This window comes from Phalacrocorax aristotelis, chromosome 8 (assembly GCF_949628215.1).
Source record: "Phalacrocorax aristotelis chromosome 8, bGulAri2.1, whole genome shotgun sequence".
In the NCBI taxonomy this organism is placed as follows: domain Eukaryota; kingdom Metazoa; phylum Chordata; class Aves; order Suliformes; family Phalacrocoracidae; genus Phalacrocorax; species Phalacrocorax aristotelis.
In genome coordinates, this window is record NC_134283.1 from 40,634,233 (window position 1) to 40,766,511 (window position 132,279).

The window sequence follows — 132,279 nt, forward strand, 5'->3', positions numbered from 1 at the left end:
AGGATAACCCTGGGGGCCAGGTCCCACTAGCTGCAAGGCAAAACCAGGTGGTTGGTGAGGCAGCATACAACACAGGCCACCGCTTGGCTTGAGCATTTCTGTGGGAGCTGCTCAATTTTGAGCCAGTTTGCAGAAGCCTGGTTTTCAGAAGAGCCTGACGGATGCAATGCTCACCAACGTAACTCATGCTTCTGAAAGCTCAGACCTCATCCTAACTCAAGCCATCCGTATGGAACATGAAACCAAGTTTCCCAAAGCAGCCATGTGTTTCTTTTGTTTTTGCCCTTGAAAAGCTTACAGTCTCCATCTGTGAATTAACTCAGCTGCTCTCAGCTGGTGTGGATCAGGTAAATTACTCTGTTGTGTGGCTGAACTTACTTACTAGCGGGTAACGCTTGGCTATATTTAAGGGCTGTATCTTTACCCCCCTCTCCCAAACTGTATCTGACTGGTTATGCCTGTAAAGGAGAAGTGATTTTTGTACATGTAGTTCTGTCAATTTGAAGGGTAAGGAGGAAGCTTCAGTTAGTTCAGTATTAGCAGCCAAATGGGGACCTACCAGGCTCAAGGCAATGAATAAGCTGTGGTTTACACCACTAACAAAGTAGGGAGAGGAAGACTACGATTGGATTTTGGATCTTGTTAGTCTGTAAAATAACTGAAATAGTATTTATTCCTGTTCATAGACATCTATAGGAGCTCTGTCCCTAGGAGTTCTGCTCTAATCGGGGTTGTGCTTTTTCCCAGCCTATCTGGAAAAAAATATATTCAGATAGGCTGTAACAATTGAAGCACAAGCTATTTATGCATTGCTGGGTATTCCTGACTTGAAATATTTGACAGGCTTTACCTTAAATGTGTGGTTTTAGTTTCTAAATGTCTATCTCAAAGCCTCTCTTTCTTCTATGCCTTATTAAAAGAAAGGCTGGAAGAAAGGAAGTGAGGATACTTGAAAGCTAAAAATATTCTAAGGGTTTGCCCAGAGAACAGAGGACGATGCTGGAAGGCTTCCATAGTATCAGCTGTCCTTGCCCTCTTATTAGTGCATTGAAATACTTATATTCGCTCATAACTTGGCAGGGCTCATTGAGAGGGCTTTAAACTAGGTGTGAAGGGGGTATAACCAGGCTCACTAGAGAGGAGCCTAGGGGTGGCATGCCAGTGTTGGGGGTGAAATCGATAGCCCAGCTCAAGTGCATCTATACCAATGCACACAGCATGGGCAACAAACAGGAGGAGCTGGAAGCCATTGTGCAGTGGGATAGCTATGACTTAGTTGCCACCACGGAAACATGGTGGGATGACTCTCATGCCTGGAGTGCCACAATGGATGGCTATAAGCTCTTCAGAAGGGATAGGCAAGAAAGGAGAGGTGGTGGGGTGGCTTTCTGTGTTAGGGAGTGTTTTGACTGTAGAGAGCCCAACAACTGTGATGATAAGGTCAAGTGCTTATGGGTAAGCATGAGGGGGAAGGCAACAAGGCAGATATCCTGCTGGGAGTCTGTTACAGACCACCCAACCAGGATGAAGAAGTAGATGAAGTATTCTACAAGCAGCTGGCAGAAGTCTCACAATCGCTAGCCCTTGTTCTCGTGGGGGACTTCAACTTACTGGATGTCTGCTGGAAATACAACACAGCAGAGAAGAAACAGTCTAGGAGGTTCCCGGAGTGTGTGGAAGGTAACTTCCTGACACAGCTGGTAAGTAAGCCTATGAGGGGAGGTGCCTCGCTTGACCTGCTTACAAACAGAGAAGGACTGGTGGGAGGTGTGGTGGTTGAAGGGTCTCTTGGGCTTAGCAACCATGAAATGATAGAGTTCTTGATTCTTGGCAAAGTAAGAAGAGGGGTCAGCAGAACAACTACCATGGACTTCTGGAGGGCAGACTTTGGCCTGTTCAGGGCACTGGTTGGGAGAGTGCCTTGGGAGGCAGTTCTGAAGGGCCAAAGGGGTCCAGGAAGGCTGGGCATCCTTCAGGAAGGAAGTCTTAAAGGCACAGGAGCAGGCTGTCCCTGTGTGCCATAAGACAAACTGGTGGGGAAGATGACTGTCCCCTGGCTGAACAGGGAGCTTTTGCTGGGACTTAGGAAAAAAAAAGGTATTCAGCCCCCTGAGCTGGAAGGCAGGGATGGAGAGCAGAATAACCCCCCCCTAATTCAGGAGGAAGCAGTTAAGGGGCTGGATGGGATCTACCCAAGAGTACTAAGGGAACTGGCAAAGGAGCTTGCTGAGCCTCTCTCCATCATTTATCAGCAGTCCTGGTTGATAGGGGAGGTCCCAGATGACTGGAGGCTTGCCAGTGCAATGCGCATCTACAAGAAGGGACAGAAGGAACTATAGGCCTGTCAGCCTGACTTTGGTACCAGGGAAGGTTATAGAGCAGTTCATCTTGAGTGTGCTCACCAGACAAGCGCAGGACAACTGGGGGATCAGGCCCAGCCAGCATGGCTTTGTGAAAGGCAGATCCTGCCTGATCAACCTGATCTCCTTCTATGACCAGGTGACTCACCTGGTGGATGAGGGAAAGGCTGTGGATGTTGTTACCCTGGACTTTAGCAAAGCTTTTGACACTGTCTCCCATGGCATCCTCCTAGAGAGGCTGGCGGCTCATGGCTTGGATGGGTGTACTCTTTGCTGGGTAAAAAACTGGCTGGATGGACAAGCCCAGAGAGTTGTGGTGAACAGAGCTAAATCCAGTTGGTGTCTGGTCGTAAGCGGTGTTCCCCAGGGCTCAGTTTTGGGGCCAGTCTTGTTTAATATCTTTATCAATGATCTGGATGAGGGGATTAGGTGTGCCTGCAGTAAGTTTGCAGTTGACACCAAGTTGGGCAGGAGTGTGGATCTCTGCGAGGGTAGGAAGGCTCTGCAGAGGGACCTGGACAGTCTGGATTGATGGGCCGAGGTCAATCATATGAGGTTTAACAAGGCCAAGTGCCAGATCCTGCATTTGGGTCACAACAATCCCATGCAACGCTACAGGCTTGGGGAGGAGTGGCTGGAAAGGAGCCTGGTGGAGAAGGCCCTGGGGGTGCTGGCTGACAGCTGGCTGAGCATGAGCCAGCAGTGCCCAGGTGGCCAAGAAGGCCAACATCATCCTGGCTTGTATCAGCAATAGTGTGGCCAGCAGGAAAAGGGCAGTGATTGGGCCCCTGTACTTGGCAGTAGTGAGGTCACATCTCAAATACTGTGTTCAGTTTTGGGCCCCTCAGGACAAGAAGGACATTGAGGTGCTGCAGCATGTCCAAAGATGGGCAACAAAGCTGGTGAAGGGACTGGAGAGCAGGTCTTAGGAGTGGCTGAGGGAGCTGGGGTTGTTTAGTCCAGAGAAGAGGAGGCTGAGGGGAGACCTTAGCACTCTCTACAACTACCTAAAAGGGGGTTGTAGCGAGGTGGGTGTTGGTCTGTTCTCTTAAGTAACGAGTGATAGGATGAGAGGAAATGGCCTCAAGCTGTGTCAGGGGAGGTTTAGATTGGATATGAGGAAAAATGTCTTTACTGAAAGAGTGGTCAGTCATTGGAAGAGTCTGCCCAGAGGGGTGGGGGAGTCACCGTCCCTGGGGGTGTTCAAAAAACGTGTAGACATGGCACTTCAGGGCATGGTTTAGGAGACATGATGGTGTTGGGTTGACGGTTGGACTTGATCCTAGAGGTCTTTTCCAACCTTAATGATTCTACAATTCTATTAATTGTATTGATTAATTAGTTTTTATTTCTTTAAAAATTGTAGATGCATCTAGGACTTTTAAAGAAAGAAGTTGCACTTAGGGATACAGCTCTCAAAGATACCAGAATTAGACTTGGCAAAAACTTTATTTGCCTCGGGACGAAGCTCTCCCATTGTGTATGTGAGTCTCTGCAGGTGATGAGGATGTGTTTAATGGGCTGAAGGTAAGAAGCAATCGCTTCAACTGCATGTGTCTGAAGAAAGATTATTTAGAAACCACCTCCCAGAGGTAAAAGAAAAAAGCCCTGCCCCATTCAACAAGTGTCAGACTGCCTGGTGTGATTGCTGGTGGGAAGCCATGTATTACTGACAGCAGACTGGTGGAGACTGGAGGCTGGCACAGGCTGGTGCCTTTGCTGTCGAGTCTCAGTGATTATGTCCTTGCCTTGAAACAACATCCAGCATGTGGCCACAAGCCCTGTGCTGCTAGAGCTGGTGTCTGCAGGTAAGGCACAGAAAGGCAATCCTGATCCTCTTGAAGTCACTAAAGATCCTGTACTATTTTTTAAAAGAGGAAAGGGTTAAGTCCTAGTGCTTTGTATCAAATGGGTGTGATGGCAGGTCACGGTTGCTGTTCTTGCAGAGGATGCTCCATGGTGTCAGCAGCACATTCACTAGCAAACCAAGCTATTGCCCTTAAGCTGCACACAGTCATTAACAAACTTGTAGCTGGATGTCACTGATAGCCTCAGAGCTGGACAAAAGAATTTGTCCAGTTGTTTGCAATGTTAATGCAATGATTTGGTTTGACAAATGGCATAAGCTCAAAGGATCACCTTCTTGTTTACATGCATACTGTCTCTTTGAGAGCCACTGGGCTGTCCAGGAACAACAGGAGAGACTCTGAGCTATTTAACACCATTAAAGTGCAGCACCCCAACTCCTGCCTCCCAGGTTGGATGATAAAAGCCCTGGTAGCAAGCTTTGCTGTCCCCTGGCTCTTATAAGATTGTGCAAAACCAATGAAGGTGGGCCACCTATGTAACCTGTCTGCCCCATGTGATCAGGGTAATATTGCTGGCTTTTGCAAAGGTAAAGGTAGTGATAAAGCCTTGCATTGAACCTAGTGGATTTCTCTAATGTACTTCAATAAGCCTGCAAATTTGGGGATGTAGAAACACAAGTAACTGTAATATTTTGTTGCCCTTCATACAGCTGTGCTCAGTAGTTGACAACATGACTTGGGAGAAATCAGATGGTTTTGCAGTCTAGAAGTCTGGAATTCATTAGTGGAAATTTTCAGACGTGGGTTGTTTTTTTTCTTTTTTTTTTTAATTCCTTGGCTTAGCTACAAGAAGTCAAAGCAAACAGAGCTGAAAATCCAGAGTGAGGGGTGTGAAAGAGTTCCTTTGCTCTCTTTCACCAAAGAAGTGACTGGACAGAAAAATCAAACACTTGCAAATTTCTTTTTCCTTGTTTGCTTTACTTGTGAGAGCAAACCTTTAGTGAGAAGAGGAGGGAGCTCTTAAGGGCTCCTCTGGAATTCAGGTTTATTTGGAGAACACCAACATGATACTTGCTACTAAAGAGTGCAGTTGTGCTAACCTCAGAAAGGGGAGGAGTTGGGAGAAGTGATGCTAATTTATTCACTGAAGAGTTCAAACTATGTAGTTTTCCCTACAAGGATCTTTTTCTCCTACCAAAAAACACACAGGAACCCTGCACAGAAATGAAAACGGCACAGTGACTGTTAACCTGTGACATCCTGACTCAAGGCAGGAGCAAAACTCTTTGATAATGAGGTGTCGTGTCTTGCAAAGGTGGAGTTTTGTGCTTGCACTCTTTATTGGATTAGTTTGTTTTCTAGGCACTTAGAGCAGACTGCAGCGTTTCAATAATGCGACTGCCTGGGAAAAGCTGGGAGTGGAATTATTTTGGGGGGAGTGAAAAATTCTTCCCTTGAGTAAAAGTACAGAAGTGCTGCAGCCCTCCTGAGCAGGGCACCAGGCCTGCTGTCGGCCTGCCACCCTGGTACAGAGCTCTTAGCCAGGTTCTGCTTTGAGCTCTCCCTTCTCAGAGTCTCATATCTGTTTCTTCCACTTTGTAGGCTTTTCATCCATTCCCACCACCTAGATTTGTTGTTCCAGGCTCCCCCTATTTGGGGGGCAGGGGGTCAATGGCATTGTCCCAGCTCCTGGCAACTCATTTCTAGAGCTTTTTCCTTGAGGAGAAAGCCCAAGCCTGCCCCAGGAGCCACCCTTCACTGCCATGTTCCAGTATCCTTTAGACAACAAGTATTTCCTATCTTGTTACACTCCTCTGATGGTAAGCCCGGGGAGAGGCAGGGTTCTGGTCCACAGCCAAGGGCTTTCTGAGAAGCACAGTGACACAGTAACAAATAATAAGGCTTTGGAGAGCCACTTTTTCAATAAGTAAGGGGAGGTGGAGAGAGAAAACATGCATGTGAAACCTCTGCTGCTAAATTTTTTCAGCATACACTGTGGATCTGCCACAAAGGATAATTCACCATGAGCTTCCTAGCCGTATTGCTTGTGAATGCTGAGGCGGTTTACGCACACTTACAGTCTGGGAAATCCTTTAAGCCTTATGTAAATACAGGCTAACAAAACTACTTTGCCTGGGACTTTAAAAGCGTTAGGTAAACTTCTCTGGGATTGGGAGACTTGGTTATTTTTAAAAAAAAAAACCAAACTAAAATCCCTGTTTCCACTTCATATTCTTAGTCCTGTTGCATTTCCAAGCTGAATTAGGTGATATCCTCCTATGCAGACATGGGGAGAGCAGATTCAATGTGTCATAGCAGCCTCGCAGCATAAGTCATGTTCACAATCTGGACAGGATGATGACTCTTGCCAGTTGGAGCTAAGGACTAGCTAACCCTTTGGCAGCGCTCATCTCTAATCTATGACGTGGAGAAGGTGCTGCAGCTTCTTACTTCACTAAACATCCGTGTTCCTCTCTCCAAGGCAGCCAGTAAACAATGTAACTCAGAAAACGAAATTGGATTTTTTTTCTGTAAACTGGAATGTGTAATTATGGCAGACAGTAATCCTCCATTTCTTGGAAAAAGCAAAGACTCTCAGCTGAGATTCCCTTAGCATGACCCAGTTCAAAAAGCAAATGACACTTCATAGAAATCACTGCAAAGCTAAAATAGCAAACTTCTGGGCCTTAGTGCCAAGGGTGCTGGTGCTTTCTTGGTGAACTGAGAGTCTCCCTTAAGAGCATTGCCTTCAGCTCCCAGCACAGAAATTCTTGTTCCAAATCCAGTGGCAGATGCAAGACAGACTGTGAAGCTGTTCCTTCTGCCTTCCTTTAGTGCTGCTTGCTGTAAATGAACTCAGAAGATGTGATATAAAGTAGAATCGTTCCTTATTTTAAAATTTCTCATTAACTTACAATGCTTTTAGCACATACAAGATAAAACTGCATTAATTCAGGTTGCTTAGAAATAATTTCAATATTTCATGCCAGGTGGATTTATAAATGCACATACTCCTGTTAAATGCTGGCCATATCATGCCTTTAATTCAATACCAATCTGTGCTTGTGTTAATTTGATGTAATCAAACTGTGCTATAACAAAATATCTGAGGCCAAGCTCTGAACCTGAACTGACTATTGCATTCAGATGCTCTCTTAGGCTACGGCAATGCCACGTGTGTAGCTGTACAAGCACCATTTTAAACACTGCTATGGTTAGAAGATTTTAGCACTACTTCCCTCAAAAACAACGGGCAGGACTTTGGTAGCTCATAAAGCCAGGAGAGACTTGTGATGATCCCGTCTGCCTGCTGCATGACCCGGTGCTAACTGCCTTGACGTAGAGTTGATGTCCTGCAGCACCATCACTTAGGGGGGGTGGAGGAGAGTCTGGTGCACGCAGCTGTACAAATAAGGGATTTAGCTGTTTTGGTTTCAAGTTTGCCAACTAGTTTCGGTCAACTGAATTGAAAACTGCATGTGTTTGCTGTCAAGATGTACAGGGTTTGGATCTGAGTTGAAATGAAATGTTATGATTGGAGGAGAATATTTTTTAAGAGTAAACCCACTTCACTTTAAGATGAACTAAAATACAGAAAACACAAATATCTACTCCTCTTTGGTTTTCTGGCAACTCTTCCCTCACACACCCCCACCCCCAGACTATTCCCTAAATTTTGTCCAGGTTGTAGTGACTTAATTTTTCTCTTTAAATTGCAGAAGCGGTACGAAGCGTTTAAGAAATATGTGCTCAGTTTCAGCACACAAATCAAAGAAGCACAGTTAAAAGTGGAAATACTTCTTTTACAATCAAAGAAGGTGCCTCTGAAAAAAATCTTCTGGGGGGAAAAAAGTCGTCTTGCCTCCCCCTTGCCTAGATACAATGATGGCATAAGTTGAGGACAAAGTTTTGCTTCAAAACTGAATTTCCTGCTTTCAGTGAACTTACAGCTCACTTCATCTGGTGTGTTCACACCAAAACAATCATAGCCCAACGACAATACCACAGGCAACTTTACAGTACAACAGCAAAAGAGCCCATGGGGGCGTCATCTTTTCATGCATCTCATGGGATACCCTAAACATGCCGTTCTCAATCCAGTCAGTAGTTGGAGCTCTTAGGAGTAGCTAGAGTCCGTCTGAGTGAACCTCACTTACATGTTACTGTAACACAAAAATCCTATGCTGAATAGGAGGGAAAACTATATATGTATATATATAAAAGGAAAACAAGGATTTTTTACTGGCAGTAAAACAGTGCGATTCACAGCTTGGTCATAGCAGTTGTTCAACTGTGTGGTTTGCAGAAGTTGTCGGGACAGATTTACTGCTGATGCGAGCCTGACTGAGGGGGTAGTGGCAGAGGTGGGCTGGCGTGGGACATGCACGCTGGGTGATGCGGTGGGGGAGCTGCCATATCGCTGCACAACTTTTCCTCCATTTCATGCTAACTTAAGGTTAACATCCTGCACGCTTGCCGTAGGTCATACAGCACTCTGTTTCTGTTTATTTATCGACATGCAACTTCTACTCAGCAGTCTCTACCACCATGTCCTATAGCAATACTATGTATGTAGTGAACAAATTGATGTCCCTTTATTTCTTCTTAGGTGCTTCCTAATCCCTAGTACAGAGAACTGCACAAGAACTGAGCTGGTTTTGCGTGTGAATGGTGATAGAAAAGTTCATCTTGAAATCCCCTGTGTGTAATGTCTTTATTTCTACCAATGTAAATGAGCCCAAACCTGATTTTGACAACGGGTAGATTATGGTAGATCTAATAACCCTAAAACTCTAGAAACAGATATAGAAGGATCATTAATTGGCAGTGTAAGAAAATGAGTGCTTCTATTTAAGCATAGTTTATGCCATTTTTCTTTGAATAAGCTGCCAAAAGAACAAGACCATAAGCTCTTACAAAAACAACTTAAAGATACTGTAGCTGTCAAGCATTCAAAAAGGAAAAATATAGAAACTGTAGGCAAAAGCAGATATCAGTTCAATGGCTGTGACTCCAAGACAGAAAATAACCCACGTGTGAGATGAGTTGCTAGACAACAGCATTGCATACCTATCATAACTGCTAATGTATTTATTAAAGCCGGGAAATCTCTGGTCACCTGTGGGCATTTAGTGGTGGTTGATTTAAAAAACAATGCTAATGCAACGTTAAATACATCAGACCTAAAAATTACTGCTGTATCTTGAATCTGGCTTCCCCCATTTAATCACAAATGGGAGAAAAGGGGGAAGAGGGACAGTGCAAGTATGTAATCTTTTGATGCCTATCTTTATTGTAGAATGAAGTGATAGGGACAGCAGGTTTGAACGCGTGATGTAAAGCCAGATGCATCTTGTTATACAGGCTGCTTTTAGAAATTGGATTTGTTTTCATTCTAGAACTGCTGATAACTGGAGCTGTATGGGAGCAACTCATACACCCAGCACCTTGCTCCCCTCCAGCTCCTTCCAGTTGCTGCTGTAGCAGCTTCTTGCTGGGCGGCAGTGGCAGAAGCAATGTTTGGGGGGGTGACAGGGTGGAGCAAAATGGACTGTTGTTTAGCATCCCCTTGCTTTGCGGAGAGTGCAGGTATGTGTTCTGGAAAACAGCAGGTTTTGATTTGCAAAATCAGAAGCTTTTTGCCAGAGAACTGTCTAAAGGGCAAACCAGAGGGCAGCCAGCGGCAAAACTATTTTTCTAGCTTCAAAGGTGTTCCTTTCAAGGGCCAGTTTAAATCCCTGAAGTATTAAAGCTGTGAAAACAAATCAAGAGAAGAATGGAATGAAATTGTTCTTACTTAAATAGCAAGCCAGGTTCGTATGCTTAGAAATAAAATTAACCAGAGCAGTGTAGAAGTTGCACTTCACCCTGCCCTGTGGTGTTGAGTGAGCCAGTGCAGCTTGGGAAGTGCCGAATTACTGCACTTGGAGGGGGGTTGCTGCCAGGAGGGCTCTATGGGAACTGTGGAAGGAGCATAAGGCTTCTCGTTAGGGGAGAAGTAAGAGGTGATGCTGTGGGCTGTCCCATGGTGTGATTTAGCTGTATGGGCCATATGGAGTAGCTGCAGTACCTTTTGATTTTACAATCAGCTCCTTGTTCAAACACTTTCAGTGAAGCCACAATTTGGTGTATCCTGGAAAGAATGAAGAATTTCTTTTAGTGCTTTCTTTATCTTTGGAATTTAAACTTTTTGACTTCTTACATGGACATGCTTTCCCCACTATTTTAAGTAGCTAGCTTTGCTCCCTCCAACCCCACATAATCTGTGAGAATCCTGTGTTTACGAAAAATAGTGAGTGGATGGCCCTGACCCCCAGGAATGGGGCAGGGGAGGGCAGGTATACAGATATCTGTATTGTTCTGCCAGCATTTCTCACTCTTGACCTGAAGGACCACACAACAGGCTGAGAAAATTAATCCAGCACCAAAATCTAGCTTGCTTGAAATACCTACAGACTTCTCAAAAAATTTCTTTTTCTCCCTGACACTCCCTATTGACTTATTTACAGCTGCTGTTAGGAGGAATTTACATCAAAAAGTCAGGAAACTACATAATTCTGTTTGAAACATAATGCTTTACATGAATTATTACTAAATGTGCCTTTGTGTTTTTAAAGTATTTCAAATCTAGTTAACTACCTGGGTTGGTTTTACATTACACATGCTCAACAAGCCTGCTGAAAAGCCGTCATTGCATTAAATAACGGTTACTTAATTCTCAATCACAGGTATGATGTTGATTCACATTTACGCGTAACTCCCCCCAACACACGTAATTTTTAGCAGTTCAAAGAGAGCCGTCTGACAATGACAAATGATTATTAACTCTCCCCTGTTCTCAAATGAAATGCTGTTAATTACTATTATATACTCTTAAACTGAAAATACAAACTCCTTAGTCCTAGACAGATCCTAGGTGAACAGCTAGTTGACACCCCCGCTGAGAGAACCATCCATATAACAACCATGTTTTCCTTTCCTTTGAACTTCTCAGCAGAAGAAAGGTGTTGCTGTCTTCACTTCAAAGGCAGTTGCCGATTATCCTCAAAACTGGCTGTGGAGCCGAGATGGATGCAGAGGTGGCCGGCCTTTCCTTACCTAGCTGCGTCCTGTCCTGAAGCACACAGGCACTGTGCCATGCGCAGCCCGACATCCTTCAAATGCCAGCAAGGTCAGCCCCTCACATTTGTTTTTTCTATTGGTGAAGTTCAGTTTCACTGATTTCACTGTTATCAGCCTAGGAAGAGATCGGAGGGAAATCCAGATCAAGCTAGCAGCCCAAATATTCCTGAGAGCCTTGGTGGGGAATAACTCTGTCCCATTTTGTTAAAATTAAAGTGACGGTGATGGGAGTGCTCAGCTTTTCTCAATGGTTTAAATATTTTTATTGGGAGTAATATAGAAAAATTGCCAAAGTGGAGGAGTCAAGGAGGAGGATGATCTGTAATGTACAGTGGCTGCTTTTGGTCCCTCAACTTTCATGTTTTGAAGGAAGAAAAACTCTTCAAGGGAATCCCTCCTAGTGTTCCTTTTCTCCAGTTTGTTATTTCTTTCTTTTTTATATATACAAAAAACTAAAATAATGAATTGTCATTGTTCACGTAAGAACTTGTGCTGTATGAATGTATGAATTTAGCAACAGGCTATTAGTTCTCAGAAAATGTAGCAGCCACTTCACCAGCAGTCCAAAAAGGGTAATTTAAAAGGAGTTTTATAACCCAGCTATAATCATAGAAGTGCTGGAGCTGGAAGAGACTTCCATTTGGTCACCCATCACCCTTGGCACCATACACAGATCACTCACTCCAGCGATGTCTCCCAGGACAGGGTCCACTCCAGCAGCGTCACCAGCAAGAGGGCCATAAACTAGCATTTGCAGCCTGTTCTACTGCGTAACTGCTCCTCCAAATTTTTTCCTGATCTTTATTACATTTCTTCCTTTTTGCAGTTCACATCCACTACTACTTTTTCTGTCCCTGTTTACTAGAGTGTTTTGGTCGTTTTACTCCCTGGGACAACTGAATTTACTGAAACTCCTCAGTAGGAAATTCATTCCCCTTTGGTGTCTAGTATGGAGCAGGACAAGGTGTTTAGATCTGTATCTGAATCTCCTGAATATGCAAATGAAGTTTAAAATATCTGTCCTTAAAATGCCACTGCCTGCTTTTCAGGGCAGATCATAAATGCTGTAAGAACCAGTACCTGTGTTAAGCTCAGAGAGAGCACAACGCATAAATCCCTCTTCTTTCCAACCACATCCTGAATGATTTTCATTGCTTCTAGCCTTTGCCTAACGGCGCCCCAGGCAACTTCCTTGTTACTGGGTGCTAAAACAGTGATACAGTATTCTCCATACTGTCTCCTACTATTTCCTACTTCTATTTTTGATCACTTGTGTAAAAACAATAAAAAAGAAGCAGCTGGGGAAAATTCCCTGATCACTAGAGTGTCGCTCACATTTGTGTTCAGACTTTCACGGGAAGCTGCATGAGTTGACCTCTCTGTTGCTTCTCAGATGCTTGTCTCTTACAGCATGAAATCAGCAACCTTCAGTTTACGAACCCTTTGTCAAAGGTGCTGTTTGGGTTTTTTGTTTGGTTTTGGGTTTTTTTTTTTTTAATTCTCTCCTGAGAAGAGTACTTTTCCAGAGTACAGCAGAATTGCTATATTGTTCTTATGGTGGTGATATTTTCACATATTTTGGCTTTATCGTTTTAAGGTGAGGTGGCATCAGTTTGATCATCTCATCTGAGTGCTGTAAAACCTGTCCCTTCAAGCCAAACCAACCCACCAGTAGATACGATTAGTGTATTCTGTAAGATACTTCCAAAAAGTAATGAAAAAGCCAAATGGCCTTAGAGGAGTCTGGGAATTGTTGACTGATAGGTTATCAAAGTGACACCTTCACCACTAATTAATGCAGTACATACTTGCAGCTGAGTCTCATTTTTGTTTAGTTTTCTCCCTGGGAATGTCACATGGAAACATGAAATGTCTTGTATGAGTGAAATTTTGGGTTCTGACTCGTGATCTTTGGCGATTAGTGTTGCCACGATGTTAAAAAAAAGTCCTCCTTTCTCACTGTCTGCACCACTCATTAGTTAAAATGCATGTTGCACAGGGAGCAAAAAAAAGTTTATTGTATATAATTTAGTATACACAGCAATGCTACTTAGCATGCATAGCTGAGATTAGGAACATCCCCCTTTGCTTGGGCTGGACTGGGGGAAACAAGTTCAGGGATTGCTTCAGAGGAGGAGCAAAGTAACCTAAACAGACAAGACAAACTGGAAGGGAGTGTCAAAATGTCTGCTGTCACACAGCAGGTCAGTGACAGACCTGGGACTGCAATGGTGACAAATCATGGGCCTGTTTGGTCTTATTCTGAGGGGTGGGGGGAAGGAAAACAAAAACTGGTTTTTACAGAGCATGGCACGTGTAGCTGTTTCACACAGGCAGTAAGAAATACACTTAATTTATTCCTCCTTATAAACTAATTTAAAGCAGAATTTCTAACTTTTTTTTTTAAATTTATGACTTGAAAATATTTTAAATCTAGGTTTTTGCCCTAAAATTGAGACATGGTTTCCCTTTCTTTAAGCGGCACAAAAATTCACAAAAAAAAAACCCCAAAACCAAAAGTTTTCTTGTAGTTGAAATGTTAATCTTCCAGTCTTTAGAATTCATTCAACCTCTTCAGTAAAAGTGACAAAGTTTGAAGGAACCACTACTTTATGTAAAAAAAACCCCAAAACTACAAACAGAAATGTGAGAGAAAATGAGCCCTTAAGTTTTAGCTTAAATAAGATGCCTTGCACCTGAGTTTCTAACTAGGATCATCTCTATGAAATATTTTGGTACTTCTTAATAAAGAAGAAGCAACTATAGTCTGAATCATCATGAAACTTTACGTATTTTAAAAAATGTTTGTTCAAATAGCAGCTTGAGCCACTTCTGCTAACGCTTGCAGTCCTGACCATGCTGCAAGGCACTCGCTTTAAAAGCCACCTCAGGGAGGACGGTCCCTGAGATAAGAGATCACAAGTTTCTTTAGAAGGAGATAAAGCTGGAGCCTGCTGCACGGGTCACACCTGCAGGACCGAACCTGCGCTGAGGTGTGCCCTGTGGACGATGGCGGCCGGGCCAAGGCCTGTGGCCTTCCTCGCCTTCGCGGCCCCAGAAGGGAGCCCAGCCCAGGAAGAGGCTGGAGGAGGCTCCTGGAGCCCATCTACTGTTTCTTTCTTGCCAAGTAAATGGAAAAGACCACACAGGCTGACCAGGAGTTTAGCCTGCTACTGCAGGTAAAGGCTCTCCCTCAGGCAGAGGCCGGTGGCCCTCGCCTTTGGCCCTCGCTTAGCTTGGCAGGCACGCAGGTGCTCCCGCTCCTGCCGATGCGGGTGAAGGTGGCTGCTGGGTGCCTGTTTCTTGTGGCCGAAAAGGCTGGAAACCGGGGGCCACCTTCCCCTGCCAAGCTCGGAGAGGGGCTGCCCTGCCCCTCCGCCTCAGGCCCGGCCATGTTTCCCTCACAGGACAAGCTGCTTCGCCTCCCGTCCGGGCCTCCTCCGTGCGCGGAGCCCGACAGACCCCGCCACTCGCCGCACTCCTCGGCGTCCCCTGGAAGCGTCCAGCCGGGCAGGGCTGGACCGGCGGCAGGGCACGAACTGCCGCGGCACCCCCGCCCCCGGGCCGCCTCCACGGCGGGGCTCGGCCCCCGCCGTGCAGCCGCTCGGGGCCTCGGGCGGAGCGGCCCCAGCGCCCGCTGCCCGGCCAATGAGCTGGGAGGCAGGGGCCGACCCGGCCGCGCTATAAGAGCCGGGTGGGCCGGGGAGGCAGCAGTCCTCCAGCTGGCCGTCGGGGAGGAGCCGCGTTTCCTGTCAGCGGGAAGAACTGTGTGGTGCGACCATGTGCGGTGAGTGACGGGGCGGCGGCTGCTGCCCGTCAGCGGCCGGGGGCAGCCCGGGCCCACCGCAGCCGGGACGGAGCTGGGGGTCGCTGGTAGTGGCGAGGTGGCCGCGGAGGAAGCGGGCTGTGCTCGGGTCCGGCCGCCTCTTGTGCCGGGGTGCGGGACACGGGCTGCTTTATCCCCGCACGAAGGGGAGGGGAGCGGAGCCGCCCCGCTGTGATGCCCGGGGCTGCGGGAACCCGCCGTCGCTGCGTCCCGCAGCAGGTTCGTTCGGGACCGGCCCCGCCGCATCCATTTTGTGGGGCGGGAGGGGGGAATGACCGGCTCTTGCGGTGATGGCAGGTAAAGGCAAAGTTCCTCCGTCCTCCCCCTCCTTCCATGAGAGGCGATGGCCTTTCTGCTCCCCACAGCCTCGCCTCTCGGCTTCCTCGGAGCCCGGCGGCTTGTCCCGAGGTGTTGCCATCGCAAAGCGCCCCGTTTCCACCGCCCGGCCGCGCTGGGGGTGTCTGGGCTGCGCTGTTAACCTTCGGCCCTGGTCCGGGTGCCTCAGCGCCTCGCCGCTTTGGCTGATGCACGGGCTCCGTGATGCGCTGGGCTCTGCCTTTGCTAGTTCAGGACTAGGGATTAGTTGTGACTCACAACTGCGGCGATAGGAAGAGTTTGTGGTTTTCAAACAAAGGCTGTGAAGGAGCTTAATTCTTAGCTGATGTGAGTTTATTCACCTTCCTTTATCTAATAAAGATGAGTGGTGAAGATAATACGTCATGTATACAATTGCTTAGATATGCTTCGGATCAGATTAAAATCAAAGTGCGGGTTCAGAAGCTGCTAATGCAATGTATTTTAGTTACGGAGGAAATTTTAGTGAAACTACGTGGTCCTTCACTGAAGCCTTCTCTCAGGTATGGAAGGATACTTTTGTTGAAAGCATAAGAATTTGCGCTTGTACTTCTTGGCCATCATGAGCAAAACCTCTTTTGTGAGATGCAGACTGGAAGTGAGTGGTTACAGCTCCCCAGACCGTATATTCTGAGCTAGATATCTTTTTCTCTGCCTCAACATCCTCTTAACTGTAACCTCAGAAAGAGCAAGGAGTCTAGCGAGCGTCCTTCACTTGAAGGGAACCACGAGGTGATACTGGGTGAGCTCCTGCGCGACTCTCGGGTTGCTATCAATGAAACAAAACCCCTTCAGGTGAGAGACTTGGCTCGGTGCCTAAGCAAACCAAAGGTATTGGTGGCAAGCACTAAGCAGTGAGACATATAGTAGTAATATCAAAACCATGGCATATCTGGGCTGTTTATTGATTGGGAAATGAGGGTGTTAACAGTGTTAAATGAGTCTGGTAAAACATCTAGCTTGGGGTGGAGTAACTGACTCAGGATGAAATGGCAAAGAGAGCAGCAGTTCATGAAGTGAGACTAGCGCTAGTTTTCTTTCCATCATTGTTTGGAGACCTTTTACGTGACATTTGTTATCATGAAAGATATCCCGTATCTTCCTTGCTGTGCTGACCTGCTGTAGGAAGTGCAGGAGTTCCTGAGGCTGCAACCAACAGTTTCTATTGTCCTGTTGTGTTTTCTCTGACTTCAGGTAGCACATGAGGATTTAAACCTATTGTTTTCTGTTTTGAAAACACATAGGCTGTTAAATACTGCCCTAAACATGCTCTTTAGGAAACAAAGTTGAGATGTTATCGTGCTCATGTAAGAAGACAGTATAGACAGTATAGCAAAAGTATGCAGGGTTTTAAAACCAGGTAAGATGCTTTTAAACTGATGATCTACCTATTTTAACTCAAAATCAGTTTAATCAGGATATGAAATGGAGACTGGGACTTTCTCAGAGCTAAGTTGCTGGCATCCCAGTAGAGGCATCCTTTTTTTAAAAAAAATCATTGATTTTGTTCAAACTTCAAGTATAGGCTGCCCCCTTCTTAATTTTGGTGAAGTCTTGCAATTGCAAGAGTTCTTGTGTTGGTTTTTTTTCTTTTCCCACAAAAAAATACTCGATGAACTTTTCTTCGTGACAGTTTGCTTGTGGTCTTGATATGCGCTCAAGGGAGAGCCTTGCTTTCAGTGTCTGCATCTGATTAAAGCTGGTTTTAGTAACGTTTTAACAGCCTTCTGTTTCTGAGTATCTGATTCTAAAGGTAAGCCATACATGACTGACCTAGTTCATGCTTCTATGCAAACTCTGTAATTATGGAAAGTTATAAACTAGATTTAGCATCCAGGTTAAGAGCAATGGCCTAGTAAAACACTTCTTAAATGCTTTCATTGACTTCTATGTTTGTATGTATGACTTAGCAAAGCGTTTCGTCGCTTATGTTGTGCTGACAAATAAACATTACCTCACTTGATACGTATCACTCCGGTATCGCATGGGCTTAGAGATGCCTTGTGTCTTCACTGAGGAGGAGATATGCAAGTTCTGGAAATTGCATCGAATAGCTTGGGGAGGCCATTATAAGAGAGTTTTGTGATGCTCGCCAGTTATTTTATCATGAGTATGATTCAACTAAGATTCAGTCATATTGGTTTGCTTCCAGAAGGAATTAAGCTACAAGAAGTTTTTATCAAAAGTTGTTTCTACACCAGTTGAGCAATATGCTTTAAATCTAGCCAAAATGACGACTGTGTAGGGAAGAAAATATGCAAGTGGGTAAATCAGGAAACAGAAAAGTACTAGAGAAGAAGTGCTGAGAGTTGGATTTATTTCCTTTTAACTGAAAGAGTTTATAATATATTTCTTGAAGTCAGGCTGTAGCTATTGCTTTCATTGTAAATGGCCTCTGGTGACTTCTAAGTCTTCTGATTCACATGTGTGGAAGCACGGCTACAGTTCCCTGGAAACAAGGATCTTTTTAACAATTGCAGCACACTGGTAGCATTGTAAGGGTGGTCCCAAAGGAAGGTTTTTCCTGGAGCTCTGTGTAGCCAAAGATGCCACATAGAACACAGAAGGCTGATGCATCTTAAACACATTGTGAAATCTGGCCTAGAAAGTAGAGCTGGATCTGAAATGAGGTGTGTAGCAATGTTTTGGAATGATGTTAAGAAATTTATATTGAAGAAATTGAAGAATGCTGCTCTTGAGGTTCGTGGTTAGTGCCAGAGAACGGTAAATATGTCTGGAAAAATGATCAACAAGCTCTCAGTCTAAGGTGACTCTATATAACTAGAGGCATTATTTTGCAAAGCATCCATGAAAAACAGTATTTAGCTGTCCAAATCCCCAAATACCTCTTTAAAAGGAACTATTGTCTTAATATCTCCATTAATGTTGGACACTAGAAATAATGAGGCTGGGCTCATAAATCTCACTTCCTTAGCAGAAAAGCATTTTCCACCCTTTAATCCTTCAAAGATAAATTCAGGGACCGATATAATAGTCTCTTCGTCTCACTGTCAAATCAACAGTATTAATGGCTTAAAACCAGTGGAGTAACCAAATTCACAACAATATTTATAAGGGAGATTTATTGGTGTATCATTATAACAGCTTCTGCACTACAGCCATTTACAGTTCAAAAGCCTTAATTGAAGGGGAAGAGGGTGTTACATTTCCAACAAAGGCTTTCTCTGTTTAAAACACTTGCTTGTCTGAACTGCTTATCTGTTGAGCTCTTAAGGTCTGGTTTTTGCTAACTGTAGTCTCCAGTCCTGGCTTGTTGCTTGGAGAAACTGTTAAAACAGTGAAATTAGACGTTTCTGTTTTATTAGGGTACAGGTTTGCAAGAGTTAATAAAATGGCCTAATCTATCCTTCCAAACGCAGAAGTCCTAAGCTGAAAAAAGGAATGGTTGTTTTTCTTTGCAGGTGACCTTTTTATTATATCTTTTCTAAAGTTCAAACAACATCCCCCAAATTCCTTTTAATGAAAAAATGCCTGTGTACTTTTGCCTTAAAAAAGAATTGTCCAGAGGGGGAGAACCAACCCAAAAACTAAAAAAGCCACGTCCTGGTTGATGAGCGATCTATTAAAGAGAAGAGGGATCAGACTTGCAGACTCTCCCAGGCTCTGTTTGCCGAGTAGGCAAGGAATGAGTCCATGTCTTTCCTGTGATGCCTCTCTTAAGAGCTGACCTGAGTAACACGGGGCAAGCAAAGGGATCTCATGTCTCTGAGTTGGGTTTGGCAGGCAGCATTGTGTTGAGGCAGCGCAAAGGGTGAACGCTTGCTTTTTGGGTGACCCTGTTTTTGAATCTTCTGTTTCTTTACTTTGTTGTCTTATCCTTTTGACTTCTGCCCTTTCTTTATGTTTTCTTCTCCGTTCTCTTCCTGCTGAAGTGACTGTTGTGTAGGGGATTAAGCTGGAGACTTTCAGAAATAGATGTTGTGCCTAGTACCTACCCGTGGGTATTTAAGGCCATGACTTTGATTACAAAAGTCTCCTTGTGTTAGTACTGGTGAATATATTCCTTCTTTGAATGTCTAGTTTTAGATCTGGATATGAAATAGATCACAATGTTCCCATTTTCAGCTGTGGTTTTCATGAAAAGTAGACATTTTTTAAGCTCTCTGAGCTGTTTAACTCTTGGTGGGTAGCATGAGAGCGAAACTGGCCATGAAAGTGTATGTGTTTGCATGGTGAAAATGAGGGTCTTGATTCCTTTATTGTATTGGAACTCTTTCCATTTAAAAACCCATTAGGAAGAATTGTACTAAATGGGGACTGCTCTGTGATGCTAGTTTTAAAGGGTTTTAAATTGAGTCTAAAAGGATACAAACTCTCAAAAAACACCCCCTGCTTCTTTTTTCCCCCCTTCCCCTTTTCTCTTTAAACAGGAATTTTTGCTTATCTGAACTACAGAGTGCCTCGGACTCGGAAGGAAATATTTGAAACCCTGATAAAAGGATTACAGAGACTGGAATACAGAGGCTATGACTCTGCAGGTATGTAAATTAACTCAACAATTAGTTTTAGCAACCAGTAGCAACCTATGAGATTTTTTTGTGACTTCAAACTTCTGCGTGTTGTATTTCTCCTGAAAGATCAGAACTAATTACCTTAATTACTGGATTTTCTTCTTAAACTTTTCTCAGAACTTTAAATTGGGTGTTTAGCTCTGTAATCAGATGGTGTCTGAGGTTTAGCACACATAAGTAAAGAAAACAGGGTGTGAGGAAGACCTCCGTACAAGGTCATGTAATTTGTGACTCAGCCTTTTTTGCACTTGTGAGTCCCAGCGAAAGGATGAAGATTTTACTTTTTAAATTTGAGTTGGCTGACTCAATTGGGCAAAACATATCAGTCTGTCCTTAAGCAAAATTTGAGATAGCTTATGTATGTTTTCATCTATGCAATGGATATAGACTTCATCCAGTTTGATTTGAACATATACAGGTCTAGCGACAGACTTCAAGTATATCCTATTGCAGGATAATTTAAAAATAATTATTTCACTAGTGCGTGCTTGTCTGTATTTTCTCAGCCTTATTTTTCGTCCAGTGTATTTCATGCTTTAAATAACACTTGTGACTGTGTCCTGTACTGTAGGAGTGGCAATTGATGGAAATAATAATGAAGATAAAGAAAGGTTCATCAAACTAGTTAAGAAAAGAGGAAAAGTAAAGGCCCTGGAAGAAGAGTTGTACAGTAGGTGTCTTAAAAATTACCTCTTTACTTTGGCCTCCCAGTCAGATATCTGCATCTCAGCAGAAAGTAGGACCATGAAATTACAGTTATGATTTTGTACCAGCAATAACTGCATTGTGTAATCCAATGGCAGTTGAATTGTTTGTGCCCCTAGTTGAAGTGGAAGTTGATCTTCAGGTATAGTGCTGTGAAATTATCGGTCTGCTCTCCCCTCTTTTGGTTCCTTCTTTATTCAAAGCATGAGCTCCCTTGGTGCTTTACTCAGATTATTTCTGTGCTTGGTAGCTGAAACGGCGGAACATGGACTCTGACAGAATTTACGAGCATTTAAGCATCTGGCTGTCATCACAATCTGCTTTATGCAGTGCTTCCATCTGTGAAGAACTGAAGTTGTGTTTTAATACGTTTACATTATAATTTGTAGTAATGTGGTCTGTTAGCCTAGCTGTTAGTATTGGCTGAAAATGCTCAAGTCTTGGCAAACAAAGTTTTAATCACAGTAGCTTGAACTATCTGAAGTGTAATGTCAAGAAAGCAAATAGTTTCAAAGAAAGACGGAAGATAACTTTTAGGTTTTTGCGTGTAGGAATTCTCTTAGTGTTTTACTAGTGGTGTGTGTGTGAGAGAGAGACTTAACTTTAAATATTCAGTAAACTGAATTTCTTGTATATAGAACAAGATGACCTGGATTCAAAAGCAGATTTTGAAACGCATTTTGGAATTGCTCATACTCGCTGGGCGACCCATGGAGTACCAAGTGCAATAAACAGTCACCCTCAGAGGTCAGATAAAAGGAATGGTATGTAATCTCTGTAGCACTCTGGAACTGTATGAATCTGAAATGGTTGAACTCGCGTAGTACATACATCCTCTCCTCTTACTAGCGTTAGAGTATCTATTATGTATACTAGGGGTAAGCTGTTGCTTTTCTGTCTACGTTAGGCACTTTTACAATAAAATAGCCTCTTTGGGGGCTAAAGTAACGCTGTAAAAGGTTGATGAGATCTGTTGTCTGAAAATTGATGCAACTTAGTCAAAGGACAGCATTTTTGTTTTAAAAGGGAGGACTCTGAAAAATTTAAGTGCATTAACATTGTCTGGGCTGGAAAAGGGAGTTTTCATATAGTTTTTCACTTGAGATAGCTTGGTGCTCTTCTGCTGGGTGTAGTTTAAAACTGTCTTGATTTGGAGCAATCTTCATATGGCTTCAATGTGTAAGCTTCTGCTTTCTGTTCATGTTGTGATAAACTGTAGGTCTGAAAGCTATAGCAGGTAGTTTCTAATGTACTTCTAAGCCTTTTTCCCCTCTAATTTTGTGTTCTAGGTTAAATATCTTGATTTTATGTGTATATATTTTTTTTTTTCCTCTTAGAATTTGTTGTTATCCATAATGGAATCATCACAAATTACAAGGACCTGAGAAAATTTCTGGTGAGTCTGTGGAAACTTGATTCTAAAACAAAAGGTAGAGGACCCACAAATTACTGTCAGATCTTTCATGACTTTGTTGGAATCTGAACTCAGGTTTCTCAACATCATCTGTAAAATATTAGTGTGAAGGAGTCTGCCTAATAAAGATATGCGGGAGCTGGTGAAGTGCAGTATGTTCTTGTAATCCTAAATGCAAAGTACTTAGGAGTAGAGTAGCAATTTGCACACGGATTTTTTGAGAGGGGTGCAAAGTGGGCTCCCTCCTGTCTCTTGTTGCATGACAGATGCTAAGCAAGTCTTACTATGTGTCTTGCTACAGTATTTCTGAAGCTATGACAGGATAAGTCTTTATATTCTGTCTATAGTGATATATATCCACTAGTCCAGCATAGTGCTCCAAGCAGTTTGTCCTACTGTGCAGTTTCTGGTGTTTCTTCCCTGAGGATGAAAACACTTTTACTCTCCTATATGATATTTCAGGAGAGCAAAGGCTATGAGTTTGAATCTGAAACAGATACAGAAACAATCCCCAAGTTGATCAAATACATGTATGACAACAGAGAGAGTGAGGACACCAGTTTTTCAGCCTTGGTGGAAAGAGTTATTCAACAGTTGGTAAGTGAAAGTTCCTTTTTTCCTGTACTACAGTATAAGCTGTTTGTGGGGTTCCTTAGTATTCCACATTTATGCATTCAGATCCTCTCTAGGAGTCCTTAGAATGTGCTGCAAATAACACTTTCTGGCCTCTAAACAGTGCTTAATAGACCAAGAAATTAGATTAAAATTTTGGAAACTTCAAAGGCTTTTCAGTGATAAATTTTTAAATTGCATTAGCTGTGGTAGTTTTTTTTGTTTGGTTTTTAAAGCAAGAGGCTATCACAGTTTTTTGATAAAGCGGCTCAATTTTTAAAAAAAATTGTAGGAGCCTCTGGGGGTTGAAATCTCTCATAAAGGGCAGTGTGTTCTTAAAGGCTATTCTGATCATGTTAAAACACTGCTGTGATTCAAGTTTGTCTAATGGTATGCCTTGGCTCCCGTATTTGGAAATAGATCTATCAAGCTGTACTGGTGGAAGGCATAGCTGGTTCCCAAACTGTGAAGTGGGAATCTACTGTTACTTAATATGTGAATGCTTAAAAACTTCCACAGATGCATTGCAAACTCAGAGAAAGCTTGCTTTGTTTCCTCCCCCAGTCTCTCGGCAGATGTTTTTCCTCCCTTCCTGCAGCTTCTTGCACTTTTTTTCACCTCCCCTTTCTCCTCTCTGAAGTGGCTCTGTAGGATTCCCCTAGAGTAGGGCTGGAATGCACACGAAGTAAAGGCCTGCATGGGTCAAGGGGGAATAGTGGTGCAGCCGCCTGGCTGAGAAGGGTGACTTCACCTGACAGCAGAAGAGCAGGGTAGTCTCAGACTGGAGTCCCTGCGAGAGGAGTGAACGTTACCATCTCTTTTCAGTTTGCAAGGTTTGGGGGAATACTTCTCAAGTTTGGAATACTTTTGGAATACTCTTCAAGTTTGCAAGCTGCATTAATACTACAGAGTGGTTGATTGTGTGTTCCTGTTTTTGTTCTTGTGTTATGGATTTTGTGGTTTGTGTTTCTTTTGGTGTTTTTGTGTGTGTTTTTTGTGGTTGTTGGTTTTTTTTAAATACGTTAGTGAGAATTTGCTGCTTAAACTAGAAGTAGTAACTCCAAAATTTAGCTGAAAATGCATGATAAGATGCAGCTACATGCATATTCTTCTTAAGTCTTACTAAAAGTAAATGTCTAACAGTCTTCATGTTGATTAGGAGTAAGATCTCTGAGATTTTCTTGACGCTTGCATTGGAAGGTATTGTTTTTATTTATAAAGAGAGGCTAAGTGCTCACTTTCTGATCTTTCAGCTGTTGCACTGTTTCTGCTCCTGACCAGTTATTTTAAAGGTGCAGTCTGCCCTCCAGGAGGAGATTCCTGATAGTAGTAAAGAGCTTTCCTTCACAGCCTCCTCAGGAAGAGGGGCCCCAGTTTAATGAGATGCAACTAATTGAGTTAAGTTGTTTAGGATTTTTTTATCTTCTTCTGTTTGCATGGTTTCCAGGAAGGTGCTTTTGCATTGGTTTTCAAGAGCATCCATTACCCAGGTGAAGCTGTTGCTACCAGGTTAGTAAAAGTCCATTTTATACATAATTCATGCTTTTTTAGGTGAAAAAAAATTGCTAACACCTCTTAAAAAAACCCACCAAAACCAAACCCAAAAAAACCCCTAGAATACTGATGTTTAAAGTGGTCCGTTAACCAAAACCCAGAAGGTAGATAGCTGTACTAGTGGAATCCTTGTGAAGTGCAGTAAAGCTCTGCTGAGCATCTCTTCGAGTAACTCTTAAATATATCTTAATTTGAGCTGTACTGATCACAGGTCACAGTTACCAGAAGCTTGTGTTGATTCTCTATAATCTTCAGCTTGATATTTGTTTAATAAATTAGATGTGACTACTCACTTTTTGAGGATGCAAAGACTGTAGTGAAAAGTAATCAGGCGATGCTTTCCTACTTCATGCAGCTACAGTTTTGGTTAGAGATCGTCCAAATGACACACTCAGAAGAAGGTACCCATAACAACTCATTCCCATAATTTGCCATTTTATCAGTTACGGTGTGTCAGGAAAGAGGTGCAGCGTATCCTGTTTATAAAGCTGTGTTAAGAGTGTGCTAACATTTCCCCTATATCAAAAAGGGGAAGGAAAGGGTATGGTTCAATTTTACTTTACATGGAATAAAGACTGAGAGAATTATGTTCAGGTTGCCTAAAAAGCCATCATGCTAATAGGGTATACAGTGTTCTATAGCTGTCATAGCATTTATGATTTTTTTTTTTTCTGTAAAAGTTCTACTTTTATTTATGACCTGGAAAACAACTTTTCAGGAAATGTAAAGTTACTAAAGTAGCAAGTGAAGTTGCAGTGGGAATAAAGACTTCTTTATGGACAACCAAAAAGCCCATTGCTTCTGTGGTCTAAAATAGGACTATATTAAAATTGTGGAAAAGCCAGCTGTGCCATCACTCTAACTGGAGAACATCTTCTGAAATGAACTATTCTATATGTGGTTCAGGCTTGCGTTTTTAGGAGTGAGGGGATTGAGAGAAGCTAAACTTGTAATCTGAGGTGTTGGAGGGGTGAATTACTCTCTTATTCCTGTGAGATTTTTTTTTTAATAAGCTCTTCAATATGGCACATGATCCATATAATTAAAAATGATCTGAATATTCTACAGTTTCAGAGGTGCAGTTGACATTTCTGAGTTTAAAAGGCTAAAGGGTAAAACGGTGTTTTGATAGTAAAGAGATCTGGAGCTTATTGCTGGCTCACTTCAGAGGCAGAGTAAGCTTTGTTTAAAAACGGTATTCAGATTGGTGCCTGTGCTAAGCTGTTTTGTGAAGAACAACAACAAGTTAATAGAAACTTTCCTCTACTTGGATGTAGTTCATGGGGAAAGAATCACCAAGGCATATGGGCTTATTCATGTAATAATATTTGATGAACCTTACAGAAACAAACAAGTTTATGTAACTCCTGACATGTAATGGGTTTAGGATCAGGGTTGAGGAGGATCTTCCCTTGTAGGAAGCTAGATAGGATATTGTCTTTCAACTTCACAGATGTCATTTGAATTCTTTGTATGCACCTTTGTCTTTGTAAACTTGCATCTTTTTCCTTTGTAGGAGAGGGAGTCCTTTGCTCATTGGGGTTAGGAGCAAGTATAAGCTCTCCACTGAACAGATTCCTATATTATATAGAACGTGTAAGTTGATAAGTCAAATTACATTATTTTTAAAAGCTAAAATTTTGTTATTTTATGATTAGAAATTAGGTTAATTGGTCTTTGTACAAAAATCCTACCAGCTGATGCTCCAAATAGCTTCTTAGCTGAAGATATTCTAATTTTATACTACTGAGAACATAGTTCATGTAAAAGTCCCATCCCTCCAAAATACTTGGGTAACTTTGATACCTTGAACCAGTGTAGTCCGTAATCTCTACCTTGAACAGATCTGTTTTTGCATTTAAAGTATCTCATTTCTTTAATAGGCAACATTGAGAATGTGAAGAACATATGCAATTCACGAATGAAAAGACTGGACAGCTCTACCTGTCTTCATGCTGTTGGGGATAAGGCAGTAGAATTTTTCTTTGCTTCAGATGCAAGGTAGTAAAAGTGCTTAAACACTTCTCAAAACACTGGTTTTGTTTAGAAATGAGGTAGTTCTGGAAATCTTCGCTGTCTTGCTGCCGTACCGTTGTTTTCTGATAGAATAGTTTGTAATCCAGGTAATAAAGCCCACAGACTAAGGTACCTGAAAAATGGGGAAGCTTAACATCAGCATTTGAACTGTAAATATCTGCGAATTACTAACCTCTGCGTAAAAAAGAAAAATCCAGTGTAGAAAGGTAAGCTGGGTACCCATAGACACTATCAACCCAGAATTTGGGCAGACTGTAGGTTAGTATGGATCTTGGCATTTTAATCCAGCTATTAGAGGAGAAAATAGTGGTGTCGTTCCAAACTTAGCAGGAATCTGGACATCAGGTACAGATTTGACTCTTGGAACAGAGATCCTGACCTTAGGGGTCCATCAGAGATCCTGGGAAGCAAGATCAGATCAGCAGGAACTTGCTGATGTGAGATGCTGTGGTTCCTGAGCCTTCTGCTCCAGGTTCTTGTGAGAGTGCAGGAGGAGCAGCAGGTGGAGCCATTTCCTTTAAGATTGCTTTATCTGTAGTTATGTCCAAAAGGAAGATAGAAGGGGGGCTGGAAGTGCGGTGTGGCATATTGAATTGCTCTGAGGAGTGCTGCTACCAACTCTTAGTGACATGTCAGGTTTGTCTTGCTTCTGTTTTTTCTGTAGTGCTATCATTGAGCACACCAACAGAGTAATCTTCTTAGAAGATGATGACATTGCAGCAGTAACTGATGGGAAGCTTTCAATTCACCGTCTCAAGCGTTCAGCTAGTGATGATCCTTCCCGGGCCATCCAAACCTTGCAGATGGAATTGCAGCAGATCATGAAGGGTGGGTTGAAACAGTTGTGTCATCAAAGATGGATAATTACTGACTGCATGTTAGTAGATAAGGGATAAAACTGCTAATTTGTTGTGAAAATGACCTGATATTTAGGCTATTTGTACTGGGAGCTGACAATTCCAAGATTTAAGAGCAAGGGTGGTAGGGGACCCTACTGATTTTTAGCCTTGGAAGCCCTAGATACTCCATCTCAATATTGAGTGAAAATATAAATGATGTTAACATGTTGTTGTAGTTGTTGGCAAACTTCGACTGTAAACTAAGAACTGAATTGGAATAGAGAAGTTCACTTAAAAAGGAATTTGGTTACTTTGTCACTGTTGGGAAATGAAACCAACCTAATAGAGAGAACTACCCATCCCTTCTTTCTTCTTGCCTATTCCTAAACTTTTGTTTAAGCTAACAAAGCCAAATTAGCTTTCTGCCATAGGTCATCTTGTAGCTGTAATAGATTTCACATAACAAACAATGCACCTAAGCATTACTGTGTAATGTTTTTCTAAATAGGTAACTTCAGTGCATTCATGCAAAAGGAAATTTTTGAACAACCAGAATCAGTTGTCAACACGATGAGAGGCAGGGTGAATTTCGAAAGCCATACAGGTAACTCAGAACAAGCATTCAAGCTGCACCAAGCCTGCAAATTTTGAACATACTAAGTAGAAAATAAAATACACTGTTGATAGATGCTTTTTTTGTTTACAGTTCTTCTGGGTGGGCTGAAGGATCACTTGAAAGAAATCAGAAGATGCCGAAGACTGATCATTATTGGCTGTGGGACGAGCTACCATGCTGCAGTAGCTGTATGCTCAGCCTTAGTTGAAATCCATATAGAGCTCCTAGTTGCTCGGCTTTTAGATGACAGCTCTTCATCTGCATTTTCTTCTGTATCTCAAACTTTGCCTTTCATTGAGGGATCTCGCCTTTCTATTTAGTTTTCCTTTGTGTCCCATTCTTGATTAATGCTCCAATGCTGTTACTTACCATGCTGGAAATTAACTTTTTTCACCTTGGTTTTTAAAGCTCTGGTGATCTGTAACTATCCATTTTTGTAATAAGAATCCATTTAGATTACCTCTGACTCTTACGATGTTAAGACTTTTAGGGGTGGCAATACTAACAAGTACTGTGTGCCGCTTGAATACAGACTCGACAAGTATTGGAAGAACTAACTGAATTGCCAGTGATGGTGGAACTTGCTAGTGATTTCCTGGATAGAAACACGCCTGTATTCAGAGATGACGTGTGCTTTTTTATAAGTCAGTCAGGTGAGCTGCATTTACTGTTTGTCTTCAGTTGAGTGAAAACTGTAGAACATTTTTTAAAAGCCAATAATTCATTACTTTCTGCATGTTGCAAAGGAGGATGATGACTAATTGGCCAGATTTGACTTGAATGAAAGTTTGTTTCAGGCTTGATTCAAATATCTAGACAATGAGTGCTGAAAGGTTGTTTTCAGTCGCCTTTTGCATTGTGTAAGTGTGGATGCAGTTATTTGGAACACCCTTGTGTAGAATTTTATGCTTTTTCAGGAATCATAACTATCCTGTGTCAACCTGAAGTCAAGATGTAAATGTTTTCCAGGTGAAACTGCAGATACGCTTATGGCCTTGAGGTATTGTAAAGAACGTCGTGCTCTAACAGTTGGCATCACAAACACAGTCGGAAGCTCAATATCCAGGGAGACTGACTGTGGTGTACATATCAATGCAGGACCTGAGATAGGTGTGGCAAGCACAAAGGTAATTGCTGTTCAGTGTTTGACTTGCATACTTCACCCCTGTGGAACCCAATTAAAATTGTAGTTGTAGCCCTTCAAACTGAGTTCATACTGACTCGCTGCAGACATAGCTGCTAAATGTTTTGTTTTGTCTGCAGGCTTATACCAGCCAATTCGTGTCTCTTGTAATGTTCGGCCTAATGATGTCTGAAGACAGAATTTCCTTGCAGAAAAGGAGACAGGAAATCATTACTGGACTAAAATCATTGCCAGGTATATTGATATTTTTGGTTTGAGGAGGGACAGGGGATGTTGTTTAATGGGCAGTATAAAATACTACTTGGGGATGTTTCTTTCTCGTTTAAGTTTCACTCTTCCCCTCCTGAATGGTAGACAATGTAAGAAAAATGGACTGCTAGTTTCTGCACTAATTGCCAATTTTACAAGTGCCCTTCCAAGAAACTTGGCAGGAAGATCAGAATTTTCAAGGGTTGAGTTTTCTAATTACAATAAGGTAGCTTTGTATGAGAAATATTACTTAATCTCCTAAATTGATGATTTTAAATTTTTAAAGCCTTTCACTTTAAATCAGGAGAGATAAAAGGAAACTACTTCAAGGTGACTTTAAAACATGTTCACAACTGCCTTTAGAAATACAAATGGGATATATGAGTGCTGCTTAAACCAATAGTTGCTTTAAATTTGTTACTCTAAATAAGGCTGAAAAAAATATCCTTAAACTGCAGTCAAAGATGCAAAGTTAATGGTTGAACTATATTGAGCATATTTGTTCTAATAGATCATTAGAACACCCTACTATAAGGAAATTACTTTTTCCAATTAAAAAAGTTTTTAGTATGTGCTTTTTGTGTGCCCCAATAGAGATGATTAAAGAAGTCTTGTCCTTGGATGAGAAGATACATGATTTGGCTCTTGAACTGTACAAACAAAGATCATTGCTGGTTATGGGTCGTGGGTATAATTATGCCACTTGTCTGGAAGGAGCTCTGGTAGGAACCTCTCAATATTCTTGGATGTTATTTAAAATGATTGCAGAAGCTTTTATGGCTTCTGCAACATAGTTTATTTGTAATATTTCATTACAACTTCTGCCGCAGTAAAACTGCTGTCTGTATCTAAAAGCATTCAGTTCTGTTGGATTGAATGCATACATAAGGTGAACCTGGATATGGTATCAGTTTTTTGTTTCTTTCACATAATAAATGTAGTGTTTAATGAGTATTTAAAAAAGAAACAACCACCAAACAATTTCAAATGCTGAGCCATTTGAAAATAACATCAGAAAAACACAGTGTGCTGATATTCAGATGAGATGCTCATGCAGGAAACTCATAAATTATGGAATGGACGCATATCTGTCTCTCACAGAAGTTTGGAGTGTTAGAGGTAGATTGCGTTAGCCAAGGTAGTGCTGGGTGTTGGGTTCTTAAAGTTCCTGTTGATTACTCCATTTCTTTATCTGCAAATGCATGTGTGCGGGCAAGCTCTGTTTCTACCAGCAGCCTGCTAGAAATCCCAGCAGACAAGCCTGCCTGTCTTCACTATTAACTGATCTTTGAAAGTACCAACTTGATACCGTATGTCTGCATTTAAGTGGCAGATGCAGAGCCTTGGTGCTTTGCTTCTTGTGGCTTTTATTTCTCATCTGATTTACTAGTAACTTGATGGCATTTGGTTGTTCGTTGTTTTTTTAGAAAATAAAAGAAATCACCTATATGCACTCTGAAGGTATCCTGGCTGGTGAGCTGAAACACGGGCCGTTAGCCCTAATAGATAAACAAATGCCTGTTATCATGGTGATAATGAAGGATCCTTGTTTCACCAAGTGCCAGAATGCTCTGCAACAGGTCACTGCTCGACAGGTAAGCGGTTTAACTAATACAGCGTCATAGGGAAAGAGATTGTGCATGTTGTATTGCTGCTGACTGTGCCTGAGAAAAAAGATGTCTTGGTGAATTTTTTTGTTTTTTCCTAATTACTAAGTGATAAATAATATGTTATATCTGCATTGTATGTTGTCATTACAGGTTAACACCAGTAGTGAAAACTGATTGCATGTGGATCGTTTGTTTGAGTTTTTTGTTTGTTTTGAAGCAAATGGAATAATGTTAAAACTCTACAGGGTGAAAACATTCAAGTCTCACGAAACAGTGAACTACAAAAGTCATTATGCAACACTGGCATTGTCTTTGTCAGCTACCCGAGTGTCTTCAAACGTACTCCAGGCATGCTGTGAACCAATATTTCAGAGCAGTTCTAAGCTAGCTCTTCACTTAACGCTGCAAAATTTTATTTGCAGGGTCGTCCAATCATTCTGTGTTCTAAAGAAGACACAGAAAGCTCAAAATTTGCCTACAAAACTATTGAGCTGCCTCATACAGTTGACTGCCTTCAAGGAGTCTTGAGTGTTATTCCTCTCCAGTTGCTTTCATTCCACCTGGCTGTTCTCAGAGGATACGATGTAAGTGCTTTCTATATTTAGCACTCCAGTTAGTGCAGTTTTGAACTTCCTCCTACCAGTGTAAAGTGAGAGACACAGTTATACGGCGCATCTAACAAAGAACTATGATAATAGTGCAGCTTATAGTGACTGTGGTAGTAGAGGTGGCATTTCAGTGCCAATTCTTCATATTTTTTTAATTGGTATCTGTCTAAAAAATTATAAATACTGTCTGCTTAGTTTGGTTAGTTAAGAGTGAGGACAGGACTTTTTCAGAGAACTAAATCTTAAAATGTGATACTGCACTTTAACCTAAAATAGTTTAGTGCTTTGTACAGCTTAGTTTCCTGATGCTGGCTAGGCATCAGTTTGATAATGATGACTGCTTTGAAAAGGTACCTTGTGCAAAACAAATATGTGTTTGTTACCAGGGTTTTGGAAGCAAGGGTAGATTTAACAGTGACTCGTCATCTGCAGATGTATAGTCTCTTGTGTGTGTTAATGTGTCTAGAATAAAGCAGAACTAATTAGGAAGTCTAAAAAAAGCACACTAAATGAACTGTCAAATGCAGAATGTTAGTATTACTCTGTTATATACTGAAAGTCTGTCTCTTCATTCTAGGTGGACTTTCCAAGAAATTTGGCCAAATCTGTTACTGTAGAGTAACAGCCAAGAACAGCTGATGTTTTTGTCACCAGACCTCTGAGTTATACTTGTAGAAATGTGTTGTTCTGAATTGATAGGTATACGTTTTTCTAGAGAGAATGACAGTGCTAACTGGGAAGTGTCAGAAGGATTTATATTGCAGCTTTAAAAGCTTTTGATGTGCCTTGTACCCAAGTGCTTTTGCTCACACAAAATATTCCTCTAAGTCCTGAAATTGCCAAAGATAAAAAATGTTTACACATGGTATACTGAATGAACTTCTCTACTGTGCAATATATATATATACAGCTCTCTTCAGAGTAACTGTGAAGTACTTAACTAGTTTTTAAGATAAAGTATTTATAAGTACAATTGTATAGCTTTTTTAAGTTATTTTTTTAGTACGTTGCTTTTCTGTAGCATTGGTAATGCTCAGAATGTAAATACTGAGCATGTTGACCCTTGTGTACAGTTGTTAGGCTTTTTCCTATTTCAGCCTCAAACTGGAAATTTGTTGTCCCTCTTCCTTCCTAGCTTCCCCTCCCCACTATGCATCTGTGTTTTGTATTTAACCAGTCATTTGCAGAGGTCTTCTGTGGCTGTAAATTCCCAGCTATGATTTAAATTTCTGCTGCTTTTAACTAATTATTTGAAAAGCCAGAGCAACGTTTTGTTTTGTATGCCACCCCAGCTCTTATTTACATAACATGTAGAGTGCAACAAAACAAGGGGACTGGATGTCTTTCAAGTGATATTTCTGTTTGAAAGAGGGTACAATGAAATTACAATGCAATTAAAAGATTATCTAATTCTTCTTGTTTCGTTTTGGGTTTGTTTGGTGTTTTTTTGGTGTGTGGTGTTTTGTTTCTTTTTTTGTTTGGGTGTGGTGGTGGTGTTTTGGTTTTTATTTTAAGCTTGATTGACTCCATCTCAGGTCTGAACACAGGTACAACACTGCAGTACTCTGATACAAGCAAGAGAGACAGTGTTCTCCCTCGGTCTTGCCCGAGTCTGATATCAGAGTTCTTTCCTTGGTTTCTTGGTTTCATGTAGGTCTCCCGCATTCCCACGTAGGCACACCTTACTTTCCCTTATTCAGCAGCTATGTTTCAAAACAATGTGTCAGGTCTGGGTAGCTTGCTTTATATCACCACCATCTTTCTGAAGCACATGAGTACAGGAGATTTGAATTTGGTGACTGTTCATCAGTGTTTTGCCAGGCACATACTGATACATCAGTGTAACCTCTGATTGTAGCTTCTACTGTAGCTCACACCAGATATTGATTAAACCTTTGTATTCTACCTTCTGCTGAGGAAGGTAATAAGGAAGAAATTTCCTGCAGGTGAAAAAAGAAGCTGTGTCTGTATCTTTACATATGCTGTTTATGGTCATAAAGTTGCCTCCTTAGCCAAGAAAAAATTGCCATAAACTTGCATTTACTATAACATCTAAACTACAGATGCTGGAATATCTATAAAAAAACCCAACACCCTATACCAGCAAATAAGAGAATACTAAGTACACCTTCAAGCTAGGGCTAAAGTCCTGTTTTATTAATGTGTGTATTCACAAAAGCATACTTTGCTAGTTGTGAACAACTAGCAGTAGGAAGAATCTATATACCTCAAAGAAATAAGGTAGACACACACATGAAGTTCTCTGCTCATTTGTTATTTTGGAACGGTCAGAAATCAAATATTTAAATTCTACATTTTATTAACTAAATACTTGTAAAGTATTTTTATGCTATTCCTCTGCAGGCTTGCTTCTAAATGGAGGTATTTGAATGCTTATGTAGGTTAATAGCTTGAAAGGGCTAGTTGTAATAGGAGCTTCTTACTGGAAACTGGTCTAGTACTTTTTATAATGACATAAAATAACCCAAATCATAAGGAAAAGCATAGTGATAATCTGATGCCAAGAATATGTTACTCAGTATCCAACGTGCTTTGGTCAGTAATGCAAAGGCCCCTTTTACTGTCTGTTTATAATTAGTATCCTCTTCATATTAAAAAGCAGAGCTAATAAAGGAAACTGATGTAATCTAGATGATATTGTACATTAAATTCATTTATTAAAAATTACAGGTGTGCTTTTCTAAAATCACCTGTGAGAACAGACATCACAGAAAAACAAGCTCCTCTTAGTCCTAGGAGAGGTGGAGAAATATATTGAGTTTATTTTTAGTCAGCACCTGTTTTAAAAAACAAGCAGTCCTAACACCAAAACAGATGGCATGGTAATGTATAGAAGGTTTATCATTTTCTGAGTGGGGTCAGAAACAGCTGGGCTACCTGGGGAGGGAATAAATCCCTTTCTGAATCGTCCTCCCTGGAAAAGCTGTGCTCTAGGCCAGTGCAGATGCAGTGGATCAGGGCTTGCAGCTGCATGACCCCGCACTGTGGGACTGGGCCCTCTGTAATCCCAAAACATGGGTATGAGGTGACCACGGCACGTTGTGGTGCTGTGATAGGCTGCCACTGCATGATGTCATTTCGCTGTGGTGCTTTGAGGGCTTCCTACACGCGGGAGGTGCTGAAGGAGCACTTCTTCCCCCCCTCCCTGGAGCAAGGCGGCTGTGAGGAGTCGACAGCACCGCCCAGCCCTGAGGATGGGTGCCATAGCAACTCGTGACGAGCACTGCTGTGAGGTGACATCATAAATATGGTGACATATTTATGTTGACGTGCGATGATGACATCATGCCAGAGGGCGGGGGCTGTACCCAGATTGGCCTGAGCTCCTCCACCTCCACTGCAGTCCTTCACCGTCCTCCCTTATATATCGGTTATTGGGTCCCGCCTCCGGCGCTGGATTGGTTGGGCTTCGCCGGTAGAGGGCTACGATTGGGCAGAGAGGCTGTCTGTCAGCGGGCGGAGGCCTGGCGCGGCCTGTGTGGAGCACCGGGAGGCCATTGTGGCTGGGGCAGATCTGCGCGCCGGAGGAGGAGGGGGCGGCCGTGGCCCGCGAGCGCCGCGCCCCGCCGAAGTCCGTCCGAGGGAGGAGACGGTGAGGGAGGGAGGGAGGGAGGGAGAGAGGGAGGGAGCCCTGCGGGCGGCGGGGCCGGAGCGGGAGCGGGACAAGCTCCCGGCCGCGGGGCCGGCCCTCTGGCGACCGGAGTCCCCGGCTTCTCCCGCGGGCCCCGCCCGCCCAGGCGCGGGCAAAGTGGGCTTCCCTGCCCGCCGCTTCCCCGGACCCGGGCGGGAGGGAGGCGGGGGCAGCGACGTGGTAAGGCTGGGGGTCCTTTCCTCCTCCTCCTCCTCCTCCTCCTCCTCCTTCTTCTTCTCCGCGCCCCTCCCGCGGGGCAGACCCGGCCGAGCCCCCCGCCCTTCCCCGTGCCGCAGTGCCGCTACCGGCCCCGGCCCCCTCCGCCGGGCGCTGCCTCTCCTCCGCCTTCTCCCCTCCTGCTTCGTGTCCGGCCTGGGGCGGTATCGCCGCCTGCCCCGAGCCGCCCCGCCGGGGCTGGGGTCTGCCCCGCCGGGGCCGGGGTGCGCGGCCGGGCCGGCGCTCTGGGTCCCCTGGGACCCCCCGCCCTGAGCGGGTCGCGGGGAGCGCGGCCGAGCCGAGCCCTGCTGCGCGCCCCTCTCGGTGCGATGGGAGCGGACCTGAGGCTTCCCTTGAGCCGAAGCAGTTCCTCGGCAGAAGTTCTAGAACAGATGTTAGAAGTCCTCTCGCTCAGTTATGTGGCTGTTACGTAATTTTACAACAGCGTAATTGGTCACAGTAGAGGCACGTTTAAACTTTTCCCTCTTCCCACCGACCTGCCCTAGCAGGGCCGCCGAGATACCTCCAGTGTTTGCAGTGTGTGCTTAACAGTTGAACGATATGGTGACAGGTAGTTGGCAAAATCTTTGGCCAGTAAAAGTTTGGGTAGCTTCAAGAAGGTGGTTGACTTTTCAAAGAGCTAAACAGATTCAGAGCTGCTCTAAACTCTGCTGGAACGGATTGACATTACTCAGCTACTGCTTTGCTACATGTTTGTAACAACAGACTGTTCAAGGGTTGTGAGTAGGGGGGTAGAGGGTGACTCACTGTGACTTTGTCATTGGACTTACACCTGTTGATATATATTGCTATAAAGATTAAAATAAAACCCCAACACTACTGGATAATAGTCTGTAAAAGGGCACACCTCAATGTGAAGCACATTTGCAAGGGTGAATAACAGAATGGGGGGGGACTCTGCACAGAATTTCCATATCTTTTCGTAAATATATATTATGTTCTTTGTCTATTATTTCTGTCAGCAGTAGAATTTTAGCTTGAGGCTTAAAAATCAAGCTCCATTTCTTGATGTTCTTATGCTTTGTTGTCAGTAACAATATTTCTGTAACCAAAACAACCCACTGCTATGACCTGTTTGTTTCAGAAGCTTTTGACTTGAAGACATCCAGAGGACAGATCTGGTTAATAATAAGTTACCATTTCAATAAATGCCTTTTAGGGAAGTAACTGTTTAATACAGGATGTATGCTATAGCACTGTTGCTTTCAGCTTCTAAAAATCTCTCAGTGGAATTCTATATAAAAACTCATAAGCCTACTGATGGTAGGTTTGGTGTGGTGGTTATTCTTCTGGCTCTCTTTCGTGAACTAGGTTGAAAACCACTCCTTTAAGTTCCCTGTATGCGATGTGCTCAGTCAGCTTTGTGATTTTTAAATTTCGCCAACTGTACAAGCAAGTTATATTAAAAAAAAAAATCCAAAAAGCCAGCACTCAATTTATATGCATCTTGTGCATGCTCTAAAATAGAAAAACATCTTGAAACATTGTGATTCAGTAATATGCTATTATCAACGAGTATGTTCACTGACCGCCCTGTGACTTTTACTTTTGCTGCTCTTCCTGATTGGTGCAGCTGCAGCTAGGAAGCCAAAAATGAAAACTTATATTTCAGAAATGGAAATAATACTTCCAAAAAATTCCTGTACAGGAGAAGTGTGGAGTGTGTTAGCTGGACCGAAGAATCATATTATTTCAGGTAGGAGAGTAACAGCTTGGGGTTAAGAAACTTACTTGCCAGATGTGCTTTTCCTTTGAGCAATGGGAAATCTGTTTTTATTTGAGGGATCTTTTCTGTCTGAAGTCCTGTGAACAGCTACAATCCCTAGGCACTTAGTTTTACATTAATGTGTATGTCTGAAATAATGCATGTCCCAATGTATCCAAGCAGCTTGCAGCCCATGTCAAAATCAGGGCTCAGTTTGTGGAGAGGCTGGGGACGTAGCATGGTGAATTACAAAGGATGACAGAATACACAAAACTTTTGTGTTGTGATGCCTCATTCCCTCTTTGTGTTTTGTCTAAAGAGCTCGTCCTGGTCTCTAAATGATTTTTAAAAGATGACTTTGTACAGACAAGGTTCCTTAAAGGGAGGGTTTCTCTGGTTCAGGGTAACTTCCTTTTCCCCTACTTCTTTATCTTTGTTACAGAAACGTGTTTCATTAACCCATGAAGAGGTACAGCAGAATAGTTCTTGTGTAACTAACAGGTCTTTAACAGCTTATGCAAAATCTATACTTTTTGGTTTTGCTTTGTAAGTCCCTTTCAGAGACAGGATCCTGACCTTCTAGCTGTACCTTTCTTCCAGTGTCTGAAGATCCACTGAAAATACCATGGCTGCTCAGAGACTGTTAGTCAAAAAAATTGGTACTTCAGAGTCTATAGCTTTGGAGTAATAACAAGGGTTGGAAAGAAGAGTGGCGTTTTTCCTGGGATGTCGTAGGAAGGGTTGAGCACGCCTCTTAAGGCAGCATTTTGGACTCACATTCGTGTGAGCTGATTGTGGTACTGCATCTGCCTGCCCCTAAAAATATTGTACAGAAGTTGTAATTCTCTTCCTCCCCCCACTACTGCTGTGGCAGAGGCAGAAAGTTTTCCCTTTGCTGATCATTTCTCCTCTGCTTTTTTTCTTAAGCTTCTAAGAGGACATATCAAGTAAACTTTCTTCTAAATTGCTGCCAGAGATGGCCAAGTTGAATATCTACATCTTAAAATGCTGCTTAGATTTTGAGAAACTAGAAGGTAAAAGGGACTCTAGGCATTTCTTGAGAATCCCCTAAGACAAACCATTATCAGTTCAGTTTAAACCCAGTCTTTATTAGAATTTGTAAGTCTTCCACCTGTTTTACTTGCAGATTTCTTGGAGTTCACCTGCTGGCTTAAGCCATGGAAAAGATGCTGCTCCCTCCTACATACACCTAGGAAGGCAGAGGTCCAAATTCTAATTCTTGAAGCAACTAAAAGCCATTCTTGTGGCTGTATGCCCTTGTAGGATGGGCTTCTGGGTTGCTGTTGAGGCTTTTCTGTTTTGCATTGGCTCACAAATAGACTGTAGGCCAGTGAAGGGAGAGAGACTAGCTGCTCTTTCTCTGGCTAAAACAGATGTTGTACAGGCGGGTGGTTAGGACAGCTGCTCCAGGGGAAGGTGATCTGCTTTCATTTCCTGTTTCAAGGAACACACGACTGTGCAATTTGCTCTAGGCTATAATGATACTATCTGTCACAGTGAATGTGAAATTAAAAATGGGAGAATTTGTTAGAGACCTTCTCAGTAATTATTGAGGTAATTTTCTTGTAAGGTTTGGAAGAGGGATGGAGGCCCAGGATAACTCAAGGTCTGTACTCTCGTTACTGTAGCACTTTAGAGCTAAAGAGGTTTGGTCCATTACCTTGCTCTTTGATGTAATTACCTACCTCTAATTCATTCTTGACAGATGGATGTAACTTATTCTCTATTATAGCATGAAAGTCTCTTTCAAGCTATAGCACAAAACTAATTCTTGTAGGACTGTAAGTACACTGATAGCATAGGATGTTACGGTGTGTTTAAAATGGGAGGCTGAGTGGGTTGTGATAGGTATGAATTGGGGAAGGGTTGCCTGGCAGAGGTGATGAGGCAGAGCCCTGCTTGAAACTTGCTGCTGAATTAGACTGAAAGGCACTGCTGAAGAAACTGCAGCAGCTGTGGAGATTTTGGGGGCAGTTGTTTCGTTTCAAACCTGTTCTGCGGTTGGAGTTGAGTCTTGTATTAAACCCTGTTCCTCTCTCTGTTTGTGGACTCCCTGGGTTTCTGCTGTTGCTTTTATCTGTATGATCAGTGTTTGAAAGACATTATTTATGACTTTTTTTTTCCTGTAATACAGAAATTAATACAGTCCTAGCATACAGTAGTTATGGTAGGTTAGGGAATATCCTTCAAGGAGTAGAGAGTTGTTGGATTAGGGTGGCTTTGTTTGTTTTTACAATTGTTTACTTAGCTGCTTTTTGTTTTGGGGATTAGAATAAAAACATGCATTTGCTTAATGATGTGAAGGCTGTAATTATTTGCTGTCTATCTGCAAGTATTTTTCATTAGTGGTAATACACAAAGTTGAAAGAATGCTTATTTAATGGTATGCTATTGAAAAATTCATATGTATTAAAATATGTATAATACATTTTCCATCTTGTCTGCCTGGAATTAGTGAGAGGTTGAACATTTGTTTTCTTTCATTTTCTTCAAGATCGTGAAAACTTCACCAGGTCCTTGAGAGAGAAAACTACATGACACTACACCATGAGTGACAGTAAATGTGACAGTCAGTTTTACAGTGTTCAAGTTGCAGATTCAACATTCACCGTGCTAAAACGTTACCAGCAGTTGAAGCCCATAGGATCAGGGGCACAGGGCATTGTTTGGTGAGTAACAAATGTTTTATTTAGATATAAGAAGCTATAAATATAAACCAAAATTTGAATGTATTAAGGATAGAGGTGCCAGAATAACAGATACTGATGATAATTTCTGTCCCTTGCTACAGGGTTATGGACTGCATAAATTCTAAAACACCTGCTTTTTGTAGTTCATGTGCAAAACTCTTCTTGTTTTGTTTTTAGGGGAAAATTAATATTTGGATAACTGCATAAATTAAAATGGTCAACAAATCTCCTTCTCATTAACCACTTTATTTCTGTTTCTAGTTCTCACATTCCCCATGTAGTTATGATATTGCAGTGTAAGGTATGACAATGCGATGGTGAGAGATTCTGGGTTTTACTCGTTTCTTCATCATGGCCCCCTTTCTTCCCCCCCTTTTATTCCCGATCAATCCTGTCCATTTCTAGGAGCCATCAATGCAGTGCCTTGCCATTAACTGGCAGGATGGGGCAAATCAGTGTCATTGTCACTCCATGGATTAACCAGAAAGGGATGCTGTGTGAGGGGTTGGGCTGGCCGGCTCTTCCTTGGTGTGTCACCTCAGCTATGTGTCCAGCCTCCACTGGCCCAGGACGTGAGAGTCGTTAGTCTGATCCTGAACCTTAGTCTCTTGTATGGCACCACACCTCTGGGCCAGCTAAAGGTAAACACTTTCAAATGTTTTTCAGACTGCAGCAATTCATTCTACACAACTTAGTGCCAGCCCGTATTTTGTTGGGCAAAACTCACTTGGTAACAGCAGAAATGTTTATTGATGCGATTTTACAATTCCATACACAGGGGAGCAAACAGATACACTCAGGAACTCTCTAATATTAGACTTAATCACAGCACGTGGTGGGCTGTTCATGCTTTAAATCCAGTCTGCGGTTTCTCTTCATCTATAAATTCTGCAGAATAAGTGTGATGACTCATGTGTTGTGAACCACTCCTTATACAGCACTTGCCTATGTCTCTTTGGCCTTTTCATAACTGTAATAAGTTCTATGTGTAGGAAAAGAGCACGTTTTTGTGAGAACATGCCTTTATTTTAAAATTATTTAGATACTCCTATTGCCCTGCTAATAGGTGAAAAATAAGCAAAATGAGAATACCATATTTCATTCTTTAGTGGGTTGAGTGATGAGGGATAGGCGTACTAGATCTTGGTTATTAGTGTTTGGGTAAGATTTAGTACAGTGCTAACTCTTAAAGTTATGCTTGTTCTAGATGGCATGCAGGAATTTAGGGGGTTGTCAGTGTTCCTATTTCATTAGAGGTAGTGCATTTCTAAACTGTATGAATTAAATAAGGTGTCACCTTCCAAATGAAGTTAGGGTAGCGTTAAGGTCGTCATTTTGGGAAGAAGAAGGAATGATCTGATTTATTGACTTGTTTTGAGAATAACTGGTTTATGGAACAACAGAGTGAAGCATTGCATAAACTTTCATCTTCATATGAGACATCTGAAAGCAATGTCCAAGTTGAAGAAGGTGCAAAGTCTTCATTTGTCGTAAAATTCCTTTCCAAAAGAGATACAAAATACTAGTATGTAAAATGTAGAAAACTCAGCATAAGATCAGTGCTATCCTGTCATGTTTGGCTGGAAAAATTGTCAGCTTAGTAGCGTGACACACAGATGTGATGCTTTTTCATTTTTTTTATCATCCAGTATTTAACATAAAAATTAGGAAAAGTATTTCTGGAGCTTTGTGTGTGGATTTTATTTTTTGGTGAAAAAATTTTAATACCGCTTGTGTCACTTCAGCTAGGAGAGGTCTGAATTTTGCGAATTTTTTTCCCAAAAATATTAATGGGTAACTCCAATGGTATTGATTCCGCTTAGTTTTTTTCTTTGGTATTAAAATTAGGAAAAGAAGTAGATTTAAAAATACATACTTAGGAAAAGCGATAAATGAAAGCTCTAGGAAGATGGAAAAGGGACTTGGTTGTTATGTAGAAGGTGTTTTTAGCTCACTCTGCAAACAGGCTAGGAGATGAATGAGAGATACCTTTTGGATTTTATATACAAAGTACACTTTTATACTTGACATTCCGCATTTCTTTGTTCCTAAGTATTAATACATTTGAAGTCTTATAATCTATTTAGGACTGAATAATCACCTAAAATGATTCTTTTGAAATAATTTTTGTCTTTGACTTCCTGATGTCTTTTTTCCTTTCTGGTCCGTGATTCCCTAAATTTTCTTGTGAATCTTGATTTTTCTATCCCATCAGATTATTATTTTTTTTGTCCTGCAATGCAGCATAACCATGATGATGTAAATAGCACAGCTTTGACTGTGTTAATAACTTTACACAGTTGCAGTTGAAGAAACAGTTGGGATAAGTTTGTTACTATTTGCAAACTCCTGCTCAGACTGTAGGGAAAGAGTGAAGTGGGACTAGCAGAGCAAGAGTCCATAGTAGTAGCACCCTGCAGTTCAGAGCAAAGGTCATCTGCCTGCAGAAATGGAGTGTGATTTCCTACTATGATTTAGGTCATAATGTTTTGTTAATAATTTCATCACGTACTGGCATCGTTACTCTTAATATTAAACGTTTGCTCAAGATGCAAAACTATCACAAGTGTAGCAAAGACCCTACTACAATTCACTGTGATCAGACTGGAGTTGCTGTTATGTGGTGGGATAGACATTGAGATTCTTCCGGAATATCAAATGCTGACATAATAGGCGTTCTGTTAGTAGCCAAAGTGATAACTGGGTAGACTCTGGCAAATCCACTTTTTTAACATCTGTGCCTGAAACAGCTGCCATAATGAAAAAGTCTCTTTTGAATTCAACTGAGCCAGGGATAGGGAAAGAAATTTAACAGCAACTACATCCACGACATTTTTTGTTCATTTATGTAAAATTACGTGGTATTTAGAAGTGTGGTTGTAGTGGTAAGGGAGGTTATATTCTGTCTTTTTTTTTTTTTCTTGGTAAATTAAATAAATGCATGCTCACACAGTTTTTTACCAATTTGGGGTAAAAAATTTTTGGTTTTCTTCTACCAGTCTGGCTTTAATTCTTCCCCTTGGACTATGTGGGTAGGAGACAGCTTCTTTTTTGTTGTTTTGTTTTGTTTTGAGATGTAATGTCAGTCACTCCCATGCAGATGAGCAAAATAAGAGGTTCAGGTGGAGTTCCTCATATGTGCTGAGACTGAGCCTTGGCATATACCGGATTTGTCAGATCACAAAGGGACACCCCTAAAATTGCTCCTTTGTCCACTTCTGACCTGTGATTGACTTGAACAACTAATTCACGCAGACCCTGTTGGTTATTGACTTTATACTAATTCCCAGGTGTAACTGAAGTCATTAACATGTGCAAAACTTTTAAATTTACATATCTAGGTGAAGTGAATACTGAAACATCAGTGCTTTCATATTTGGGAGGAAAATAATTTCTCTGGTTGTCTGGCCAGTTGCATTCCTCCCACTCTTGTGTTTTGTTTTGCACAGACATAAAGGCTTTAAATCTGAGAGTGATCGTATCATTGAATAATGACTTGTGTATTTCACAGAACTAAGCTGAAATAAATGCTAGCAAGCCCTTATTGCAAATGGCACATTGATTCAAATTTGGGACATGCCTCCAAGAAAACACATCATCTCATGTGTGAGCCCTGCTTTCTGGTGGTATTGCTTTCTCCAGTAGGGAAAGCTGTGACCTGATGCTGGTAAACTTCGTATAATCTGAGTATTGCGATCATGGAGGAGCTGTGCTTCTTGTAGGAGTACTATAATACAATGGTCCTTTTAAGCCTGGGATCATACATATCTTGATGAGAGAGGGAAGGAGCCCACAAAGAGCTTAACTGTGCTTGGAAAATACATGTGAATTATCATTCTTTCCTACCCTATGAAAGTAAGATTAAATGGAAGTAGAGTAATGTGGGAATCCTTATTTAAAACTGGAACTATTTAAAGATCAGATCTCTCTAGTAGTTTGTGGTATGAATTCACATATATTTTGCCAGATATTCTGTGTGTTAGTAATGAAGAATATTCCCACTTCAGTCTTGTTCTGGATATAAAGATAATTTAGCTTTAGATTCTTATACCTATTAAAGCAAGTTTACAGCTGTATCTCAAACTGCAGAGGGAAGGAACAAGCACAGCTGAAAAAACAAGATAGAATTAATGCTCATGTTCACCTCTAAATGCTTGTCTCGTTCCCTGCAGTCTGAGTTTTCTGTACTACTCAATTCTGTGGATTTTTTTTTTTTTTTTTCCAAAACCAGATAATGTAATTTTCTGGTAGGCACTGAATTTGTTTATAATTGTAAACTATCCACATACAGGAGAGTATTGATGCCTGCAGAATGGATCATGGAGACATGGTTGTGACTGTCCTTTAGGAAAGAGAAATTTCTATTGCAAATATTAAACGACTGTAAGTTGGCAACAGTGTCAAAAAAAAACCAAACTCCAAATATACAGATTAGGCAACTGAAATGCTTCTTGATTTCAAATAAGCTTGAAATATTTTTAGATCTTGCAGTTTTGAATATGAGTCTTGAGTCAGCAGATTCAGTCTTAAGGGCAGGAAGACTTCTGATGAGTGTCAGTGGCTTCTGTTTAACCTATTTGTATTTATTAAAGGATGTGTAGATTTTAAAGGGTGTTTGTTTTCTAAATGAAACTTAGTTGAAGTTAGTATAAACAGCCTTGTGGATATGTTTTGTCTCAAATAGTGATTTCTTTCCTCACTCCTGTCTCCCTTTCGCCCCCTCCTTTCCCTCAAACAGACTCCAACTTAAGTTGTTTGTCTTTGAAAACTTCTAGTGCTGCGTTTGATACAGTCCTTGGAATAAATGTTGCTGTAAAGAAGCTGAGTCGTCCTTTTCAGAATCAAACCCACGCAAAAAGAGCTTACAGAGAGCTTGTTCTTTTAAAATGTGTCAATCACAAAAATGTAAGTTTGGCGTTATATTTCTCTTTTTTTTTTCTATATTTCGCTTTTTTTGTCTAAAAAGCTTGGGATTTGCTCTCTTACTTGCTGTTAGTAACCAAAGTAATGGAAAAAATAGTGAGAGAAAGACTGGAAAGACGTGCTATGGGGTAATGCAGTTTGCCACAATGTATGATTAAGTTCTTGGGTGAGCTGTTTGGAGGATGAAATCCCGAGAGGAGGAGGTTTTTGCTGTGTGGTTGGTATAGGTTTGCCACTGGTGTTGGCTTTATAGAACTGGCCTTGCTGTATTGAGTTTGCCCTTTTAAGTCATACTGCAGCAAAGCCTCCTTGGCAGTGCCTTTGTGGGTTTGGCTCTTTTAACTGCACTAGAGTTAAATCTTCTGAGCTTAGGCAAGATTTTTATTTAATACAGCATTTCACTGGGGGAGTTTGCAGGGGTGCAGCACTGCCTAACAACTTATTGGTAAACAGAAGTGAAATACTGCAGACAACATAAACATTTTAAGATATTTGATCCTTCTAAAATAACAACCCTTAATGTCAGTACTTCAACACTGAAGTACAAGAATATAAGGTTTATGTGACTGTTGTCTCTTGATACTAACATGAACTAGAAACATTGCTGATCATTGAAATTGTGCACTCAGGTCTCAAAACTTCCTGGAGTCAATTAGCCTTTTAGGATTGATTTTTAAGTACGCTTTTAGAGAAGTTCAGAAGTAGCAGAATAAAAGCAAGGTGGTTATTAAGGAAGGCAGTACAGTAATTTTAGCAGTTCTTCTAGAAATAGTACATCATAATCTAAGTTTAATGGGATGGAATGGGGCATTTCTTGCATACATGTTGTTGGACAGCCTTGCTTAAAATTCCTTGCACAACATGTGATTTAAAATAAGAGATTATTATTTATGGAGAAAAAAAGGGGTATATTTCAGGCACTGGGGAGTGAGATAGAAAGTCTCATATAACTTTAAAAAGAAAAACGTGATTCCTTTGGCATACATGCTGCAGTTTTGAACTATTTCTGAATTGGCAGTTTTTCAGCACATGTAAATTAAGTGAAGCCAAGTAACAGCCAAACTGTACAGAGTAACTGTGTATTTGATTTTTGGGGTTTTTTTTGAATAGTAACTTCTGCAGTAATGGATTTCTATGTGAATTAAAGTGGAAGTTTCTTCTAATGTTTATTTTTATTTTATAGATAATTAGTTTATTAAACGTATTTACGCCACAGAAGTCACTAGAAGAATTTCAGGATGTGTAAGTACTAGATTTTTATTTTAGTTTTCCTGACAAATACTGGCCTAATCCCTGGAGCTGTATTTCCAGTATCCTACAGACTTCACACTTCGAACTCAAGAGGGTAGCTAAAGGCTGAATTTAGCCTTTCATTAGTCTTTATTTCTAGATTTCTTTAAGAAAGACCAAGAAAGTTGTTTTACTACACGCATAAGATAGAGGGGGGAAATAATAATAAAAAAAAGGTTATTTACCTCTTATTCATTTGTCTGCCATACTTTGCTGATTGTGTATGCATCTGGTTTGTGTTCGTTGTCCTGTAGCTAAAGGAGTCACCTCAGGATAATAACTTGGTCCAGATAACCTGGTATGATTTTTTGCCATACCAGCCACATCAGCAGAACAGTATTTTTGGACTCAGTTAAGAACTGAATGTATTTCTTTTTTATGCAAGCTATGTCAATTGGTCTGGAAAGGATTCATGGCGATTTAGTTGGTGGGGTATTCATAGGTTCCTGTGAATATGCTGCTGCGGTTTGCGGATGTGCTTCTCGGGTAAGCAGGGGGGTGTGTGTGTCTGAAGGGGATAAGCAGGTGATATTTTACCTTGAAAACGAATCATTCCTTCTTAGTTCCTACTGTGCTTTTATTAATTTTCTTAATTTTTTAAAAATCAAAATCGAGTGAAAAGAGGCCTCATGTTTCGATACATTGCAATATCTGCAATTTCTGCATCAACTTCAGTCTTAATCTTAAGTTTTTCATTCTGCATAAACTCAGAATTATTCTTTTGTATTAGTGTTTATAAAACTAGTGGAATTCTAATCTCTTAAATGGACTATCGAACACTTAATTTTTAATAGCAAGACTATTTGAATAGACAATTTAATTTTGACACTGGTCATGTGTGTTGTTTTTTTTTTTAATCATAAGCTTTTTGACACTTATGTTAGCAAAGTGGTTGGCCTTTATTAAACATCTTTCATGCTAAGCTTAATCCTGATATGAAAAGTAAGACTCGAGTTTTCTTAATGCTTTCTTTCTTCTGCTTTAGATATTTGGTTATGGAGCTGATGGATGCAAATTTGTGCCAGGTTATTCATATGGAATTGGATCATGAAAGAATGTCTTATCTTCTTTACCAAATGCTATGTGGTATCAAACATCTCCACTCAGCTGGTATCATCCACAGAGTAGGTAGTATTAGATCATTAACAGTACTTTTTATGAACACAAATGTTCTTATTAAATGGCGGAAGGCAGGAGGTTGTTTGATAAATTTAGTCATAAGAATATTAATAAACCTGAAGATTGTTTCTAGTTCGAAGATAAAGACTGCATTGTACATAGATCTTAAATCAGGTTAGCTCTGTGGATTTAACTAATGCTGAACTGATTAAAAGATAAACATTGGATATCTGTGGACCTTTCAAATTATGAAAGAGTAAGTCTTTACCTCTTAAATATGTCTATCTTTGGAGATATTCAAAAGCCATCTGAAGATGGTCCTGGGCAACTGGCTGTAGGTGGCTGTGCTTGAGCAGGGGGATTGACCCGGATGACTTCCAGAGGTCCCTTCCAACCTCAACCATTCTGTGGTTTTGAAAAGTAAAGTTGGTCGATGATCAGAATTTCGAAGTCCTGTGCAGACTTCATATATCATTCTGCTGCTGTTCTGCTGCTGCTGCGTATTTATTATTTATTTCACGACCAGTCTATTTGACGGTTCTGCTTGTTTCCTGTTCCTTTCCTTTTCTTCTCCTTCCCTAATTCCTGGGCACGCTGGCCTTTAAATTTCTTTGTTTTCACCTCGTGGCTGAAAACTTTGTCCAGTTCTAGTATAATGTGCTTTTTTCTTTATATTAAGTCCATAAACATAATTGAGAAGCTGTATAAATTAAAACAAATCTACTTCCTTACTTTGCTGAAAAAATCTACCATGAAAATACTGTGGTATTAGCAAGGAAGTTATGTATAGTTAAGCTAAGTCTGTATACAGATACTGCTGGGCTTTCCTAGAATTACAGAGTGAGGTGTATGAGAGACTGAAGCGGGGAGGGCTGGAACTCCTGCTGAACTCCACCTGACATGTTGAAACTAAAGGGGTGGCACAATATTTGCTGAGAAATTTAAGCTAGGAGCTAACAGGAGCAATCAGACAGAACTAATACTGGTTGAACAATAAAATGGACAGTGGGAGGAACTGCACTGTCAAGAGCTAAACAGAGGTGTGAAGTTTGTTTGAATGGAGAGGCTAAAGTTGTGAGCATTGGGTTGGGTGCGTTTGGGACCAAAACAAAACGACCTTTCTGGGCTGGAAATGCTTGATTAGATGAAAGATTTGGTTTTGAAAAGGAATGAGGCTAGGAAGGGAACAGAACTGGGATAGTTCAGAAGGAATGCAGGAGTAGGAATTACATCCAGGAATTACCCAGAGTCTGCGACTAGATAGAGCTTGAATTAACGTTTGTGACTCCCACCTCTGTGATGAGTTGATGAATATTGAAATCTGTTACCCTTCATGTGGCCCAGCATTATAGTAAGATGAGAGAACAACAAATTTCACTATCAAGTACTGCAAATATTCTGTTGTCTCAAGAGGAAAGTCTGAGTAGAGGATTAGAAACTCTAACCTAGCCGATAGTAATGCCAGTGTTCTGCAGAAGATTTATTGCCTTCCTAAAACATGCAGAAAAGGCCTTCCAGAAAAGGGAGTTCTGTACCCGAGAACATGGTTCATGTGGTTGAAAACAAGTCAAACACTTGAGCAAAATTAAATGTACTAGTACATGGATAATTCGGCTAATTCTGATACTTTGTGAATAAAACCCAGTTATTCTAGTTTCTCCTAACTGTGTATTCCTTTGGGTGCAATAATAAGTACTCCCACAAGGCATATCTCCTAAAGTATTTTATTTTTCTTCTCACTCATTGGGTAACTTTGTGCTTTCACTACATCCTAGTTCTGTAAACTTGCTAATCACTGTAGTGCAGGTGGCTTATCTGTCATTAGCAAATACATTTGTTAATGCTTTATGTGTTGGGTTACGCCTTTTTCCTAGAGATACCTGACTAACTCATGATGTTGTCTTCAGGACCTGTGCCCTAAAAATGACAGTATTTGGAACACAGTCTCCTTTACCGTTCAGATTTATACCCCAAATAGGTCCACTTAATGTGTTAAAGTAAGCAGATATGTGTATGCTTTGTGCGTATCTACAGGCCGTTACGTAACTGACTGTTCTGTCAGTGCACAACTGGCTAAATTAAGACTCTGCAGACAACTTTGATTCTCTTTTTTTTTAATATTCTAGCTGTGCAGCATTTAACTTGTTTCTAGTCTGTGTGTAAGCAAGCAGATACATCAGAGCAGTTAATACGCAGTTGTTAATGTGAACAGGTGGCATATATTGACTGTGGAAGGCGGGGTGTGTGTGTATTATTCTGTATGTTGATCCTTCCTTAACTGAAGTTATTTCTTGTTAGGATTTGAAGCCCAGCAACATAGTAGTAAAATCAGACTGTACGCTCAAAATTCTTGATTTTGGACTGGCAAGAACAGCGTGTACTAACTTTATGATGACTCCATATGTAGTAACACGGTATTACAGAGCACCAGAGGTTATCCTTGGAATGGGATATAAAGAGAACGGTAAGTTGCTAGAGTAACGCTTTAAACTTTTGTCTAAAGCATATCTGTCTCAGAACATCACAGCCTTAAAAAGTGGGGGGGACGGCTGGTTTCCCCCGCCACGTCTGTTGTTAAAGAAGGTTACTTATGGTACTGGAAATAATAAAAATGACACTGTAATAATTTTGGAGAATATCATAGTTTTCTGCTCTGTGTGCCTATCTCCATTTAAGGTATGCTGCTCCCTTCTCCCTGCTATTGTTTTTTCATGTGTTGTCCTGTTGTCTCGTTGCTATTTTTTTTATCCTACAAAAAAACTTGATACATTTATGCTGGATGATGTTAAAAACTTAACAACCATCAATCTATGAATAATAAACCCTTTTATCAATGTGATTTTATTCTGAAGCATCTTCTTTCGACAGTCTGTCCCCTCTTGCATCTCCGATTACTTTATTAAAACCTGTTTCAGATCCCTATCATAAACCATATCTTATACTCTCCTAAATCTGCATAGCACTCAAAGAGGCTGGGTGTTATATTATTAAAAACAATACAGCTGTAATATATTGAACATTCAGCCAACAAAATTGCTGGCTAGGAAATCTTCCTTGACCTGCATTATTGGGGGTTTTACCTGCAGATTTTTACTAGCTGTAGAGTAATATGCTGTCTCCTCTGGACTTCTAGGCTTCTAGTAAATCTTTTTGCTTTATCACAGGGGCTTGGGGATACCATGCTTTTCATATACGTGTCACCTTGGCCGTGTAATTCAAGGGACTTGCAGGACCTTGCTGGGCCACTGATGATGCAAAAAACCTTTCATTAATGCACAAGGCAGGTTGTTGTACAGCAAGTGCTGATGTGGATCAGAACTTTAGTAGAGGATGTTCTTGATGGGACAAAAAATAATCTGCAGGACTGTAGGAATACAGTGTGAGCGTACAAATAAATAATTGTGGTATTTAAAAAAACCTCTTTAATCTTTTGTCCTTGTTGCACCTAACATATGATAGTGGATATCTGGTCTGTTGGGTGCATTATGGCAGAAATGGTCCTCCATAAAGTCCTGTTCCCAGGAAGAGATTGTATCCTTCTTCACGGTTGTTTCAGAAGTGTAAACACTGATTATATTCTACAAAATGCTAATGACAAAATTTAGCAACAGTTGGTGTTGATATGATTGAAAATTCATGTTAGCAGTTTGATTTTCCACATTGTTGTGTTTTATTGTAGATGCTAGATGTTTTTGTTTGGTTTTCCTCACTTTTGTTCATGGTACTTCATAATTTGATCATTTCATTTTTACTTTCAGTTGATATCTGGTCAGTTGGGTGCATCATGGGAGAATTGGTGAAAGGTTGTGTGATATTCCAAGGCACTGATCGTATCCTTCCCTAGTCATCCTTGAATCTCATTCCACTTCCAACAGAAACACAATTATTTTGATCTGTATAAAAGCAGAGCAATATTTTCAATAATATGTTTTAATAGATCTACTGTACTATTTGAAATTAGTGTCATTAACCAAATTGTTGAGCTTTCCATTTTATTTTCTTAGTAGCCTATATTTCATGTAACTTGTACTGGTTGAATCCATAGAATTTATATTAAGAGCTTTGGCTTTTGTAGTTTAAAAAAGGATACTTCTAGGTTTAAAAAATAAATAGCAGTAAGTATATTTTCTTATTCTTGTTCTTTGTAGGTAAGTGTTACCAAAAAAGCCTCCAAAGCTACTTTTTACTATGCATGGATTTTGCTTACTATTTGTTTGAACAGTAGAATCTTTTTTTTTTTATTGTACAATTTTTTTGAGTTTCAGCCAGATTTTTTTCTTGCTTATTAGCTGGACAGCAGTGTCCTAATTGCAAGCACACTGCATGAGAAATGGGGAGGGGTTTTGTTATTACTATTATTTGTTATAAAGAGAAGATCTTTTTCTTTTTGGAGTTTTTTTCATTCTATGAAACTTTCATTTTGGGCTTACTTTTTCTGTAAGATTGTTAATCCTCCATTCTTCCTTCCAATACTTTTGACCCAGATTTGTCTTTGTAAAATTCTGCTTTCTTGTACAATAATAATTGTAGGAAATTTTACTCTATTAAAAACAACCAAACCCCTCATATATATGTTTTCATGCCTTAGAGACTGGAAATCTCCATAACACATCACTGGATCACAAACAATTCTTTACACTGTATTAAGTGAACAGAAGTGATCATTTAATAAAGTAAATGTTCTTGGAATATTTTGTCGTATTTAAAAATATTTCCCTAGAAACAAGATTTAAGACATTTTAGTCATCAAGTTCCAATTATAAAAGTTGGAGCAAAACCAATTCCATCCTTTATAAATAATATCTGACAAAGTAGTAGTGCTGTAGGACTAGAAAGTCAAAATTGATCAGTAAAGAAATAGAATCCAGATAATGTAATTAAACCACAATTGCCAGTTATGGCTGCAGGTCATAAGAAGCTATAGCTACTTGTGTTTCAAGATTTGGGAGAAAGTATAATATTTTTTTGCTCATCAGCAAGGAAAAGTTGTGTCCACCACTAAAAATATGAAGCGTATGTTCACAGAATCTTTTCGTAGATACCTACGTATCTTATAGAGGAGGACTTTCAATTTTAATGCTAAATTTCATGACACTAATCTTCAGCAGTTGATCATTATTTAGTAGTACAAAAGATTAATTGTTAAACAAGTCTTTTTGTTTTCCACCTTTCTTCCTTTATATACTTATTGTTTTACCTTTTGAAGCCTTCAGACCAACCTAACACAATTCTTCATGTATGTTATGTGTCTTTCACCTGCATGTTGGCATGGGCTGTTTTGATTTATTCATTAATAAATGAAGGAAATTTTGTCCATACTTGCTGATTATGCAAGTTATCACTTGTGGTTCTCTGGAGGTCACTAAAGCTCCACCAGTCTATGTTTCAAGGAGTCTCCTCCCCCAGTATCTTATCAACGTGCACAGCTTTGCTTATGGGTTTTTTTTCCTCTTGTAGGACTTACTGTTCTCTTTAATATGAAATACTGATAACCGTTTGTGTTGTGAAACTTTTCCTGCCTGATAACTGCTTCAGTCAGACTGTTGTTTTCTTTTGCCTTCAGCTGCAGGATTGTTTTGAGGGTGTGGTTTATGGGGGATGCTAGTGTGCATGGCCATGAAGCTTTCCTTTTTTTTTTTTTGTGGTCGTGTTGTGTTTTTTTGGTGTGTTTTTCTTTTTACTTAAATTTTAAAATGTCTGAGTAGTTGGGGATTTTGAGCAGGGAATCAGGTTTGGCATGTTGCCTACTGATGTGCCCTTGACTATCTTCAGCAAAACCTACTCTTAGACTTGGTAGTTTGTATTTTCCCATATGGTTGACAGGGATTGCCAGGATACTTGCAGCAGTGCCCTGGGTAGAATGAGATGCTGTGCATTGCTTGGGCGATGACTGGTACTATGGAGGATGAACAGTGCTCTTAGAGTTACTGGCCCAAGTTCCTGGCAGTTGCTGTTGCACTGGAAGTGACAAATGTAGAAAAAACAGGGAAAGTAGATACCCAGGATGAAGTAATGAAAAGCCTAGCAGCACCAGTGTAGTTTTAATGCTCTTTCTTCCCATGTGGTGAAGGAAACTAATTGCCTGACTGGCGCAAAAAGCATGAGGGAGTAATGATGCTTTCTTGGGAAAAATCACGCTTTATTATGATTGCAATAAGGACTCTGTTTTCAACTTCTCTTCCTCCAGAGTCCCAAAAAGTAGGGAGGTGTACTTGGCATGGGCTAAACTTATGGTTACTTTTGACCTTGAGGTCGCTAGAACAGGAAGGGTAGTTTTGTCTGCAGGTTGCAAGGTTATTCACATAGCATGCTCTGCATGTTGTACGTTGAAATTAAGGTTTTCTCCCATTTGGGTTTCTGATAACAGGCTTAGCTTATTTCAATTCCAACCCTATATTGGGTTTGTTTTGGTTTTTTTTATTCGATTTTCAGTATCTGTAAAGGACTTTGAAGCAAAAAACCTGAGACATCGGGTTTTATCCAGTTTTTATTACTAAAGTGGGATAGGTCATTAGGTTTTCCTGTCTTCCCCTCAGTGCTCTGAGACCAGAATGGTCTGGACTCTAATTGGGTTCGCTGGCTAACCAGACTGCTGTTACTGAAAGGAAAAGCATCTTCTTGAATCTAGATTGGTGGACATCTCTCAAATCAGTTTTCCGGCTAGGAACAAAATTTCCTGATGTATGTTAAAATTTTCTTTGTGCTTTGTTTTAGCATGAGAGTTAACAATATTGACTTCTTAATTTTGATTTTAATATCTTTTTTCCATTGGAATGTATTCAGTAAGCAAATATAATTTTCAGCCTCTGTATCAGAAGTCTAAAGTCTTAGCATGAAGCAGTGACTATGCATATATTTCTAGTTGTATTCTTGGCACGCTAACTGAAGTAAAAGCATCTCAGTGTTCTTTAAATACATCTTAATTCAAAGTGCAGCAAATTTGTCGTTTTGTTACAAAATCCGTCTAGGAGAACAGAGAGGTTGAAGTGCTAGATTATAGCTACGAATGTTTGCAAGGTCCATTATTAGACTCTGCTGGAATTGCCCATTCTTTTTATCAGAGAAACTGTAAAGTGTAAATCTGAGTGAACTTCAATATCAGGAATACTAATGCACTGTCTTCTCAGTGTGATAAATGAGCTTTGTTATCCTGACTAGGCTCATCCAGAGCAGGCTCTGGTATCTATAACAAGTGTCACCATATATAGGGGAAATGCCTTCACTCCAAAAAGGGAGACGGGACAGTCCAGAAGAAACATGAGGCACACTTTCAACTTGTGGCTTGTAAACGCAATTCCTATAAAATATTTAAATTCTGAATTTAAGAACAAAATAATCTTTGAGTATTACCATAGTTAATACACTTAAAGAAAAGAACCTGCTAAAAACCTACAGGGATGTGGATTCACTGTTCAGAACTCCTTTGAACCTTTTCTTAAGTTGAAAATGAAAAAATAAAATAAAAAACAACAACGACAAAGCAAAAGAGAAAATGACAAAAAACCCCAATCATGCAGCCAAACCCCCCTTAACACCCAAAGCCTAATTTCCTTAGGAGACAGGCACAAAATTCCTTGCTTTGAATGGAATGTGTGTGTTCTTTAGATTTTTTCATGTATTTTTCCCTACCTTCAAGAATCTTCAGTGTTGATGGTATTACGTTGCACTTCAGAAGATTCAGCAGCAGCCTTTCTCTTCCGTCCTTTACAGTTGTTTTGCTGTGGATACAGTTGCCACATAAAGCTTCTTTTGGACTCCAAAAAAGTATTGCTTTCAATACCAGCCAATAGATAATAATTAGCAATGTGCAGCACTTCTAGCCTATCTTTAGGATTACAAAATCTGAATCATGATTTTATGTCAACGTAGCTTTTTGCATGGCAGCTCAGAATACTGTTGATGCTAGAATGAAGTTCTCATTTGTGTCCTTTGTTCAAGTTTTCATAAGCTCTTCAGATTTCTGTAAGTGATATTTTTGTATAGTGCAGATTTCAAATTCTTCAGCTGATTTTCCTAAAGATATGGTGCAGATATTGATCAATGGAATAAAGTTATTGAGCAACTAGGAACGCCATCAGCAGAATTCATGAAGAAACTGCAGCCTACAGTGAGGAATTATGTAGAAAACAGACCAAAATATCCTGGTATTAAGTTTGAAGAGCTCTTCCCAGACTGGATATTTCCGTCAGAATCTGATCGTGACAAGTTAAAAAGTAAGGCAAGGGTTTTTTTATTTTTTTAAGATGTTAATTTAAAATATCTACAATACACTTAATTTAAAAGAATTATAAAATGTTTATTGCAATTAATGTCAACATTAGAAGCTGCATACTTTCTGTTTCTTCGATTATCCTGAAATCGTAGTGGTAGTTATTAAATACAATACTATTTCCCTGTTCTCTGTATTCTGTTTAATTCTCTCATACAAGAGAAGAATAGTTGTTATTGGTAATTATCTTTTTCTAGTTGATGTGTGCATAGAATTCACGTGGGCTATACTTCGACTTCAGATAATTACAGATAAAATTTTTTAAAAACCCACCTTATTGCATTAGATGGTCAAATATTTTTTTTTTCACATAAACGAATGTGTTATAGCCTATTTTAATATTACAATGGTCGTTCAGAGAAAAAAAGAAATGTCAGTGAAGTGCCACTGCAAAGATGGGTAGCCAGTTACCATGCAGCAACACCTTTAAAAGAAAACTAATTCGGTATTACAGAAATCAGATCATTACTGTACCAAGATGTTCTTTAAAAGCTTACTTCAAATGTTTAGTGTGTTTTATGTTCAGTAGTTAGTGCCAAATAAACTGTGACCCATGTAACAGCAGAACTGTTCAAAATTGAGGTTGGTTGGTGTCAGCTGCAGGGTTTATTTTGGATAGTAGCAAAATAACATTGACAGTAAAGGGGTGTGACCTCATTCTTAGAAAAAAAAAGTAGCTATATAGTAAAGCTTGGATTTGTAGGCCTGTTTTCACAGTGAAATCTGTTAGCGTATGGCCTTTGTTCCCAGTATTAATTTTCGGTGTCAGACGTTAAACTCTACAGCTCTTTTACATATATGTTCTTTCATTTTTACTTTCTAGCCAGCCAAGCTAGAGATTTATTATCAAAAATGCTTGTAGTAGATCCAGACAAGAGAATTTCTGTAGACGAAGCCTTACGTCATCCTTATATTACTGTCTGGTATGATCCAGCTGAAGCAGAAGCTGTAAGTTTGCTTTTAAAATATATTTTAAGATATCACTTTAGTAACTTTACAGAATACCTTTAGTTTTAGTAGAAGAGCATGCTTTGAACTCATTAAATTACACATAAAGCCTTCAGATCAACATTAAGGACAGAGTCACCTGAAGAACAGCTTCTGGAGTGGAGTTGGTAAAATGTTGAAAGTGGTTGTTGATAGTTCCCTCTACTTTACAAGAGAGAGTTGCTTATGTGGTGGTAATCTAGGCCTTTTTAAAAAGGGGACTTTCTCTAAGGCCCCATAAAGCTTTGCAATGAGTTTAATTTTTGTTGATACTTTTAAACCAGTCTTTCAGTGGGAGGTAGGACGTAAAAGCAAATTTTTTACTTTTAAAATTAAGGTGACTGAGGCATAGGGAATAAGCTGCCAAAGATGAAGGTTAAAAAAAAATGCTAAAAATGTTGTCATCTTTAGGTTTTGCAATTATAATTGGTTGTGTTAACCTGACGTAGTAGATACACTGTAGACTTTCTTTTCTTTGTAGCCTCCACCTCAAATCTATGATGCACAACTGGAAGAAAGAGAACATGCAATTGAAGAATGGAAAGGTAAAAAGTGAGCATGAGAAATTACATTTATTCTAATAACTTGCATTATCAATGCATGGCTCGCAGTGCATGCATCCTGGATTGTGTAACTGAGTGGAACCCACTGTTCCAATTACGCAGTACTGCTTGTGGCAATATGAAAAGAAATCAAAATGGAAAAAGTTTTATTTGTAGTGAATATATACATACGTGCATATATGTATGTATATACATATAACATTCTGAAGTCTGTTCAACAAAATGCCACAGTTTTCATTTTTTTCCTTCCATTCCTCTTGAGTATTTTGCTATTCTGAAGTGTTTGTAATCAAAATGGGTTTTTAACTTGATGGAGAATTCTCCGAAAGGGAAACATGTGCCTCTTCTCAGTGTGCATTATTTAGGCCACATCTTTTGACAATATTTACTACTGCATTTGTTCTAGAGGTCTTAAATAGCAGAGAAGTTCTTTGGGTGTTTTTTTTTTCCTCTCTCATCATCGCTTATTTATTGACCTAGTAGGTTAAACTGTTGACTTAAACAAAAAAATAAACAGCATTGTGGTATTGAAATCACACCTTATAGTTCTAGTCAAAATCATGAAGTGGTGAGGCAGTTAGATTTTACACATCTACTGTCAGAGGGCCAAGGATGATAGACATCTTTGCTTAGTACTTTAGAAGTCGCTTGTTTTTGTAAAATAGCTTTAAAAATTTCAGGTATTGATTCTGTTTTAGATATGTTTTCTTTAGGGCATATCTGCACAGGTGCATTGAATTAATGCAAGGTTGAAAATTAAAATGGCTCAGTTAAATCTAATTGAATCCATTTGTAAACATGACTCAGAATTTGGGAGGTCTTTAATCTATTTAAATATTGTTACACTTAGTTAACATAAAGACTATGGGTACATACACAAGCTATTGTGAGTTAACTCAAAGTATAGCTTAAAGTGTACCAGATGCTCTGCAGCAGCAGTAATCCTTTTGCTCTAGAAGGGGCCAGGGTAAGCCATCTTGTGTGAGCCACACTACAGATCTGTCAAACAGATTAATGGACGCTCCTTTAAAGTCGCAGCTCCGATTTTTTTGTTGTTGTTCAGGTGCCTGTATCCTCAGTCATCCTTGATTAGTAAATGAGGGCTTTCATGCATTATTTTAATTATTTGTTTAACCTACTTCAGAATTTCCTCTATGTATCCATGGAGGTAGTTCTTTAAGATTAAAAATGTTCATGTATGGTTTTGTGATAAAAGCAAAATTTCCATGGGGTTATCCATTTTGGGTTGTTGTTTTTTTTAAATCCAAATCTGATTTTTAACAGTTAATATTAGTGCATCATAGGTATACATCAAGTTTTGGGGTGGGATGGTTATTTTTAAATGGACAGCTATTCTATTTATAAAATATGTTGATTTTGATACATGCGTGGTGTCCTTCTGTGATGCATAAAGAAAATCCATTGAATTCTCTAATCACTGCCATAGGCCTAAAAAAAAAAAAAAAAAAAGGCGGGGGGAGGGAAGTAAATACCTCTACAGTTACATTTCCAGACTGACCCTTAACGTGTTTCGTTGTGCCTTTACACATACGTAAATTGTCTACAAATCCTCTGTGGTCTTATCGTGTTTTTCCTGTCACTTCTCTTATTCCTCCCACCCGTCTCTCATAAGAATTAATATACAAAGAAGTAATGGATTGGGAAGAAAGGAGCAAGAACGGTGTGGTAAAAGATCAGCCCTCAGGTTAGTCATTGTTTCAGTAGTTCTCCTGTAACTATGATACATACTGCTGGTCTGTTGCACTAGTGAATGAAGAAGTCTTGCCTAATAATCCAGGTAGGCAAAAGTTTTATTGTTCAAGCCTCTTGGTTCTGATCAGCCTTTGGAGATCCACGTGCAGTGGATTTTCATTGTTATGAAGTAAGTTGTAGGAAAACTTAAGAAGTCTTGTGTGTCTCCCCTTCTCCCCAAAGGGCTCAGTCATCAAATGAAATAATCGATACCATGTTACATCAGCTGTTGCATAGATACCTTTATACTAAATGCTTGTTCTGTGGCTCTGCATGAATGAGTCCCTTTCATGGAGGGCTGAACATTGTTAGGGCTCCTGGTTTTAAAATAGTTAATAATGCAAAGTATTTATGCCCATGATTGAATCCTTGGTGTTTGCTGCTGTTCTCTTGGTTCAGTAACTGGAATATTGTACCGTCTTTTATTAACTATATCTATTAGATTTCTTGATACTCAGGTTACTACTCACATTATACATTGCTTTAATCCCACCACCCCCCCTCCCCAGAGAGGGAGAAGAAATAAAAATCTCGTCTCTTAATGTTCACTTCAGGTTTTGAGTTCTAGGGAGCTTTGTGCTTGCTTTTCTTCTGTTGATTAATTTCTTTATTTTCTAAGGATTTCTGTGGGGAAGGTGATGCTCAGAGCCTAGAAGTGTGGTATGGTTATTTGTAACTGCAATATTGTCTTGCCTCAGATTTTATTATGTTTGGTTTACTTAGCACAGATGCAGCAGTGAATAGCAACACCAGTCCTTCCCAGTCATCATCTATCAATGACATTTCATCCATGTCAACAGAGCAAACATTGGCCTCAGATACAGACAGCAGCCTCGATGCCTTGACAGGACCCCTTGAAGGATGTCGATGATCAGCCAGGATTGCAGACTTGACTTTGGAAAAGAACTCTTGCTTCCATTGGGCCTGAATTGCTTGTAAGTTAATGGAACCAAGTAGAAAAACTCCATGTTCTGCATGTTCTGCTAAAGTAATGCCTGTTTTTTTTACTCAGTTGTTATGAAATCGCCTGCTTAATGTTGTAGAATGAAAGCAAATCAATGTCTAAAGAACAAAAAAAAAAATCAGACACTATTATAGGCTTTTCTCTGTTTCAGCCTATTTCAGGTGAGCAGTTATAATAGACTTCTAGCCAATAACCCCTCTTAAGTGGGTTCATGAATCTTCAGTCCCAACTAGCAGGCTTCTGTGACACAATGTTTGTTTACATTTTAGTACAGTATTGCTCATTAGTAGGTTTTTTGAATGTATAGTCTCTATGAAGTTCGCTGTAACGTGTGGCTGGCAGTTTGCTTTATTTAACGACCAGAGTGTTGTACGTAAGTGTGAATTCACACATTGAATGCTCTCAGTACTATGTTTAATGGGCAGTTATTCTTCCATGTAGCACTTTTTTTTTTATTGAGCCCTCTCTATCTTCACTTTCCAACAATTCTATCTTCTTGTAGAAGAGATAAACGTGAAGTTTAAAGAATATAGCCATTACTTTGTATTTCACCTATGGGTATATGTGTCTAACTTTTTCAGTTTTTTAAACGTGAATGGAAGATACGGTGGCTTAATTAAATCTTAAGGAAGGATGAGTGACTCACCTGTGAAGCAGTGCCTGTTTGGAAGAGGAGAGAGTGCTAAAATGTTCTGTATTTTCTAGCTTGTGTCCTTTAACAAAAACAAAGATAAAAGAAAATTAATCTGTGATGCTTTTCATTCACTGCAAACTCTGATAAAAGGACAGATGAGTTGGACAGATATGCAGCCTCAAAAAGCGCTGCATAAATGTTTTCCATTTTTTTAATGGGTCCATTTTATCTAGCAAGTAATTAAAGAAATAAAAATACAGTAGTTTTGAGTCACTTAAATATTAAGTATTTAGTTAACAAAGCTTAGCTCTATTCCCGCATTAGGAAAACCTTTCTATTTGTGCTGGGGGAGGAAAACATACTTAATATAGATTTTCTAAATACAGTGTCAGAGGAGGAGATTATTTGCTGTTTCAGTACAGGCACCTCAATACAATTTTCAGAATCAGATAATACAAACATTGCCTGTTACATTGCACAATGTGTTCTATTAGAAAATGTGTTTGCAGTAGAGTAGGGCTTAAATTGCTTTATACTACACACTTGTGAATTTGTGCACATTCACTTTGGCGTGCACAGGTGTGAAATTTTGCTAAAGGATCTTGTGTGTGCATGTGTGTGAGGTAACTGTAAGAGTAACACAGATGTACAAGATGAGGTAAAACACCACTTTCTTAACGGCACTATATTTAGCTGTTGATCCAGATACTCTTGACTTGAATATATAAATAGAACTTATAAAATATACTGGCCCAGCCAGCCACTGCATTACTGACATATTTCTCTTGTAATAGAAAATTGTCCATTGTTTCTGACCTTATGATTTGAAAAGCAGTAATTTCTCTTTATGCAATCATTGCTTTTATATTAAAATTGTACTCCTTTTCAATAGCTTAATTTGCTGTAGCAAGAGTATTAAGGTTTTACTGTCCCAGAAGGTTAAAAAAATTAAAAAATTAACAAAGTACTTAATACGATGTTAACTTCAGAATTGTCATCTGGAATCTTGGATTTTTATTTTTTTTTTTAAATCTGTTTAATTGAATTGCAAGGCATCGGGGCTTGGGTTTTTCATGTTGTTTGATGTTAAACCTCTGGATACCTCAGTTTATCTTTGGATACTGGTGGTATATGTGAAATATTTTTAGTGCATTTTTGTCACTGGAAAAAACCATTTTAAAATACCCGTTTATCGTCTAGAGAATGGCGCAGGTTGCCGTTCTTCTGCGTTTTTTAAATCCTCATTATTTGTGTAAGTTAAAGTTACTAAAGACACCTATTCAAAATGAACATAAGTGATTCACTATGGAAGTAATCTACTGGATATAATTTTTCAAGTTTTTTATGTTTTTAAACTGAAGTTGCACTGTGCTGTGTTCATTTGACAGTTACTGCTTTAGAACTTAATGCAACAAAGGTTTTTTTTCATGTGTGTTGGGTATTCACAGACTTGAATTTTTCCTATTGGACTTGGGCTGCTCAGAACAAGGTGGGGTTGGATCAGATGACCTCCAGGTCTCTTCTGACCTAAATTATTCAGTGATTCAAATTGTCTTTCAATGTTGTTTAACACAACTGCCCTATCCCCATGATTTGAACTGGTATCTGACCACTCCTAGTACATATGGTTGGCTTGAATATGTGCTCTTTGGAACAAAAAAACCCTGAGATGAACTGAGTTTATTTCTACATCTTGTTGTAGGAAAAGCTGTCTCATACCTTATTTTTTTTAATGTCATCTTGCTATGACATACATTGAAGCCTCAAAATCTTAGAGAAATGTTGCTGCCTGTGGAGCATGCATGAAGTGTCTGTGAATATTGTGGATTTTGATTCCAGTATAATTCAAAACAAAATTGCTGGTAACCTGAATGAACATCAGTCTCAAGAAGGCACATATGCAGATTATATTCAGAAAAATGCATGCAGAATAGATGCATGCTAAAGTTCCCATGCTATTTCAGTGTGTACATATAGACTATAAATGCACTGCATGCAGATTATATACATATAGTTGTATTCCTGACTGCAGATGAAGTTCAGTGCCGCATTTGTGAAATGGTCGTCAGTGCCGTGAGAACCTCATCACTGATGGAAAACAAAATGCACATGTAACTTGGCAGGGGTTTAAGAGGTTAGAGAGTTTGGTGTGCAATATAATCACTTTTTATTCCTAATACTAAAATCATGTATGTAAAGTGATGCAATTGACCTTTTTTTTGCACTTTGGCATTTATAAATATTTATATGTATTTAAAGATTAAGAATATGTGAGTGTGTGTATACATATACATATATATATTAAGAAACCTGCTCAGTTTTGTGAACATGAATGTTACTTTTCTTTGAGAGACTTTGTATAGTGTTAACACTACTGCGGTATGCATAAACAGTTTATGAAATACGACTAAAAATAAGTGGTGGTCAACATACATACAATCTGTAATCTTAACTGCTCACCTGAAAAAAAGAGGGGAATCTATGGCTATCAATCAGATTATTTACCAGAAACATTATGTTAAATATATGAACACTGAGTAGCTGAATGGCATTGCAGAAATGGAGTATGTTTTAAAGAGTTCATTTCATCTCTGCTCGTATCATTTTTCCTCAAAATAAACCAAAAAAAAACCAAACCTTGAAAAGAGAAGCTTGGCCTTTTGAAATCTGGATAAGCAGCCTGTAAGTGTGCTTTGAGGAAATACTGTGATATGACAAGTCTACTTTCTTACTGAAAAAGATGAGAAATGAATGTCAAAATTAAGGCTTTGTCTGCATGGATCGTACAAAATAAACTAGTCTAATGACCGGAAACTAGTGTTTGCAAACAGCCTTTGAAGGTTTGTAATGTTTCCGGTAAGGGTTTGCATTTCTTTGTCAAAATAATCAAAATTAAACTCAACCTTAACTAGAAATTAACCAGTTGCTTGGTGACTTTCAAAAACTGTTAGGAATCTGAGGGCTCTTGAGGTTTCCTTTGTCTTTTTGAAGTCCTAACGGAGTATTTGCGTTTATTCAAAGTTAACTAAACAAAAAAAAGTTATTTTATATGTTTAATTTTTCTTTCCAAAAGGAAGTACCTTAAATGCCAAATTGGTTTCCTTTCTAGATCTGATTGTATGTGGCTTAAAATTATAATTTTATGAATGAAGTAGCATTTAGACATTCAAAATACAGCTGACATACGGAGTCTTCAAGAATGGTGTGAATGACCCTTTTTTTTCTTTTGGCAGAAGTGCAGTCCTGTAGTTTGGTGTGCGCTGGAAGTTCAGATGTTAAAAGTGCAGACAAATCTTTACTGAACATAATGCCGTTTTGGGAGTACGGGTTCAGTCTTGCAGCAATACAGTTTGTGTGGAGTGTTTCATTTGAATTGTGACACTTGAAATGGAAGCACTTAAAGCATGGTGGGGGTTAAATGCTGAACAGCCTTTGTCTGTATATTCTACATATGTCATATGGATTCTATCAGGGCTTGATGCTAAACTTAGTGATACCATATACTGGGAACCAAATTCTTTCCTGGGATGTGTATTGTGTAATTCCTGCTCAAAACTGGTTTTGATCCAGGGACACCTGCACCCAGACGCAGAATTTGGACTTGAGTTCCTATAGATGAATCTAGTAACTTCTTTGCTTTTTCCAGAGTGTCTTTGATTATTTTTTGTTAACACGTTGAAATATGATGGAAAAAAATATATTCTGGCTCGTTATTTTGCATATATTTTAGATTGTCTATTACAGGAGTGCTAGTGATGTTCTAAAAGCTTATTACACAACTTATCAAATCAGTTTTATTTTTTGCCCGCTCTGCATGCTAAAAATGTCTGGAGCTAAACTAATGGTTTAGGTAAACCATCTTTTCTCATATTTGTGTTGGAGGAAAGTAGAGAGATAACCATCATTTCTGTTTGTGTTCTATGAAATTACTATTTTTGTAGCGAAAATTTTAGTTGTTGGATTTCAATCCCGCAGTGTTGCTTTGTGGATATAAATTTACCTGGGTCCGCTATTTCAAACAATACATGTATAACAAGTCCAGTCTAAAATTAAACTAATAAAATGCATTCTTCTGCAATTTGTTATTGAAAATATGGCAAATCATTTTGGTCCAAAAATTCAAAACAAAATAGAGAAAATACATTTAACTACTTAAGTTTTTATTCCTTGATGCTGCTGCTTATGTTTTGAAAAGGTGCTTGCAGTTTTGCACAAAAGAAATCAACTTTATTAATTGCTGGGTTTGAAGCACTTTAGGATTCTTCTAAATACCAGTATATGGTGTAAAAAGGAATGACATAAAAGGTGTTTAATGTGTTTAAAATTTGGTTCCAATCTCTGCTATTCTGAAAGATTTGATCAGCATGTTCCTTTAAATATAAACCTGGTTTAGAGATTTTAAATTAGAAATTTTTTTATGGGCTGAAATTTAACACATAGTAAGGGATCATATGAGAAACACCTTGTACTGAAATGCCTGTAGGCTGACTTGAATAGCAATGTGACTACCTAGCCATCCATTACATAAAGATACCACAACGTTTGTTCCTATAGCGAGATCAGCTAGCTACGGGCACTAGGATTCTTTCTTAAACAAAAGCCTTTTTTATTAACTTTTGGCTACGCATCATGAGGTAGTTGTATGTGTTATGGTAAGGCCAGAACGTCTGCTGACTGGTCCTCCATTGTAATAGATGCTCGATGACTACCACAGGCAGACACCGTCCCTGCTCTAAAGTACTAGTCCGAAACCCTGACACTTTCTAGGGTGCACTTAAGCAAGTACCTGTGTATTTGTTTCCCAGGCGCACTCCATAGCTCCTTAGGAGAACAAAAGCAATGGAGAAGGTAATCGGGCAAGAACATCATTTTATGTTCGCTACCCGAAACAGTAGTCATGTTTGTTACTGATAACAAAGCTAATTTAATACCCGTGAGCGTATGCTGTTGTCTTGTCTTCTAATGGGGAAAAACTTTTTTGAAAAACCAAGTGTGTCACTAGCTTTTCTATGAATTCAGATGCTTAAATTGGTGCTAATTTTTTAAAAGAAAATGTAACAGATGGTTAGCAGTGTATTTGTCTGTTTTTGATACCTATATTTTCTTAAATGGTGGCAAGCCAAACTTTATAAAATTACTAATGTGCATTTTCAGCTTCATCAGAATCCCTGAAGTAAAATGTTTGAACTTCTATGGTAGTTCCTGCTTCTCTGGAGCTATTGCTTTCCAGGCGTGTCACACACTAATAAAATGAACGCAATTAGGAAACATAGCAATACATAAGTATCCCTTTCTTTAAATTACGTGACATGTTGGGCTCCCCAGGTGGTTTTAGTAGTTTAGTGTAATCAAGATACCTAATTAAGAGCAAATCAGATACCTGTGTGCAGTTAATTCAGTACAGTGAAGCCTTACCTGGTCATTAAGATAATTTATAAAGATTATACAAATTTTCATCTATTTTAAAGAGGGAATAATGAATAGAAATAATTAACTGTTTTAGTACAAATTCAAATGTTAATTCCAGAGAATATATTCTATAGTGTACTCCAGAAGACATGCTATTGAAGAGTATAATAGGCTCCTCGAGTGATTTGTTGTGGAATCTAGTTTTATGTAGTGGCTCAAAATAAACTCCCTCCAAAAATTAGTTCTTTGAGAATTTATTTTGAAATGCCTTCAAGTTTTAACTCCCTGCAAAATGCTCTGTATGTCTGGTTTTGGCCTTCTTTCCCGCCTTCTGGTTACCAAATGTCACAAAAAGTAGCGTCAAGCCCTCTCACTTGTTACAGTGTTCTGATTTTATGGCCTTAATATTAGTTAAAGTATGGTATATAATTTCAGAAGAAAGATGTGCTTTGAAGTCTAATTATATAGATACACGTGGCCTCTTCTGCCTATGAAATTGGGCTTTGATTGTCATATCTCATTCTTGATGCTTGTGCAATAGGAACATGTTCCTTTCAGTGCAGTGGCTATTTTGTCTGATGCTGGACTTTGTTTTCGGGATGACTAGAAAGTTGTGGGCTTTTTTACAGACAGCAGTCATGCTTCCTTGTTTTTTTGGATTGATATTCTCTAAGGAAAATAGAATTTCATAAGGAAAACTGTCAATAACTAGTTCTGAAGTGCTAGTTAAAGCCTCGTTCTGAAGCTTTTTTGGTTTTGTTTTTGTTGTTTTTTTCCTCCAAAAACCTTATCATAAAACAGTACTAAAGCCACTGTAAAATTACAAATAAATATGTATACTTAAAAGATTTGAGCGGTCTGTCTTATTTACTGTAGCAATGTTTTCTTTGTCCTGATTCTTCCTGTGTTGAAGTGCAACATTTCACGTAACCTTGGACACATTAACAGCTCTTGGGTTTACTGCCAAGTATATTTTGAATTTTTTTTGTTGTTTTTTAAGTTGCAGAAGCTTGCCTGGAAATGCTGACAGATCTGTGTTCCCATCCACGTGCTGAAACGGTATCATAATGAGGTTGTCAGACTTCCGTGCAAGTTTCAGATAAGCTACTGGCTATATATGTGTGTGTGTATGTATATGTACATCTATAAGAGGACTTTCTCTTCACCTTGTGCCCAGACAATGCGGCGTTTCTGTTTACTCTCCCCGGCCAAGACAGAGGTACAGCTAACTTGAAAAAATAGTTCCATTGTACTTACTTCGAGGAAGAGGTACGTACTCTTGCAAAGACGGTGATGAGGTCTCCAGGCACTTGCAAAGCTGTCTGCTTTAACTCTGGGGAAGGTGAAGAAAAACTTAACTGCAACTTTGATCTAGTTGCCTTCATGGGGGTTTTCGAATATTAAATGGAGGGTTAACATAGCTGCCTGTCTAGATACATGGCATGGGCCCTCAGCCAGACTTCGACGCTGTAAAAGCTTCGCCTGTGACAGTCTGAAATAAATTTACAGGAACATTGTTATTCCTTACATGGAGAACTTGAAGTTTTTTCTCTACAGGGCAATGCAGCAGAGTATCTGGATAGACCAGGGATGCCCCGTAGATCCCGGAGCGCCCCTTTATTTGATGATAGGATACTTTTCACGTTGCTTCTTCAGCTGCAGAGGACCTGATTCTTTAAATGGAGAATAAATAGAAAAAGAATTAAGCAGGACCAAGACGTGCATGCAGGGAAGTTCTTTACATAGCACTGCCCAAGTACATTCCTTGTCTGATGTCATACCTTTTCTTTATATTTTCTGCAAGTTCTTGAAGTTGGCAGGACAGTTCTAGAAAGGTAAAGAGGGAGGGAACTGACTAAACAAGACCCAAATAATTTTTGAGGAAAGTGGGACTTCAGAAGTGGGGTTTTTGTTTCATAGTAATGAGATCTCAGAAGGTGAAAACAATATGGAACAAAGAAACAAGAAGAATGTAAGTGCATGGAATTCAAATCAAAATGCAGTGTTCATGATATCTTGGTGTGAAGGCAAGGCGGCAAAGAAACAAGTAACGGTTCGACAGTGCACTGGTGGAGACTAGGCAATGCGTGGAAGGGGTGGGCCAGTGTGTTCTTAGGAATAAAGGGCCTGCAGCAGGGCCCTGGGGACAGAATAGGGCAGGGCTGCTTCCCTCCATGAGCCTGGTGGGATAAGACTGGGTTTTTTTTGATTCACTCGTGTTTAATCTTAAACTGCTCGCTGCTCTCTGGGGAAGGAGAAAAACATCTGTGCAGTTTCTGCTCACACAGCATAAGCTGTTTTAGTGAGTTATTGAGTTATCAAGTAGATGGTCACTCTTATATTTAATCTTGCTGAAGAGCAAATAACGAACCACATGTTTTTCCTGTATAAAGTATACTTTTAAATTCAGTACAGGTTTCAGTATACAGATGGCATTGTTCATGTTAAAGTTCTGCAGTGGGTTAAAAGAACAGCAGTTATTTTCTTGGTATTTATATGTCATTAAGTCTGGTAGCTAAATAGTTAATACCTTTCTTGTGTGGAGAGAGGTAGCTCTGAAGAGATGTGCACGAGGGGGCCTCCCAGTGATGATCTTCAGACTAATGTGTTCTCACGGGAGTCCTGTAAGGAGGCTAATTATGATCCAGAGGAGCAAATGGCTTTGTAAGAGATCTCCTCCTCCTCCTTCAGTGAGAGGACAGGAATTGCACAACAGCTCTGGATCCCAGACACAGGGCCAGGGGAGAGTGCTGGTGGGGACTATAGGGAGGTGCAAGTGGGTTGTCTCACTGTTTCTCTGTATCTGTCTCTGAAACGGCTGACTTCGGGATGCAGGTATGAGCTCAGCACTCTCCACAGCCTATGTAATACCTATGTGACTTCTGGGGTGGCTGGTAAAACACTTGAGCTAGCATGACATCCCTTGATTTAAAACACTCAGCCACTTAGGCACTTAGAGCATCAGTGCAAGACTTACGGCTAGCCAAAAAGCACCAGGGTGCTTCCCAGCACGCTGCACAGGCTGGCTTGGGAGTTGGCAGTGCAAAGTGTCTGAAAGACACTTCCAGTGGTAAGAGAAAGCATCCCTGGCATTAGCAGGGTGGTGCTGAGCTCCTGGAGTTCAGGGATCCCAACGAGTTTGTATGAACAGCTCACTTTAAAAACAAGGCTGTCAATTATACTGTTGGGTTTCTTTCCTCACCTCTAAAATGGGAGTATGTGCTGAAATCAGGATGTGACCTTTTTCTCTCCTACAGTTTAGTTCAACTTGAAACAGAACAAGCTCCTGTTTATTTCCATCTGTTAATTTCCCCAAAGGTTTCAAAAAACTCTTCCATTTCTTTTTGGAGCATTTCATTTCTTTTCTCTGCATCTTCCTTTGCTCGCTCTGCATTTCGCATCTTCATCTCCACAAGATTGTACCACTTACGCTGCTGTCCCAGTTTTGAATGCATATCCTTAATCTCTGACTGCAGCTCTCTGTTCCGCTGCTCCAGGCTGTTGGAGAGACAGACATTCGAAGTCACAGAATTTTCTTCCCCTTTTTTAGTAAAGCTATAGGCTTTTTTTAAAGCTAGCTTTTTTAACATACGTAGCCATAAATACAAGTATTGGCATCCCCAACACTCTTCCAATTTATGGGTATTATATATTTTTAAAAAGCTGAAATTTTTGTTATCCTAATTTAGAATAAATATGAATAGCCATATGGCCAAAGGAGTCAGTTCTGAGGTTGGGGTTTTTTGTAGTGGTATACTAGAGTAGTCTAACAAATGGCAATGCAACGTATTTTAGGAAACACTGAGGATTCTGCTTATGTTGCAGTTCCCTTGAACTGCAAGGGAAAACATAAGCAGAATACAGTAAGGAGCTTTTAAAAAGGGGCCAAAATCCTAGGAATAATGGCATAACTCCTTTTACTAAGAAGAAACTGACGAATACCTCTTCAAGAAATTACAGATTGAATGGATTTTTTCTTACACAATGTTCAAGGCACAGTGTTATTCAACACTCCCCTCTTGCCATCTGTTGCAGAGATGCACGTTGAGGTATTTTATGATTTAATCAAATAGTCAATTTGGACAATGTACCTGTAAGTTATAACTAATGAACAATATTGTATTTAAAATCTTCGTTCCATTAACAACGCAATAGAAAAGCAGCGCTATTGGGAAAGTGGAGTCTGGAAATGTTTCTGCTTTTTTTTTTTTTTTTCCCCTTGATAACAAGCTATGGCTAAATCTCTACTCAATTTCTATTCTTAGACATCGGGAAAATACTCATGAACACTCCTCTGAGTTGTTAAAATTCCTGACTTGCAATTTGTAAAGAATGATGACTTACTGCTAACGCTGCTGCGAAGCCCGCACGTCTTTCTCTAGAGAAAAGCTTCTTACTGGATTAAGGCAAAAGAGGAAAATCTACAATAGACCAGAGGCTTTTCAAGAGTCCTGTGCAGCCCTGCAAAAAATCTTAGGGATGCTCTGGAGTTTCTCAAGCACCACCCAGGAAAATTACTTAAAATAACTCTGAATAATGGCTAACCTAATCCTGCAATGCTGGATCCTGGGTGACATTCACAGTGGTATGTGGAGGCATCCATAGACCCTACTCGCAGATAAGGACCTTGCAGTCCTTGCATACAGTAGGAAAAGATGCCTTCCCTGAAGCCTCATAGTTTTAAAAGCCCTTTACCTTGCTATTTTAGATTCGTACTCAGCCTTCTGTCTGGCCATCAGCATCTTCAGGTTTGCCAGGTGGCTCTGCGGGGAGGTTGGGTTTGCTGGCAGGTCACTGGAGGAAGCAAAGCTGTCGCTGTTGTCCCCTGGGACGTGTCCTGTGTTTTCCTGATCCCGCAAAACATGACTTACAGCTGTGTTGGTTTCTTGGGAGTCTTCTGGGTGGGCAAGTCTTGTCAAGTATCTTGAGGGAGGATTTTCCTCAAACATCGTTTAGCAGCGGGAGCCTGCTGAGCATGCCCGGCCAGCACCACCCGTGCCCTCCGGGTGTTGTCAAAGACTCAATGCCTTTTCTGTTTTAGAGGAGACCTTGTTTTCGGGTCTGTCTTGCTCTGCCTTGTCACAGGCTGTGAGAGTTTTCTTCCTCCCCTCAGCTGTTTGAAGCTTTTCCAAATACTTGGAAAGAGTCCATTTTGGTGGAGCCTGGATCTTGTTTCAGCTTAGCTTTTTGCACTCGGTGGGTTGAAGTCTTGAGCTGCCACGCCTGCCTGCTGCCCAGTCGCCTTTATCGTTATGGCTGGTTTATTCGCATTTCCAGGAACTACTGCTGCGTTCGTGCCCTCAGTCTGTTCGGTGTAGTTTGTCTGACATCTGTAGGTGGCCCACTTGATAGCTCTCCACCCGACTAGTTTCATTCGTGGGCTGGGGAGGTGAATTCTGCAGCACTAGCCAGTCCTGGGGCTGTGCAGGGGGAGCAGGGTGCCCGCTTTGCAGGCTGCAAGGGCAGGGCTCCCTGTGTTCCACTTCATGTGCATTAGAAGAGGCATGTTACAACCGTCTGGGTTTCTAGTCGGTCAGGCGTGAGAAAAATTGCATGAATGTAAAATGGCTCGCTGTGCTGCCTCGTCTCTGGTGCATCCGCTGTGTCTGCTTCAGAGAGAGTCGTTCAAGCAAGGGAGGCTGGTTCCTCCGGTCACGATGTTTCAAGGACAAGAAGCTGGAGGTCAAAGAAAAATAGGCCACTTGTCAGTTATATTTCGATTCCTCTTGGAAAAACTCTCTGATGTGAGTAAATATGGAATGTTTATTTTAGCTGCCTGTTCTCACAAGAGAATCAAGCACAGCACAGAAATAACTTGATTACAAAAAAGGAAGAGCAAAATATGCATGCAGTTTAAATGCATATCTCAGAAATCATGGAGATGGTTTAAAATAAACTGAAAAGTTGTTTTGTCTCCCTGACCTGCACCTGTTTGGTGCCTTGGTACAAGAAGTGAAAATCAGCTGCTTTAAGTGCTGTTGGATTTCTGTTTTACTGATGTCCTATGTGAAAACGGCCCCTGGTTTTCACTCTGCACCCCTGACGAGGCTGTGGTGTGTCCCTTGTCAAAGTTGGGGCTGAGAGGTTGTTCAGACAATTCCCCATTTAACCTGCGCTCTCTTCAGAAGGAAGAGTCTTTAGAAATGAGCAGGCAGGTGGGTGAGCATTTTAGGAATCTAAAGAAGTTCCTGGGGTGAGAGTTATATTAAAAAAAGTAAATAAGGCTTTAGCCTTCTGAGTGTGAGATGCTGAACTGGAGGAAGGTGGCGAGAAATCCACTAACTTGACTTTGCAGAAGTAAAATATTACACTGATTTGAACACCACCATCAACACCCCTCTCTTCCCCCCCCCCCCAAGTACTGCAGTTGCTGCTAACCTAAACTTTTTCTCCAGAAAAAGATATGGCTGGAGTATTAATGCCAGTGCTTTACATGAGTTCTGTGTCTATTAATAATCTAACAGATGGCTGTAGTTTCTGATGAATTGGATTCCGTTTCATTGATTAATCTGTTTTCTCCCCACCCCGAAGGAGAGAGGCAGCAGCTGTGCCGACCGGCAGCTGCTGTTGCACAACTAGGAGTGTCTTCGGCCCCAATTCCCGCAGATGCCTCCGCTCGCCTGTCGAGGACGTGATCGCTGCCTGTTGGGAGGCGGGTAGGGAGCAAGTCTGTCACCTCTGCTAAGTCAGAATAGAGAAGCAGGACAGCCGAGAGCTCCCTGTTTGAGAGCGGACAGATGGGGAGGGCTCCAACCTTCGTGGTTCCCTTTGCGGTTACAGTGCTAAACAACTTGATGTGGGTGAAATTAAGGAGGTCAGCGGGATATAGGAAACTTAGAGAGCTGTGCTTAAGGCATGTCACATCTGGTCATGGTCACTAAGCCAATGTATTACTGGATCTGGTTCAAGTGGCTCATGTGGGAGACCCTGTGGAGGCAGCAGGTTTCAGCACATGGGGCAGGGACCAGGGAACAAGCAGCCTTTAGTCCTGTGCTTCCAACGCCAGAGCCGTGTGTTGGCACTGAGGCGGTGACCAGTTCCTTCTCTTGACACTTGACCACTGAAGGAAAGTATAAAACCACCACTCAGATGTGGAGCCAGGTGTGTGATAAGGTGACTATGGGAAAACCACATGAAGGTGTAGCATGTAGTGCTCCTCTGCTTCCCCTTCCTTACGCAGCCTAGCGCTGACGGGCACTTGTGTTAGCTCATGCTCCTCTGGGAGAGCTCTCTCTTATTTTTGAATTTTGCTAATTACACACCTTGACATTATCTGGGAGCTGATGTGCAACAAAGACAGTGATAGATGAAGGGAGTCCCCTTCCCAGCTGCCCCTCACATGTGCTCACTTCTAGTGCTGGTGTTCCTTCTGAGCAACATGAAGCACGTCAGCACCGATGCTCTCGCGAACGGGGGCTGAGAAGGATACGGCTTCTCCGCTTCCTCCTGGCAGGCAGTGCTGGCAGGGGGCTTTATAGCAGGAACCTCTGACAGCTCCTCCGTGACAAGTCATTAATGCATGAGCTGGGCTGGCAGCGTCAGAGGGGAAAGAGGAAGATGAGTGAATAAAATACTGCATTGAAGGTTGCTGTACAGGGGACAGGGATGAAGATGAGGGAGTGATGCAGAGGGTTCTGCCACAGAAAACCGTTTCTTCAAGCAGCAGCCTGTCATCTGTGTGTCCTGCAGTTGGGTCACAGAAGGGTTTGTGCATCTGAGGGCTTTCTGTGGCGTGGGCCAGTACTGATGACAACTGATTTCTCAGAAATCACATCCCTGTGATTCTTGGACAGTCCCATAACACCTCTTTTATAGGGTGGCTGCCAAGCTCCAGGTTAGGAACTCAGAGTGCATCAGAGCAGCATCAACAGGGTATGATAGCTGCAATCTCATCTACTGTGTGCTTCCTCTCCTAATTATAACCTTGATCAGGTACAGCACCATATAATGTTGACTCCTGCCCCCCACATCCCTCTGCATTTACATTTATTCATGTGTCATGTTATCCTTTCACCTCCTCTGTGGCCTCTCAGGGAGACTGCTCATATTAGTTTCCTGACAATTTAAAGGTCAGCAATGAAGAGAGCTGTGTATTTTGTTGCCCTCAGGCAGAGGAAGGAGCTCCAGACTCTCAGCTTGCAAGGAGCTGGGATGTTTCGAAAAATTGTTTCTTATTTTGGACTAACTTGGGATGGAGCTTGTGATTCTCTGCGATGACCTCTCTCTGGAGCGCAGAGATGCTGCCACGTGTGGTTAAAATTTAACATGCTTGAAATAGTTCCTCCAGGCGAGCTGTGGGATTTATCCTCCCTCAGTTCTGGTCCTGTGCCAGCTGCCTGTTCCCCTACATCGCCTCTAAGCTCTAGAAGAAAGATGGGAGTGCTCTTGCTTCACCTTTTGTAGGGTATCATTTGCACTGCAGACAGATGAGATGCAACTGTTCCAAAAAGGATGCCCAGGGACTTGGCGTGGGTGAGGTTACTGCCTACGTAAAAGCTCATAATTTCCTTTACACAAAAGCTGATGATAATTGGACTCTGTTTTTATAAGCCAGGTTTATCAGCAGTTTCTCCTCTTCACACTGGTGGTAGAGACAACCTCAGCTACCAGCAAGGGAGAAACCAGTCACCTGCACGCAGCTTGTGGGGCAGCCTCAACTGCAGCGCGTGCAGGCAGCCAAGTCCTCCGCAAAATGCGCTCCAGGCGTACGGCGGAATGGTTGGGTAAGGTAACACCTGAAATCTGGCCCTGTGCTCCTGAGTCACCCCGCTCTTGATGAGCCTGTCATACAGTTGGGCTGGAGAACATGACCTGGCCTTGGGAAATGCCACTGGGAGGCTGCTGCCCTCTTCAGCAGGATGCAGTCGGAGCTCCGTGTGTGGTACCGGGATGGAAGGGTCTGAACTTTAATAATTTCTTATGTTCTTTGAGAAAATCTTTTAATTCTCTTTAGTAACAGTGACACACTCGCCCTGAAGTATCTCTACTAAACTTGCTATATTTGATAGTTACTTTGGAGCCAGGTTAGACCATGCATTTGTAGGAGTTGCTTGCTTGCACACATTTATTCAGACCAAATTTCTGCACCTCCTCTGTGTTATAGTGAAAGAAACAGTTCTCATGGACTGGCTTTTCACAGAATGATTTGTCTTGAGCTATGTTTGGAAACTAGAACCCAATAAAAGTGCAGGAACTGATTTTTGTGTTAAATGAAACTACCTGTAGTCAACAGGCTTTGCATCTAAATGTGACTTAAGGCTATCTCGGTTTGCATTAATGAATTGAAAGCTTTGTTCTTTCTGGTTTTTTTCAGTCTGGACTTCCATGATGTTAGAACACTGAATCCCATAGTCTCATCTCTTGTTTTCCTCTTGCAGTTAAATTAAAACTAAAATCAGTTTCCTGTGCTTTTTTTTTTTTCCCCTTAAATCCCTTTTGGTCTTTTTAACTCTGAATGAACTACTTATTGTGCTAAAAATGGTGACTAAATGGAAACAAAGAAAATGCTCTCTTTGCACCTGCAGAAGGAGGCCCAGGACAAATGACTCTTGGCTGGGACAGTCTCTGGTGCCAGGTGCTTACCAACTTCAGGAGCCTGAGCTCTTCTAAACTTTTGGCAGCGATCCTGTATTGTTTGATAGCAATCCTTTGCAAAGAGAAATAGAAACACATTAATAAGAAGCAAACATTCATAACTTGATTTAGAAAGCTAATTAAATTTTTTAATCTTTGCCTTTTTACGGTGCTTGTTCTTGCAGAAAGGTGTTGCCACATCCCAGTACAGCAGGAAGAGGCGTGTACAGCTGGATGCCATAAGAACCCGAGCTTTTCAAGCTCTGGGGCACGTCAGGAGTATTGTACATTGCCTTGTCTGCATAACCTAATGTTTTTGTGCATAAATACAAAGGTCTGCAGCTAGATTGCATCACAGAAAACGAGGGCACTTGCTTTTGGGCAGCTGAAAGCTGCTTGAAAAATAGTCTCCTTACTGTGACCCCAGTAAAGGGCTGGGAGCATTTTTTAGGTGGGTTTTTTGTGGGTTTGGTCAGCTGCAGCTGACTGCGGTATCGCCCTCTTCCCCTCCAGAACGGGGTCACGTCCCTGCAGGCAGCCTCTGCCCAGCTGTAACGCTGTGGGGCTGGAGCTGGCTGGGGGCTTTGAAGTCCTTCCCCATGGGAGATGCTGTCAAATGTAAGGGGCTGTTGTTGCCAGAGTGCAGGAATGAGTGGGAAGGGAAAAATGACCTTTTTTTCTTTTCTCCCAGAGAAGACTAGCATTCAGCTGCTTACCCACTAGATGTCACGATTGGGTTTGGATTTGTGCTTCTGTGGCCAGCGCTGCCTGAGCCCAAATGCCTGGTGAGGAAAAATTGCACTATTTTTTTCAAGCTCGCTGGCAGTTTGTGACCAGCATCTCATAAAAACAAGCCATAAATTAATTTTCATCACTTAAGGGTAAAAAGGCTGGTGAGAGGCTTCTGGCAGGAGAGGGCACTGTGTTCTTTGCTGTATCTCAGGGAACGTGCGTTTAGGATGAGTTTCTTTTAGGTGGGAGGCTGTGCAGCTGCAGAGCAGCCACCCCATCTCCACTGTGGTGTGATACAGGCCCTGTGCCATGGGGAGAACCACCCCAGGAAAGAGCTTGTGAGCCCAGAGCTACCCCCTGCTCCTCTGGCCATATCACACTGGTTTCAAATTAAAACCCGCTTTTCACATTATGCTGGGTTAAAGCGGGCAGAGGGGATGTTGATGGAAAGGGCTGGGGCGAAGGCAAAGCAAGCATGGGGAGGGGTGAACCCAGCCGCAGTATGGGCAGCCTCTGCCCTGCTCTTTAACAAAAGCATCCTCACTATATATATGCAAATAACTTTAATCTAGGCTGATTTTCTCCCTCCCCAGCTGTATTTTGTGTCTTAAACATAGGCTACCTCTTTGCTTTAAGTGTAGGGTTTCCATCTGGGGGGGAAATGGTGTTTTGTTCGAAACATGTTCAAGTTAACTCTCTCATCCTTCATTTTCTTCTGTACAATAAATCCTGTCATGTTATAATGGGGAAAAACTGCTTGGAAGGAACATTCCTACACTGCCTTTTTCATGGACTTTGTTTTTAATTAGAGGCAGTTTTGATGCAATTCTCTGCTTCAGTTTTATTTTAGCTCTGCAGATCTGCAAGGAAGGATTTAAAGCATTCGGTTTGTTGAGCGCTAAAGGCGAGCCGGCTTTCTTGTGCTTTCAAAATGACCCTCAGCCACTCACAGGGAATGGCCCGTTTAGTTCAGCATTTGTATTTCTGGTTAACATTAATGGGAGCTGCTGATTTTCAGACTGTCCTTCAGTTTTAAGAATTTTTTTTTTCCCATTCAGGATCTTCCCAAGGTGTGTTTCCATGTGGGACTTTTGTCTTTGCGTAAGGACAAGGCTTTGACTTTAAGATAGCAAAAAAGAGCCGAGAGCTCCTGCAGCCCTCTGCAAACGATCATTTTAACAAATGCCTGCTGCTCTGCTTAAAGCGAGCTGTTGTGTTTAGCTGCATTTTGGATGTTGCCTATAAACACAGCAGCTGTCTGCATGCAAACGGGACTTTCCAGCAGTGCATAATATGAAAAGAATCTTATTACTAGTTTAAAAAAAAAATACACAAAACAAAACACAAAAAAAAAAAAAACCGAAGGCAAGAAAGGCTCAAAGAGCTCGGGTGTTGCCAGCTTCCTATCAGCTCCAACAATAGTCTAGACATCTCGGAGAGTCATCAGACTAAAGCGATGTATGTTCAGCATTTACAGCTCTACGTTTCTTAAAGAGAGCTGGGAAAACTGAGCCTTCCTCCAGGGATCGGTACAACCCCAACAGGCTCCTCCTTTCCCCTGTCCTACTTCTTACTTCTTTTCCTCCTCTCATATCTGGGTTAGGGTGTCATGGGTCACTTCTTCAATGAATCTCCGCTTAAAGCATGCAACAGTGACCTTCATTTAATGTCATTAACCTTGCTGACACCTTTGCTCGGAAACCTTGTAGCTTTTTGCAAATTTTGCTGGGGCAGGGATAGGGTGTTTCGTTTTGGCTGAGCATCCAGCCCTGTCGCAGGGTGGCACCGCCTGTGGCTGTGAGATGGGCTGAGGCTGTCGGAGCTTGGACCGGCTCTGTCGGGAGGTCGGATGGCTTCACCGTCCCCTTCCCTGGGCCTTTCCTCAGAGTGGTGGAGATAGGATGGAGATGATTAGATGGGTCTGACCCCACTCTGAGCATTTCCCCCAGCCACAAGCTGCTCTCCCACGTGCTCCGTTGGCTGCTGCACCAGGGCAGCCCGAGACGGGGCAGCTCGGTCTGCCGGGGACCATTTCTGAGTGCAGTGTAGCCACTGCCTCTTGAGCCAGGCTGCTCTGCAGGGCAAGAATAGACCGTCTCCCAGCTCCAGGAGTCAGTTTGTAAAACATCACAAAATTTTGCAGAAACTCCCCCGATCCCTTGCTATTTAGCAAGTTATGTTACTTGCTTGAGTGCAAAGCCAGGGATTGATGTGGGTTTCATGGCGTCCCTCGTGGCTAGCTGAGCCGTGGGCGATGCTCCGGGGGAGGCTTGGCTCTGCCTGCCTGCACTGAGGAGGTTCCCAGAAAACAAATACCAAAACACAAGAGGAGAGACCGCTCTCATGATATCTTCTGCCCCATCCACAAGGAGAAAATGTCAGGAATTTCCCAAGAAAATCTGGAGTCTTTGGCTTTCCAGCTGAACTGTCCAGAGCTGTCTGGGATGGAGGAGCACCAGTGCTCACAGGTGTCCTGTCTCCCCACCAGTGCCGAGACCGGTCATCTCCTACAGGGCTCTTTTTTTTTTTTTAAATCGCATTCAGACAAGATTTAGTTGGTGCTTTGGGATTTTTTCTTTGTCTGGTTTGTGTTGACACAATCGTGCTGGGGAGCGTGTTGGGCTGCTACACAGCTGCATTGTTTGCATGTTATGGGGGAAAAGCAAAGGTACTGATTAAAGAGGGAAGAAAGGAGATGCGTCCCTTAACAAGATATTTCACCTAGGCAGATCAAGCTGAGAGCAGTAAACTCAGTGGAAGGAATAAATCCATGTTCGTATTCAAATTGATTAGAAAAATGTGTATTAAAAATGAAGCAAGTGATAGCTTTAGGGGACTTAAAATTATGACCGTAAAAAGCCCCAACAACTTACTGCTTTGAAGGTATATGATTGAAAGTTGTTCCTGTCTAATAGCTGCCCTGTGAAAATGATTTTGCTTTTCCCTGCTCTCGCTACTCTGTGCTTCATCACAGAGAGTTTAAATTGCCCTTCAGCTCGGGGTCCTGCCTGCAGGGTCGGGGATGCCAAGGATGGGGCCACGTGGGACAGTCCCCCCTGCTCCCCTCATACCCCCCATTGGTGGGGACTTTTCATGGCCGGAGGGGAGCGCAAGGGACGGACCCCTGGGGTGCCCGGCTCAGCCCATGCTCGGGCAGAATTGTGGGGAGAATAGGGTGAAACGGTGCGTGAGCCCTATCCTGCTTGGATGTTGCAGGGGAGGAGGGGGCTCAGGCAAGGCCAGTGCCACAGGGTCACCCCGGCCAAGCACAGGGCAACTGGGAGGGAAAGCAGCTGTGTTACGCCCTCTGATTAAATCATTTTTTCCTAAATGTCACTTGAAGAGAGCGGTGGTAATGTTAAGTCGTTACCAGCCATTTGCATGTACAGTAACAACAGGGAAAAAGATAAAAAATCAATACAGGAATCAATAGAGAGCTCCCTGCTTTAGGTCTCTTGCCCAGAGCTTATCATTAGTAGACACTCAGAGAGAGGAGTACTGTTAATTAGAGGAAACATTTGCAATCCAGGGGAAATGACTGGCAGCTGGAAAAGCCTCAGATTTTTTTAAATTGAGTTTTCGGAGTTGTGTTTGTTTTCCCTTTCTCTTCTGGATTCCTCTGTGTCCTGAGTGAACCGTCTCCTTCCCACCTGTGTTTTGGAGGAAGAGAGAGTTTTCTTACCTGGGGTTTTGGGAAAAGATGAATTTCCAAAATGTGTGAGCAAAAGTCAGGGATAGCCCTGTTCAAGTTTAACCCCTCTTAAATCTTTGAGCAGCAAATCTCTGATCCCTCCTCTCTTGCCCCCATCCCTCCCAGCAGTGCTCACAGACCAAAATAGCACATAAATAAGAAAAATATTTTGTTGTTTTTACAAAAAGCAGCTGCTAAGTTTCCAGAAGAGGGGGCTCTCAGCAGGCAGAGCATCCTCTGAATGCTGCTGGAAGCCTTAGCCCTGGCCTGAGCAGGACCAGGATCAGGCAGGTGGGTTGAATAGTGCCCTTCACTTTTATCCAAATTGAGTGACTTGCACTGAACCTCCAGTAAAAAGCCTTGCTGCCCCCACAGCTGCCCCCAGAGCCATGGCATCCCGCCGTCCCCAGCTCATGGCACCATCCAAGGGGAGTGTTTGCTGTGGCCTTTGGCTGCTCGTCCCCGACCGCTGGGAAATGGCCCTGTGCCGAAATTCAGTTTCGGAACTGCCCATCCCACCCACTCGCAAACGTCAATTTTATATCGGGGAAAACACCACCAATAATTGCAAAAAAAATAATGCTTTTGCTTATTTGTGCGATAGTTCCGTGAGCCACAAGGGAGACAAAACGCAGTGAAATGTTTTTGAGGATAGCTGCGTGCCGGGGCTCTGCCGGCGTTGCAGCTGTGCTGGGGCCGGGCAGGGGCCGTGCCGTGGTGTTCCCTGCGGCATCGTGCCCTTGGGAGGGCTACGCATGGCACCACGTCCGGGAGCGTGCAGTAGATCTCAGGCATGGGGTCAGGGCCCAAAGCAACATTTCTTTTAGTGTTTTGGGGGAGTTATAATAAATTTAACAAGTGGAAGACTGTGCACGATCCTGCCTGGACTAGCTGGGCTGTGAACCTGGCTCTTGGCAGTGCGTTTGCCTTATTGTCTGCGGTTGTGTGTTTACTTTAATTAATAAACATATGCTGAAACCACATTTGAGATACCGTTTCTCCTCTGCATCATGGTTTAGTTGATTCCAGGCAGCCTCTATTAGGTGGCTTTGTATTTTGGGGTTTTTTTTTCTTACTCACTATTACTACTGTGAAATCATTTACAGGCCCCAGGGAGGATGGGGAAAAAAAATCTCTTTAAAAACAGCAATTATTCTTAGTAAAATATTCTAAATAATTCATTGCTTATTGGCTGCAGTGTGCTATTAAATGCCTTTTAGCTACTACTTGTATAAACTCTTAAAGCCCTGGTTCAAAGCCAAGCTCAGGTTAATGATACGGCAACTTCTATGGGAAGCTCAGTGCCGCTGATAAAGCGGCTCCTGCAAAGAGCCCCGCGGAGTGGGGCACGGTCCGGGGGGATGAGGGGGCTGTGGGGTGCCCACGCTGGGAGCTGGTGATGTTCCCAGCACCCATCCAGCAGCCCTCCTGCAGACACAGCTGCCTGCGCGGGGTGTGCAGGAGGGCTGAGGCTCTCCCCTGTGCCCTGGGGCAGGCAGATCCTGTTCAGCCCCCTCGTGGGACTTAGCCCGGAGGCTTTGGGCAGTGGCTTTACCCCTGCTTGTATTGGCACCGCTTTTCTGTTTGTGGGGTTAGATCTTAAATGCATCACGGTTCGTTGGGCTGAGGGGTTTTAAATGTGTACTGTTGCTTCTCCAGGTGATGGAGAGTCATCTGTGGGCGTGTGCCAGTGCCACTGTACTTAGTTTTAACCATTTTATCAGGATTTCTGCACTTAGAAAGTCATCTTCTTGCCCACGCTGTGGAGAATCTGGGCCGAAAATATATCATATTGGTGTAACACTCTCCCAACAGTAACCCTCAGCATTTAAGAATGTTGACAACTGCCTTTAGCGCAGGGCAATAAAAAGAAAGGGCAATAAATGAGAGTCCAGCAGTGGCTCTATTAACTTGCTTTTCCAGCAGCCTGTCTTCTGTGCATGCACGCTAGAGATAAATGGGAGCGCTCAGCAGGCTGGGCTCAGCACAGTGCCAACCATTCCCCATCTTTGTAGCATGAAGGTGTTTTAAATTGGTTTAATCCCAATTGTTTCCTTTTGCCTCGTGTGCTTCAGCCCCTAAATCTGATTCAGACAAGCCTTTTCTTGCGGTGCACCAGCTCTCTTGGCCGCTTTGGCGCTGGCAAAAGGCTGTCTGAGAGGGTTGAACTGGGCACAGTGTTAGACCTGAGGCGTCTGCCTCTGCTTCATCTCTTTCAGCGTCACTTTCTGGTGCATCTATAATGAAAAGGCTGAAAGATCCCAAAGCACAAAAATGTAAATTTAAATTTTTTCTACAAAGCATTTTTTTTAGTCGCTTCTGGTTATTAGCAGGTATTAACAACTCTTTGCAGAGAAGATCCTGAACATCTGGGTAAAAAGTAAGCGCTATGACATGGCTCAACAGCCATGGGTACATCAGCTTTCAAGGCTGTGTTCATCAGCGATTCAAGCAGAGCTCGTGTAGTCTGTAGGACAGTGCATGTTTCCAGGGGAAATGGCTGGCAGAACTAATTAAAGGTTTTTCAGTTTCATTCGCATTTAAAAGATGAACGTGGCAGAGAGTTTCGGCAGTCACTGGGCTATTTATTTTGTTATTTCAAGTGTAAAACAGGTCAAATCGTTATTTAAACCCCAGAACTGTTTGCAGAGGTGACTCAGCTCAGTTTCCAAGAAACAGTATTTTGCTACTAGACCTGAAAAATATCCATCTCAGCTGCTGGCCCTGGTCCAGGAGGAGCTCACCCCATGGCACTGTGGTCTCATCCTTCAGGCTCAGTTAAGGAGGGGAGATTTGCAGGATCTGGTTCATGGTGCTGGTCGGAAACCAGCGGACATGACGTAAGGTCTGTTCCCCACAAAGGTCTCCAAGTATTTCGCAAACAGTGACCTTCGCTATATCTCTTGGAGGTAAGTAAATAGTAATATACTAATTTTACAGATGACTAACCAGCGTGGAGTGTTTAAATGACTTGGCCAAGGTCAGAGCAGACAGCCGTGGGGCTGGGAGGAGAGTCCCGTCCTGCTAAATCCCATCGCTTCCTCTAATAGCTCCGAGCAGCCCCTGCCTTTAGCAGGGCTCGATGGCATGGTGCTGAATTTAAATGGATCTCAATTTCATATACAACAAACGCCAGGATATAAACTGGGGGTTTTGGAGCAAATCTTTTATCTGGGCATTTTTTAAGGACTGTTTCATTTAAAATTGCACTTGGCAGAACCTGGGCTCTTAGAAATTGGAAAATAAGCTGCCTCCTGAATGACAGCTACGAGGGAAAAGGCGAGTTAGGGGATTAATTTATTTGATTAAATCTTTAAAGAGTTCACTCTGAGAGTGCAGACAGCCCTGCAGATTATAGCACGGGTGCAGTGGTGGGCAGAGGAGTTATTTAGATAGGGCTCATGTACTATCTTTCATTTTTTTTAGTCCATAATTACTAATAAATAAAATAAAGGCAAAACCACAACCGAAGCTGCGGAATTAATTACCGAGTCATTTTTTTCTCCTCTAGGATAATAAAATAGAGCAAATGACTGATGGCAACCGAAGTGTCTCCTGCAGCCACCAACACCCTGACATCGGAGCTCCAGGGAGAAATCCGGCAGCGTAAATCACCATGCTGGGAGTGATCAGCTCCACAGCTTGCGCTCCGAAGAGAAGCTACACTTTATCTGGAAGGAGGTCCAGCATTTGGGCAACATAAATTGTGCCTGGATCAGGCTCTTATCAGGCTTTTTAAAGGTGCATGGCTCATATTTCTGTAACACTGCTGAAGTAAGGGCCCAAGGCAGCCACATATCAAACTTGTTGGCCAGGAGTTAGACTCTGACCCTAAGTTGAAACCACAAGTGTTGGCTCTGGCCATTGTATTTACAAGTAATTTCTAAAGCTGCTATGAATATTTCAGGATTTCTGTGGCAATAAGTTATTGCTGGAGGGGAAGAGGCACAGCAGAGCCAAAGCCTGGCTCCACGTTGCCAATTTAAGAGGAAGCCACTTATCTAAGTCTGAACCCATGTTCAACAGGCACCAAGAGTCTTACTGCTTACAAACCATTGAACATTGCCAGGTTTTATGCTGAAAACATCCCAGCCGTTGACCCAGGCAGTGCTGGGCCTGTGAAATTTTCCCTGCTGTGTGTGGCTGCTGGAGAAAATTCCCTAAACCAGCCATTTTTTTCAGTCTTTGGGCAAACCTGCACCAGAGTTGAGGATCTGTAGCCAGCCGAGCATGACTGGGTTGGCTAAGGGTGAAAGTGGCACATCTCTCAAGTTGGGGCATGGAGTGTACTTTTGGCCACAACTTAATGGCCTAATTCATGACTTGGGGTAATTCCTTCAATTTCTGTGGCTCAGCAGTGGAGCAAAGCATCTCTCAGTGCCTTGAGCTTGGTCTTCTCCACCATCCATGTTGATCAGCCCATTTGCTCTCTGGTGGCAGGAATACACGGTGGGTCTGTCCTGCCCCAGCCGCAGGAGATGACAAATTGCCACCCACCACCCCTGAGGGAATGCCAGGAGCCTCATCTCCCCCCCCCAAAAGAGCTCCTTTAGTGTCAGGATTTCAAAACACAACAGGAACAGCAAACCCCAAATGGGAAGAAACCAAACTACCTCCAGAAAAATTGGCCACGTTTGGCAACGGGATTTAGATTCCTGGCCCCTGGCCACCCCCGTGGCTCCAGGTGGATGAGGTGAGCGTGGGGATGCATGAAACTTTCCTGGAGCAGCAGGATTTGTGCATTGCATATGGCCTGGGACTGGGGGGGGTTGATGAAGAGGCTCCAGTCAATGCTGCAGCCCAAGAGAGCTTTTGGTAAAATAATTTTTACCTTCCCAAACATTAAAGCACTTGCTGAAAGCGCACATTAAAGATGGAAACAGGTTGGAGACACTGAAGTTTCTGATCACTTGAACGAGCTCTGTTTTCATTAGGGCTAAGAGATACTGAAACCTCCCCATTTGCCTCCGCGTTTCTGCTGATCCTCCAGTGAAGCCCTGCTCGGAGGCAGCCGCTCACGCAGCTTCTGAGAAGTGCCTTCCCTGTTGCTGGCCGTTTGTTGCTGCCGTCTGATAATATGAGCACATTTATTTAAATCAATAATAATTGATGTGGGTTTTTTCCTTCATTTTTTCTATGATATGCAATGCAGCGGGAGCACGGCAACACAGGTTTGTACTTTATTTAATGACTCTGCATACAACAGTTCCCTGCCAGCCCGCGGGCTGCAATGCACTGGCTGTTGTGGAGGAGGAGCTGTTTATTAACTGAGTTTCCTCCCCAGGAATACGAGGCTGGCTTTTCATAAAACAAATGTTAATGCTGGGGTGAGGTGCAGCTTGTCAGGGACAACTCCACTGGACCAGCCTTCCCCGAGACATGCTAGGGAAAGCCATGCTGCCGGGCCCAGATCCTCCCTGGCCCGGGTAGTGACCTCAGCTACTTTAATCACTTCAGGGCCAATAATCCCCCAAAGCCTTTGCTCTATTTGCCATTAGGTGCCCAGAAGGAGGGAGGAGCTCGTTACAGGGTTTGGCCCTCCACTTAATGGCCCTGCAGGGGGTATAAATGAGGGGCATCACCTGAAACCAAGGGGAACCTAGAAGTGGTGGGGTTGGGGGTAGGTTGAGTTTGTGCTGTGTGATAATACTAAAGATTTTTGTCTTGACTGCAAATTCTGAAGGGCAGAAATGGCTTAGGAGCTGCAGAGTTGCACCCTTAGGCTGACCAAAGGAGATACCAGGTGAGAAGTGTTTCTTAAAAACCAAACTCTAATGTAAGGAACTGCAGGAAAAGTTGGTGTGTTTAAATGCCTCACCAAGCACTTGGAAATCTGGTGCCAGGCTTGTAAATGGGTGGTACGTGGGGTGAGCACCGGCCTTGTGTGAATGGTGACCTGGGTTGCAGGGTGGGAGGGTGAGGCAGAACATCTCCCCAGTTCAGCAGCCGTGTGGGGAAGCATTCAGAGCAGGGCTGTCGTGACCTCAGGATATGTCCCCTAGCACAGCTGTAAGGAGCGGTGTCCTTAGCGGCTCCTTGTCCCTGCCCCAGTGTCCTGAGCAGCAATAGCCATCCCTGGTGGGTGCCTCATCCTCCTGTGCCTGCGAGGAGAGCTGTTGGAGAGGCCAGCTGTGGATGGTTTGCTCTGCAAAAAGGCTGCAAGTGACTCCTGTGACAGGACTGGCCCCAGGGGTGGGGAAGGTGCTGCTGGTGCCACCACGAGCATCTCCTGCAAGCTGGGAGCCCTCCCTAAGACAGAGTGTCCTTAAAACACCATGGGACTGAGGGGTTGGGTTTTTTTGAAAGCATTTGGCATGGGAAAGGGTGGAAATGGCCAAATGGCACTACTGTTGTTGGAGGCTTTCAAAAGCCTTGGAAGGACTTTGTTGCAGGTGGTGACTCAGAGCCTCCTCCTCTGGCCTGAGGTTTGTTGGTCCCTGCAGCTTTGTTCCCTTGCCTCTGGTTTATGAGACGGGAGCCGTGGCCACAAAGACGTGGTGCATGCCGACCTGCTGGGCTGGGCTCGCTTGGCTTGAGGACACTGGCTTGGCAGAGGTGATGGTTCCCAGTGATGCTGAAGCATCACTGCATTGTGGACAGGGCGACTAATAAAGGTGAACGTCACTCTTGCTTTTTATTCGCAATTAATGCTGGTTTTGCTCCTTGAACTTCTGTTTTCCTCAATGTGTGCAGGTCTGTTCTGAGTCTTTAATCTGACAGGCGGTGAATAGTAGCCTTTATTTTGTTGTTTCCAAAACAATAAAAGTCCTTTTGTGGAAAATGAATGGAAGCTCAGGTTATAAAAATCCTAAAGGAGTACTGTGGTGAGGCATTGCAAAGCCCAGGTCCTTCTCTTGATCACGTCTCTCTGATGTCTGCATAGGTACCAGGAAAAAATGAGACCTGAAATCACTGAGTCTATAGTTCAAGGGCAGCTGAATAAGGCGCATCCATAATGCACTGGGTGAGTGATGGTGTGAACCACAGGGGAACAGGGCTGTGAGTGAAGGGAAACACGGCTATGGCAGCGGTGGGTGCCTCAGCAGAAGGGCAGAGGAGCCCTTTATACGGGGCAGCACCTTGTCCTTCTCCAGCAAACGCATCCCATGGCGGGGAGGGCTCTGCTCACCTGTGCTGCTGCCAAAAACTTCCAAGTGCAGGCGTGGCGGGTGAGCTGCCCTGAAATGATCCTTGCTTTTGTCAGGCTGGGTTTGCACCTAAACTTTGATCTATAAAGGTGCTGTGTGTTTGTGATAAACGAAAACGAAAACTGTTACAGCACGTACCATGCTGGCATCCTGCCATTACAGCTGCTGGTTTTACCCCTGTGCAGCTCCCTGGGGCCAGATCCATTCCCGGCTTGGTTGTATCTGGGATAACTGAAGACAACAGAGCTTTGCTGACTTGTGCCAAGGAAAGGGTCTGACCTACTGATTTTGGTTTGCTCTGGGGTGAGATGTAGCTGGGTCGATGCTTATGAGCAAGTATGCAAAGAAAGTGGGAACAATTACCCTTGGGTATCGATGGGTTCACTGTAAAAGGGCAGATTTTCTACTCAAGCACTGTCCTATAGCTTTTCCTACATCTGATGACACAAAAGTCGTCTTCTAGTTTGGTCAGCAGTGGAGATCAGGATCTGGATACCCAGCATGTATAAACGTATTCAGCTTTGCAAATCCAAATCGAGTGCATTTCCCACTGTCCTTGTCAAAATGACGGTGCTGGGACAAATCCAGAGGAGCTCTTCTGAAGCTGGGACAGAGGCTCCAAGTTCACATGTCGGTGCTGACAACAGGATGATCCTGCTGAATTTTTGTGGCAAGTCATTGCAGAGCAAAGAGTTCCTGTAAAGCAAATGGCCCTGAGCTGTAATTTAATTGCATTTCTGTTTTTTCTTTTTCTTTATTATAATTCCAGAAGCAGTTTGGATTCCCGTGATATTCTGCTGTTACATGCATACGTAGGAAACAGTCTGGCAAGAGCCAGCTTATGATCTAGAAAGAAACATCTTGAGGGGCAGAATGCTTCAGAGATGAGGTCTAAACTTTGTTTCCCCACAGAAGTCCTTCTAGCTGAAGGAAGGGTTGAGGCAGTGAGGCAGCAGGTGACGTCCCTGCTCCCACTGAGAGCATCACTGCTGTCCCCCAGCCTTGGCTTTAGCCCTGAGGGAGAGCTTGTGGTATTTCTGGCTGGCATGACCCAAAAGTGCACAAGTTCTTTCCATACCCACAGCCTCTGAACCCTCCTGGACACCACAGAGCCACCTGCTCTCCCTGGTGGCTGTGCCACCAGCACCACACTGAGCTGCCCCCAGGAGGGGTCTGCGGAAGGGATGGGAGCAAGACCCCTCCTGCCCAAGCTGGCAAGGTGCCTGGAGCCGGTCAGCTGCCCTGGATGGCTGCAGACCCATCCGGTGTGTTTAGGATGCTATGTCTGCTTTCATTCTGCCCCCCGTGACAGCCCACTGCCTTGCAAGGAAACCCATCCTAATGGCAGAGAAATTAACTCTGCATCTCACCCATAACAGACCTTAAACAGCCTAAGTGTTATCGACCCCTGGCAAAGAACAGTCACAGAAGCATCCCCATTAATGAAAACAAACTTCAGCAATTTCAGATGCTCTTCCTGAGGATGGAGTGCGGGGTGGATACAAACTGGAGCTGAGGAGAACATGAGGCATGTTTAATGTGTGCGGGGGCCTCCAGAGACTTCTGCACTGCTGCTTTGCTGTTTGCATGGAGAGAGGAGGGCATTTGCATTGCCAGGGATGAAATAGGGAAACTGAGGCAAGAGGCATCAATGTCGCTACCCTAAATGGCCACGGGCCCATCTGGTGTGTTCAAGGTGTTGCAGACAATGAGAAGTCCTTTTCTGCGGATCATACTTTTGCAGCATAAGGGGAGGTGATAAAAAAGATGACATGCATTTTCATTTCATGCTGCCAAAGCCTTAAACAACATCAGTGGATGTCACATTGGGCTGGTTTTGGGGCTTTACACTGTGCTGGCAGCCTGTGAGCCGGGGTTAGGGCAGCTTCCACTGGTGGGGCTCTCCCAGTCCTCGTGCCTGGCTGGGCAATGTGGGGCTCAGGCTTCCCAAAGCTCCCTGCTGCCCCTGGCTGCTCAGAGCTCTCTGGTTTACCTGCTCTGCCTACCTTTTGCTGTTCAACTTGGAGCTTTCTGAGGGAGAAGTCTAAGTGTCTGTGAAATCTGAAAGCAAAAATTTCCCAGTAGCTTGCAATAAAAAACTAAGCAATCTCCTGTTATGGAAATCGATGGGAAAACTCCTGATTTTTATGTAGTACCTTTAAATTGTGTTTTAAAGGGCTTTAGAAAAGAAGGTTGGCATCACTGCATCCATTTTACAGCTAGAAAAACTGAGGCTCAGGGAGGAAAGAGACTCTGCTGGGCAGCAGAGGCAGGAAGAACCATTGCATCTCCTAAAAGTCAGGGCAGAGCATACCTAGTACAGCACCTCCTTGTTATTAAAATATAAATTTCTCCAATCTGAGGACCTTATTCCCCAGACTGCCTTTTCAGAGGGACACACAAAAAAAAAGCCAGTTTGAAAACAAATACCAAAGCCATAAGATTTTAGTTACGTTAAAAAGACAGAACCACTTGAGCAGCAAAAGGAACTTAGAATATTTTATCCTTGTTTGGCATTTTATGTATAGCCCCCCCCCCCCGCTCGCTTTTCTCGTTATTGCAGCATAAGTATTTAGTAAAGCATTAATCTTGCTTGTCAGTAATAACATGCAAATTAAACACCTGCTCTAGGAATCTGTAGTGCTTTGTTCCATTAGATGGTATTGACATGTCAGATATTTGGACTTTAATTCAGAAAAATGGTGCCATTTTCATTTATCTCTCCTAATGAAGAATGAAGGTGTGCACTGATACAGGGCTGCCCACAGCAATGCAGCTAAAAGTGAAAAACAATACTTAATATAGCCACTAAATTACATGTGACATCTCATTTAAAGATAAACAGCCTGAAGGCATATGTCCAAGTGGCATTGATGAAATTTTTAAATGTTCCTTTGAATTCTCATTTAACCAGCAATTCGGTCATGAAGGCGCTGTGCTGGCTGGGAGATGTCAAGTGTTGCTTCTCTAAATGTGAACCCAAAGCAGAAGTAGAAGGCTACGAGTCCTGAGGGGCACAGATAAGGGTTGACCCAGACATTCCCCTGCAGTCCCATGGGAAAACAGGAGCTGTTCCCAGGAGATGGTGGCCATGAGATGGGTGGATGGGGCTCTTGTGCTGTGAGATGTCAAAGCTCACTTGTCCCCGTTTGCAGAGACGGGTACCACCTGGTGGGCATGGCACAGGTGGGTGCTTCAGCCTCGCAGGGCTGCGTGCACACTATGAATGGTGTCCCATGGTCTTGTGAGCTGCAGGTTGGACACAGCTGAGCCCCCACTATGTCATACCTGACCCCATCTGCCCATCTTGCTCTTCAGCTTCCCCATTTTTTCTACTTTCTGGAGAAGCTCAGATCCACATGGGGAAATGCTCATCACGTTATTCTCTTGCTCTTTTTCCACCTAAATAGTCCCAGTTCATTCAGTCTTTTTTTGCCACTGATTTCCCAGGCTGTTTTTGTTTTCCCCTGGACCTGTTGCAGTTGGCTTTGCTGTGTGATGTCCAGATAGACTCAGTAATTAAGCCGAGGCTCTTCCAGTGCAAAACAGAGAAGGAAGATTATTTTTTTTTTTTTTAGGGTATGCTCCTGTTTGTGCAATAGAAAGCACTGATTTTTCACCATAGTTTCATCCTGTGATTTTGCTTGCATGGGCAATCTGGGCCATCAAGAAGCAACTAATACCTTGTTTGTGTGTGCAGCTGGGGCTTTTTGGTACCTTGTACAGCCTTTTCCTAGAGGCAGGCCCTGGGGCAAAGCGTGTTGTGATAGAAATAAAGACTTCCAGAAGGAAGGCATAAAGCGCCGTATTCTCCTATCAATACTCGCCCATCTCTTGTAGTGACTGCTTGAACTGGATGTCTCTAGGATGTTTTTCCATTGCTGTTCTTGGATGATAGCCTTTGATTTACTTTCAATTAATTTCTTTTGAAGAGTGGTCCAGAGATGAGCTCTGTGATTTATTTTTGTCTAGCTCTCCTAAATTTGCACCAGATATTTTTTGTTTTCTTGCTTATTTTCCCCTAGAATGTAGCTGGCAGCAGCAGGAACAAGCTCACGCAGAGGGTGCTTTTGTGGTCAGACACCGAACACACAAATGACTAGGATGCAGAGCTTCTAAAACATTCAGCAGCATGAAAAACACTGCCACAGGGGCAAACAGCAGGCATTATTAGACCATTCCCCTCCAAATCTTTTGATTAGTCACATTTAATGGGATTTCTCCTCATGTTCTTGAGCTGTACAGCTATGCTAGCCTTCGACCAATCTTCATGACCACCTATTACCAGCTCCAGCCAACCGCCATACACTCCCTGGATGTTTCTTTGCTTCTCCTTGATAAATGTCAGGCTCGATCTATAATGCGGCTCTCAGAATTTCCTGGTATGGGGTCACTTGGCATTCAGCACTTGGAAAGATCACATGCTTCTACTTGTTCAGTCTTGATTGTGATCAAGAGAAGAGTTGATGTCATTTCAGCATTCCTAAAGCTCCCCCTCCCTTTTGGCTCTTTTTAGAGTATAAAGCAATTCGACACAACAGGCTGTGCTTTGTTGATTTTTATTTTTGCATCTTGCAATGTGACAATATCCATAATAAACACAGGCTGGGATTGCTTGTGGAGAATCTACACCTATTTTGAACAGATCCTTTCCCATTCCTCCAGAGATGTTTAAAATTTGCCTTATTAAAAATAACAGAAATCAATACATTTCCCCTTACATAAAATATTAAAAGCAGTTTGGTGGGGTTTATTGTTTAATAAATAGTTTGCACTCCCAAGGCTCTTTCCAGCAGAGAATATGAGTATTTCACAATCCTTTCCGGTGTCTGGCCATGCAACTTGCCTCTAGCAAAGAGACTTAATTCGCATAGTACCTCTAGACGATGTGCGATTGTCAACCCAAACCCCAGCGCTTTCTAATCGCGGTTGGCACAAGCTTCCCCCTGCTGTCTTTCAAGCCACAGGGAGGTCAGACATTTTCATACCCGCTAAATCTCTGGGTATTTTGTGATGGAGACAGCAGCCTGTTAAAAGCTGGACTTGCTCCCCCAGCTAAGCAGGAATTGGGTATTCCTAAGACCAGTCTTGCTTATTTACACCCCTGAAGAATCTGGGGTATGTTATGGCCTTTAATTTACTTACCTCCCCTCAGACAATTTGAAATAGGGCTTTTCCATGTTCCCTCTTGTCTAGCTGGGAACTGAGGCCCAGAGACGGGAGGGAGCTGCCTGCGGAGAGCCCGAGGCACAGCCACGGAGGCCTTGCTAGCATTGTGGCCTCATCCCTGCGCTGGCTTCTTGCTCGTGTTTCCCTGAGCTCTGCAGCGCTGTGCAGCCCTGTGACAAGTGACATTTAGCAAATCCTGTCAAGCTGAGGATTCGTTGATATGATTCTTTTGGCCTAATGGGGGTTGGGAGGTGGGAGGAAGCCTCTTGATTAACAGTAAGAACTAGCAAGAAAAACTATCCCAGATCTCTCTTCTTCAGCAGCAAATAGCTGTGAAAGCAAGAGAGCTGCGCAGGGGAGTCGAGGCTCTGCTGAGTTTCCTTCACCCCTATGTTTCTGCAACTGCACCTAAGGTGTTGCTGTGGTTCACAGATGATGACTTGCAGTGTTTGGGTGGCCTTACCCCCTTTCTCCCAGCACGGTGCAGATTATTTGGAATTGTTGAGGTGCAGCACCCCACAGAGCGTGCAAGGGCAGCTCCTGCCAGCCCCTGCCTGCAGATGGACCTCTGCGTGGCCCCACCGCCCATACGCACACCCCTGAAGAAAACTTAGATTTCATAGTAAGATGCTTACGAGTCACTATTACACAGTCACAGTTTACGGGGCCCTTTGTGTATATTTTCTGATTTGCATAACTCCCCTGGATGGCAAGGCAGAGCTCTCTTGGCCCACAAATTTTGGCACCCTTTAGTTGGGTCTTTATGGGTGATAGCTGCTGGGAAAGGCAGGGGTACGTTGTGATCTCAGCTCATCGTGCTATGGGAATGGGGTGTTTGAGAGACTCTGCTATAATGAGATGTGAGCAAAAATGGCAGCACGGAGTGGATTCTTAATTTAAATAATGAGGGCCCCTTGTTGCCTGACAGATGGTCATTTTCTGAGAAATGCAAAGTCTCTTTGGAGGGGTCAGATTGCTTGTATTTACATGGAATAATGAGGGAGAGGCACTGGTCCCAACACATGCTGTGTTTTTCACATTTTTCCAGGGGTATTCCCAGCTGTCTCTGAAAAGAGCATATTTGATCCTTTGCAAACCTTGTGTGAATCTGACCATGCGTTATTGCACGAAGAAATCAAACAGTAATGGGAGTGTCTCTGATAGTCAGGCAGCTATTATAATGCCCTTTAAGCATCTTTAGTTGCTAGAAAGGAAGCTTGATATTGATGCCAGAAAACATCTTGGGCCTGAATGTGCCTTTACTTGTGCAGGGCTGGCTGCAGTCCAGTATCCAGTTATCTGCACGCCAGTGGCGTCTCCGGGATTTAACACGTGGGAAGGCAGATGGATGGCAAGGAATTTGCTAAGGGATAGGCCACTTTCCTATGCACTTCCCCACTTGCTGCACCTGCTCTTGATGTAAGAAGGCACCCAATACTCTGTTTTAACCATTATTTATTCCACCAGTGCTGATGATGGGCAGCAGGAGTTATTTTTTGGGTACACCAGGAACTCCTTGATGTTTCATGGTGTTTTAGCTGGAATGGTGGCAGCCATGTTGGGCATCATGTCTGCTCAGGCACATGGTGCCTCAGTTGTGCACCTATTTCTCTGAAGCATGGTAGTGCTCACTGTCTTCTTCATACAGAGCATAAAGCAAAGTGGCCTGTCCCACGCCAATGGCCATGAGACAAAGATCTGGTTGCTTATGGCTCGTGCTCCCACAATGCCCAAGACCTGTGCTGCTTCTTGGCCAAGATATCTTAGGCACAGCTGAAGGGTGTTTTGTCTACATGAAAGCCTTCAAAAAAGTGCAACCTGAATGAACTGTTGAAAGAGTTGTTCAACCATCCTTGAACCTCTACGGAGGAACTCTTACTGACAACTGTTGGCCTCAGCATGGTTTCTCTTACAGTACATAAATGACCATTTAGGCTAATGCTTTAGCAGCACAAGTAAGGCCCTTACAGACCCATTAAGCTTCTCCTGAAGTGGGAAGGAAAACAAACCCTAGACTTGAACCACAGAATTGTCTTAATGACCCAGATTGTACCTGTGTGTTGTTCTTCTGCCTTTTCCTGTATGTGGGTCCCTCGTTCTGCCCCATTTCTCCCAATGACAAGGAATCGCAAAGACTTTCTGTTGGGGAACACTCAGTGATGACAAAGTTCCAGACAAGGGAGGATCCAGCTTGCAGATACCAAAACAACCCTCCTCTGAGCTCCTTTCAGTGGTGTAGGGAGAGGCTTTGCTATCACATTTTTAAAAAGGCTAAAAAAAATATCCCAGCCTCACAATTCTGAAAGCCTAGAAAGTGACAAACAAGTTTGAAAACACCAAAGGCAGTGACTTAATTTCTTTGTTGCTTAGGAGCTGAGAGATGCTCCCATAAAATTCAGCAGTTTCATACATACTCGCCATGTGGTCTTTAATCTCTGGGTAGCAATGTGTTTGGAAGAAGCCAAGTCAATCAACACCCTTTTTTCACAGTGAGTCAAGTACTAGTGTCAAATTCTGGTCTGCATCTTGTGCCAGAACAAGGCTTGTTGTCACCTAAATGGGGAACGTGCCATGTCAGGCTGCAAAATCATTTGTTTCCTGGACATGGCCCTAAATTATATATTCCCTGTCAAGTCTGGGAGATTGAAACCAAAGTTGTGTTTTGATAGGGATTTTCTCCCCTTTTGCCTAATTCCTCTCCAGTGGTGGTTGCCTGCTGTTTTCCATATACCCTGTGCTCAGACTCACAGAGAAACAGGAGGTTTGGATGATGTGGTGACCTTGTCAAGGTTTTTGCTCACCCGCTGCTGTTGGCCAATGCTACCTGCTAAGCGCTCTGTGCATCTGGGAGGGTGTTCCCAGGGACGTCAGATTACTGGACAGCTTACAAAATGTTGACCTGGTCTTCTGCAAGGTTTCCTGGCAGTGTGTGGAGGCATTAGCTGTGCTCCGGCATACATAAACTGTTACAGCTTTACCAATTTTTTAAAGAAAATATTTTACTTTAGCTGGTTGGCGTGCAGTGAGGCAAACCGGTTGATGTTTAGCAGCAACATCCGTGTGGATGGGATGTGTTTACAGGGGTGGGAAGAGAATGAGACAGACTGGAGTGGCAAAGCAGTTGACAGCATGTAGCATTGACAGGCAGTAAAACCTACAACTGAAAACAAAGCAAAAGTAATTTTTTAAAGGTTAGCATTCTAAATTTAGCTTCAAATCTGCTAAAAGGAGTTGGGGGTGTTTTTTAGTAGGTGACCCAACTGGTCTGCGATGACAAAGGCAGTGGAAAATGTGTGCAGAGCCACAAAAAGCTTCCTGTTTGTCTGCACCCCATCATCCTTGCAGGCTGTATTTGGGCTCAGGGACAACACGTCTGGTGGTGACATTCAGGAATGATAGAGCAGCTGGTGACAAGCAGGAATGATCCACTGGTATGCGATGGGATGCTCCCAAAGAACCTGCCCAGCTTCATTGTGCTGTGCGTGACTGCAGATAATGAAATGCCATGTACTTTCATTACATTTCCAAATATAAAGGAAACCTTCATTTGTCTATGCCTGGAGAATCAGAGAGAAAAGCAGCATCAAAGAGAACCTCCTACTGAAAGCATTTGATGTTATAAAGCATAAAGAGTATCTGGCAGGGGCCTTAAAGGGGGAAAATCTGACAGGCGTTCAACTGCCACTAGCAGTCCAGCCTTGTAGCCTCCAGTTCAAATGCTCTAAGAGTACGATGATAATGCACTGGGGCATTCGGAGCATAAATTGATGTTTTGTCTTTAGCTTTGTTTTTGGTCTGCCCTGCAGCTCCCAGATTAATTAAATGCTGACAGTCTACTAGAATAGGAGCGGAGGATCTCTCCTGCCCTTTATGTGTTGCACAGACTGGAGTACATAGTACCCCTAGGAAATGAGCTTGTTCCATTAGGCAAAATCAATAAGGCAGAAATCTCTGTGAAATTCTTCTATTAAATTACAAATAGACTAAAACCCTATACCTGGTGACAGCGATCATCGCTTTTGTGTCCTGGGCAGGTGCTTGTGGGAGCACTTTGATCAAACGGGCGTGTGCGCTGCTTCTGCAAACTTTGGCTTCGCTTCACTGTTGTTTCCTACAGTGTCTCATTTTTTGTTCCTTGGGCTATAAAAACAAAATTTTATTTTGCCTCTGCCTATTCTGTGAAATCAGCTGCTTTCTGGAGTATTTAAAGTAACTCTGGTGAACCCACTCATGCAAACATTTGCCATAGAAGGTCATTTTCCCGTAAATAAACTTGGGCTTTCTCCCCAGGCAGGGTATCCTAAGTTTCTAACTTTCCTTGGTTGTAGCATAGGCTTTTTCTCATCACACAAGTTTTATCTTGGATCCAAGCTTGGAGCCTTCTGCCACGGTGAGGCAGGGATGGGTGAACAGCTCAAACGTCCCTGCAGTAGGTGATACCAGTGCCCAAGTACTGCCTAAGATGAAACATCAAACGTGCATGTATTTTCTGTCCCTGGGCAGCTCAAAGTCACACATGGCCTGTGATCAACCTTACTGTCATTAATATTTTAATATCAGAATATTTGTTTTTACATGCGGATCTCAGGCTGCTTCTCAGCTGGGGCAAAAATCAACAGGTTCAACTTGTGTCACAGGAAACCATGTCTGTAAAGGCGTAAAGGCAAAAGTCTGGGCACCGACAGCTTTTGATGGGCTCTTGGAGACCTGCCGCACCTTTCATCTTCTCTTCATGTCCCGTGTCTAGCAGATGTGTCACGTTGATGGGCTGTAAAAACAGCAGATGCCACAAAGGTTTATTTTCTTAAGAGATGCAACATGGGAAAAATTTGCAAGGGAGTCATGATCCTTATTAGTGTCATTTTCACAGAAGATTACAGTCTCCTGCTGTCTTTGTATCGCACTGAAAGACCAAATCCTGTAAAAGTTTCTTTGATATGGAACACCCAACATTCATGTAAGTCTATCTGGTGGACGGGGCAGGGAACAGCGAAGTTAAGCTGTAGCAAGCAGAGCACACATTGGGCATCTAAAATGTGGGCAGGGGCTGGCTGGCTTTGAGGAGGTGTTCGGGACCATCTCCATCTCAAGAAACTACAGAACAGCCTAGATTATGTTTCTCAGAAGCATTTTTTCCTGCCTGACAGCCTGAGAAGAGGGTTAGGTCACTTCTCCTGGTCCTTCCCAGGGCTATTTGTCACCAGTGCTGAAGGTGCTGTGTCATGTCAGGGTGCTGTGCACCAAACTGTTTGTTTCTTAGACGCTTCCAGGACTGAAGTCCTCCTTACAGTTCCTGGAAAAATGTTGGTTTTGGGGAACATATTTTGTTATGAGGGTCAGAGATTAACACCGTTCCCGACATCCATAGCAACCTGCCTTAAAAATCTCTGCTTGGAAATCTTTTAATCTTCCTTGGATGCTTTTTGAACATTTTCCAGGAATGTTCTGCTCTTTCCCATTCACAACTACTAAATATATACTCTGTTTGGACTGCAGACCCCAGTCTATTTTTACATTAATTTCCAGCATATTTTAATTTTTCTACCCTCGCTAGAACAATTTGATCTGTTCTTAAACCCAAGACCTTGCTGCCCCTTTCCCTGTCATTGCCCGATTTTGGCATAGCTTGCAAGGAGTTTATTATTCTGGGGTACTTCTGGTGTGGACAAGGACTATGTCAGCTTGTGGCTGGCTGGAGACAGACTTAAAACTGGAAAAAAATTGGTCAGGAAAGAAAAGAAATAAGTTTCCTCTATACAGAGGAGTAATAAAGCATGCCTGATGTCTCTATCCTGTTTGTAAATGGTTATCTGAGTTCTGGGGCAGAAAATACTGTAATAGAGCAGTGAATACCTGCTTGTGGAGCATTTCTCATTCATCTGGGTTGAAATGGCCAATGGTTTCCATGTGTAAGGCAGAAAACAAGCGACTGCTTGCTTCCTCGTCCTCGTGTGTGCTAATATTTATCAGGGCTTTATTTATTTGTTTAGGTGCAAGGAATATGCGCTCGTTGCTTACATTGTATGAACAGGAATGGCAAGAAATAGGTTTTTATCATTACTACTCTTGTGTTTGGTTGCTACTCTGGCCTCTGGAGTGTTTCTTTCTGGATCTAGTGAAGGTTTAAAGGAGAAAAAAAAAAAGGGGGGGGCTGAGGAAATGTTCTCAGGTGTGCAGGCAGTGAGGGACCTTATTCCATTTGTGAGCTGTGACTTGCTTAAGCTTATACATCTCCACTTGACCTTCATATGGAAATTTGCCCTTTAAATAACGTTTCTAAGTCTCTAGGGTCAAATCCAGGCTTCTGTGATGCAAAACATTACTAATGAAATTACCGAGTCCTGAGCTGACATCTTGCTGGGCAGCAAGGCTGAGCCCAGCACAGGGATGGGTTGTCCCAGCCCTGCTCAGGACCTACCTCCAGCCTTTGGGAAGGGGGTTTAAATCCAGAAACGATCAGGCTTTAAGTGTGGACTGAAGCACTGCAAAGCTCAATTCCTACAGGGACAGCCGCAGTCCTGCCCCGTCACTCCTGCTAAGTAGCACCCACCACAGCACTTGGCCTGGCTCTACTTATTTATTTTTCCTCCAGCCATGCACTGGCTCTTTGATAGCGACAGAGATAAACTCAGCTCTCCCAACAATACTGCTGCTTTAGAAATGGGGTAAAACAAATTAAAGCCCCAAATCTATTACTATAGAGACAAAATCCTTAATCCACTGGGGTTGGATGATGCTGCAGAAATGTTGACTGGAGTTTCCAGCACAAAGGCAGGTGAAAGGGTTAAAGATGAAGCTGGTGCTTGTTCCTCCGTGGCATTACCTGTATGATTGCTTTTCATATCTTGTTTATTGTGGTTAGCAGAGCAGCTATAATATAGAGTGCTAGATGCAATAAATCTTGTCATTGCGAACAGCATACTTTTCATCAGAGCTCAAGGAATTGCAAGGTAAGCATTCAAAGGCAATCTATAGATTTAATTATATAGAAAGTCTAACCTGTGTAGATCTTAAAGGAAATTATAACTGTGTAGATTACATTATGTGCAGTTTTATTTGTATTACATATATTATCCTATTTTAGTTGTTATGAGGACACAGACAGCAGCACTGCCAGAACGGTGTCTTCTGTGGTTTCGTATTGGCACTGAGCAGCCAAAGATGCTGGTAATTTAAGGGCTGAGGTTTTTTCCCTTTCTGACAGCTACATCTATAAATTTACGCTCCTGCATTTTAATATCTTCTCTGATGCTAATTGTAGCCCAAGAAATCCCATCGGGTAAAGGAAACCATCTCTGCTTTTATTTATTTACTGAAGGACAGGCCTGTGACCACAAAGCAAAACTCTGTGCATCGAAGTGACAGGTCCAAATTGCTTTAATCTCCTCCCTGCCACACTGGCCAGCTCGGTCCCCGGCACTGGGCTGGCTGTGACACATGCCCCACTGGAGGGACACGCCAGATGTCCCCCTGCCCTGGGAGGGAGTGGGGAGGTCACTTACCCTGTCAGTGATAACCACCCACACAAGTCCTGGGTGTTTGGGATTATAAAAGTTTTAGCAACTTTAATTTTTTCCTGGTTTGTAAAATCCCCAGCTTGGGGTGTGCTGATGTGCAGGCTTTGGGAAATCAGCTGGCCCATGGTATGGGGTCCTGGTGCGGGATGGGATGTGTGGCTTTAGGGCTCTTTTGCTTTCTTTTTCCTTCTTTTTTTTTTTTTTTTCCCCCAGTTCCCTTAAACTTCATGCCAGCTATTTACAACAGCCGTTTGCTCTCCAAAGGCCTCACATGTTGTCTTGTTGCACTCCTCCATTGGTGGAGTGAGAGCACCAACGTGCTGAGCGGCTTTCTTCCCCCAACACAAAGCTCACGGGGACTGCAGGGGTGCGAGGGGCAACATGGGAGGCTTTCGCTGAGGCTGGCATCCTTGGGAGATGTAAATCCAATGAACTTGAGGCTCTAAGCAAACTTCTGGGGGTTGAGTTGCTTTGCTTTGGGCAGCGGGGTCTGGTTCACTGATGGCTTCCCAGGCTGGGTCTGAGCAGGGTTGCTGGCCCTAGGCTTGGTTCCTTAGGAGGGACAGGAATAGGGCCCATTAGAAATGGAGAGGTGGGTTTGTCGTTGCCAATTAGCAAAGAAACCAAGCTGGGTTAAAACACTCAGCTCTTTATCTGCGGCTGCTGTGCAAACACCGTGACATGGTCTGTGGTTGGGAGAACCTGTTTTGGTCTTCCCAGCTAGGAGAAGGGATGGGGAGCTCCTTGGTGGTAGGTGAATTTTCCAGATGTTTCACTGAAGTGTTTCACTTGGACACGGGTGATTGATGCTGTTGGGTGCACTCCTACGCACAGTGAGTCAGGAGGAGGTTGCCCAACGCGCCCTCAGGGGAATGTGTTGCTCAAACAGGTTCATCCAGGAAGAAGCACCAAAAGTCCCAGCTGGGAAGGGCCAGAGCAGGAGATGGATCTCCCCCAGATTCTCCACACCTCTTTCATCAGCAGCACCAAGAAGGGCCGAGGGGTATTTGTGCCCGTTTCACTGACTCACCGGTCACCTGAGTCTCTTGTGTTGTGAAAATGGGGTTCACAGCCCTGCAGACAAAGCAATGCAAAATTGCTAGTGGCTCATTTAATTATGTTGGGCTGTACACTGTGATTCAGGGGCTACTTCACAAGGGCTTGCACCATTGGTGGCACAGGGACGCTCGGGGACAGTGCCAGGCAGGAGCGGAGGGCTCACCATGCCACCAAAACTTAGGGGTTTTGGTTCTGGTCCTGGCTTTCCCCCTGGCCCTGCGAACCACTGACTTTGCCCAGTGCTTCAGTTCGCCTCCCTTCACCGGACACAGGGATTTTCTACTTCACGCTGAGGCTAGAGAGACAGAAGTAACCGGTAACCGTAAGGTGCTCTGCTTAAAGGGTAAGAGCAGTGTAAATACTAGATCAAAACTAAAAAGCACATTTTATTCCATCTTGCTAGCATAACTAGAGAACATAGTCTAAAATCACTAACAGCTAAGTTTCCACAGCAAAATAAGAGAAATACATTTAATTAGCACAAAAGCATTTATTTCCATCCATAAGCAACAGATGCTGAGGTTTCACTCCTGCCGCAGTGGCAGCAGCCTTGCTCTCCTTGAGACCACCCCACCAAATCCCCCGAGGACTGGGGACAGCAGTAGCTTGGATCTTGCACAATTAAGATGCTGTACAGGGTGAATTAAAAATAAAAGAAATTTCTGACAACTGTGCCAGTGATAAAACTTTAAATAATTGTTTTGAGGTCTGTGTGCTGAAGTGCTGGGATGGGGAGCATGTGGCTCAGTCCCCAGAGCAGCAGGGGCAGCAGGGATGTCGCTGCCTGGACCACAGCATGTGCAAGGAATGCCTTGGTGGGAATTTCTGCAGCCCAGCTGTCTACTTTCCTTGCTGTGCTTTAAGTTCAGGGAACTTTTTAAAAAAATATGTATTAATATACATTTAAGTAGCAGCACAATCCCAGAAAGGAGCTCTTTTTTTTCATACGTGTGGTAGGAGCCACGGTGTATAATTTGTTTGTGGGGACTGGGGAAATCCTGTCCTCTGTAGTTTTTAATGAGAGGTTCTTAAAAGCTGTTTTTTTGTGCTGATGGCAAACCTGTGATACGAGCTGGTGCCACAGCTGTGCACACAATGAGTTGTGGGCTTCTTAATTCAATGCAGGCATGTGAGCATGAAGAAAAGCCCTCTTTCCCAAAACTCTCCCAGGACTGCTCCATGCCCACCTCGTAAACCTCCGTGACTGCCTTTGCACCTCCCCTGCTCAGATGGGAAAAGCGAAGTCCCTGCAGTGACCTTCTACCTGTCCCAGTTTTGAGCTGAGGAGGAAAATCTCTCCTCAGTGGCTCTGATAAAGATCTCAGTAGTTTCCCCTGTGCAGGACTGATAGCATGGGTAAGTCAGGCTTTGAGCTATACCCTGATGCTTGCACAAACCTACACTATTCCCAAGCCCCCAGAGAAAATCCCTGTCCTGATTTATTCACGCCATGTTTTGGTGATGCTGAGCTCCCCTAATCTCATTGCTATTTCTTTCCACGGACTCCTCCGGGGGCTGAGATTCCCATCCTGGTTCAGGATTAGGCCCCCAGGGACTGGAACCATCCCCAGTCCCACTCTCAGCAGGCATTGGGTTGGGTTGGTGGCAAATGGGCACAATCATGGCGCGTGTCTAGATTTTAGCACACAGAGTTGGTTTGTAAATGGAGTGTTTTGTTAATGCAGAAGGAAATGGATAGATATTAATTGCTCTCTGGCAGTTTGTCATTTTTCATGTAGGTTATTGATGAAATAACAGTAACCTGAGGGAAAACAGCAGAAGAGAAACAGAGGTCAGAAGCAACCTGAAGTCAGAAGAAAATCCCCATATCAGCTGGAGGCAGAGATAGGCTGCATTTTAAGCTGATTTTTTTCCAGTAGATTTGCCAATATCCAAATGTTTCAGGAATTCTTCTTGGCCTCACCAAGCTGCTGATATAAAAATTTCTTCTGAAAGTCAAAACATTATTTTAACACTTCCAAAATGAGCCATTTTGATTTTTCTTGTTCAAATATCTCATTTTAGATTCCTTTCATTTTGAAATCCACAAATTTGGGGAAAAAAACAACCCCAGATCTCATTCAGCCCCGAATGAGAGCAAAGCAAAATACTTTCAGCCTAAACAGAGAGGAGCGTTGTGTTTGATTCCTGAAAGTTTTGCAACTTCTCTTGTTTGTCTTTTTCTTTTAGCACACTCCTTTCTTTTGGACTGTAAGCGAACTATAATAATAATAACACTGCAATTATTTTCCCTGCCAGGGCAAGCTCCTCCATTGCAGTGGCAATAGTGAGTTTATTGATGCTGGACCCAATGGACCCTTGAGTATGGACAGAGCTTAGATGAAAAATGATGGTACTTTGTGCTGAATTCAACCAAATATCATTATGATCATCTTGGGCCAGCTCGGGGAAGGGAGTCTTAATTACCTGGGTAGATTTTCATTTATTAACTCCTGTAATTTAGCAGGGAGAATAACCACTAAAGAGGCAATGCTCCTTTTATAGCTGCGGCATTCTGCATGCCATTTGCAGTTCAGAGAGGAGCAATGAGCAGGTACACGTATTCAATGAAATGTATTAAATTTCCCATAAACAGCAGAAGAAACCAAGTAATTCATGTCGGATTCTTTTTTCCTTTACAGACAGAGAGTTACGGTTTCTTTAAAGATGCGGTTATACAACGGCCTTTGGTCTGGGGAAAGTCTAGGGGAGAACAGAGTGCACTTGAATTGCTTTTGCTGTGAATTTATAGAAAGTTTTGACCTTAAAGGGAATAGTATAGCTTTGCACTGTCTGTTTGCACTTTGCATTGCTCAGTGATGTTGCCTAGCTCTCAGCACGCTATTTCATTTATACATGCATTTCTAATAATCCTCCCTCTGTGCTTCAGTGTCTTGTCTGTTTTTCTCTTTTTCTCCCCCAGTCCCCGCATTCCTGGCAGTTGCAGTAGGTCGGGCTGTCCAAGAGCTGCTAGACAAAACAACCCCATGTTCTTGCCATCTTTAAACACAGGAAAGATAGAGATTTTTCTTGGAGAAAAGGCTTTGCTGCTCTGCTGTAATAGCATTTGAGCTTCACATCCTAAAAATGAGATTCTACTCTTCTCCCCGAGAGCAAGGCTGGGAGAAGATTTCTGTAAATAGACCTGGCAGCAAACTGTTATTGAAATGCATTGATCTTTTCACTGCTTCCCTTCCCCTCACCTCTGATGTAAATAGTAATTTGGCTGACACCCGGTGCCAGCCACCTATATCACATGTGTGATTACCACTCCTCGCACCCGCTGGACCCATTAGTCCTATTTTCTTTCTGCAGCTCCAGGAGCGACAGCCACATCTCTGCACCCCAGGTACGCCTGTGTCCCTGGGAGGAGGAAACTCAGCCTCCCCAAAACCCAGTCTATGAGGGATGGATGGGTTGCATGGAGCTGGCTTTACAGCGTCCCTTGGAGGTATTGGCTTCCCTGAAGCTACGACAGCTAGCGCGTGCTCGCTAGAATCTGTTGTATGCTCTCATTGAAAGATTTAGCTTAAAGCTTGCTTTATCCTATTTACAAAGGAAAACTGGTGCTGCTGGACTTGGACCAAGCAAGTCCGCAGGCATGGGATCGTTCCCTGACCTCCCATCACAGGCCTCGGTGAGGCAGGTACAGGCAATGAGGCAGATGCAGGTGAGATTTGATGCACGTTGCTGCTTAACAAAGCATGATTAAGTGATGTCCATCACAGTGTTGCTGCTGCTCCCTAGCCGGAGCCCTATCAGCTGGGCAAAGCTGCGGCCGCTAGCAGGAAGGCAGCTTGCAGGCAAAGGGCTGCTCAGGCATGGGCGAGGCATTTTGGACTTGAGGATCCTAGAGGCCTTTTCCAATCTTAATGATTCTAAGATTTTCTTGCCTCCCTCCTGCCTTGGTGTGGGGCAAGGGGTTTTCCTCAGGTTCCTACAGGAAGCAACTGATTTCAGTGTTTGTATTCAAGATTAATGCACCTAAGCAGAGATGCTCTTAATATCCAGTGTTTGGTGCATTGTGCTTCACCCTGAGGCTGCCCAGCTCAGGTGTTAATGTCACCTGTGGGTCATGTTTGTCCCCCTCACCACTGTCCTTCCCCGCTGGGGTCAGCTGCTTGCCTGTGCCGTGCTCCCATCTCCTGCCTGCAAAGAAGCTTCACGCTGCTGTGGGCACCAGTGAGACCTGCTGGCGCGCGTGGAGGTCTTTGGACAAGCATTGCTACATATGGCCAGGATTTTGTACAGGTGCTAAGGCATAGGGGTTTTGTAGGTGGTAAGGAAATGTTGGAAAACCTGAAGAAAAAAGTGGTCTTTATTACATTCTAATGTAGGGGAAACTGTTATTCAGGCTGTTCTTGGGAAGTGTCACATAGCGCAAGTTGCATGGGGCCATGAAAGCAAGCCAGGCTCAGCTGGGCTTCTGGCTTGGGGTGGTAGCAGGGGGCTTCTCAAGTGGGGACAGGGAAACACTAAGGTGCCCATACAAGTGATGTCTCCTCTTCCCGGGTTGTCCCAAGCCAACCCTTGGGTCTGTTTTCATGTTCCAAAGCAGCTGGTGTTGAGGATCTGCCCTAACGTTTCTGCAAACCCTTCAGAAAAGCAATTTGGACTGATTGGTCCCAACACTCAGAGGGACCACAAGTCCCATGGATGTCACCGTTGTGGGTGAGAGGCATGGCACAGCCTCGGGAAAGGGCCATACACACAGCCTCTGAGCATCTTCATCTGCTGCCGGCGTGTTCGTGACTTCAAAGGCAGGAACTGAGAGGTTTCTGAGAGCCTCGGCTTTGTTATTCATCTTCTCCAATGCTCATAAATTATCAACAAACAACCTCAGCTATCAAGTCGGTGAGGAGGACTGGGTAATTATGTTTGTGGTTCAAAATGAGGGTTGTCAATTTTAATTAGGGAAAGCTGAGGGCACAGGGAATTTTTTATGTTACTACCTGAACTCTGGAGTGCTGCACAGAAAATAATTGTAAATGAAAAATTAATCAGAGCTTGGTAGGGAGTGCAAGGGGTACTCCTTTTCCTCCTATTTTATTATTTTGCTCTCTTCGAGGCAAATTTGGGTCTAGCTATACAATTGCCAGCAGATTTGCTTTTAATAATAGTAAGAAAAAGGTATAGGTGTATACCAGTGGGGCTGGGTGATTTCAGGGGGAATCGGATTTTTAAAGCCCAGGAATCACTAATATTTAAAGATATTTCTCAGGTATGAATTTCAGAAGCAAGTCCACTACCTGAACGGCTCTCCTCTCTGGGGCTCTGGTGTTGGCAAAGCAATCCCGAGCTGTTGCCTGTCCTGCCGGTGCTGAGGGCCGTGCCCACACCTGCAGGCTTTCCCTGGCCCTGGTGCAGGCAGGGCAGGCAGGATCTGGGCTTTGCATCCTTCCCAGGCAAGGCTCAGCAGCGTGCGCAGTGCCTGCCAGGGCAGCACGCAGCAACATCGCCCTGGGGATGAAAGCAAAAAAGCCAAAGAGAATTGAATTGCAAACTCTCCCCTGGTTTGTGATGGGAGTGAGGTGCTTTGTGCTCATATAGCTACGTTCCCACCATGGTGAGGGTGATACCAGAGCTTGTCCCCAGGTACGATGAAGGGGGCAGAGGGTTCTGGGTTGTCGCTGCATGGCAATGGGCTTCTCCCCTGCATAGAGCTAAACACCGGGGAGCGTCAGTCCCATCATACCTGTTCCTCCTAAAATCAAGGGAGCCTTATGCTTTAATGTCACTGGCAGCCAGAGGGGCTGTCTGTGTGACTGCATTATCTGAAGAACAGGCAAATGTCAGCCCATCATGGGGAGTGTTGGTTAAGTTTTAATCACCAGGCCAGTATCCTCTCCTAATTTATTTTCCTTCATTTAGACAGGGTTTGCTGGATTGTGTGTGATCTTGTGGGTATTTATAATGAGAATTTTTTTTTTTCTTGCTGCTTCTGTGATTAACTAATTTGGTACTTCCCAAGGACACGCACGGCGAAGGTTAAACTGAAAAGACCCAATCCTTCCCTGGCATTATCATTTGAGCATTAGCAGAATTGTGTCAGGCGTGATTTTGGCCTCCACAAATTCACTAGGAAGGATTTTTCCTCAGACAGACAACACTGCCTTGCTTCAAGTGTGTTTGGTACCAGCAGAGCCAGATTCAAAATATTCTCAAGACAGAAGAAAGACATTTTAGTGGGCTTAGATCAGGCCCAAAGCAAGTCGACTGCAGCAAATGAGCTCTCATTTGCTGAGGTAGTTTTATAATAGCCAAGCTGAAGAAAAGTAGTTGGCAACTGTAGTTGTTAAGGCATAAAGTATAATGAAAATATGCAATTATTTTTTAATACTATATAGTTCCATTATGGTAAGAATATGCTAAATCACTGATTAGAAATACTTTGGGTCGCTTGGTTGATGCTGGTGGGGAAGATGAGACCGTTTATAGCAGATTACATGTCACTGGATTCACAGCCTGATGCAAAACCAAAACCGGCCTGGATCAGCTGGCAAATGAAAGTCTCTTGCCTCTTAGTGCCATGGCATGGTAAGCAGCCTTCAGTCAACCAGTAAGTGAAAGGACTGACTCAGATCTCAGTTATACTACTAAAAAGTACGCATAATTTTACTGCCATTGGCAGACTTGGGATCTGACCCCTTTTGCAGAGGGCCATGGATTCAGGTGAACCCAAAAAAGCCCCTAAACCTCCATACCATGGGGTGAGTGGGTGTCAGCTCTTCGTGCAGGTATAAAGCAGAGACAAATGCTGATGGTTAAAGGTGTCTCTTCCCTGCCTCTGCTTCCAGCCCTGCATTCACCTGTGAAAATCCCTGCTTTAATCCCAGTAATGCCAAAGGGTCTGTCCCTGCCCCACCCCCTGCAAAATCTCATTGTGAGAGTTTCCACATGCCTGTCAGCGTGGATGGGTATGGTCAGAAACTGAGAAAGTGAGAGGAACTTGAGTTCCCAAGCTCCCTGGTACTTGGGTACCACTAGGGCACTTGCAGTTGCAGAGCTCCCTTGGATGCTCCCTCTGTGATCCTGAAAAACTGGAAAGATTTTGTGGTCTGTGAGCACAGCTCGGAGTTTTTTGCCAGACAGGGTGACCCAGACCTCACTGATGTATCGTCACAAATCAGGCCCTGCTACCTTGGTGCCTTTTATGAATTTTGGCTTCTCTCGCTGCAGTTACTGACTTGCAACCAGGCTTGAGGAATGGGGAAAGCTTCAGCTGCAGCTGAAGAGCTGCTGTGCAGCTTGTTAACATACCGCCGTATCTAGTGCCAGCTCTTTAACTGTTTGACACTCCAGCATTGGAGGAAAAACGTGCGCGTGTGAAGTATGCTCCTGGGAGACGCCACATTTGCGGTTGTTTCTGCAAATTGCAGCGAATTGCAGTTCCAGCCTTGCTGTGATTTGGGGACAGGAGGTCAAAGTCTGGCAACAAAACCATTTGGCCCTGAGGTTTTGAGACAGAAGAACCTTGGGGACGTGATTAACACATGGTTACTTGGCTCCTATTTATTATCCTAGCTCAATACATCCAAGCCAGTTCCTTGTATAGGAAGATGTGGCCCGTTTATGCGTTTATTCTGTCATGAGCAGACAAGCTGTGGGATGATGTCCTGTAAATTGTTTGGTGCCCCCAATTATTTCTCTCCAGGAGCTGCCTTTGTTCGGCCCACTTCCCAGGCGAGTGCCTGGCATCATCTGGAGGGGAAAAAGTACTGTTGTTCATCTGCACTGCGGCGGAGAGCTTGTAAACTGTCTGGCTGCAAATGGGACAGAGGGTGGTAATTAAAATGTGCTCTCACAATATAGAAGGAGGTTGCGGACAAGTATTTATCAGCTCCTAGCTCTTCAACAGGCTGGTAAAACACCAGAGCGTATTTTAAACAACAGCTTAATTAAATGATGCTACAGTTTTAACTCTGCCTAGGAAAATTGTTGGCTTATTTCCCCTAAATCATACATTCAGAAAGAGAAAGACAAGAACACGCATAGACAAAAATTTGGGTCGCTGGCCAAAAACACCCAAAAATGCTGTCAGGGGACAAAGAATTTGACTGGACTTCAGGAGAATGACCTTTGTTCTGCTGATGGCCGCTTCCCCAAGTCCCCCTTGCTCTCTGCATCCCCTTTGCTCTGTCCATGAAGAGAGAAAATGAAATGAAGGCTGGTTTGCGAAGTGCAGAGCTGCAGGAGGCAGCTGATACTGCCCTCCTGCCCCACGGATCCTTGCTTGCCTGAGCAGCACTGTCCGCACCTAGAGGGTGTGGGATGAGTTTGTCTGAAACAGGCCTTATAGGGGTATAAATGGCAAATGACCAAGGCTGAGCCTGCAGTAGGACAGGGAGCAGGGGGACATAGTAGCTTCCAGTCACCAGCCCAGGCTGGTGCCATCTTGTCCCCTGCCCACAGTTGTGCCAGGTGCAACCCAAACCGTGTTAAACCACAATGGAATCCCCTGCTTTCCTTGGTCCTTGAGACCAAGGTGACAGAGGGGCTAGCAAGGCTTCATCAGCTAGATTTTTAAAATGCTAATGAGCCACAAACTGAGCCTGACTTGTTTCTGTATGCCCAGCAATGCTTGTGTTTCTCTGCGAGCTGTTCAATGGGCTGCTCTGCAGAGCATCACCTACAAGCACAGGGCTCTGTTAAATCAAACGAAGGGTCTGACCTCAGCTCCTGCAGTCCAATGCAGTTTATTTTTTGAGTTTATTACACAAGTGTGGCAGGGGCCTTCCTGCTCTGGAGCGGCCTGTATGTGCAAGGAGACTGTTCTGGTTGCAAGCAACGTCCGGCTGCAAGCATCCCAGCAGGGACCAGCTAACCGTGCTTTGGTGCAGTCCTTTGAGGGCTTTTGGTCCTTGTTATGAAGCTGTTCCCAAAGACGAGTGTAAAGAACCACAAGCGCCTTCCTCCCTGTCTATTTGCATTTGTGGGATCTGACCTACTTCTTGTTATTTGTAACACAAAGGCCTCCCTTGTTTTCTGACTTGCAGTGAGCTACTGCAGGAGTGCTCACTGCCCGGGAGCCTTTGCTGGCTCCAGGAGAGTGTCGGCATCTTGCACCGCAATGAGCTTCACCTTAGAAAAGCTGCTCCCCAGAGAAGCAGAGCAGTTTTTGGGGTGGCTGATGCGAGCTCCACGCGTGGTGACCAGGACACATCCTCAACCTTGCTGCTCCAACCTCCTCCTCCTTGTACCTAAGCTCAGAGCTGTTCCTCCTGTGGTCGGTGCTGTCAGGGCATGGGGGCTGCTGCTTTTCTGCTCCCAATGCCCAAATGTGTAAACCCTCAGCAAGAAATTCTGCAAAATTGTACTTTGTGTGGCCACAGCTTCTTCCTGTCTCTGAAAGGATGAGGATGGTTGAACCACCACAGGGCAGGGGATGTCTCTCAGGTCCTGAGCAGCATCACCTGACGTGGCAATATTGCAGTTAAAGAAAACAAGGGGTGAAATGGAAGTGCAGAAGCTGCTCTGCTGCTGCTGCTCCTGTGGGCTGTACCCCAGGCTGACGGTGCCTTGGCACAGGGCAACAGCATGCCGCTCAGTTCGCAGCACCAACATCCCATGGCTGTGCATGTCCATGTGCTAATGGCCACAGCATTCCTTTGGGGCGGATCAGTGGTTTTTTTGATGGCATACAAGAACGAAGCCATTTCTATGCTACAAATTGCGACAGGCCTGGCTGGGCTGCTGGGAGGAGCCCCAATGCATGTGGCAGACCTTTTGCCTTCCCTGCGACCCGTCCACAGGCAATCCCAGGCTGCCATTTCTGCTGGGGGAGAAACAGCCATTATGAGCCAGGGAAAGGCCCATAGAATAGACTGAGTATTTTGGAAGGACTGAGCTTGAACTGCAAGCAAACATCAATATATGCTCTTTCCCCTCGTAAATATTTCTTCAAAAGACACTGGAGCTATCTGGGATGCTCCTATACAACAACAAATCATAAATGATGGCTTTCTTCAAGCAGTGTAGACTGGAAGCTCTGTTAAATACATCAAATTAACTGTCAGAATAATCTTCCAGGACTTGATGAGCCCAAAGATTAAATGGCATGTTATTTCTTCTTTGTGCTTTTTTATCTTAGCAAAAGGGATTTGCAGTAGATTCCAAAATCCATATTTTAAATGAATTGCAAATAGTTTCTTGTAGACTTGGCCCATATGAAAAGGATTATTACCCAAAACAACCCCTCTGTCAGGGGGAATGTAGGTTAAAGAGAAATGAGAATGTAAATAAATGTAAAGGCTTTACAGTGAATTCTGCAGGGGGCAAGTTTATTTTCTCTTTTGATTTTTCCAAACCCGGCTTCCTATGCAATTAAAGGGTCTAGCTATTCATTGCAAAACATACGATCATTTATTTTTTTGTGTGTTATCAGTAAATATTTGGGCTGAAACTGTTTAAACATAAGCTTTCAATAATCTTTGTTTTGCTTTTTCCTGTTTCTGGCTGAGTCTTGGTTTGAATTTCTATAGACTAAAACCACATCATTTTGTTTGAAGAGCTTAGATGATCTTGTTCATTTTGCTGTTTATCTATTACCAGGAAAATCTAATCCTTCTTTGATTGTTGTTCAGCAACACGTGATATGCAGCAGGGAGTTATAATTCTTAACCACACTCTGCAGGTACCTGAGCCCACTGCTGACATAGCGCATCCACCAGGTACACTACCACTGGTCAGGAGCAAAAATGTTAACATAGATGCAAAAAAGTTGTAAAAGACAGAAATGGCAGGGGATATTAGGAGGTGTAGGGCAAAGAGAGAGATTGGTGGCAGTCAATCTTGATTTTCAAGATAACAACATGACGCTGAGGCACCAATCTCCGCGTTGTTCATGTTTGAATGATGGCAGGGAAGGACTGTGCATGCCCAGCTCCTGGCTTCAGTATTAGCTGAAGTATTTATCTGGGACTCTGAATTTCAGCTTCCCTTCTAGGATGTCTTATGGAGAACAGCTGGTGATTTCTTCAATTTATTTAAAGACCTGTAGGGTAAAGAGCAGGGAGAGGAAAAGAAAGCCAAAGCTTCTGAAGGATTTCCCCATTTACTGGGCTTCTGGATGTTCACATCAAAGTTAAAAAGTAACATTAATTACAGGCATCTAGAAAGAGCCATAATCGTCTGTCATTCATGGTGACAGAATGACATCTCCTGTTTGGATGGTTCAGCATTACCATTTGCAATCTCAAAAGCTCAGGCTGCAATGATAACTATTTCTGACAACCTCGGGAGATGAGTTTGACATTTTGGATGTGTGTGTGAGCAGGAGAAGTCATATGGCAGTGCAGGTATGCGTTAGGGCCTTCCATAGGCAAAGAGCAAACAGGGGTTTTCGTTCTGAGCAACTTTTAGTTGGGATAAAGGGGGAAATAAGCACAAAAGAAGAAAGCACTGAAGGTGGGGTACCCTGTGTGCCCTCCATAGAGCTTGTATTGCAGATTGATTCACCACTATATCCAGAGTCCCATAGGCTAGATGCTGTACACCCCTAATGATATTGAACTCCAAATAGCCAACAGATGAAGTGTGATAAGTCATTAAACTGTGTCTTATTCTTGTTCACTTCCCCGTTTTACCTGGGAGCAGATGTGAAAACAAAGCCCACCATTTACATGGAGCTGGGCCATGGGCTTGTCCACTGGCTCACTAACCTGGCCAGAAGGGGCTTCCTTGGAGCCTGAACTTTATCCTTTGCTCCTGGAGATCTGGTGGGTTTTCCTGCTTCCAGGATGAGTCCCAGTGAGAACTGCTTGTTTGGAAAACAGACAAAAACTAGTAGCCATTGAGAGCTGGGTCTGTTTATTCCCTGTATCTACGGTGCTACGATTGCAACTGTCATCAAAATCTTGCTTAAGAATGTGTAAACTGAGTAAACTGGACTGGAGGGCAACAGGGGCAGGAATGCCAGACCCAAATAATGGGTTCAGCATGCTGAGATTCACCAGTTCAGGACTGGTAAGTGCCCATGTGCAGACTAGCAGACAGCCAGTACTGCATCTCTGTGCAAAGCAGGGCATCATAATGTCAGGTCTTTTTTGGCTGGGTGGGTTTTTTTTCCCCATCAGATATCAATCTCTTGGAGAGCTGGCATCACTTGTATCCTCCTTGGCTCTGGCTTCTCTGTGTGCCTGCATAAAGTAGACCGGCTGGCTTCTGCTCAGCTCAGAGCTATGTGGGAATCAGGAGACCCTGCTTGAGTTGCTGCCTGCCCCACAGAACGTTTCTGTGTGCCCTCATTGCCTGTGTGCTGCTGTGGCTAATCCCTGCCTAAAGCTGCAGGTAGTTTGCAAGTTTGGAGCTGGTCACATAGCTTGAGTGTATAAGGAAAGCAGCATCTTCATCACCCTTGATTAATAATGTGTCATGAAAGGCAAGAGTCACTTGCCTACGAAATTTGTTAATGCCGTGTTACATTAATAATAGAAATGAAGAATAAGGAAGAAAACAAACAGATCTCCATCCAACCCCAAATCCAAGGTACATAATGTAAGGAGTGTCTCCTGTGACCATCTCACTACAGATTAGATCAACAGCAACATAAGAACGAAGCCAGGAGAGTGGCTCTGAGCCCAGAGCTCTGCAGCACTGGCTGTATTCACAGCCCTTATCATGGTTTATTACACAAATGTTTTCCCTGCACATCACAAGGTTCCCTGGCTGGCTAATATACAACCATTGTTGAAATAAGTATTTTGTTAATTTTTTCTTGCTAAGGGAGAGATCAAGTAGTAACTCTTCACTGCCACTGGGAAAGAATATGCAAAGATGGTTCTTCAAAAGGTCAGGCTTACATTAGACACTGAGAATACAGATAGAAAAGGAAATCTGCGCTTATTCTGCCCTTTGGGCAGATGCTCCACATTGCAAAGTTTGGTGTGCAAAAGTATTTTTTTATATTTATGGACTAATGTTTGCAATCTGGACTCTCTGAGGAAGTTGGTAAGAATCTCTGCTGAGTCTTGACATGGGATTTCTAACTAACATGACGAATTTCTTTGTTTGCTGTGTTTATTTTTCTCCCTCAACTGAACCAGTCTCGTAGTGTTTATTGTGTAGTTCATTATTTACACCGCAGCATTCAGCTGCCCTCATCGGATCAGCTCCCTCTGTGCAAACACACAGTGGGAAAGTCCCTTCACTAAAGAGCTTTAGCCATCAGTGCTAATTAGAAGACAAAGGTGCCTGCTGCTCTCCCCTACTTTGTTCTCCCTCACAATAAGGGGCAGTTTGTTTTCCACGATGTCCCGGGAGACGATGGGATTGTACCTCCCAAGGGTCTTTTGCCAAAGCCGGTGGCTCGGGGGTGCAGGTTCAGAGCTGTTGGTGGAGGATTTGTCCATTCTGGGAACAGATGAAGATTTGCACCATAGTCCTTTCCTGTAAGATGTTGAAGTCTCAGCATGTCACTGGGTTTTGTTTGTTTTTTTTTTAACACAAAATAAGTATCTCAGCCATGGGAAGTCATCATCCGGGTGACTTTATTTTAGGCAACCAGAGCGATCTTGCTGTTCCTGACAGGAACGCTGCAGGAGGCAAGGCCGCGGTAGCATCCTCCAAACATACTGCCTTCACTTCAAGGACACAAAAGGACTTTAGCTACAACTTCAACTCCCACCTTTCTTTATCTTACAGCTTTCCAGTCTCTGTTTGGGAAGATATGATGAAATGGTTTCCCACATTCCTGATTATTACACAAGGGGAGCACAGTAAAGGTCATGTATCAATACAGTGAAGGTTAAAATGATTTATAACATAGAACACTCCAAAGGATATACCACACAGGGAATGAGAGAACCACTGGAACACAATCTTCTGGCAGTGCATGAAAGCCCAATAATGATCTTGGAAACGTATTGATTCAGGGATTAGCATGAAAGGCGTCCAGCCAGGATGCTTTGTTCTGTTTTGGGTGGCATCACTGGAGACCTTGAGGAAGGTCAGTAGATCCCGTTGACTCTCAATCATTCCAGCTGGAAGTTGGGTAGGAAGCAAAGACCTCATGGAGGACCAGATGCTGTATCCACTCTTATTGTTCCAGGGTAAATAAAAGAAGAAAATGCTTTTCATTTGTTTGAGCAGCTGTTGTTCTCCAGTGAATCTTCCACTTCACCATTTTCAAATGTAAATTGGCTAAGTAACTGTACATATTCAAATGATAATTAAAGATAAAGTGTAATTTAAATACATAATACCATTGTCATTGAAATGGTATGAGCCACACTTTGATAGTGCAGTCAAAAGGGTTACAAATGTAGTGACACAGAAAAAGGCAGTTGTGCTAGCCAAGCACATTTCTCCTGCCTGCATTACAAATTTTGAGAGAGGCCAGAGAAGCAACATCGTGAAATAAGACCTGGAAGATCAGAAATGGTTTTAAAGTACAGTTGCTGTCACTCGCTTCCCCATTTCCATCTCAGCTATTTCTGCAATGTGGGCCACTCAGACACACACGGATAGATGTGGCTAGAAATGCAGAATCGGCACCATATATAGGACGCAAAGAATATTGTATACCTCATAGGAAGATAAAGCCACATCAAGCTAGATGCAGAAGGCTGATACTTTGCACCATAGCTCTCCACTGAGCCTGGCACAGCCTCATGTGGTGGGATGGGGGAAGCTGAGATTGCATGTGAGATCAAATCCTGCGGGCAGTCCTGGACACGACACTTCTGTGTCACAGCATTTCTGCACACACACCTCATTGCTCAGTGGCTGCTCCAGTGCCCTGGCTCCTACACCTCATGCACGAAGAGCTGCACGTCCACCGTAGCAGTTTACTGCCCAAAGCACCGCGGTCGGTGATCCTGTGCTCAGAGTGCTGCACTAACCTGGTGATGTACAAATGGTGACACCTCTGCAGCTGGAAGAAGATAGTAACGGACTTTAGGCAGTTTTCATGATGCACAAGTCTGACTGCAAACTGTACAGCTCCTTAATTAATGACTTGCTGGCTTCATTCCCAACTCATGGCTTCTCCATTTAGACTATGCCAGTCACATACACTCTTGAAACAGCTTTGGCTTTTACAGATGCAATCCAACAGATGAATAAATAACAATAAGTTCTGGCTGAAATGCATTCAGGAAACATTTGATAGAAACTAATTTATTTTACTTTATTATTTAGCAAGCCAATATATAAAACTACCTAACACAACATTAGATTAGCTGATGCATTCACTTTCTATTAGCTTTTGGCTGCTGGTATTGAAAGGCTTAAGTATATTTTTGGAGAGGGAGTTACGTAAGACAGAGGTTTTTCTAAAAACGACAAGATATTTTCAGGGTTTCCTGACATAAAAGTATACTGAAATAGTCCCACAACATCAACCCTTTAAAGTATTGGTCCCTTATCTTAGCTTCATCTTAAAAAGCTTATGTTCTAGGTTGGTTTTAAGGAAGGCAATGTGGACAACGCTGCCATAAAAATTATAGCTGACCCTACCTGTCCTCAGGCATAGTTAGACTTTCCACCACATGGGTGAGGTGTCCCCTGGGGCTGGTTGTGCCCCCCAGGAATGGAGCATCAGCTTAGATCTCCTCGCCCTCGGGTCTAGAAGCAGAGCTCATTGTGCTAACTCATCTCTAACATGAAAATGGAGCAGCATACACAGTAAGAGTGAAACCCCATATTAAATAGTACCAAACCAAAGTGTTTTCTTGCACATAAATTTCTTCGCTTGGGCAGGTAATGCAGGGTGCCCAGCTCCCTGCTAGGTGAGCTGTCATTAAAGCATACTGGCATCTCAGGCAATTTCTGGGCTTTTCCCTCCTGCCACAGGCTGCAGCATCATGTTCAGCTTTGTCCGACAGAAAAACTCATCACAAGCATATGGGTAATCCTAGAAACTGGGAAGACTAAAATGAACTGTAAGGAGTTTGGCTGCCTGTGCCCAAACACTGTCTCTGCTTTGACAACATGGTGTGGACAGACTCCTCGGAGTCATAGGAAACCAGAGAGGGTGGAAGAAAGAGCAGCCAAATATATTCCCCTGGCTGTAAATAGCCACTACTGCAGTAAATCCTTTTGTTAGAGACAGTGCATTTGCATTACTGAAAAACAGACTTTAAATGGTAAGGGCGAAAACTGGAAGAACAGTGCTGGACTCCCTGGCTTTGGATCCTCAAGGTGTCTAGGAAAGGAAAGCAAACCTTCAGTAATTCCAACTACGGTGGAGTTTTTTAATTTTTAGATTTTTTTTCTGTTGTATTCTGATTTATCTGTTAGAGAAAATAAACAGCTTGAAAGAAATACTTAGGCCCCAATCCTGAAAATGAGAACCAGCTAGAGGTCTCACAGTATCTGAACTAAATAAATGTGTGAGTCTGCAAGAGAAGGAATGTGGTAATATTCTCTGAAAGTCCTGTGCCCCTGTTTTGTAGAAACAATAAAAAACTGAGCAAGAGTAATTGTTTGAAAATTTTACACTGGGTCCAGATTATAAAAAATATAAATGAAAATCTGTCTATCACATACCAGGAGAATATGAAAGTTGAATGCATTGTACACTTGAGCTGTTTTATTTGCAGAGTCATTTATTCAGCAGTCATCCTGGCAGTTTTTCTACCCCTTCAACTTTGTGAAATTGTAGAAAATCACAGTTTCTTTACAAAACTTTGTGTGGTTATATGGAAATTAAACTCAACTCTTCATTACTTAAAAAGGCCACATCATGCAAGGAAATTGTTGGTATGTTTGCAGGCTGGAATGATAGTCTATTCTTAGAACATTTAGCAGAAATTAAGAAATCATTTAGTTCATTAAGAGATGTATCTAGAAAGTCAGTAATCTGAAGCTAAGGGTTCGGCAAGTAAAGGCAAATATACAATTCTTGGAGAGAAAATAAATTGGGGAGAAACTGGAAGCTTAGTGAAAGAAATCCACACTGGTGCAATTTCTTCTAATGTATTTAAAAAGGCAGTTAGATGGGCAAGACTGGCCAATGTATAAAAAAGAGAGTGTTTAGATATAAATAGGTCACTTTTAAGACAGGGAAGGTTAAGCACTTTGAGCACTAACAATGTCCCCAGGGTTCGATGGGATAAAATGAAGAGAGAAGCATAACCAAAGAAAATAGAATATCGAGTGTACTAGAAGGAGCTACCATCAATTAATTTCTGGGGTTAACAGTAATGCAGAGCAACAAAATATATGTCTAGGGGGACCTGTGGAAGAGTGCCTGGCAGGGAAGGGCAGTGGGGAAGAAATTCTCCTCTTCCGTTGCCACCAAATGCTTGTCCAGCTCTCCATATCCTACGTAGCTCCCAAAGGCACAAAATGTCAAGCTGTGGCTGACTGTCAAACTGCCTGAGTAATGAAGCAACTCCAAAAATATATATATACACACACATATCTTATATGTCTTCCTCCCCCTCCCATATATGAATATAGGTAGCAGTGTTCTGATGTACCCAGCTCAGATTCTGAAACTGGTTTCCCATTTCTGTGACTCCCCAAATACAAGCTGGCTTTCTTTTGTCTGTGACAAAAAAAAAAAACCTCATCAACAAAACACTTTGTTACCTTTTATGAATGACTTTCTGTTTATTTAGCTCTGGTCCTTAACCAATAACATCCTGAGCATCCCACAAGCCCTTCTGCGTACCACAGCAAACCCAAGTTGTACTGAATTGCTTGTCTCCTGCTCCGCAGCACAGCGTACACACTCACAATGATGATTCTTGAGACGGTTTAGCTGCGCTTCAAGGAATCAGTTAAACCTCCAGCTCTACCTAGAGCTGAGGAGTTTGTGGGGGTGGGGACACTGCATGAAAAGTAGGCAGCATGAGACAAATATAGAAGCTGTCAAGGGAAGCTTACTTCAAGCATGTTCCCCCAAACCCACCAGTCTATTATTCTAGCCATAAATATGTCCTTCAGTGTTTGTTTTTCTTGTCTTAGAGTCTGAAAGGCCCATTTCTAACACTGTGAAACCTCAGCTGTCATATCTGCTTTCCTCTTATTGCAAGCTACGCACTGAAGCACCGTGCCCTTTCATATCAAATACATCATTAAAATAGATCCTTTTTCCTGTTAGAAAAAAGCTCTGGGTGCAGTTACTCAAGTATTTTCTTTAGCAGCCAAGCCAATCTAAGACGTTCCCACCTTCCTGACCTGTTTCCATCCACATGTACAGTTTCCATTCCTTTGCAGGTACCTGTGGCGGGGGCTGCCCCATGAGTTTGATCCATGTGAATTAAAACCAGTGCTCCAAAAACACATGCCTCAGCACAGCAGAGCGGGGTGGAACAACTCCTGGCATGGAGACAGGGAACATGTCCCTGTAACCTTGTCTTCAGACACCACTAATGGCCATTTCTGCCACTTATGGGCACTGCCCAAAGCAAAGACTGCAAGCAGTGAAAAACCTGACCTGAAACCTTTATACATTTCTCAAGCAGCCAGCTAGACATCAGAACCATTTATTTATCTTTAATGGCACTCTCTTTAGGCATTTCCCCAAACAAAATCAACACCCTTAAATCCCCAAATCAATTCAGCTTCCACATTTTGTTATGATTAAGTAACATTCTGTTATTTATTTAATCCTCTTTGGAAACAGCAGAGCTGCTGTGAACAGAAGAGCCATGTTTATTTTCAGGCATTTCAAATTCATTACTCATAGACACATATAGAGATTTATATCCTTGGTACAGAGAAAGCCATTTAGTGAAACAAAACACAAGCATCTAAAATATAAATCAGGGCGAGCCTTAAAAGCTGAACTGCAATCTGGTGTCCTCCTTGGAAGCACAAATCTCCCAGAAGACTACAGTTCCCAGCATGCACAAAATCTAATGGCATTTCTAGCACCAGGGTGACAGCTTGCATGAAGCAGCAATTAACCTGCCTTGGCAAAACAGGAGAGAGTGGGAAGAATCATGACCACAGTTGCTCCGTATTCTTGAAAATTTGGTGCAGCTGCCAGCTTGTAAGTTTACCCTGCGCTTCAAGCTAGTGAAAATTTGCAAGCTGTTAGACATGATGGTTGTTGGGAGGAAAAGAGATGCTAAAAATGACTTGTGGAGAGCTTAGTGAATACTGTGATATCACAGGAAGAGAATTAAATGTATAAAAGTACCTCTATGAAGAAATGCTAATGGAGTGTGTCTACTTTGGAGAAAATCCTTTAAGTTAAACTTGTAAAGGAGCAGAACAGAAGGTAAAATGTATCGCAATGAGCATTTGCATCCAAAGCACTCTAATGAGCTGTTCCACCTAATGAATGAACCTGCGTTCAGTGTTTTAGGGATTATGCCAAAAAGCTGCAGCTCTGTGACACATGTGCAGACCCCCACATAGGGGTTTTGTGCTGCTGCCTTCAGACAGCGTTGCTGGCAAGCTTGTGGTCAGCCTTGCCAACCAGCTGCCACCACAGGGCACAGCAAGCGACCCAGGAGGGAAGCAGACATCTCACCCATCATTTCCAGACTGCCTGCTGTAGTTGGATGCTATTTAGGTGTGTATGAAACTTTAGTTTTTTGCAAACCTGAGATTTTGTGAAGAGATGCAGCGTTGCTGGTGCCCCTCAACAGAGAGCAAGAGCCTGGGTTAATTATATTTGCATTACCAGTTGCATCTGCAAAGTTCAGCTAGAACTGCTTGGAGAGCAGCAGCATCAAACCCATGGGGTTTGCTGAGCTTGTCTGTCTGCAAGCCCAGCACGGACAGGACAGGCTTTTACTGGGGGTGAGATCAGGCAGGCAGCCTGAGGCGAGACGTGTGTTAAAATCACCTTGCCATGGTGAGGGGGGAGAACCCAAACCTCACCTTGGAGCCAAAGGAGACAGGGGAACATGCTGGATTTTGGTATCTCCATGCTCTTTTGAATCAACCGGGAGACTGGTGGACCCCCAGTATCCCCATAGACTGCAGCAGTGCTTGAAGTCTTCCAGCACCTCCACCTTCTCATGCCAGGCTCTGCCCAAACCGCAGTGTGCACCTCTGGGGGGAAGCTGGGCTGTCTCCAGGGCGTCTGCACAGCAGACCTCCACAGCGCCCTGAGTATAGGGATGTTAAGTCCATTTAAACCATTCCTGTTCTCTTCCCTGGGGTGAAGAGTTAACTGCGGAGAATAAATCCTCTTTATTCTCACATCTGATTTTGCAAAATCTTAAAAATAGAAAAACCCATTTGTGTTTTCTCTAGCCCTGTTCAGAGTTAAGGACTCGGGTGTGTATTTGTACAAGATATACATGTATGTCTATAAAAACCTTCACTTCCTCTTCTTCTCCCCCACACACATACAAAAGCATTGTAGTACTTGAAATTCTTCAGTTGCTTGGTAAAATAATGCTCTGGAGAACGATCAAAGGTTAATGAAAAGTTCAGCCACAGAGCAGACCCCAGCAGAGGTAGCAGTTCTGTAAGGCTTTCAAACGGCTGACAAGAAACCATCAACAAGTATTTGTGGTCAGGGATAAAGAGAAACATCATTTTGAACATATCCAAGCATGAAACCTCCGTGGTAGTTACCTTATAATATTATCCCTACATGTCAAACCACGTCATTTTTATGAAGAAGACTGATTTATATATGACAGCAGCAACTTTTTACAGCCCTTGGGGGTTGTGACTTCAGTAGCTAAGATCCAAGTAGTAGAACTATAGTCTGCAACCCTGTAATAAATGGCAGTGGGAGTGTTGTGTTCTCGTTCCTGTTACCAGGCTTTAATAAGTATTGCCTGCAAGTGCACTCAATTTGCTTTCAGAGCTCAATAAAAATTGTCTTCATGGAGCAGTGCTGCTTTTTTTTTCTTTTTCCTCTGGGTTTCTCATCTTTTAAAATAGAACTCTCCTGAACATAAGTTTTAGCTTTGATGTCTGGGAAACTCTTAAAGATATTTATTTATGTTTTGCAACTGTTCATGATATAAAATTAATGTATTTGTGTTGTTTGTGTTACTAGAGTACCAGAAGCTCTGCTCATATGGAAACATGGTCAATGGTCCTTCAGGAAAGGGGACCAGGATTGTTGGAATGGTCTATCTGGACCTCAGGAAAGACAGCAATGGCAGCACCCAGCAAAGTGGGGCCAGCTGGCAGGTCAGGGTGCCTCGATGGTCTCAACAGCATGTCATGAGAAAGCATCATCACCTTGTGTGGGCTCAAGTTTAGGCCGTAACACCAGTGTTCGGAGGGAGAAGGGTCATCACAGGGGAATGATGATGGAGAATTGGTGCTGGAGGAAGAGATTGATTCACATTCTCTGGGGTTAATTATATGGTGGATATTGATGAACTGGGCAGAGACCTTAAAATCTATAAGGTATTTGTAATGGGAATTTATCATCATGCCTATTCTGTTATTGATCAAAACAGTAGTCACAAGACATCTGGACCTTCCTGATTCATTTAGATATGTTAATAGTGTATGTATTCTGAATAGAGTTTGAAGCACTAGTGGATTTTTTTTCTCTTGCCTTTATTTTTATTTTCCTGTCACCATGGTACTGTATATGTATATACTCCTTATTTAAAAATATCAAATATGAAAGCAGATTTAAAGCATTTTAGAATGTAAGTGCAGGGATCAGAATAACATGTGTGGTGTTTTGACATGAGCCGAAAATATATCCAAAGGCTTCTTTCCAGCATGCTGACAAAATATATAAATTAGCCTGGCAAAGGTCTGGCTCTCACCAGAGCTCCCAGCTCAGCACAGAGCTCTAATCCAGCAGAGCAGCTGAGGCCACTCCCTCTGATAGGTGGTGAATCATCATTTTTCTTGCAAAAATTGTACCTGTGATCATCACAATGAGGACCACAGGGAAGCCAGCAGCTCACTGCTTCTAAATTCAGTGAGAAGTTAGCATTGCTCTGTGCCTGGCTGCTACAGCAATGGCTGAGGAATGCCCACCATGGCCTTAGCTATTCTGTCAGCAGGAAGAGAGGAAGCAGAGACAGTCCACAGGGCAACAGCAAGGGGAGACAGCACTTTCTAGGAAGAGATGCTGAGCACCAGTCTCATATGTCCCTGTACCAGCACTCTCCTCTTGGTGTTCTGGATTCAGTGGGTAAGGGAGACAACCTGGTGTAAGCTAAAGCATTTTTGGTGCTTGGTTAGCCCTTTCCCAAACACAGCAGCCTTCAAGACTCAGGGCTTAGCCTGTCACCTTTTCATATACTTAGCTTTAAACGCACAGCTGCCTGGTTAAACCACAACCTGCTGCTTTGTACACAGCTGTCCCAGCTGGGTTTGTACCAGGTTTCTGCACTGAGCTTTGCATCCCTGCTTGTGCTTTTAATTTTAGACCTGTGATGGTTAGTGCAAATGGGCTAGTGGAGGCATGAAATGTCCTCGAGTGGCTCTGAAAGCAAAAAAGAAAATTATTTAGGGATGTTTCTTCTTATAACTGATGGATAAAGTTGACCCCCAGGCTTGAAAAGTTGCAGACTTTAAATCACCTTGTAAAGAAAAGGGTTTTCTTGTGGGATACAATAGCATAAAAAAAAAACTCAAAAAAACAAGCCACTATTATTGAGTTAAATATTTATTTAGGTGCTTAAATCTAATTCCTAATTTTAGGCACACATTTTTTACCAGCATTGAGAACCCTGGCCCTGATAACACCAAAGGCACAGAAGCACCGCAAGGAGGAAGTTAACACTGAGAGAGCAATTTCTTTTAAAGCATTACAGATTCTGTGATTTACACTTCTAATTCCTACAGCTGCTCCGGAAAAGCCCACTTTAAATGTTTGTCAAGCATGCTAGGACTGCTGGTGGGAAGTGCAAATTCAAAGCATTAATATTATTGCTTAGCTAATGTATCTAAAATACAAAGGAGCCATGTGGTCTTTAAATGTCATTTGAAAAAAGAAATCTTCCCCTAGAGAGATCAGCTTTCTTCTTCCAGGAATTCTCTGCTCCCAGGCAGACCTGCACTATTGAAGGGAGACTCATTCGCGTCTCATCTGTACTTACAGAGACTGAAAGAATATCTCCCAAAGGAATGTATGCGGCTGCTATAGCGCTTGTGTTTTATTTCTGCACCTCGTCTGTGCTGTCCTGCAGCTCAGGCTGGCGCACTGCTGTTAATAAAATACCAAAGATCAAGCCGGCATTGGAAATCAGGTCAGCTACTGTGTCTCAGCTTTAGCTATTCTAATTACTGTATCGCACAGCAACACACACAGAGACCCCAGAAGGCTTGCCCTTGGAGTAAGACCCCTTCTCTATGTTGCTGGATCTATACAGGGGTTACATTTTACTTCTTAGAGCTATTAATTTGGTAAATTATTCCAGGTGCAAGCAACCCCTCACCTGGATCACCCCATCTTCCCCCCACAGCAGCTGGTGGTAGAGGAGGAACACTCTTTTAGCTGATGAAGAGCCTTGAATCACTGCCAGCTGTGCACTGCCCCCTCCATCCTGCAATACACCCCCTCCCAGCTGTTTTATAGCCATGCTCTAGCGAGTGATTGGGGGGGGGTAGCAGCAGCTAGCTAGCTAGCTACTCTGATGTGTGTTTGAGGGGGATTTTGTCTCTTATTACTGCACTATGCATTTTTTGAAGCTCTCTTGCAATGTGAGTGGTTCTTCAGTTGCAGGTAAGCAGCAGTCCTTGGGCTAATTTGGTCCTGGATGTTTACACTTGCAGTGTTTCATTTCGTGGATTTTGAAGTGGATGTGATCAAGTGGGTTGTTTTCCCACAGTTTGCTTCCTAGGCTCCTGGGAGTGCCCTGGGACAGTCTGCCAGGGAAGTAGGTCTGTGTCCCAGGGAAGGTAAAGGTGGGCTGAAGTCCTTTCCTTATGAATTACTAAAAACATGAGACTGGTATGCTTATTTTTTGTTATGATTATTTATCATCCTCTGTAAAACTAACCACAGCTATTTTTTGTGGGTTGTCTAGGCATACAAAGAATTTTAGTGATAGATGGTCAAGTTAATTCATGTATTACTGGGAATTTTTTGTTATGCTTCTACTGGCTTTTTGCCCACACTCATTATACTTGAACCTTGATATGCTTGTTTATGAAATACTGATAGCTCTGGAAGTGGGTGAACTCATAAAAGTACTTAGCAGCTCTTGGTGGACAGGTACCTAGTGATTTTCAGAAGAGTTCAACACCTATTGTACTGAGAGCTCTGAAAATAAAAAATGCTGAACAGAGGATGAAGGATGTTTGATCCTGAGGTATGAAAAGCACTTGACCTTTTGTGTCTGCTGCATCCTCTTGTCACTGTAAGCTGTCTCTTGCTGCAGTGGGCTACATGACAAATTTACAAAAGACCTGCTTCACACCTGAAATAAGAAAGAGGTTTCTTGTGGCTTCTTTCCCAATAGTCTGGACTTCCAAGCTATTCAGATCTTCCTTTTATTTATGATAGTTTTCTCTTGGTGGAGTTCATAGTAGTTTGTGGTGGTTTATACTGGTATAAGAACAGATAACTTATAGGGCCAGGACTTCAGAGAGGAAAAAATATCCAGCCTTTGTTTCCGATGGTTACTTTTCATAAACCACCACCCCTCTATCTCCAGCAAGCCCAATTGTGTTCTTCGGTATTACATTTCTAGTCATTTCACAATTGTCTTTTGTACCGTATAAGTGAACCATATAAGCCTGTATTAGATGCCAATCCTGGTAAAGCAAGTCCTGTTTCAGTATATTACGGTTGGTTTGCAGTGCTTCTTGCTATTACTATACCTTTTTGTCATGGAAAATGAGGTGTACGCTGTATTATCAACTACTGAGCTATTATACAGGTTTAGCGGTATAATTTCCACTGATAGCAAATGTTGTAGTTGAGGATGCAAAAGAGCTTCCATTATAAAAATCTGACTTGATGTTCTTGTCATTAGCCTTGGGGTGAAAATTTTCTCCAAGCAGAATGAAAGCAATAAGAAAATAAAGAATTTGGCCTACCACAGTCCTTTTATTGTAGGACCTGCCTGAGGTCCTTTGTCAAGTTACTGAAACCTTAACTTTTCATAAACAGAGGCAACTGAAACAAGATACTCTGCAAACAGAACTAATATAGAATGGCTTCTCAGCAGTGAGCAGAAGTTACTGAGCTGCTTTCAGAGCCAGGATGGTCTTGCGAAGCCAACAGCATAGTCAGGCTCCAACCATGTTGTACATCTGCTAATGAGCCCAGGCAGATCCAGGCTGGCTCTGTACCTGGCCCATGGTTGTTCTGCAACTCACATTATGCACTCCAGGATAACAGCATTGATAGCATTGTATGGCATATATGTACAGTGGCACATGCTGTGTTAACATGGAAGAGACATACAACTGAGAAGTACATTCATGCAAAGTGGATAGGAAAAAGATTCACACAGATATCTGAACTTTCTTAGGTGCTGGGCTGCTTGGATTTCCAGTGAAATCAGAACTTAAAATGAATGGAACTTTCAATTTATGGTCACCGGTTCATTCACAAGAAAGAAAGGAACCAGCGTTGCTGCCCAGGGCTGCCCAGTCCCACTGGAACAGTTGCCCTGCTGAGCTGATTTTGGGTGGTGGAAGAAGTGGTTGGCACGCTTCAGCACTGCTTAGTCTCCATGCCAGCTTTCACTCTGTTTCTAGGGCAGCTTCCCTGGTAGCAGGAGCTTGCTTTCACTGCAACAATCCAGAGATCAGTTTTGTCCTCCCCAAAGTAAAGAGGAGGGCAAACATACTCGGAGAAACCAGCAGGAGATAATCAGCAGGGGGAGGAGGGCAGTGAGAGGATGAGTCTGTGGCCTACTGCAACAGCAGGCACCAGGGACTGAGTCTATTCGTGGCTTCTCACTGACTTACTCTGACTCAGGGAAACTCAGTCTGTTTCAAATCCCCATTTGCAAGGGGAAGGGAAATATTCCCTTTCTTCCACCAGTGTTGCAGATGTAATAGCCCTTATCTAGAGGATTTCCTTGAATACTATGATGCTGCTTAGCCTCTTTCTCCTCAGCTCTAGCCACACAGGGTATTGGCAGGCTTAAAGAACGCAGGGAGTCATCCTTCGTCTCCCCTTCCCCTCTTAGCCTCCTTACTAAAGAGAGGAAAACATTTTCATGAAGGCAAGGAATATCTTTGCTGCTCTGAATGTGCCCTATCCAGAAGAGCCTGGGTTAGCTGACTCAGCTTCAGCAGCAGTGAAATGAAATTAGCACATGTTAAGCCTGTTTTGAAATGCAGCATCACTGTTACCTGATTAATAAGGGCCTAACTCTTTTAAGCTGCCTCTTTGGCCTCATATAATTAAAATTTTGCCAATACATCATGTCATTCCCTTGTTTTTTCTTATGCCAAAATGAAATTCTCTTTATTGCATTAGCCCCAGTAGCTGGAGGATGCTTGTTACTGAATGCTTTCAGTAAGCTGTTGTCCCGTTACTGCAAACAGCACAGTGCTTTCAGTTCCTTATGGAGCTCCACAGGTACCAGCAAGGGCTGGCTCAAACCCAGGGATGTGCAGAGCTGTGTCTCACCATGGCAGTAACTGACCACTGGTAGAAGTTAGTTTCTGGATGGTTTTGTCTGAGACTTCAGGTTCAAAGCCTGCAGCACTTGCCTTGCCCATTTAAACTGAAACTGTTTGGAAATCCTGTGCTTTGCTTGCCTCTTCTGGCTGGCAAAATGCAACAGAGGTACAGACCCCCATATTCTCTGCTGATGAATATCACGGCAAATGGCATTGCCTCAGGAGACATGAATACCATCACTCCCCATGTAACCTTCACCTTTCTGGACTCCTATTTTCTTCCCTCAAGTTGTTTGTTTATCCTATATGTCCTTAGGGTAGGGCATGGCTCCATTCTTCCATGCTGCATTCAGCACAGCAGAGCCCTGATCCTTCAGAAATGCAGCAATAAATCTCTTGCAGAGTTTCCTGACTCAACAATTACATGTGCTGAGTTCCATCTTCAGACATTAGGGAACATAGTAAAGTATCTTAGAGGTAACCAGCAAGACAAGAGTGAAAACCAGGTCTGCTTTTTGGAATCTAGTCTTTTGATACCCTGGCAATTACCACTGGAAACTAGATAAACACATTTTCAATATCTAATGTACTGATGGTTTCTGATAATCTGCCAGTTGGTTTTGATGGCTGAGGGCTGATTATCTGAAGGTGCTGTTCCTATTTGACTTCTGAGATTGACTCCAAGATCTGATGTCAACAGATACGATATCCATCTGCAGAAGCCCTGTACATTACTAAAAACTAGGTCTTATATGGTGACTGAACCTTATCCTGTCTCTTATTGCCATCTAACCATGCTACTTATCCCCACATGACTCTGAAAGCTGCTATGGATCTGCTGGATGGTAGAGTTGTTGAAAGGCCATATTCCCCCTCTCCTTCCAAATATAGCTGGCCAGTGCAGTGTTTATACCCACAAACACAAGGTAGCAGCAGCCCTTAGCCATGCTACATCCAGTACTAGGGCATGATCTGCTAGACTAAAACTGGTCTAATCCCACCAAAATCCCCAAGCCATGCAAGTTCATACTGCCTAGCTCTTTGCTCTGAGTTTGAGTACATCTCTGAACCTAGGAATGTGAAGATGTGAAGGTAGAATACCTGTTACTGCTAGAAAGTGTAACTATGAGAAAGCTAAAATAGCTTGTTGCTACTAGAATAATTTGAATTTTGAAGAGTTCTTTTTAGTGAAGAGTTACTTTGGCTGCCACGATTTCTCTGGTTCATAGTATTTTCATGCTGATAGAACAGTTTGTTGTACAACTGCCTCTTGCACATGTCCTGTATTTTGATACAAATTGTCTAGCACTACAGCTATTGTAAATGGTCATCACAGTAAACAAAGCCCAGTCACTGTATGCTGGGTGAAAGGAACAGATTTGCAGTAAAGCAGCTGACAGAGGAAGAGACAGTATGAGACTGCAGCCCTGAAACATGTCACTGACTTCAGGCAATGCAGATCAGCAGGAGACAGGGCTGCAGCAGATGGTCTGAGTTTGATTAATCAAATGTCCTGAATTAAAGCCTGATTTTTTTTTAAAAAAAAGTAGGTTAAAAAATAAAAGCAAGCGAACAATGTAAATGAGTGCACTGTCTATCCCTATTATTAACTTCAAGTAACTGAAGGCTGGAGGAATCATTGTTTTCCTGACAGAGCTCAGCATATTGAACATCAGTGTTTAAATACACTTTTATTTTTCAGTGCATTTAAATACATTTTAAACATTGAGAGGATCAAGAAAATTCTTGATCTCTGAAAATCAAACAAATTCTGCAGCCTCTGGAAAGGATGAGCATGATGGGCTGGGTCTTGATGAATGACAGGCAAAGTTGTGCTAAAACCCGGGGCTCCACCAGTCTTGGGAACTTCTCTGGGCCATAAAACAGGCCCATAAGTTGTCTGTTCAACCCCAGACATATACTACCCTGTGTTGAATTCAATGTAGTTGATGATTCAAGCCTTCCAATGTGAGTTTATTTCCAGAGAAGCAAACCAGACCTCAGTTGTCCACGGCTGAGACTGCATGATTCTTTTTTGCTTTTTAATCATGTGCACATTTTATTATAATTAATCATCATAACATAAGAAATGGGGAGAAATGACAGAAGCAGTGAAAACCATGTTCAGCTCTGATTTTTTGTCTCTAAAATAGCAGAAACCACCCAACATTTTGGGAGTGCAGAATTGAATTAAAACTGTAGATTGATCATAAGTCCTCTTGGCTATAAGCCAAGAGTGGAGCTATTAATTTAACACAAATTAATCTATGCAAATTTGCACACTGATTTAATGAAGAGACAGACATGCAATCATTTCATTACTTCTCAGGTTTTCAGTTAGATTGAATTCAGTAGCTGGCCACCATCATAGTCACTGAGTTTTGCTAAAAGGTTATTTGATGAATATTTATGAATTTGGGACTCTGCTACAGCTGGGCTTAATAGCAAGTATCATACTTTCTGAGTGCATGCAAATGATTCTTCAAATATCCTAATGTAGTGATTGATTTACCTTTTTTTTTGTCTTGACTGCTCTATCTTTAATCCTAGTTATTACTCTGGCGTTCTGGTCCGAGATAAATGACATGCTCAGGGGTAAGTGATTGTTTTATATTATTACCAACACTGTCTTGTTTCATGGCTATTTCAGTGTGAGACGTGATGTTCAAAACAGCTGGAAATGTGAGAAGCCTCACTCAGAGTGCAAATGGGTAAAATTGAGACAACCCATAATATTGCCCTGGGCAAAAAAGGTGCCACTTCTACAGGTGTCTGAGATTAGAGGAATGGATTCCCTTCTCACAGATTTCTGTAATGCTATCCACCTTGCAGTCACACTTAAGGATGTGTTCAGTTGGAAGTCTGATGCTTCCACTGTATCAACGCCAGTGAAAGTAGTACATGCATAAACACTGCCCCAGTTTGAACTGGTGCTTCTGAACCTTGCCCAGCTTTTGCTGAAATAAATGGAGCTAAACCAAATTGCTATAAATAGGAATAGGAGCAAGTCCAACATGTTCTATTCCTGCCTTTCATTTCAGGTTCTCATTTGTTGTAAGGATCCAGAATAAAGACTGAACCTCTGAGTGTACAATAAATTCATGTACTACAGGACTGTTCTGGAGACGACCAGAATCAGAAGCAGCCCTGCAAAACACTGGCTGCCCTCAGGTGGCTTTTACACCCTAATCTATAGACAGAATGTCAGAAACTTACTGCAGAAAACAATTAATTTGGTGCCAAATTAAACAGGGATATCAGCAAAAGCGATGACATTATTATGAGCATTCTGAATCTCCCTTTTTCTATGTTCAATGGTGTAGGGTCTTATAAAACCTCCATTAACATGGTGTCAAAGCCTCTTCCTGTAACCATTAAGCAAACAGCCTCGTGGCTAGCAGGAGAGATTCATTGTGTCTCTCTGCATCTCTTATCTGTGCTACAAATGGGATTTGCTTTGGATGCTCCTGAAGTCAGCCTGAAGATATACACAGCTGGTACTTTGGTTAGGAGACAGGGAGGTTTGTGATGCTTTTTAGCTCCTGGGGAAAACAATTCTGATGTCTAAGGTCAGCACCTCACTGTTTATTACAAACTTCAAACTTTGCCTTGGACCTTAGCCTTCTACCGATGCAATGCAGATGTGAAAGCACAGGTAAATGTGAAAGCAAAATGGCTGTAATTTGTGAGCTTTGTAAAATGAGATCTCGAACTGCACAAGGCAACATGGAAATAAGCCCTATATTTTACCCTTTCAGAATCAGAACTGGAGAGAGTTGGCTAGCTAGAGTAAAAACATACATACCTGTTAGTAAACTGTGATGGAGATGACAATTTTAACTTCAGAACTAAGCCAAAACTGGTGTCACTAGCACCTTCTGCTAGACCCATTGGTATGCTAGCTAAACCAGTTTTGTTGCCCTTTAGTTGACATCCACACATATTACAATCACTCATGCATAACCACAGAACTGGCTCTCTCTACCTGAGCAAGAGTATTTTCTGTGTGAAAAGCCGGAAGAGCAGCATGTATCTAGAAAGACAAGAAATGGTGATAAGGAAGTGTTGGCTGAAATAGGCTGCAAGTCCTTTTAGGTTTCACTCTCCACTGGAGCCAAGGTGTTAAACTTATTCATTCCTACTGTAGCATATACCATTTTGTATCTTCCCACTGACCTCTGCCTGCTATCCAGACTAGGAATTAAATCTTGTTTGTGATGGAGGAATTTAGCTGGGAAAATGTGAGAGCAGCAGACTTTAGAAGGTTAGGAGGTTGACAGGATGAGGAAGGCATGTTCCCATGCTGCTTGAGAGAAAGAGCCCTATTCTTTTTAACTGGCAAGGAGACTGGTCGCTATTCAATTAATGGCCCCTGAAATAAAAGTAATTATAAAGTCTCTGTGATCTCTTTACTCACAAGGTCAAAGGGGTACAGTTTCCATTGCAGCCTGTTTCTTGCACTAAATAAACACCTGCAGGTTATGTCAGGCAGGAATCAGCTGCTCTGCAAGGAAATGCTGCAGGATTTCAACATAGGGGCCTGGATTGCCTGGGGAGAAAAGCTAATTCAATATAGGCTTTGGGAAGGTTTGTAGCAAATGTCATTGGCAGGGTTTGTCTATATGCTTATGTAAATCAGAGTATGTGTGGAGGAGGCTTATCGAACTAGCAAAGTAATAACAATACCGGCAAGTGATCTAAGGCTGATCCATTGCAGAGAGGCTGGGCTGAGTGAGGACTGCAAAATTTGACTCACTCTATTAAGGGGTATCTGATTTCCACACCAATTTATTTGCATGATGTCTGTGCGACTGAGCGTCTAATCATCTGCTGCTTATTCATATTCTTCCCTGTTCTGGAGCATATCCTCCCTGAGCTTTTTCTTTAACCTAACAAAAGGAGCTTTCATCACTACCTAGGGATGCAACCATACAACTTGCTGAGAGGCGTCACTGCTTACAGTGCTATTATATGACAGCACATGATGTTTCCACACTTAACTGGAAAGCTTGTCAAATGCCTCATTGACTTCCTGAAAATCACCTTTCTTCTGAGCGGCAGTGACAAATGACCATCACAGGGCCCATGGAGCAGGAGGGGAAACTGCAGAACTCAGAAGAAATTAATTTCCTAAAGTAATACACTAAAACCCGCGCTTGCGTGGCTTAATACATTTCAGCCTCCCTTACAGGCTGCAAGCAGCTGAAGTGTTTCCCCTGTGCTGATCTCAGAGCTGCTGCTCTTTGCTTTTGTGGTGCACTGAAAGGGCATGGCACACCCATCTTAGCACAGAGTGAGATGTTCCCTGCAAGCCTTTCCTCCAGGAGTGAGCAAACACCACCATGATCCCATATACTTTTT

At 42.6% G+C, this 132,279-nt stretch overlaps 3 protein-coding genes across 24 annotated transcripts; 2 read left to right on the top strand and 1 right to left on the bottom strand.

The window, feature by feature from the left end:
- The first annotated feature begins 14,983 nt into the window (after positions 1 to 14,983).
- Positions 14,984 to 32,805, top strand: GFPT2 (glutamine-fructose-6-phosphate transaminase 2). Its single transcript, XM_075102801.1, has 19 exons — positions 14,984 to 15,077; positions 19,862 to 19,969; positions 20,574 to 20,672; positions 21,346 to 21,471; positions 22,045 to 22,103; positions 22,584 to 22,718; positions 24,181 to 24,242; positions 25,804 to 25,883; positions 26,171 to 26,288; positions 26,989 to 27,152; positions 27,672 to 27,767; positions 27,870 to 27,967; positions 28,312 to 28,432; positions 28,749 to 28,906; positions 29,043 to 29,157; positions 29,767 to 29,894; positions 30,600 to 30,767; positions 31,205 to 31,366; positions 31,968 to 32,805. The coding sequence occupies exons 1-19, from the start codon at positions 15,071 to 15,073 to the stop codon at positions 32,010 to 32,012; spliced, it is 2,049 nt and encodes a 682-aa protein (XP_074958902.1). The 5' UTR covers positions 14,984 to 15,070; the 3' UTR covers positions 32,013 to 32,805.
- A 2,060-nt stretch (positions 32,806 to 34,865) lies between these two features.
- On the top strand, positions 34,866 to 66,680 carry MAPK9 (mitogen-activated protein kinase 9). 22 transcript variants are annotated; one of them, XR_012662146.1, is made up of 13 exons: positions 34,866 to 35,003; positions 39,500 to 39,674; positions 44,471 to 44,600; positions 45,802 to 45,860; positions 46,894 to 47,032; positions 49,326 to 49,491; positions 50,786 to 50,857; positions 55,058 to 55,240; positions 56,120 to 56,244; positions 56,765 to 56,835; positions 58,480 to 58,551; positions 59,322 to 59,533; positions 66,612 to 66,680. XR_012662146.1 is itself a non-coding variant. In XM_075102818.1 (13 exons), exons 6-13 carry the CDS (start codon positions 46,904 to 46,906, stop codon positions 59,336 to 59,338), a joined length of 828 nt encoding a protein of 275 aa, XP_074958919.1. In that variant the 5' UTR covers positions 34,878 to 35,003; positions 39,500 to 39,674; positions 40,101 to 40,336; positions 44,471 to 44,600; positions 45,802 to 45,860; positions 46,894 to 46,903; the 3' UTR covers positions 59,339 to 61,137. The 22 variants fall into 22 exon arrangements, 17 of the variants coding, with proteins under 17 accessions (XP_074958916.1, XP_074958903.1, XP_074958907.1 ...); XR_012662145.1 differs by lacking the exon at positions 66,612 to 66,680 and adding an exon at positions 63,430 to 66,453; XR_012662148.1 differs by lacking the exon at positions 66,612 to 66,680 and adding an exon at positions 63,430 to 66,453 and having other exon boundaries at positions 59,399 to 59,533.
- A 178-nt stretch (positions 66,681 to 66,858) lies between these two features.
- On the bottom strand, positions 66,859 to 71,422 carry LOC142061314 (rho GTPase-activating protein 24-like). The gene is made up of 3 exons (XM_075102177.1): positions 70,301 to 71,422; positions 69,036 to 69,103; positions 66,859 to 66,938 (listed from the first exon to the last, which is right to left on the bottom strand). The coding sequence occupies exons 1-3, from the start codon at positions 70,552 to 70,554 to the stop codon at positions 66,859 to 66,861; spliced, it is 402 nt and encodes a 133-aa protein (XP_074958278.1). The 5' UTR covers positions 70,555 to 71,422.
- Between the last annotated feature and the right edge of the window lie 60,857 nt (positions 71,423 to 132,279).

Excerpts from the sequence above, each read along its gene's own strand:
- LOC142061314 (XM_075102177.1), bottom strand. The coding sequence starts at position 70,554 with ATGTTTGAGGAAAATCCTCCCTCAAGATACTTGACAAGACTTGCCCAC. Across the intron at positions 69,104-70,300 it reads TACGAATCTAAAATAGCAAG|CCTGGAGCAGCGGAACAGAG; the intron begins GTAAAGGGCTTT and ends TCTCTCCAACAG. Across the intron at positions 66,939-69,035 it reads TTCAAAACTGGGACAGCAGC|AGTTAAAGCAGACAGCTTTG; the intron begins GTAAGTGGTACA and ends CACCTTCCCCAG.
- GFPT2 (XM_075102801.1), top strand. Across the intron at positions 22,104-22,583 it reads AGGACCTGAGAAAATTTCTG|GAGAGCAAAGGCTATGAGTT; the intron begins GTGAGTCTGTGG and ends ATGATATTTCAG. Across the intron at positions 30,768-31,204 it reads AACAGGTCACTGCTCGACAG|GGTCGTCCAATCATTCTGTG; the intron begins GTAAGCGGTTTA and ends TTTTATTTGCAG.
- MAPK9 (XM_075102802.1), top strand. The coding sequence starts at position 39,553 with ATGAGTGACAGTAAATGTGACAGTCAGTTTTACAGTGTTCAAGTTGCA. Across the intron at positions 50,858-55,057 it reads GATATTCCAAGGCACTGATC|ATATTGATCAATGGAATAAA; the intron begins GTATCCTTCCCT and ends GATATGGTGCAG. Across the intron at positions 56,245-56,764 it reads ATCCAGCTGAAGCAGAAGCT|CCTCCACCTCAAATCTATGA; the intron begins GTAAGTTTGCTT and ends TTTTCTTTGTAG.